This window comes from Watersipora subatra, chromosome 1 (genome assembly GCF_963576615.1).
Source record: "Watersipora subatra chromosome 1, tzWatSuba1.1, whole genome shotgun sequence".
Classification (NCBI taxonomy): domain Eukaryota; kingdom Metazoa; phylum Bryozoa; class Gymnolaemata; order Cheilostomatida; family Watersiporidae; genus Watersipora; species Watersipora subatra.
In genome coordinates this window covers 23,221,773-23,363,009 of record NC_088708.1, presented here as the reverse complement: position 1 = coordinate 23,363,009, position 141,237 = coordinate 23,221,773, and the positions used below count along the sequence as shown (strand labels likewise).

Sequence of the window (141,237 nt, the reverse complement as noted above, 5' to 3'; positions counted from 1 at the left end):
CTTGAGTTGATTGCTGTATTTGGGCAAGCCAAATTTGATGTGCAGGCGTTATTGCAACCGATGCTCTGATGACTACTGGAATTACAATGGTTCTTACATTTCAGTACATTTTAATGTCTCCGAGTTAGAGATATTTCCCCACTTCGTATATGTATAAAATTAGATGATTTTCAGTCAGATTCAGTTGAAGATTTTAGTCAACAATCATCTAATTTTGGTATAGTAGCTCGCAGACTTTTTTAACTTAATTTCTTTGAAACGACATATGTGTATACTAGCGAAATGCAAGGTGTTGCACAAGATTTAAAAATCAGCCTATAAACAGTAAGAGATAATGCAGTTGCCCGCCACTTGCCATTAACCTGGCACATTACCAATGGCTAATTTGAGTAAGCTTACTAATATGAGAAGTGAGAGCAAGCATAAGATTATGTTGCACTGTAATGGCGAGTGGTAGCATATTTTCACCCACATGGCCACATATATCGCCCAATGAATCTATCAATCTCGCGAAGATTAATTAGTAAGGTATTTCCCTGGCAAACGGGAGGTTCCGAGATCAAATCTTCTGCGATCCGGATTCTTCATTCCTAAATTTTAATAGCTATTGCTGGACAAACCGAACTACACACAGACACACACAAACTTTTAGATTTATATAAATACAGTCAAACATGGATAACTCGAACTTCACGGGACTGAGCGAAAGTGCTCGAATTATCAGAGCGTTCAAGTTATCAGAGCACTGTCACAAGTCCATGTATTTACTTATTTATTAGTAGATACATGTACATATACAATCTATAAAATAAATCAAAAGCACAAATGGCTTGTTTCAAATTAAATGCTTCTAATGTAAAGTTTAAAACGTTTTTATCAAAAAGTATAGAGATTTTTCTATCACTTGAGATTGGTTTGTTGTTTGAGGTGATGTTATTGCCAGGACGTTTTTTAGATTGACATTGGCAAAACTTGATCGTTGTTGAAATGCTCAAAAGAAAAGACATCGGTACATATACAAACTATAATATAAAGCAAAAGCACAAATGGCTTGTTTCAAATTAAATGCTTCTAATGTAAAGTTTAAAACGTTTTTATCCAAAAGTATAGAGATTTTTCTATCACTTGAGATTGGTTCGTTGTTTGAGGTGATGTTATTGCCAGGATGTTTTTTTGATTGACATTGGCAAAACTTGATTGTTGTTGAAATGCTCAAAAGAAAAGACATCTTTTTCTTTTGAGCGTTTTACCCACGATCAATTTTGCCGATTTTTCTTGAAGTTTATGCAAAGATTACCTCACTTTACCTCGCTTCCGAAGGTCTATCACTACGCGGATGTTTGGTATAAATCAAATTTCACCAAACCTTTAGAAAAGTCGTTGACAAAATATTTTGCCGATGGTGGTAATAACGACGCTTATGGATTACGAAAAGTTGAGGTTTACCTCTATGGCTTAGAATAAAGTGATTTTCTAAAGCGATAACAACCGTTTCGGTTGTTATCGCTTTAGAATCGTTGTTATCTAAAGCGACAATAACCTTTCGCGATAACAACCGAATTAACAGTGTTGAGTTCGAGTTATCTATAGCAATTTATCATTACGTGGGAACGGACCAAAGAAACCGTTCGAATTAACCATGTGTTCGAGCTATCCGTGGGCGAGTTATCCATGTTTCACTGTATATAGATATACACACACGAAATCAACTTTCACCTAACCTGATCCACTTCGCAAGGTATCTCGGATGATCTCCAACACTTGCAGCGCAGAAGCATGAGTCACATTACATGTATAAGTAGAGTATATAAAAATATTAAGATTTCTACAAAGAAAATCAGAGGTACGCATACATGTTGTAAGTTCATACACAAGCACATACACGATACTAATATAGCTTGAAGGCGATGGATGTCATAAGTACTAGCTTGGCAAATGCTGTAGTGTTCAACATTTATGTTACTTTGATTGTTGAGCAACGTTTTGCTCTAAGAAAAGGTTGCCTGTGGCACAATTTATTCCGAAACTATAGTATTTTAATTTAATACATAGTGTATTTAAAAAATAGTATAAAATATCTTGTAATTAGTACAATGCTTCTAAACTTGTAGTGATATCAGTATATTTTCATACTATTGGAGAGTTTTCAGCATATTGCGAAAGTAAATAATGGTCAGTTCACCCTGGTATTGCTAGTTGAGTTCATTGATTGTAGCTGCAACTAGGTTGCCAGCTATACAAATTTATGACTAATGGGCATATTTGTCACACAGGCTGTATATGTTAAAACACTGTGTAAAAATCTTGGAGATGCCTGGTTAAGGCTTAATGTAAAATTCTATTTATTCTATAATTCCCTAGAAGGGTAATGGGGAAAGAACTGTAAAAGAAAGGCTTGTGCATATTAATGTACTAACTACAGTAGGTGAATGCCAGGCATTTCACGGGTAATAAAAAACAGTTTATATACAGTAGTAGGTAATGTAGTTGCCATTAGCTAAGTTGGCTAATTAACCAATGACAAAATTAGCAAATTGGCTAATTTAAATAACTTAGCTAGCAACTTGAGCTTACTTATATTGCCAAACATACTACAATAAGTAGTGGTGAAGCCAGCTCATGTGTTGTGACATGTCACACAACATTGTTATGTGTATTTTATCTGAAGTAATGAATAAGTGCACAATTATTGCGTTGATTAGCATGTAGCTTGCGGGTTAGCGCACCTGTCTGCATACCTGAAGGTCCCGAGTTCAAATCTAGTGCGAAGCCGAGTTTTTGTTCATAAAACTTTATCGCTATAACTGGACACATGAATGACAGACCAACGAATAGACCAACAGACAAATATTGAGATTTATATACCGGGATACACAGTGTATATTATATTATACTAGATAATGATGTTTGTAACATAGTTCACATGCACAAATATGAGATAATGGCTGTGTGAAACATCCTGTGTATGAAATAATTTCATTTTAGTAGCTTTGGCTTTCTTACCACATGTTGCAATGTCTCCACATATCAAAAGCACTTCAAATAATATTTTTGTTTGTCATCGGGAATGCCGAATGAAAGCGCATAATAACATGTTTTTTCGTGATAATTAAGACTATTTTTCTCAATTAACAAAAATTTCATAAGGTACAAAATTGTTGTGTGTCAAGTGTTATATATAGTTATAGGATAACATCTGATAAAAAATTAAGATGAAGAATACTAGTATTGTTTATTTACTCTACACCGCACAAAAAACCCACCTTAGTGTACAAAATTACGCATCGCCTTTGTGGCTTAACAACATGGAAAAGGTAACCATGCATGGCTTTATGCAATAAAATTTTTGTTGCTTAATGTAAAATTTTTATTTTGTTGAAATATCGTTTAATTTGAGAGTTTACCGAGTAATGCTAAAAACTGGAAAAATATTGTACAACTTGCAATCGTTGATTCTGAAGCTAATGCAGTCGTAGATGACACTGATTCCACATGCATTAGCAGTGCTAATATACTCCTTTGCTGCTTTTTTGTGATTGATTGGCTAAATGTCAGTAGGCTTATTATAAACTTCTAATTAAACTATAATGGATTGGTTTAAAACAGAAATAGGTCACTCTAGAATAATGTAGAGCAACTCAAAATCGAAATTTGAGAATCACAAAAATATTCAATTTATATTATAAGCTTCATAATGCAATCAGATGAACTTAGATGCTTAAACAATATTTTGCTCATATATTCCGCCAGTGAAAAGCTTATGCAGGTCTTGTTTTGTTTGTAGCATGCTACGGTTTTAAAGCCAATCCAATTTAGGTTTCCAACTAGTTCTTAAAAATTACCAGTTTTATATGTAGCTTTGGATGACATTGAGTGCATTTTCGACATATGTATACACTTCCAACACCATTAAGTGTTTATTCACAAATTAAAAAAAAAGCTGTGAAATTAGCTTACCTCTATAGGTATCACGCTTGAGGGTTTCCGCAAAGATGGATGGTTTACAATTTTTCATTGGATAAGCATCCAAAACATCTGTTTTAAGGTTTGCCTGGCGCATATTGGCATCATTTGAATTCAAACCACTAGCGAAGCTGCTAGTAAGATCAAATGATTGACTCCGAGATTCATCAGTAGAACAGTTTGAACCGTTGGTGGTAGTAAGGCTTTTTGTGGCTGTTTGTGATAAGGTGCAACCCAACTTGTCCAGCAAAATAAACTCTGCAATTATCACGACCATTCGTTAGATTTTTGGCTAAAAGGTAATAATGAAATTATATAATAGCAGCATCTGAGCCTAAACAGGGTAGCTACCTTAAGTTTACAGATAAGCAAATTGATGAAAAATACTGGCTTAGTCAGTCCTCATTGACCAGTAAATCTGAATGTGTTTGTGTCAACACAAAATGACCTTACAAAAAAGTGATGAACCACGAACTGTTGCTAGATTAAACATGAACAGCAAAAATATTCGGGTTTTATTGAAAAATGACATAAGGACTACACAGAGACCAGTAAAACATTCCAGCTAAACCAACTACATGTACTTACTGTGCATGAGGTCTGAACATTGGATTAAACAGATAGTTGAAGATATTACCTTGCTCAGCTGGCAGATTTGATGTTGCGTAACGTGCAGCAACTGGTTCCTGTTTTGCTGACTCGTGCTGGTCTTTGCCAAATTCTGACAGCTTTTCACATATAGGTACATCACTTACATCGAGTAATTTGTGACTAACTAATGCAGTTGTACAATGTGGATTGGTCTCCAGTTGTGCTTGATCCGAGTCATCTTTTCTAGATTGGCTTGGAATGGAGTCTGATGCTATCTGTTGGTGTTCTACAGAGTTAATATTCAAAAGCTGTGTTGTATTTTGAAGTTGTCCATGAGCTGTAGCTGAGGGCAATGGAGGTTTGACAAGTTTATCAGTGGTTGTAAAACTTGAAGCCTTGTTTTCGACTTTGAAATGCTGGTGGTTCTCATTTGCTGAAGCGTTATTGGTATGCAATGATTTCCTTTTAATTGCCTCATTGATTTGAAATGATTTTCTCTGTTTAGCAGCTTTTGGTGGTTGGCATGCGTGTTGAGAAAAGGAAAAAAATGGGTTATCACTTTCACAAAGACTTTTTGCTGATGAGATAGTAACTTCTCGGCCTAAATTCTTGACTTCAGATGGATGGACTGATGGATTCGGTGAGAATCGTTGTGGAGATATTTGGTTTGTGAATGCTGTTGATACAGCTGTTGAGGTTTGTTCACAAGACAATATATTGTTGACATCATTCATGAGAGCTTTCCTATAAAGGCATAAAAATTACAAATAGGCTATGTATGAAGGTTTAGCAACAGTCACACAATGGCAATAAACGGGTGTACAATATAGTTTACCATATCATCAATAATTGTGGAATAAATGCACAAACAAAAATGGTTATACCTGGTTAGGATAGCAACAAGATTTGATGGAGATCGCTGGCTAATGGCCATCTGTGTAGATTTTATATTTCTGGATAAGACAGGAAGCGTGCCCTGATCAGTGTCCTTCTTGAACTCCTCAAAACACTGACAATATTGTAGCGAACAAAAATCAACTATCAAGTACCACAAATCAATAATTTCAGAAATGAGCAGAAAGATGGCTAACAACTACAAATGTTAAGCAAAGATTTTTTGGTAGCAAAACAAGTGCCAACCAATTAAGACTCAATTATCAAGATAATTTTTTATCCATTATTCATAGTTGGTTTCAGTGTAATATACATGTAAAACCACTAAACTTGTTGAATTGAAAATCTACCATATGTTGCCATTGTTATTCATGTCTCAAAAATCTTTCATCTCCCCTTTAAACAGTCTTCAAAAAATAGCTTTGCATTTGAACTGAAAATATACTACCGCAACAAAATCAGTGAATACATAAGAGGCATGTTTAGGTTCTGGTGAAGTCTTCAGTTAGCTGCTGCTCAGAACCAAAATTAGGTTGATCATATGAAAGATAGACCTTGCTAAAACATAAAATTGTGACATCGCCCGTTGGTTCTTGGTTCATTAGAAGGTCAGGAGTCCGGTCAATGAGGTCACATTAGGTGTCAATTAAGTAATTATCATAGCAGGTATGCCAAAGCCAGTAATGTGGATTACAAATTCTGCAAATGTGCCGTGCCATTTTGTAATTTATTTTTGCTTTGTCTTTATTCGTGTTTTAAGACTTTGTCACTTAAAATTTCTAATCATTATATTTGTGCTGTGATTAATTTTTGGTGGTTTTTAGGTTGATATGTTGGAGACAAGTTTCTTCTACAAGCAAAATTTTCTTGACAGCATCGATTTCTAAAATCGTATCACAACTCTCAAGTGCCATAGATTTCTGCTGGTGCAACATCGGTCAGTGGCAATATTTTTACAGAACTTCTATTGTATCAAATGTTGTCAAGCAATTTTGTGTCATGAGCAGTGGCTCGATAGTGAGAGATGATTCATGTAGGTTACCCTTAAATTTTTTTTAAAATAAAGATTCTAAGTTTTCAGTGATCAGCTTTGCCAGAAACCTGTAAAAGCATGCCTGCACACGTTTAGGCTTGACCATGAATCCAAGCTCAATATTTTTTACCAATGCAAAGTCAGTGGCAGGTGTATAAAACATGTGGTAATATTAAATGCTGAATTTTATTTCACTTGCTAACAAAAAAGTTGACGATTTCTAAGAAAGGGTGCTTTTAAATACCCTACCGGTAGGGGTACGCCGTACGCGATGGGGTACAAATGAGGCTTCCAGATTTCAATACACCATTAAAAGGAATAGCTTGAGATCATTATAAAAACATAGTTTAATGTTCATAGGGTATAATAACTAAAGGCTTGCCTTATGACAAATGTATTCGGTGTTTGCTAAGTATGTAAACCTGATTCGTTCATGTGTTATTGATAGAGCAATTGATCACGCGTCACTGAAAGCTGACTGTAGAGGATAATTTCAAGTTCATGTATATGATAAGACTAAACGAATGCTTTTTGCGAAACCCATTCAATGGCAGATATTTATTGATATTTTATCATGTGTATCCTTCTAGGGTAGGGCGTAGGTAAAATAAAATCATCAGCAATTACATGTTAAGCGGAGTAACAAAACTACAAAATATGTTACAGAATGATATTGGCTGTAAGTAAGCAAAAACTTGTCTTTTTATATCTGATTGGACATTTATTACAAAATTGGATATTTGGAAAAATTGAGGAGTTGATAAGTCACTGTACCGAAAAAGTGTAATATCAGCTAGCGAGCTAAGAATCGCAGGTAAATTGTGCTTGCATGGAAACAAAAATATTTCATGTTATAATGTTATTCCAAAGTGGACGTTGTCTATGTCACCAGAATCTGGTGCAGCATTTCAGCACACACAGCCACATTAAAAGCTATACTGCGATAAAACTCACAATAGAAGATGGCAGGATTTAAGGCTGTTTTAAGCCATCGTGTTTCCCATTTTTTCTTTAGCCTCACATCATTATCAACAAAATATCTTTGTTAAAAAGGAGAAATGGACCTGTTTTATATGTTCACAAGTGAACAGGAAAATCATGTGCTTGGTGTGCCTGCAGCCAGTTTTGGTGCTTGAAGATTTCAATATTGGATGCCATATGAAACTCAGCATTAGCACAATAGAAAATACAACAGCTTGCAGAAAGAACTGAGAAAGCAGATGATAAATCAGATGGTGTCTTTGAGGAGACAGCAATTGTTTTCACTTGAAGTGGAGAAGTCAGTGCTGCATTGATGCTGCAGTGACAGAGAGCTACCTACCTGTGAGCCAAATAGCATAAACATCAAAGCCATGCAGTGATGAGGAGTTAGGTAAAAGCTGCATGTCGAGGTCTGCTAAAATGTGCGTCCGTGAAGAGACTTGTTTTTGCCAGAAAAGCAAACAAAATCATAGCAGCAAGCAAGAAAAATTTCAAATCAAAAAAGTTTGAAAGAATTTTAGTTGTAAAGTTGGGTAATATGTGAGTACTTATATGGTAAGATATTATGATTATACTGGTTGTCAATTCACTAGACTACTAAGACTGTCTTTTAGAGAAACGCCTTTATGACACTGAGTTTTTCCCAATTGCTGCAACTCCAGCTTTTAAATATCATGTTTTGTGAAATTTTACATAGACACTTTTGAATTTTGTTAACCAAAAGTTTTTATAATTTTTTGGTGGCGAAAAGAACTTTTGTTTACCTTAAAACACTGACATAAAGGCGATAAGTATATCATTGATAAATGGTATACCTATTACCCTTATGCAATAAGTATGCACTACATTTATGCACTACACTAATGGCTTTCTCCTAAGACTAGTTGTACAAATAGACTTTCGTTGGCCAAGGAGAGCTAGCATGTACTAAATTACTAAAAGCTGAAATAGTCACCTAAAATGCATAGTTGAACTGAAAATAGGAGTCACCAACTGGCCAATGCCTCAATCTTGTGTTAAATCATCACGAGTTAACTTTGAGAACTGGAAGTCAGTTATAGTGAGATACCTACACAGGATAGCTATTTTTCAAATGTTTATATCTCATTAAGAGCTCATTTACCATTAGTCATATGAAGGAATTTTCTACTAAATAATATCTGAAAAGTAGTCTAATATTGCTGCAAGTTGTTAGGCTGTATAGCAGTAAAATATGAAACAGATTGATAGGGAGCAAGTGAAGCTTACCTTTGGGCTAAACTGAGTAGTGTGTAGATCAAAACAAACAGTTTTCCTTGGAGCTGAATCTTTTGGATTGCCAATCAAGTTTTCACATTGAGGCTTTCGTTTGCAATTAAAGCAGCTCTCTTTACCATTATGTAGGTGCTCACTATTGCCACAGGTTTCTGCCTCTAGACATTCACTGACATAACAGCACTGTGAGCGATCATTGTTCTTAAAAGCTTCACAGAGATTCTCACGCTTATGGACATCTTTTGACACAGGAAATAGTGAGCAAGCCAGTTCACTTGTGCTAGGTTTTTTGTCGCCATATAGAACATGATTCCCCATAGAATGTGCCTGTTGTGTGGTAAGAGGGGAATACGAGATGCTATTATCGACAGAGTTGAAAGAGTTGCTCAACATTCTTTCCACCATTGCATCACTGTTATTAGTGGCTCCCTTATTATCCTCAACATTCTGTTGAGCTTCAGAGGTACTGTGGACACTCCCAAACTTAATACTTGTGCCAGCAGAATATTGAGAATTTAGGCTGCTCAAATGCTGCCCATCTATCTTGGCAGTACATTGAGGATCTGAAACAACTGGAAGCTGGCTTAAAGATGTTGTGGATGGATATGGTTGCATCAATGATGGACAGTATTGGCGGGCAGATATCCCACGCATGCTGGTATTTGATGCTGAAGATTGGGGAGATTGCCGCAAATGATCCATGTTCGTTGGTCTTGGCAATGGCATAAGTTGAGGATGTGTTGCTTGGCAGTTTTTCCTAAATTATAAATTTTAATTAGTGTGGAGCTAGTCTGTCATGATCCCCTGCTAAAACAAATAGGGTTTATTTAGTTTTAGCGAAAAGCGTACAGTCTTTATCATCTGATATCACATTATTTTATCAAGATCATGGCAGTCAAAAGTGGATGTTACATAAGAATTGGTGTGTAAGACACAAATATTTTAAATGATTATATTTGAAAAATGTGTTAATTTGGTAGCTTCATTTATATCTGAGTTGAGTGTTTAACCTTGACAAGTTTTTGGATAACAATTAAAACAATGATTTCAACAGAAAATCCTTTGAGCAATTGTATGGTTCTAGTCAGTACATTATAAATAAGAGAGGCTAGAAGAAAGCATATACAGACTTCATTCTTAACCATTGCTTGAGCTATTGCTATGTTGCTAATATGTGGCATGCAATTTACAAAATGTTCTCACCTTGGAAAAGTTGAATATCTCTGGTGTAAATCAGACGTTGTTCCCTTTTTAGAAGGCTTCTGTAATGCAGTCACACGAGGCTGCGTCTGTGAACTGTCAGCAACAACCTATGGAAGATGAATCATAATTTGTGCTAATAATGCCATAGCTAAGAAAGATGACATAGGTATATGTAGTCGGTTACGATTAACGCTGTAAAAATAGAGATAGAGGAAGATACCGTTGTTCTGTGATTGCTCTCATCAGAGAGAATCGAAGCATCCTCAAAAATGTTGAAATCGCCAAATATTCGTTCATCAGCTGGAAATGCCTGATCAGTTTCCTTTTGATCAAGAAGGCAGGTTGTCATCTCCGATTTAGCCTTACCATCAGCAGAATAACTGCAAGGTTTTGTCCTTGCAAACTGAAGTGCAGAAGTTAAAAGATTCATGTTTCAAACAAACTTTTTACTTTATCATAGATCATAAAAGCAGACAACATTCATGAACCGTCCACCAAATGTTGAATAACTACTAGCACTTTAGCAGAGGATAGGTTTATTGGATGTGAAGCCAACAAATGATACCGTTATTATAACATAAAACGCAACTATCTATGTTACTGTTTAACTTTATGACTAACACAAATTGTTACCAGCAGCATTATTTCTGAAGCTAGAGAATGTATGCAGGTACTGACGCAGGCAAAAGAGAGGGAGGCGAAATAGAAAAACCAAATTTGCTGGTGAGTTAATGACACGTCTCATTTGTTTATAGTTTTACTGCTGCTCAAAATCTCTATGTAATGATATGACATGTACATGTAGCGTTGCTCCGTATGAGCTCTTGTAAAGTAACAAAGCAATTTCGTATTACAAAGCGCATCTTGTTATATATCTAATTTGTTGTTTAAACATAGAGCAATCAAATATTTTGTAATGAAAACGTACAACTAATCAAGTGATTAAGCAATACAGAGGTTTGAATACTATTATAAAATTCTGCCAGGTTTGCACATGTGATAGTTGAATGAAACAGTTTTATTGTAGTTGGTCTTATTACATAGACAATAACGAGTGATGAAAACCACATGCGTGGTCATGTAACTTAGTCCCAGTTTACATACTATTTACAATTGTCAACCAGTGGTGAACACAGTACATTGACATGCAAAAATTTAGACCACCTATATTTTTGTGAAAAGCTTGAAAAATTGGATTTGCTCCCACTAGACGTGCTTCCAGATTTGGCAGATTACATTTTGGGGAGTTTTGAATGAGTATTTCAGAGCATCTGTAACCAATAATAAATTTGTTTGACACAAAAGAGTAACCATTTTTACCTAAAACATGCTTATTTATAGGCAGAACACAATTGAGAATCAGTTTATAATATCATTTTTCCAATTATATAGTTGTCGAAGGGTACCTTTAACCATAAGCATAAATTCATACAGCAGTACATATGTTTGAATACAGAAAGGCTATATAACAAACTTTCAAGTAAAGCTATGCTCTTGCTAAAAGAAACGTATTATTTTCTACATACTTTGCTGAGTTTAGAACCAATTATCTGTTGACGACTACTGATTGAAGCAGCAGCCTGAACTTCGAGGCTATAAGGTTTAGGAGATGGGCTTGGCAATGAGTCAATGACATATCGATTAGCATTGTTGTCATTTGACAATGTTTTTGGAGCTTTTTGCGAATGACCTCCACATATTGAGTTTTGGAAAGACATAGACTTGCAGCAAAGATGCCGACATATTTGTTTGTTGTGGCACTTGTGACCGCACTCTAAAATTAAAAAGGAAAGTTGTTGTTACAGAGCAGATTTCCACTGAATATGACTAAGTTTTAGATGAGATTCTCCAAGAGCACTGATTGATATAAATATCAATTTATATAGAGGAAGAGAGAGCGCAAAAGTGCATAATTGTGAAAAGTGTATAAATAGTATACGCATAGGTGTGAATATTATGCAGTAGTGTTGATGTAATATTTCATGTGATTCATTGTGAATATCATTGTTAGCTACTTTAAATTACCTTCCATCTAATATTCATTCTTTTAGCAGGGAACGGTATTTTAAACGCTATATGTCAAACCATTTATTTGATTTTAGTGGCTAACTTTTGTCCTTTTTTGTTTTATTATTGTATGGCATAATTTGAAAAAATTTTTCTAATCGAAACAAAATTATTGCCAAGGAATTATATATATATATATAGGCTATATATATATATAGGCTATATATATAGGCTATATATATATAAGATATATATATATATAGGCTATATATATATAGGCTATATATATATAGGCTATATATATAGGCTATATATATATAGGCTATATATATAGGCTATATATATAGGCTATATATATAGGCTATATATATAGGCTATATATATAGGCTATATATATAGGCTATATATAGGCTATATATATATAGGCTATATATATAGGCTATATATATATATATATATATACACTCATGCTACAGACAGTACTGTTTCGGCTATTGAAGCCTCATCAGTGCAGATGAAGCTTCAATAGCTGATATATATACACGTATCTTTATATATATAAATTAGAGTTGTGTCCTCTTTAAGGGAAGAAAAACCAAGTTCATTTTGTGTGGAGGTAGCAACTACATGTAGTATCGAATTTGCTTTATATTAGCAATAATGTGGTAAATCTACTAAAATCAATATTTTAGCAGTATGCGCAAAAACATACATATTTATCACAAAATATAATGTCATGTTGTGAAAAGACCAATAGTCTCTTGTTTCTTAAGGTTCCTTAGGTTCTTAGGTTTCCTTTTCAAGGAAAAGGCAAAAATAATTGGCGGAATAGTGCCAACATTCTAATATGCTAAAGTTCTTGTACAGATAAGAGAGAGGTGTTCCTGAGAGAGCTAAGATCTGCTAGGGGGTTTAAAAACAAAGAGACCAATAGAACTACCTTAAGTTAATGCACTTTACCAGAGCTACTTTACCACCATTCAAGTTATATGGAACTTTACAAATTGTTGATGATCAATGAATAGAACACAGGTATACGCACTGAGAACCAAGAATTCATATTCAGATGAAAGGATCTGAAGATGGATTTAATGTCATTCACCATTTCAAATCCTGACATTTCAGTTTCGTCAGACTTTTCAAACTTTGAAAACTAACACAACATTGCTTGTTAAGTTTTCTGGCTACCAAGTTTTCTGGCTTTGTATACCTTGAATATCTTTATTTACAAGTATAACATACACTATTACATTAATGTTTTTCCGATAAGCTCAGTTGTGAAAATGTGCCTTCAAAAGATCAATACTAGCAACAATATCTAAGAGAGGTTAACGACCATAATCATAATACAGCCTATACTTATTTACCGTATATATCAAGCAGATACCAAGTTAAAGGAAATGTGACAGTAGCAAATTCTGCATACTTCTAAAAATCATTATTAAAAAGAATACTGTAATAAAAAGTAATTTCTTCATAAAATAATTAATTATTGATCAACATACTTGTGCACTAATAACACTACTCAATAGTATATAGTAATAACACATGAGAAATCTTTTTGAAATATTCTTGGCATTCATAGCCTTTTAACTGTGTATGTTATGTTCTCTAAGAATTTTGAAAGTCGTTTTAATATACCATAAAACTTCAAATTGAATGGCAACTCTATTTAAACACCACCTCTATTTGACCGCCACTGCGAGAAAAGGGTTGAAAAATAGAGCACCACCTTCCATTTGAACGCTACCTATATTTGACCACCAAGTTGACTATTTTTGATCTTTATGAACCCATAATATCAAGTGATCAGTAGAAAAGTGTCCACAAAATCGTATTTTTAATGAATTGTTTACATTAATAACAATCATTTTTCTCGTTGTCCAACTCCAAAGCTTTTTGCTTTTTTTCGTTAAAACTTATGAACTTTGAAAACAACGCCATAGAAATAATTACTAATTGTCTCAGGCTAATAGTAGTTACTTGTTTAACGCGATCTTAATACTTTGAAGAACATGCATATAAAAAATGGTTTGCAAGTTTTGGGACAAAGGTTGCGTTTAGCAAGCAAACTTTTACGCGTTGCATTTGTGCTAAATGCAGCGCGTGAAAGTTTTGCTTTCTCAAAAAATTATTTGTACGCTAATATCGACTAGTTCAGCAGAGCAGAAGACAAGTTGAGGCCAGAAAATATTGTGGAAGGTATTGGACAACTAGAAAATGGTCGTTCTATCGCAAGCAACAATCAGAGCACAGCTATCCGAGCAAACGATGAAAACATTTTTGTTTTAAAAACGTTATTTTTTGTTTTTGTCTGCATTTGTGCAGATAACAAATTTTATCAGTATTATCATTAAGGGTGCATTGCCATTCCTCCCGATTCTTTAGCAATGTATTTCTAAAGATTTTTTGCCTGTCATTTTCCTGTCTATCAATACATACAGTAGTATATTGCTATTGCAATAGCTCAAAAGTCAGCGAATTTTAACATTAGTTGATTTTTAGTTTGTTTTTACTGAACTTATGTAAATATTACAAAAGCTGCACATGCAACATCCCCAATTTCTGGATGTACTAAAATTCGTAATCATATTTTTCTCTATTTGATTGAAGCATTGTGCACACATCAATTAAAATGCGTAGTCCTAATCATTTCAACATCTAAACAAGGGCAAACCAAGAGAGGCTAATCTATAATCGGTTTGGGCATTGATGCAAGCACAACAAAATTATTATTATAATAGCATTGTTAAGATTTTTGTGTAACACATTTGAGAAAGCCCGTTATTTAATTTGCTTCGAGCAATGTCAAGGTATGCAGCTAGTTTAAAAGATATAATACACACTCGCGTACTGTATAATAATGTAGTTTTATTTCCTAACATTGCTTGAGGCATATGTACTAGTAAATACAATACATGCATTTTTTACATGGCTAGCATTGATAGAATTAAGTGTTAGTCTAATAATATAAACTTTGTACATTACAATTATTGAAGAAATAGAAAATGACTAAGCAAACAGCTGTACCTAATCACAAGTCTACTGTTGATCCACCACTGGCAGGTTCATCATTGCTAGTGGTAGATCAATAGCAGAATAGAAAATAAGTACGGTTGTTTTCTTATTTATTTTGTGAATATATACAATATATTAGATTTTAGATAAGAGTATGTTACTTTTAATAGAGTATAGCAGCGACAGTACATTACAACAGGCTTATGGTTGAACAAAAGAGGTTGGTTACCAGAAGTTTTATGGCGAGCTTTGCTTGAGAGAGTTGTATGCGTGTCTGGGGCATCTCTTGGTGTGTTGGCAAAGGGTTTGCCATTTGGAATTATAGGCTTTTTGGCTTGAAGCCCTTGTCGGAAATGAGAAAAAGCTGGTGCTGAATACTTTGGCGCAAACGTGCTACAGATATCCAAACCCACTACAATACAAGAATATTTTGTTTTATCAACACAAACATAAATAAATAGTGATAAATAAGATATGCCACCTTCAATTTTGTTTAGTTACCCCAAGACAGGCTCAGAAGGCAAACCGACAACTCATCTCCATTTGTCCCTCTTGTGATGCTGATAGTTCTTGACCATATTGCATCTCTAAGAAGGCTGGTGTCACTATATCACAAGGAGAGAATATTTGAATAAAGATGTTCAGAGTTGCAACAAAGAAACAACAGTAGACACATTAGCCTTTGCATCAGCAACTTGTCCTCATGTTGTATATTTGAAATACCTTAATTCTTACATGATATACTGGATTTCACCACTGATAGTGGATAAATAGATATCATGAAAATGTAGTCAGGATCCAAAAATGGGTCACAGAAGATAGTGCACACTAGAGCTCCAGTATAGGAGTACTACAAAAATTTCTGATTTTTGTAGGCATTTTTATGAACAAGAAACAATAAATAGTTGGCAATAAGTACAGGAATTATATATCTTTTATACCATGAAAATTTGATGATTAAAATATTGAAGATGAAAACAGACTTTTAACATTGGTTTATATTGTATTAGTTACGACCATAATAGTTCACCTATATTCTGTCGTTGGCACAATCGACTTCGTATATGCTGAGGGGTACATCACGAAATGTACAGTGGCCTTTGCGAACGAGATATCATATACACCTGTATACCACCATGTTGCTTACAAACTTTGTGGATCACAACAATCTATATATATATAAATCTTAAAGTTTGTGTGTGTGTACTTCAGTTTGTCCAGCTATAGCTATTAAAATATTTGAATGAAGAATCTGTATCACAAAAGATTTGATCTCGGAACCCCCCATTCACCAGGCAAATATTTTACCAAGTAAGCTATGTGACATTGATGGATTCAATCGGCGATATATGTTGCTATGTGGGTGAAAATACGCCTACCACTCTGCGTACCGCATAACGTTATTTTATGCTTGCTCTCATGGCCCTTATTAGTAAGTTTAGCTTACTCAAATTAGCCATTGGCAATGTGCCAGGCTAACGGCGAGTGATAAGCAACTACATGACCTCTCACCATTTATAAGCTGATTTTTAATACCTGTGCAATGCCGAGCATTCCGCTAGTAGTGCAAAAAGTTCCTGCAGTGCGTTCATAGCCGATGAAGCAAACATTGTATTTGGTAAAGTAGGCTTGAATTGGTAAAAACTGATGGTCTCTGTGAGAGGTTATAGAAAAAAGTAAATTCGCATGTTGTATGGTGTGAAGAAAGGACTGATATAGACATGCAACAACCATACAAAATCGATGTTTGTAATAAGCCTTGCGACTTACAATATCTTTGTTGCAAGTGACACTTTGTTATCCTTGTCATGTATGAGCAATACTGTACAGTGGTGTTTTTCTACCAACTTAGCTTTCATCTCCTCAGCATTGGCCAGTCGCAGCGCTATGTTAATAGTGGCTTGCTGACTTTTGAGATTCTCTGTCTACAATGTTAAGTACAAAGCACAGATCAACTGATATTATCTGAGAACAAATATATAAACAGATTCAGCATAAACCACTAGATAGACTGTACCTCTTGATCAATTGCCATTTCATACTTGGGTAGGCATTTGATAGAATCAACAATTCCATTGCCAAATGGAGGGTGTCTGTTGCAGATCTGACAAATACATGCATATTGGTCTATTACGTCTAATGTAAATCAACACTGTTGGATGGATTATCTGGTACAAAATAGTCATTATGATGGTAAAGGTATGTGCTTTTTTACGAAAACTTGCTGTTGAAGCTGCAAACATTAGACTGCTATAAAATATATTACAGGAAAGTACCTAGATGTGAATTGTTTAAACAAAACAGGTAAACCTGTGGCAAGGATGTAAAAAGCATTACTCACCAACTCAATATCTCTTGGATGTAGATCAAGTAACTTGCTGAAGGTGTGAATTCCAGCATTGGTGAATGCGGTAGCATTTTTTATACCAATACCTGGTAGCTGCTTTGTGAGGAATGCAGAGTTTTCCCATAGATGACTACCAATACACTTGTTTAGTATGATAGCATTATAAAGGCAATTTGCTTTCTCTCCATTCATATACAACTCTACTAGGCCTGTTAAGTAAAGCCACCTCTGGATTACACAAATTTGAAAAACTGCTTTTAGGAACAACATAAAAAACAAATCAAAAAGCACGAAGGTCACATGTCCACAGTTGGATTAATGACTTCTAGAATATTGTTTACTTATGTTACAGTTATAAAATAATTAAGAATAAACAAGAGTATGAGCTAAGCATTTCATTGTTCGGTACAATATAAATTATTAGTGTTCATTTTTTTAAATAATTTACAAACAAAGTGGCATTACAATAGACAAATAACACAGGCTATTAGCAATTATAAGATACATCGATGCGTAAAATATTGGTTATAATATACATACATTTTGTAATTCTCGCAGCTGTTCGAAAAACTTTAGCTGTTTCTTGAACAAGAGAAAAGTCTGACACAGGTAAACATCCCAGCTCTGCCTGTATCAAACTACAAGCATGAGCATAGAAATAAAATAAAAGATATAAGTTGCTCAGCAAGGATGAGTCGGGGTCAACTAGAATTCTCCCTGCTTAACATAATCTTTGCCCAGAATAACAAAGATAACAATCTTATAGAATTTTTAAATTCTAGGTTGATTGTGCTGTTGAAGAAATAAGTGGTTTTAACTATGTCGATAGAATTCTTTATTCAGTGATGAATATTGAAGACGCAGGACACGGTGAAACCTGCAGTAAAGGTTATATAATCGCTAAAATGTGTACATAAAAATAAGCAGAGTAAAATACATGTATGACAAGACAATAGTGCAAAACAACAATATTTATACCAGCATTACAGGTTCAAGTATTTATGCATTTACAGCATTAAAATTAAAAGATAATTGAGACAAATTAAACCAAATAAGAAAATGCAATTAGAAAACTGTAAAATATTACCTTTGCTTCCTTGACAGCACTTGTGAGATTAAATAGGTGGATGAAAGCGCCTGAACTTTATGTCCATAGTTTTACAAGTTTAGATTTACAAGTATGTATGAATGCTAAGTAAAACTATAAATGACCCAAGCTACCAGAAAGGCAGTGGCAAGACTGGCGCCAAAAAGAGAATAATGAAAAAGGATAAAATATTATTGGTCGACAGCAGTCAGTCCATCTTTCATAAGCAATAAAAAATACATTAGCTCAGGACATCGGAGAGGAAGTGTTTGGGATGGCCAAAAACAAAAACACTAACCCTAAGGTGAATGATGAATCATTGCGGCCATTACACTCCCACCTAAATTTAAAACATTCTTTTTTATTTATTTTTAAATTTACTTGAACGCATGTACGCCGCGGTTATGAATACATAGAAACGGCAAACTTGTTAATTCTGCTTTTTATTTGTTTGTAGTATAATTGGATGCAACAAGTTCTGGATAGCATAACACACTATGAAATACAGACAATAATACAATCTACAACTACTCTAAATACGGCATAAAATATAAAGCAACTATATCAATACTCTATCTGCTTGTTCGTAAGATATTTTTCCAAGCTTTCTCCTATCTGTTGTTTAGAAGCAGTTCTCTGGATTCGTCGACATTGAATGCATTTGTTAACAACATCCTTCGCCGTCTTAACACCAGCTATGATCCAGTAGCCATCTTGCCGTAGGGTGTTCAAAGTGTATGCTCTTCCAAGATGAGCCTTGTCGTGAGCGTTTTGCATCAGAAGTTTAGCCAAATAACTGTTCTTGGGTATCAATATTGGATGTTTTTCATGCATGAGAAGGTGAGTTGCTTTACTAGCTTTCCCACCAACACGGAGTAATCTGGCGTCATCCATGAAAGGGTTAAGTGCTAGTATAGAACTGTTTTTTGGAAGGCTTTCCTCTTTCTGTAGAGCCAGATACTCTGCTCTAAAGGGTTCTTTTTGGGTGATTTTAATCACTAACTTTTGAGCTTCCTCTCTTTGAGAAATTGTGGGTGTCTTGAGTTTAAGTTTGAAGGTTTTATTTGCTTCAATTTGCTGAAGATAAGCAATAGACACTACCAACTTATTGAGGTCACTGTACTTGGCAAATTTACTGTAGAGTGTCTGCTCTTGAATGACTTTTGTGGATTTCGAGTTGACCCTTTTTACCTCTGGATCTTGGTCATCTTCTTCTGCAACTGTATCACCCTTGGCAAGTTCTTTGTGTATGTTTGGTTTCCAGAGAAAGTCTGGACCCCTTAACCAGGTACTTGCCTTTAGTGCATTGACTGTAAGATCCCGTGAAGCCATGTCAGCAGGGTTGTCCTCAGTAGAAACATGCCTCCACTGTTCAGGATGAGTTTTATCTCGAACCTCTTGAACACGGTTGGCAACATAGACGTGAAAGCGTCTGGAGCAATTTTGGATATAGCCCAGAGCTATCTTTAAATCACTCCAGAAATACTCCTGGTCTATTTCCTGTTTTAGTTCCAGTTTGACTGTAGAACTCAACCTAGAGGCTATCACTGCAGCTTGTAGCTCAAGTCTTGGTATTGTGGTGGATTTGCTTGGAGCTACCTTTGACTTCGCTAGGACTAGACTACAACAGACATTACCTACATCACTGATTAGGCGAAGGTAGGAGCATGCTCCTAGTCCATGAGTGCTAGCGTCACAAAAGTGGTGCAGCTCAGTCCTGACCACCATGCCAAAATCCTTGGGCTTGTAGCAGCGCTGAATGCTTATCTCTTGTAGATTATCAAGCTGTTGCAACCATCTTTGCCATTTTTTGTTCATATCTTCAGATACGGGCGCATCCCAGTTTAGCCCCGCCTGATTAACTCTTCGTAGAATGTTTTTTCCTGTTAAGATGAAGGGAGCTAAAAAACCTAGAGGATCGTATATTTGTGACACTACAGAAAGGATGCCTCTGCGGGCAGCAGGTTTTGGTTTCAGATTGTTCACGAACCGGAAACTGTCATTTTTGGCAGACCATTCTAGCCCTAGAACTCTCTGCGTGCTTCCTGAAAGAATATTCAGATGTTGAGAAACAGTTTCTGTGTGAGGAATAGCAGACAGAACTTCATCGCTGTTCGATATGAATTTGTGCAGACGAAGGTTAGCCTTTCCACATATCTCTACTGCTTGCCTAATTAAGGCTTTGGCTACTTCAATACTGCTTACACTTGTAAGCCCATCATCGACGTAGAAGTCATTGCACAGAAACTTGGCTGCGTCTTTTGATATATGTTGATTGCCTTTGGCTACTTTCTTCAAGCCAAAGGCTGCAACACCTGGAGAAGATGAAGCCCCGAACAGATGCACAGTCATGCGACAAGTTTTAGTTGATGTCAAATCTTCATCAATCCAGAGGAATCTCAAAGTCTCTATGCTCTTGATCAACATAAAAATTATGAAACATTTTTTCGATGTCACATGCAAAAGCCACATGTTCTCTTCTAAACCTCATCAAGATACCAGTCAAATTATTCATCTGATCTGGACCTTGTAAGAGGTGATCGTTGATGGACATGCCTTGGTAGTGTGCGCTGGCATCAAACACTACCCGTAGCTTGTTTTTCTTTGGGTGACGAACACCAAAGTGTGGAATATACCAGCACTGTCCTGGATTGTCTTCACTTACTACTTCAGCGTGTCCGAACTGGAACAACTCTGCCATGTACTTGGCGTACTCATCATAGTATGCTGGATCACGTTGGAAAATTTTCACTAGCTGTTGTAATCGCTTTTCAGCTTGCCTTCGGTTATCTGGTAAGATAGGCATTTCTCTAAAAGGTAGAGGAAAGCTGTAATGACCCTTGTGTTGGGTGACTCCATTTTCTAGGATATTGAGAAACTGAATGTCCTCCTGAGAGATCTTACCATCATCATCCATCAGTTCTTCAGTTTGTGACATCTGTGTCTTATGGGTATATGTCTTGGCTGCATTTCTCCAACCGCATAAGGTCCAACCAAATAGAGTTTTCACTGCATATGGTTGTCCCCTTTGTCCGGAGATGACTTCTAATGGTTGGATAGCTTCTGCACAGTTCATACCTATTAATAGGCCAACTGGCAGGTCCATCTGTGGTGGAAGCTCGTCATATAATACCCTGAGGTAGCTGCTTCCTTGGGCATCTTTGCAAGATGGTATTTGGGTTCTGTTGCAGGGAATCAACTTTTGCTCGTAAGCTGTAGTTATTGTCTGATTGCTAGCTGCTGCACCATAGCCTCTTAGAAGGATGTCTTCATATCTGGTCATCACTTGCTGTGTCTCTCCATTCATAGTCGAAATGGTTATCATTTCCTTTGTTGAAGGCAGATTAAGCTGTCTGGATACTTCTTCTGAAATAAAAGTAGCATCAGACTGCGTGTCAAGGAGAGCATACACAAGTACCTCCTTGCTTGTGTCATGTCCAGACACATGGACTGGTACTATCATGCTTAAAAGCCCCTTGTCACACTTAGTGGCGTGCACTGTGGAAGTCTTCTTATCTGAGACCGCATTTTTTGGGTCCGTCTTTTCTTGTTTTGGTTGACCAGTAGCCTTAGCATTGCTTTTCTCTCTGTTCGTATCATGTAATGATGATGGATGTTTTTTGCTGCATTTCTTGCAAACTGCTGGCCGTTTGCAGTCTTGTTTCCAGTGGCCTTTGTTCAAACAAGAGAAACAGAACTTGTTAGAAGCAACAAACTCTAACCTTTCGGGCATAGGCTTTTCCTGTAACCTAAAACACTCAGCTACTCTGTGGTTGCTTAAACCACAGAAATCACATTTTTTAGTGTCAGTGTTAGAATGTACCTGGAGGTTCCGTATGGGCGGTCGATCTTTGCGCTGTTTAAAAGGTTTATTTGCCTCTCTTACGGGTTGCTTTAGAAGAGGTTCTGCCATGACTTCTGCTTCTGTTTTCACAAACTCGCAAAATTTTTGAAAGTTTATGTATTTGAATTCTTTCTTTCTGTGTTCGGAGACTTTCCTACCCCAACTGATCTTCAGCCATTCTGGTAATTTTTCAGCCAACTTTTCATTTTCTTGGCAATCGTTTAGTATTGCAAGTTCTGGAGTAGAATATAATGCACTACTACACTGGTGTAAGAAATCGGAGTAACGCCTTAAACTTGGTCCAACTCTTGGCCCAATCTTTGGCCACTCAGCAAGTTTTTTGCGAAAGGCTCGTGCAATGTCATAAGCATTGCCAAACCTTTCCTTTAATTGTGCCATAGCAAGATGGTAGGCTGTCTCTGAACTCCCTGCTATAAAGTAGCCCTGAAGACATTCCTTTGCTTCACCTTTCACATATTTCTTCAAGTACTGCAGCTTTTCCATGTTGCTGAGATTTTGAGAACCAACAAAAGAGTTAAAACTGGTCTCCCAGTCTACAAACTCTATAGGGTTTCCTGAGAACTCACTTAGTTCTAGAGCAGGCAATCTGTTCACTCTCATAGTTCCTGTAAGACAATTTGCGAGCTCTCTCATAGCTTGGTTTCCATCACTCATGAAGCTTTGACTGTAACTGTCATTTCTCTGAGCAGCAAAGATTTGTTCTGTATTTGTAAGATATGATTCTGGCAAGCTGCGCTGTATGGGTATGGCATCATATTTGATATCAGTTGTTGGAGCTTGATTCTGGTTATGTGAAGGGTGAAGAACATCATTTGCCAGACTCGGACGTCTGCGAGGAACTGGTCTAGGCCTGTATGTTTCCTGTGTGTATTCAGGGACCTCTTGGAAAGCAGACTGCAGATTGGTGGTTGTAAGGTTCACCGAGGTACGTCGTGGTAAAGGTGTAGGTCTGACCGGTGCGGAAAGTCTAGGAGAAATCATTTGAAAAGGTTGTGGTAACTCAGCTTCACTATTGTGGTTTGTGGCTCGAGTTCTTTTTACCCTGTCTTGCTTCCTCCTCAAGAGTTCTTGAAATTCAAGCATCTGCTGTTCCATTTCTATTTCAGATTGTTTGAGTTGTTCTTCAATTTCTTCTTGTTCTCTTCTTTCTTCTAATTCTGATGCATTCAAGGCTTCCTTTCGTTGTTTAATTGTGTCTGTGGCAATCTTAACTTCAGAATTTAACTCTGCATACAGTTGCATGACTACAGGATTTACAGCTTGACCTTGACACAAGGCATTTATTTCATTATACAAAGATGTAATATAATCAAAATTTGCATACATGTCAGTTAAACTTGCTTCAGATTGTTCTAGAGACATAGAGTTAAGCTGTTCGAGAAAATATTCATTGCCCTTTAGCTGCTGATTGATTAGCTTGGCAATAGCTACACGGAGTTGTGATGCTTTGCTTTCACGCCCTTTTAAAGAAAGAGATTTCTCTCTATTTGATTTTCTCAGCTCGGTTGTGCTTATTTCCGGCGCACTAGAAGCGACCACGCTCGCGCCATTTTCGGAAAGTAAGTCGGCACCGCTTTCCAAGCTAGTATTAACAATTTGTTCGCTACAACTAGTTTCTACAGAGCTTTCAACAAACATTTCACTAGTGGTTGCTGCATCTGTGTTATTATTTTCAGAAACAATTTCATGGTCAGTCTCAGTGGGTGTGGGTGGTCTGGATGAATCATCATTCACTGATGACTTTCCACTAGACATATTTAAAAATTCTCAAAAGATAAACTGACTGACGAATAAAAATTATTCTGGTAAAAATCTATATAGCCCTTGCCTTGCCACTCCTTCCTAATTGCTTAGATCTTACAGGAATTTGTAAAACAGTGCAGCAAAATATTTGCACAAAAATAGTAAACCAAAATTAAAACAACTTGAGAAACTAACCTCAAATTAGAAAGGTGACATTTATTGTCAATGTTGGCAATAATTCATTTAGTTGCACTTAGCTGAACCAGGACGTGAGGCTGCGGCTGACTCTGTGGCTGTGCAGTGAGCTGGAACTGCGCTATGGGCTGTATTTGAACACGTTGCTGATGTGTTGATGGACTGATGTAGTTGCTTATAGTATGATATAGTCACTGCGGCTTTTAACACTCTAGATAGGCTGGGTAATGTTTACACACTGTAGCCGTGATTCCAAAGAAGTAGAACTCAGTCTAAGTCGAAACTGTTACTGTTGATGCTCTTAATACGTTTGAGCTTGCAGGTAGACTCTGACACAGACGAGTCTTAAACTGTTACTGTTGATGCTCTTGATACGTTGAGCTTGCAGGTAGACTCTGACACAGACGAGTCTTAAACTGTTACTGTTGATGCTCTTGATACGTTGAGCTTGCAGGTAGACTCTGACACAGACGAGTCTTAAACTGTTACTGTTGATGCTCTTGATACGTTGAGCTTGCAGGTAAACTCTGACACAGACGAGTCTTAAACTGTTACTGTTGATGCTCTTGATACGTTGAGCTTGCAGGTAGACTCTGACACAGACGAGTCTTAAACTGTTACTGTTGATGCTCTTGATACGTTGAGCAGAATACATACAAGATGTAAACTTAGACTTGATAAGTTGACTGACACTGTCGAGCATTAGCCAGATACTAATACTTCTTTTCTCTTTTCCTAGCTTAAGGTTTCTTTCATGTAGGTTAGGTGAAGGTTGACCACTGTCATCAGGATAAAGGCTAAGGTTTCACTATAGAATTTTGAAATTCTAGGTTGATTGTGCTGTTGAAGAAATAAGTGGTTTTAACTATGTCGATAGAATTCTTTATTCAGTGATGAATATTGAAGACGCAGGACACGGTGAAACCAGTAGTAAAGGTTATATAATCACTAAAATGTGTACATAAAAATAAGCAGAGTAAAATACATGTATGACAAGACAATAGTGCAAAACAACAATATTTATACCAGCATTACAGGTTCAAGTATTTATGCATTTACAGCATTAAAATTAAAAGATAATTTAGACAAATTAAACCAAATAAGAAAATGCAATTAGAAAACTGTAAAATATTACCTTTGCTTCCTTGACAGCACTTGTGAGATTAAATAGGTGGATGAAAGCGCCTGAACTTTATGTCCATAGTTTTACAAGTTTAGATTTACAAGTGTGTATGAATGCTAAGTAAAACTATAAATGACCCAAGCTACCAGAAAGGCAGTGGCAAACTTGGCGCCAAAAAGAGAATAATGAAAAAGGATAAAATATTATTGGTCGACAGCAGTCAGTCCATCTTTCATAAGCAATAAAAAATACATTAGCTCAGGACATCGGAGAGGAAGTGTTTGGGATGGCCAAAAACAAAAACACTAACCCTAAGGTGAATGATGAATCATCGCGGCCATTACAAATCTAATGGCAATGGTTGAACACAATCCAAAGTTTAATGATTGACTCCTATCTCAAAGAAAGCAATGAATAAACATCTAACTAAAAAGTGGGCTCAAAATGAAATGCCATTGTATGGACAATACTTATAGTTATCTATTACTATTGTTGTACATCTTACAAATAGTAACTAATTAACAGCGTCAAGAGGTAAGTTGATTGCAAATTGAGATAACCATTGCCTCTTTTATCAGCTCACCAACAAATTTTCATAGCAGATGTTTTAATCTTCCCTTTCATTGGGTACCTCAACTGCCCTCCGGTTTTACGCGCATTCAATCCATTCAGCACTTTCTTCTCCATAACTCTAAGTGTTACATCCGAGAACTCTTCACAGCTTGCAAGAAAGTTTATCTAATGGCATGTAAAATATACAAAAAAGTAAGAGTATATATCTATAATACAACACAACAAATTGCATAATATTGTTGGCATTTAAAATTTTTTAGAACAAAAATGCATAGCTGTAGCAACTTACTGTTCAATAATTTAGGCAATCCCATTGAGTAAATTTGTTGTGTATAGTAAAGACTAGCTCTATATAAATAAGGTGTTTTATCAACGGCACTTTAATCGAGTTCACCCTTAAAGAATTTGTTCGTCTTTTCAAATTCTCATAACTATTACATTAGTGTCAACTCAATTAGGAATGAAAAAAAAAAAAAATTTATGCTGTTTCAAATAGGACATGAAACATTTAACTAGTCGAGATTGGATGCCATAAAATTAATTAGAAATCTATGTATCAAGCCTCGCAGATGACATCAATCACTGCTAATTAGCGTTTATGTACATGGCCATCATCAATTTGTTAATAGATTGACGGACTGTAGGAATGTAATTTATCATTGTATGGACAAACAACACACATGTTATAGTTGATCGAGGCTACCTTATGCCATAACCCTATAACTTAGAAAAAACCATCAATCAGAAACACAATAGTGACCTGATTGATGGTTCATGCGGTAATTACTTACCAATTGCTCTTGCGTTTCCTGGCCGGTGAGATTGCTTATTCCCTTCATAGTATCATATGACACACAGTATCGGGCCATCAACTTGCCAGACTCTACAAGAAACACTGCCATGAGTTAAGGAGAACAATAAAAAACCTGTGTTTAGCCTATTGTAGTATCATTGGTACTGACAAGGGTACCCTTGGCAACCTCCTGCTGCCAAGGGTAAGCAACCAATTTGAATCCACTGCCATGGCATATTCCGCTTAATGAAGCATCATCTTGTTCAAGTAAATAATATACAAATTATTCTTGCTAAAAGCTCAGGGTTTACATTGAAGTATCCTAACATTGAAAAACCATAATAGACCAAGTCTACCATCACAAAATTCAAATACTGCAATAGCAATAGAATTAAAAGGTAGTTGACTATCGTGTGAAACATCATAATGACTTGTTTTACTAGTAACAAACACAACAAACGGTCTCATTATATAGTTTATTAAAAAGTTTTCTTATACAACTGAAGCTATATGCTTGAATTACACATGTATCAATAATTCCTGACTTCCGTCTTTTCATGTTTTTCTTTATTTGACATGTAATCAAATACATCATTTTGTTGATGATTACTTTAGTGAAAAAAAGTGATAGGCCTACACACGAGTACTATTGCATTGCGATTGTAAGTGTTATGGCCACAATCTTAATGCTAAAGAAAAACAACAATTTTTATAATTTAAATTTAACTACTTGAACAAAACATAGCCTAATTTGTTTATAATTTGCTATAAAAATGGATTAATAGGCAGAACAAGATGTTGAGCAAATCTTGATACCGAGATGTAGCATATTAATGGCTTTCTGTCTCCACGAATATACAAAATGTTATATACCTCATTTATAACCAAGACTGAATATAGTTGACGTAGGAATCCATGTTCCATTTCTCTTAATAATATAACTCAAGGTGAACATTATATTGTCTGCCCTAAAATCTGACTTCAAGTACAAATTTTTTTAGCTCTCTTCAACTCATCTTAAGCTTAATAATGACTGCATTGAAATCTGTGAAATTATTGCCAGAAATGATTATATACAATTTCCTGACCAAATAGTGCTCTAAGCAATTCATCAACTGTTTTAGAGCAACCATTGAAACTTTATAATAATTTTTCTCAAACAATCTAGTATGCGTTAAATGAGATAATTGAAGACTTTTTATTACCAAATGAAGCCCCAATGTGTGATGGCAGAGCTAACAGCCTTGTGGCAGCTATAAAGTTCTCAGTTCAATAAACAATAATTGCATCATAACTAATTTCCAAAAGAGCAGAAATAAAAGCAGTTTAAAAAAAATTCAGCTGCAGGTAACAGACGATTGTACGAAACAATCACAAAAAATGAACCGTAGTCATCGATTCTCAAAAAAGTACAGACAATAAATACCACACACTGTTGATGGTTGCAATGACGCAGTATCTGGAACGTGGGATATACTGACATGTTTATTTACCTGTTGACACAATATGCCGATCGCCTTCACTGTCAGATGTTATCATTTGTATTTGCTCCAAGAGAGATAACTGCTTAATGCAGAGCTCTTGTAAATAGGCTTCCACAGAACCTCTTGTTTGATGTCCTTTTAAGCCTATAAAAAAGAGTAGTAGATTACCTATTTATGCTTACAAGTCTAGTCTTAACGGGCTTCGCATACATGTATATTGTTTATGACATTGTAAACAGAGTAGCCAAAATACACTTTTCTGCATCATGGTAATCAGCTTTACACCGATGGATCATTTGTAACGCTTTGTGATAATGGATGTGCTACAATTAATGCCTTTAATCTGCAACTAAACTGAAATAGTACACATAATTTTGCTTCACACAGCTAGTAAATTTTTTGTTCCGGCCCGAATGAAGTAAAAAATCACTAGCATGCTTTAGTTGTTGCAGAAAAAGTTCATACAGCTATAATGGCTTAGACCAGTTGTTCCGCTCATTCCACATTTGTGTGATTGTTAGCACCTTTGTAATTTATCTTACTCGAGTTTTTACAACCTTTGTACCCCAAATGATGAACCAAAATATAATGCTATGCAATGCCAATAGCTGCCCGTGATTTCGGCCCACAGTGTCTGTTTATTTTTAGCACAAGCTATTTAAGTAGTTTTATGAAGCTAAGAACTGCTGATTATGAAGAACCATCGGTTTTAGGATTACTAAAGACAACGGGTTGCTGTTCAACAATTGGATCAGTAACAGACCAGACTGAGCACATGTGCATGAATGAAATTTCACGTCCTACAAATTGACTTAGTAAACCAAAATTTGATTCTATTTGGCAAACGCTTCACTCATATATGTATACATATTCATGAATTCTGTAAGACCAAACCCTCTGAAACTTTTAAAGAGATGTTCAGTTTTTGCATTTTTCATCCAATCATTGCTCTTAACATTCTGTCATTCACTGCAGACCTTGCTGTTTAAACTGTGAGTACTGAGTGACCAAGTACTCAACCCCGATGAGTACTAGGTGGCCAGGTGTGTCTTCACTACATGTTCGATAGCATAGGTGACTATGGATGCAGCAGTGCTTCTAGAGAGCATGTATAGTGGTGAAAAGCTGAGAGGAAATGCCACAAGAGAAAGCCATGATAAAAGTTGACGAAGGCTTCCATTGTGCAGCCAGACTTATTACAAACAGATATACATGTATGACATCACTACCAACACATGAGAGCCTAAAACATATCTGAAGGGTTGTTTTTCCCTTAAGAAAATGATTACCATCAGTAACCCAACCGATTAAAAAATAAAGATACTTCGGAGCAAAGCATAGCAAGGAGACTCTGAGATAATAATAAAATCAAGACTCACAAGTTTATTTGCCTCACAGCCTGTTTTGCAGAATAAAGTGACAAAGTCAAAAGCTAATACAATTGCAAAGGGTACAGGCATTATTTACAAATGAGGATTTCCTTTTGTGCTGTATGTTGTATTTTCTAATACTAACAAAAAGATAGGCTAAGTGCAATTTGTTCAATTTGAGCGCTAGATGCAATAAGCACAGGAGTATAAAAACGGCTGACGAGACCGAGAGTCCTTTTAATGTTTGCTTGCTTCTCGGTAATACACGCTGAACTGATCTGATATACGGTCACTTACACTGAATAGATAATTGTGGACTCTATTTCACACTCAGATATTGTGAAGGCAGATAGTCTTATTTTAGTCTTGGGTACAGTTAGTCTTATTTTCAAGTCAGCCAAATCACCTTCTCCAGATCATTACGTATATTATATCGACTTGCTTTGCTCCCATCTGCCAACTTAACATCTCTTAACGCACGGCGATAGAAGTATGTATACATGGAGAGTTATTGTTTTATTATCCTCTTTGGCTCTAGTTAGTATAAAATTGCAATATCCATTCTGCTTTTTTATTTTGGTTCCATGGTAGCAAGATGATAATTCAAAATACATTACAGACACCTACATGCAATCGTGTGACTGCCAATTTTATGTAAATCTCTAGCTTTTCTGATTCTCTATCATTTTCTCGCAGCAATACCACTGTAAAATAAATCATGGGTATGTGCTCATTGGATCATAACTGCATTTACTGCCTCTGTAAGAATAACACGGTGAGGAGCCACAAAACAGATCTACCACACAGACACGCCACATCCGCTTTGAATAATACGTAAGTAGTAGGTAGCACCAGTAGCACCACTAGACTAATCTCTCTTCTCCTCACTTGAATAACTGATCTGCTATTACCAGTAAGTTTTTAATTCACAAAAAATTGCGCGTCTTCTCATTCCTCTTTGGAACCCAAATGCTAATAAACATGAACTAAAATTATTCCTATCAAATTTAAAACTGGGAAGAGTCAGTTTGGCTAGAAAAACCAAAATTTTGGCTCACCCACTATTAGAATGCAATCGGCAGAATGTAACAGATATGTAACATTGGGCTTTGGTGTCACATATGCTTTTATTTACCAAAAACAAACATAAAGTGTAAAATATACCAAATGTAAATTGTTGCCAAATGTAGGCCTACTGAATGTATAACATCACTTGCCAAAGCTTTGGGCCATTTGAAGACCATTAATTAGTGTGATACTACAGAAAACAGTTCATAGCTCCAGATCATGGCTTCCACGGCTTTTTGAGTGCTTTTTCATCTTTCAGTTTGCAATCACAAAGTCGGTTTGATTGCACTGTACCGGTAGTATATTACATTACGTAATACATTGATTGTTCCTTTAACTTTCTGATTAGAGGAAAATTAATGAATAAGCTGTCAGCATAAATTTTATTCCGACAAATTTTGTTGGAGAGTAGACCTGAACTTTAGGACGACGCCCCCTGTCCCAACTCGGTTTTTGGCTATCACCTCTGGTATACACGTCAAAGTCATAGAGAATGCCGTTCATGTCAGCACGAGCCCAGATTTTGAAGCCCCACGTTTGAGGCTTATTACGTATGTATTGACGTATTGGGCTTGTTTTACCTCGGTAAGACACCATCATCTCGTCAGTGGAATTGCGTTCTTCTGGTGTAATTGTTATAAACTTCTCCCGCACTGCATCTAACCATTGGTCTAAACTTCCACAATTTATCAGTTTTCTGTTCTTCTGTCACAGTGCTATTGTCAACAATACGAAGATCTTGTAGTAGGGCCTGAAATCCATTCCTTGCCAAGATAGAACACACTGGTTCATATATGGTGTCCTGCTTCCACTATTGCCTAATTTCACTCATTTGGACCAGACTCATTCAGAAATAAATGTTGATCAGTTGTTCTATTTATTTTTTACAAGTCTTTAGTGATTTTCCGGACTTTTGTATACTGTACTTATTTGTGTGATCGGTGACGCTTTTCAGCCTGTCGTTAGTAACAAACCTGCAAAAGTACTGGAGAGGTGATTTGATTTACATATCTGCTGGCGGTGAAAGCTCTTCTCCTAGAAAGGCAGTATCTACAGAGGTGAAGTCCTTTTTCCTCCATCGAGATTTAGAATGTCGATTAGGTACCTACTAAATTGGCCAACGGCTCATTATCGCTATCAGGGTATGCAGGTTCATCGGGATCATAGCTGTCACATTCCTCGAGCTGCAAGTAAAAAAAGTATAAAATTGAATAAACCATTCAATACTTCCCATACATGTGTACACAGTCTGATCACGCATAAACAACACACATGGTCTTAAATGTGTTCAATTGCATTTTACCTGTTGATTTGTTGGAGTCAACCAGTCTTCCTCAGCATCGCTATTGTCTTCCATGATAGCATCGCTATCGTCTTCCATGATAGCATCGCTATCATCTTCCATGATATCATCAGCATCGCTTTCATCACAGGTGACCATGTCAATTATATTTTGCACACATACTCGCCTGGCTCGCTGGCTTTTACCACTGCCACTTGCAGAGGCCATTGTCTCTAAAATCACTATAATTGAGAATGTATGGTGGCTGACAGAACAGTTTTATGCATGCAAGTAAATATAATGGTAAGCTCAAGGCTCTATCATAGCTTGACTACATAGCAAATAATACTCATAAATATCAAGAAGTAGTCTTTCAAGCCCATTTGTACACTGGTGCCACTGCAGCCTGTCTTGACAAACTGTTGTTTTCGCGGAGTTGTTTCCCCGTTGAGCGGGCGAGCAACACAACTGTTGTGTTGCTCGTCCGCTCGACGGGGAACAACTCCGCAAAAAACAGCAGTTTGTCGAGACAGGCTAGTGCCACTGGTGTAACAGGTAGTTTTCAAGCTAATATTTTTTACCAAGTTTTATTTTTGATAACGTAAACACGTAACATCATGACCAGAAAGGCATGTAGAAAAAGGTAAGCAAAAAATTAATTACTCACCTGATCTCATATCTCTGTAGGAAGCAGAAATTTTAGTCCTTGTTTTCAATTCATCAGAAAATGATGGAGGTGGCCATTTTAAAAACCACATGATGGTCACATGGTGCTTCAGCAGCAAATCAGATCTTATTATTTATTGTTACACATGTGTAACTTTGGGTTATTAGCATTCCAAATCAAAATGAAATCATTTTATTATGAGTTTAGAAAATAATTATTATCATGTATCAGGGATGTAACATGGGGCTACATGTTAAACTTGGAGCACATGTTACCGTTTGCTTACTTGCAAACTTGCACTAGCATAAAGAACGATGTTTACACTTATCTACGAAGCTGTTGCTATGACACAATGCTTAGCTTACCGTAAATCAACTACATGCTAAAAAGCTATATGGTATAGGAATTGTAATGTTGGCAATTTTTTTTATTTTCTCATTCTTATCTACCCATCATCCTGTTTATCTTTTTTTCAAGTTCTGCTAGCATTCTGACAAGTTACTTAATAAGCTGATGCTAGTGTTTCAATTTTATGAAACTGTGCAATTTGTAATATCAGCACTGCTACTTTATAGGTATACATGATTTTTGTGTTGGTCTGCTTAGCAAACAAACTCCCTGACAACTGCTATTTGATTTTAAAAGTAAATGCTTCATAGAGAACCAGTTCCTGAGACTAGTTGGTCGCTATTAACCCCTTTTTATCTTGCGTTTTTAGCAAAACCGTGCCCAAAAATTCATCCAGTTGCTTGTATCCTGAATATGAAGTGCATTCTTATTGGATATCAGCTAGTACAATTGTTAGTCTTTTACACCGAACTGTATTACTGCGTTGGGAACTGACTTAGCGTTGCCGACATCATTGACCCCACATAGACTTTTGAGGCACTAAAAATATGAATATTTGTTAGTTGGAGACATCATAGTTGTTGGCACTGGTCATACATGTATATGCAACCAGAAACCATATATACCGGAACGCTTGAGGGTGTGTCTATTACTAGATCTTTACCTCACGCGACTAAGTAATAAAAACATTAAGTAGTGTATCACACAATTAAATTTAAACTGAACTGTGTCAATGACCAAGCAATTCTTACTATAAAAATTAAGCGTTGGGGCACAACATGCTTTAGTTTGTTCTCTATCGCAATAGCACATGATTTGCATTATTTCTGTCAGCTCCCTGAAAGCTGGTCTTTCAACCATGATAACAAATGAAAGATGGTTTATAATCAAAAGAGCAATGGCGTCCACAATATTTTTCTAACATGGAAAAGCCCCGTAACAGCGCTCCAGCTTCGCAGTGCACACCAGACAGCTGGAATCCACAATATTTGCTTTTCATGCGGGCAGACTTAATGGTTTAAGCCAATCTCGAACATTGCTAGTGTTTTATGTAAAAACTGCAACAGAGCAGCAAGCGTATACTACAAAAAGAAATATGAAGAAATATGTAGTTATATGTATTTTCATTACTAGTAATGATGATATTTGCTTTGCTTATAAACCTACCATAATGCGAAGGATTCTTCAAGATTCTGACATAAAGAAATGTGGCCTTGAGCCAATCCAAAGCTACAGATATTCGAGGTATGGTTCCAAGAACTATCTCAGCATTCAGGTGTTCCACCAAGTTCTTGTGTAAACTGTATTAATGAAATATGGAGCAAGCACTTTTTATCAGTAATATGTACATAGAAAACATTTTGGACTCCAGTAATGGCAATTAATGCAATGTGATTAACGATGTGATTTTTATTATTGACATAAGCTATTTTATATCCTGTTTATATGTTAATGTATTGTCAAGCGAATGCAAAACCTCAAATTTGTAACTTCCTGTTCCAGCTAATTCAGCTGAAACAGAAACTACAGAGTATGCTAAAAGAGCATGAGACAATTTGACAACCAAAATGATATGAAGTCTAAAGTAGCTCAAACAACAGCAATTCATGGATGAGGATTTAATACATAAACAATGTTTAGCAATTCATAAAACGCCTATGCTGCTGAATCGCAATGCAAGGTTTTGGCAGCAATTTGCAAATTCTCCCAAATTCTATCTTCCGCATATATACATGAAAATTTCCCATAGGTGGCAAGCTTTCTTACATGCAGCTTTGACCACAATAGTTGACAATTTATTTTATAAGCACTTTTCTCATTCTAACACAACAAGAAATGGTTTTCGATGTATGTTTTCTAAGACTTCAATAACACTACTCGCTGATATTTGGTTTGCTATCCATGGCAGTATCTTACAGGTAGAGCTATTTACACTTTTCTTCCCAATTTTTTAAATTATTTTGAGTTGTTCAAGGTGTACAATTGACGTGTTTAACCTCAATTAAATCAGCATTCCATTAATAACCAACCATGGTACAATCAGCCAAGAAGTCCTTCACAAAACATAAGCTGTCTTGCCTGTTTCAAGCTATAAGCAGCTGCATTGGTAAAATTGAAACAACAAACTGGGTTGGAACATGCTATTCATTTCACATTGCTATGCAAAAACTTTATATGCACTATTTATTACATTTTGTTCGCAAAGTTTTGTTCAAAGTTGTCTTAAAGGGGTTGTTTGAAGCAAAACTTTTAGGAACACGACAAGTGATGTTAATGCAAATCACTGACTAATAATATACAAAAAAATATGGTAAGCCAAGTCTTAGAGCATACCTGCTTTCAATAATCTGTTTACCTCCTACTAGCCTCTCATACTTCATCTGATGCTGCTGTTTGGTCATTATAACTGCCGTTGCTGTTGTATCAAACTGTGGTCTGCCAGCCCTACCTATCATCTGTAGTAGTTCAGATTCTGTATATTCCTCCAGTCCATTAGCTGTGTAGTGCTGAGTTGATTTAATGATGACTAGGTGAGCGGGCAAGTTGACACCCATGGCAAGAGTGCTGGTGGACACTGGGAAAACAGGCAACAATTTATAGGAATCAAATACATGTAGATCAATGATAATCAAACGTACAAGCTGATTTCTAACAATAACAACACCATAAAAAAGTTAAAAAAACAGTCAGTTTGAGCTGAATTAGACATGCACATCATCTATATTCATCAAACAGCTAATTCATAAACAATAAATAATATTTATAATGTAAAAATAAATTATTTTTCTAATAAATTGCAAACAGAAAAACGGGAAAGATTACAAATTTCGACAAGCTTGTAAGACTTGATGCAATTGATTCAGGAAAATATAGCATCAAAGTATCCAAGATCACTTTGTTAAAAGCTTTTTGGAATATTACATCTTTTCTAATTTCTTTTGCATTTCAAGAAAAACGACTATAGCCAAAGTTTTGTTCATTTTAATCTTGATATAATGAAAAGACTGAACGATATAATATTGTATTACTGTGAGCTTTTATGAAACCTTAACAAGGCCGCAAATTTTATTCTACCTTTTTATTAAATTGTGGCATAGGCAAAATCAAACGAAACATCAATAGCTGTGTTAGCCATCAAATGAGCTACAAAACAGCTTAAAGTCGATTGCAAGCAGATTTTTTTGTTTGTTTCGTGTCAAAATAAAAAATGAATACATTTCATAAGATTGCAAGGAAACAAGTAGATGCCAACAGCACAATAGCACCTAGTCAAAACACCACGTTAATCCTCCAAAGATTCTGCTTCACTTTTAATACTGAACCAAGCAGTGCGACTAAAACTCGATGAAGAACGCTAGAATTGAAACAAATATGCAGCTTATTCTGCGAAGTACACAGGCAGTAATTGAATCAAATATTTAAAACTTTGTTGGTCAACTGTGGTATATGTATTTGATCTTTTTGTATATATTTATTCTAACATATTAATCATTATAGGAAACATTATTAGGAAACATATTTGTTCAAACCTATAAACAAACAAAACAATTGTGTCTCTGTAGGGTTTATAATTAGTGTTACAGATTTGTTGTGGCTATTGTAAGGTACACTTTTTAGTTTTGCTGTCTTTTTAAAACCCTGTATTTTAAAACTACCATTATTACTTTGATGCTCTTCATAATTAATTAACTTCATGAATAAAAAAACGACTTGGCTGCTATGGTGTTGTTCATCGCCTACAAAGCAATCATGTATAAGTATCACCTGGTTGAGCAGCTGTTCAAACCAATGGCATCACAAAATTTTTTTATTCCAGTATCACAGACACAGGTTTGTTGACAATCTTGTGTTACAATCCACTAATGATGCCTTTGATTTCATAGTAACACAAACACTCATTTATAAATTATTGCTAGATTCAGTGTGCCTATGAAATATAAAAACGTTGCAAATGATTACTATGTGACCAACTTTAATGCTAGCCATTTATAGAATCCAAAAACAGCCTAATACAAAAAAGATCAAAGCCTGAAAAATTGGTATAGCAATTTGCATGTATTTTTATCTGATGTAATGCAAGGGCATACGACAATTAAAGATATTTGACAACGAAATATAAACCAACCCAAGACTGACAAATTCTCCTGCAAGAACAACTCTTCAACTACTTTGCGTTCTGAGTATTCTAATCCAGCGTTGTGAAATCCGACTCCACGTCTGATACAGTCTACAAGCACATACCTGTTAAGGAAACATTTAATTGATGTTTTTGGATAATTACTTTGAACAACATAATGGATTTATGCAAACCTTTAAGCGCAGAGTCTCTGACTGTTTGCAAGGCATTTTCCACAGCCTGCTTAAAGTTCCCACGAGCAGACACTATACCTGATTTAGCGATCATTTCAGCACATTGCTGGGTGCCTTTTCTAGTTGATACAAACTAAAATTATGCATGCACACAGAGATAAATTGAGAATATACCATTTACTCAAAATAATTCTATACACACATTATCTACTCAATATTTTCAAGCGCAATATTTTGACAGTAACCTTGACAGTGTGAATGTCAAAAAAATATACAACTGTATAGTTAATGGTTAGTTTATCATATAGACCAATAAACTATGTGATAGCACACCAAACAAGTATGTAATAGCACAAGAATAGTTAATTTATGTCTTAAAATTTGCATATGATAAATGAATAAATTAAAAAAATTTGTGAGACTCTTTAACTTGAAGACATTTTCAAACCTCATAATATGTTATAGGCTAAAAGGCTTTTAAAACATTTTTATATGAAGGTCATAAATTCTTTGTTATCACACTAACAGTAATATTCTTTGATAGATATAGGAGAAACGTTCCTGGTGTGTATGAGATGAATAGAGTTGAGATATTTCTGCTGTTCTTTCCATTATACTACAGCTGTTAAATGGTTAGGTGAATTCATCATTCACAATTATAACTTGAAACAAGAAATAGTGATCAGTTGTAGTTTATGGTTAATGTACAACATCTTATAACCAATGTCCAGAGCATAGACCTATTAACTATGTAAGTATAGTTAATAGGTTTATGGTCCAGAGTGTTATTGTCTACAACCATGACAAGCATGAAGCCTTATCTCCTTTTGTGATGAATCCCCAATCTCGATTTTCTTGCTGTGTCGGAACTACCTTCACAACATCCACGTCAATAGCATAAAAATTGAAACTACATCAAAGCTAATTGGAATGCTATCAGTTTGCTCTGGTCAATCACAAATTATTGAAAAAATCTCTAAAAAAGTTTAAAATATTATTTTAAGACCTTTCAAAAATACCTTCACGTACATATACTGTAAAACCTCTAATTGAATGCCACCTTTATTTGAACACCACCTCTATTTGACCACCACTATAGGAGAAGGGGTGAAAAATAGAGCGCAACCCTTTAATTGAATGCCACCTACATTTGACCGCCACTTTGACATTCTTTGATGTTTACAAACTCATAATAGCAAGGGATCAGTAGAAAAGTGTCCACAAAATCGTACTAATAATGACTCGGTTATATCAACAATTAATTCCTCCTTTGCTTCTGTTCGTATCGAAGTCCGTTTTCCAACTTAAAAGCTTTTAATTTTTTTGGGTAAAACTTTGAAAGCAACACCATAGAAATAATTACTAACTGTATCAGGCTAATAGTAGTTTCTTGTTCAACACGGTTTTGATACTTCGACATATGTGAAAAACGGTTTACATTTACGACGATGTACTAACAACTAAGTTTAGGCTAAAAGTTGTGCTTAGTGCCCACCCGGCTTCAAGTTAATTATTGTTTGTGCGAAACACAACGCATAAAAGTTTTGCTCTTAAAAAATTGTTTCAACGCTAATATCGACTTGTTCAGCAGTGCAGAAAAAGAGTTGAGGTCAGAAGACATTGTGGAAGGTATTGAACAGCCAGAAGATGTTCATTCAAGCAAAAGATGCAAATATTTTTGTTTCAAAAATGTTAATTTTTGTTTCTGCATGTATTATAAATATGGTTCGCTTATGTCACTTGTTCTCGAATATATTTTTGTAGCATTTAATCGATTATTGTTGTATAACTTACAAATTAGCAGATTTATAGCATATTAGTTGATAGTATCCTTGCATTTATCTTAACTCAGCTTACAATGGATCAACGCTCATAACTCCTCTTCTATTACACATAAAAAGCTAGTTTTGCCTGCAAACCGTAGCAAGCATATCAATGAGTGCTATGAGCTTTTATGCAACATTTTAAATACAGTTACAGAATGAAAACATGCCTTTAAATTTAGAATGAAATAAAAAGATTGAAAGCTCCAACAAATTGCCAAGCAAGGCACAGGCTATAATATCATTGCAGGTTAACTACAAGCAATAGATATCAACTGGTAGAGATATTTCTCAGCTTCCCAATGCGTATCTATTTAGAGATCTACAACAAGTTGGAGTAAGTTACCAGAGTTATTGCATCCAAAAGGAATAATGTCGTTCAACCAGAAGGAAAGTGCAAAATATAGGTGACATTCGCTTCACTTATAAATGGGTTAAATTTATCTTCCCAAAATATTGGCAAGCAATTTGAAAACTGCAATGCCAGCCTCTATTTGAATGCCACCTTTATTTGACCATCACTATAGGGGTCATGGCATTCAGATAGAGGTTTTACGGTACGACTTACGACAAGTGTTGGTCTCCGTTTAGAGTGCTTCATTATAATTTCTGGAAGCTTGTAGTTTAGTGAATAATCAAACTTGAAGTCACTTCCTTCTGCACAGCGATAGCCATACACATGTCTTTGCAGAGGCACCGGTCTATACTTGTCATTCATTCTTAACAAAAATGTTGCCATATGAATAAACTGATCAGTAGAATGTTTTCAGGTGGCATACTTTCTCGTTAAAACAATTAAAACAAATACAGTAAAACATGGATAACTCGAACTTCACGGGACCGCGCGAAAGTGTTCGAATTATCAGAGCGTTCAAGTTATCAGAGCACAGTCACAAGTCCATGTATTTACTTATTTATTAGTGGATACATGTACATATACAAACTATAATATAAATCAAAAGCACAAATGGCTTGTTTCAAATTAAATGCTTCTAATGTAAAGTTTAAAACGTTTTTATCAAAAAGTATAGAGATTTTTCTATCACTTGAGATTGGTTTGTTGTTTGAGGTGATGTTATTGCCAGGACGTTTTTAGATTGACATTGGCAAAACTTGATCGTTGTTGAAATGCTCAAAAGAAAAGACATCTTTTTCTTTTGAGCGTTTTACCCACGATCAATTTTGCCGATTTTTCTTGAAGTTCATGCAAAGATTACCTCACTTTACCTGGGATTCGTTAAGAGCAACACTCCGAGGCAGTTCAATTAGAAGTTTTACGAGGTTTTACGGTACATTGTATATCACTCACGCTTTTTGAATAGATACTTATTGAATGTACACACGTATTCTGTGTTTAGGTCAAACGATGAATAGTTTTTTTTAGCTAAGACAACGTATTATACGTTTAATTACAACAATTTTTAAGACGTTTTAAACATTCAACATTCGACGTCGGAAAACTATCGGAATCAACGTCGGAAAACTATTCATCGTTTGACCTAAACACAGAATACATGTACGTTCAATAAGTATCCATTCAAAAAGCGTGAGTGATAGAGTGATATAATATACCGTAAAACCTCGTAAAACTTCTAATTGAACTGCCTCGGAGTGTTATTCTTAACGAATACCACTTTCCTTGCTTCCGAAGGGCGATCGTTAAGCGGATGTTTGGTATAAATCAAATTTCACCAAACCTTTAGAAAAGTCGTTGACAAAAATATTTTGCCGATGGTGGTAATAACAACGCTTATGAATTACGAAAAGTTGAGGTTAACCTCTATGGCTGGGAATAAAGTGATTTTCTAAAGCGATAACAACCGTTTCGGTAGCCGTTGGGCAAAAAAACAGTTTGAATTAACAGTGTTGAGTTCGAGTTATCTATAGCAATTTATCATTACGTGGGAACAGACCAAAGAAACCGTTCGAATTAACCATGTGTTCGAGCTATCCGTGGGCGAGTTATCCATGTTTGACTATAGTTATACCAGCATAACTATTTACACAGAATATAGGTAAAAAAAGGTTCTGAATATCTTTGCTAATCTAACATAAATAACAGAAAATACCATCATAATTTAATGAGTATGAGGACACCTAAATAGTTGCCATCACATAAAAATGTAAACGATATGTAAATATAGCAACCTACATTGCAACGTGTAATGTGTATCATCACTTTTGGTGATGTATGTGCGCTTAAGTGTAACTATATCATAATCCAGATGCATAGTTTTATAAGCGACACAACTTAAAAATATATTGTAGTCTCTAAAACTGCAACATACTATTTTACATTTACCTATTCCATACAGAGCTTAAGTTTAAAGAAATACAATAGGCAATAGGGAAGAGAGAATGAGCGTAAAAGCATAAATATAAGATTATGGGAGAAATTTTATCACATAGAATGCTTACTTGTAAGCTATTGCTGGCTTGTTCTTTGAGCCTAGCCACTCTGCAATCTATAAAAACGTAAAATAAGCATGAAGTGTTAATATCTAAATCTGCAATATTCTGTGTATAAAATAGTCTCAGTTTAACTATTCATTAGTGTATGTGCAAGTTTTTCTATAAAATGTTAGAGACTATGACTGTGTTCACGATGACCAAAGCCAACTAAGTTGAACTTTGGTTCGCGACTTTGGCTTAGTGAAAATGTCTTTTCACTAAGTCAAAGTCTTAGTGAAAAGACATTTTCAAATAACCGCTAGAGCCAAAGTCCTAAATAACACACCGCAAATCAACACAATGTTCGACACCAGAGAAAATTCTCAACATATCTTAAAGTAAATTCTTAAAACATTTAACAGTTAGCAATGTTGACAATTATTTTTAACTAATTGCGGTAAAATTTAATAAAAATTGTGCGTATAAATCTGCAATTTACAGATAATAGAAGTATAATATTTAAGTGAATTATAGTTACACGTTGAACAAAAACAAAATAGTCAAGTCATTTAACATAACTAAATCAACCTACATCTCCAATGTTTGCCATCGTTGCTGAAACAGCAAGTACACGGAGCATATCTGGAGCATTGTTATGTAGATACGTAAGCACCACCTTCATACGACTCACAACAGCTTCAAGAGTCGCACCACGCGTTCCATCGTTGAGCAAATGAATTTCATCAATCATAAATAAGCGTATCTGTTTGATGAAAGTCCTGTTGTCTTTCCATCTTCGTGTCATGCTATCCCATTTCTCCTACAGTGCAAATATGTTGAGCAATAAAAGAGGTTAAACGTGTGTTTAACGAATCATTATTCACATCAACAGAACTTAAAATGATAACTGCAAAATTTAAGATTTCTAGATAAAACAAATCTTTTATGCAGAAGTTTATAAAATTCTATAAAATTAAAATATACACTGTTATATGCTGGTTTTCACTACAAAGCAACCATCTTGCATCTAAGGTTTTAGTACTTCACCCCTATATGCAATAGCCGTTCAAAGATCTGACAATTGCATGATATGTAATAAAACTGCTTAGAAAGAGTTCTAAGAATGTTCAACAACCAGAAACACATGAGTAACCCTTACTTTCTTTCTAGCCATTTTTTTCAAGTGATTAAATGTTTTAACAATTTCATTAAATATCATCAAAATGTATTTCTTGTACAAAATAATTAATTAAGCATTTACCGGAGTGGTAAATATAAGTGAAGCATCTTTCAGTGAATAGAAATCGTCAACGGGTGAGTCTCCTGTCAACTCCTTACAGACAGCACCGAGTGATTCAAACTTGGACTTCCAATCATTGAATCTTTCATTGCATAAAGCTTTAATAGGAGCCACTATGAAATACTCCATGAATTATATGCCAGTATAAGCATGACCAGTCCAAAGGAACAGATTATGATGGTGAAAAATCAACAAGTGAATCGGCAATTATAAACCAAGACAGTAAATGAATTCTTACTGTAAATTGCAGTAATGTCATTAAGCGGTATGTCATTCTTTTTACAATTCATCAACAATCTAATAATTGCCAATTCAAAGAGCACTGTTTTTCCAGAGCCTGTTGGAGCACACAAAACTATAGGGTCGTCGCTGTACACGGCCTACAACGACAGGAGTATATAAGATGATGATTGATAAGTGCAATTTATTAAGTCACTAAACAGGAAAATCCGTAGCATAATTTTTTAAATCATTTATGGTAGCCAAACAATCCTGACAGATTTGAATGGCAAACGCTAAATATAGTTAACCACATTTTTACAAAACTAAAATGCGCCTATCTTACTATTTTGTAAAATTTTAATTTGCCTCAATCGTTAAATACCGTTATTTCATAAATTAAGACCGCTTACTATTAAACTGTGCGCTGATTTTATTTACCACTGATGTAGATTGTCCGCACATGACTAATATAGTAGCCCCAATATTAACTCTTGTTTGAATTGGTGGCTTTAAAAGGCTTAGTGGAGGTATCGGTTGAAGTTAAATGAGAATCTTAGGAGCTATAGAGAGAATTAAAACCAGAGAATAGCAAAAAGAAGTGAGGTTGCTAGAATATGCTAAATACAATTCTTCTTGGCAAAAGAAAAAAGAGCTTTGAAACCCAACAGGTTATGTGAGAGGAGTGAGACAATGAAAGGGTGACAAACCAGAAGAAAATAAAAGACAGAGTAGTGGATGGGTATAAAGTATGGCGGTATTGGATTAATTCAAATATATGTAGCAAACTGAGTGGAAATCCACTGCATGAATGAATGCTGATATATTTTATATATGACAATAATACGGAGCTCTTAACCTTTCCCTCTTTCCCACTTTTTCTTGTCTCCCATCTCCCCCTACCACTCTCCCCTGTCTTACTCCTCAATGGGTTAGTCTTGCTCTCATTGACTCGTATCATTATATTTAAATTGGTCTCATCTACACTTATGTCTATATGTATTGGGTCTATTTTTGCGATTGTTATTCATCTTTTGGCATTCTTTTAGTTAACAAGCTATATTTTTCATAACAGTTTTGCTTCTCCATGCCTTCGTTATGGCCTTCTTTTGTTACATTTTTAACTAGTCTTTCTGCAGAAATTTTCACCTGTATGGCAAAAATTCTACTAAACGAATGCGAGCTTGCTGATTACCTGCTCAAAAATTTTAAGAAAACTGGTGTACCAACCCGACTGATAGATTGGCTAAATGGTAGGCTCATCTAGGATGCTATATGGAATATGCACTGTGCGGTGAGGTTTGAGTAGTCCTCAATTATACTTGCATATTGCAACAGACAGTGATCAACAAGCTAGGACACTAGCGGCTCAACCAGCTCACACTACCATTGTATGGACACTACCTATTATAATTATCTATTACTATTGTTGAACAGCTTATAAATAGTAATTGATTAATAACATCAAGAGGTAACTGTTTCAGCCACAGATTAAGGTATCATATCAACCAGATTCAACAAACATCAACAATTTCACTGTATATCTAACCCTGCATGAAAATTATACTTACCGAATCAAAAACTTTAGACTGCACAATATTGAAATAAGGAAAGCTAAAGATTTCTGCAAAGCACTGAGCTGAAGAGTACAATAGTTAAGGAAATTAAAATACATTACAAAAATTCAGCACAATAACAAATATGCTACATGTCTGACTGAGATAAGGATACGAAGCTCAGCAGCACGTCTCAGGATAACATCATTCCCTTCAGGATCTAAACAAAAATAGGAAAATAAAAAATCCTAAAATATATTTTAGACTAAATAGCATAATCTTAATGCAAAATTTAGGCAATGAGAAGTTATTTAAGCAAAAGCTTCAAAAATATTGATAAATAATTAAAAGGTATAGGGATAGCTATACTATAAATTTTTATTTGACTGCTAAAGATTTTTGTATGAAACTCACCAGTTATTGTAAGGTGCTGGCTACCATTCTTAGAGACCATCCGATAGTTTTGTGAACAAACATCAGGTCTTTGTTGTTGAATTGGAAGCATATATTGTGTGATCTTGCTTTGGCTGTTTGAAACATGTTCCATATCTTTTCTTATTCTATCAACCTCTGCTGAGGACAGTTGTGACTGGCTGTTCAATATGTAGATAAAGTTGTTACTTAAATGTTCAAAAAACAATGAACTACGATACGTATTTCTTCCTGAACTGTGGTCTGCATAAACTATGATCAGATATAGCAACAACAAAAATGAGAATAAATGAATGGTAAAGCATTATTATATAAAAATGATGTAGCATTGAACAGCACCGAGTTAACTAAACAATCTGTATAATATATTCAAATTTTATAGCAACTAAAATATGCCTTTTGTAGCTAACCTGAATAGGGATTGAGAATGAATATCCATGGTTTTGTTTCAATCTTGTAATCACATATGAAATGTCCAAGTGCAATATTGCAGTTCTTAGAGAAGTTCTTTAATGACCCGTCGAGAATGCATAATGCACTGGTGTACTGAAAAGACACAATTTTCTTCCCTAATTAGCATTTGCAGTGTGTACTCACTTTTGCGGGTACTCTCACAACATGATTTGTTAAGAATCATTATGCATTATCAGAGAAAATTTTACTGTGGCTGTACAATATGCACTTTACCTGCAACAGCCATACTTTTTTTACTTATGAAGTGTGCTGAATGAACATTTTACTGTTGAACCATACATTCAAAATATAAAAAGCATAAAGACATGCACAAAAATTTTGAACTTACATGTCCTAGTTCTTTTAGATATTACAGAAAGAACATGAAATTTCTAGCTTTAGTGGTGACTGCTGCTCAAGTGATTGTAATAGATAGCCACTAGCGTGTTATGCTAAATACTATTGAAACAGGGCTGTAATGGTTTTTAGCTGTTGTAAAAGAAGTGTATTATTCCGATATTTCGCAATTATAGCACATTGGTATCGATTTTCTTACAACAATCTTCATAGCGGCAAAAGTGTTAACTGGTTGGAGCAAAAATATCGGGACACCGAATGAAGCACATTGTTTGCATTATGGTAACCATCATCTAAGGTGCAAGATTTACAAAATGATATTCACTATTTGCAATCAACAGTGTAATATCAGTTTTGTTAAATGAGCTTTCGGCAGTTTATTGGTTATTTAAAACATCGATCAACATACTCAGACCTCTTAAATAGGGATTTGGTAACTGCCTGTTTTCAAGAATAGATGAGAGCTGGAATTTTACAAAACTATATTACTCACTCATACATGGTGGCTTAAATCAACAACAGCATTTCAATGAACGTTTTGGCGGTATTTAAAAAATGGCTTTCCTCAGTGACAAGTTTTTAGCTATACCTGAATATTGATTTAGCAGCCAATCACCATTTCCAACAGATCAACTACAGAAATTGGCCAGGTCTAGCTCTTTTGCCAAAGTGAGTTTTATTTATTTCTGGAGCAGTTAATAGCTTAATACTTTTAAAACTGTCATACACGTGACATGAATTTTTATTTTTTACTAAAAATAAACTTTTCATACTTTGAATTACAACCAAACCTTACATACAAAGTTAAACCAATCTGACATTCACTTTATGTGTCAAAAACCATCAGATGTCAGAGCAAATATTCCAATAACACTACATTGTCCTCTGTTTCATTCACTGCAATATTCTGAAACTTCAGGTAATTAAATAGAGATAAAATAAAGGCATTGTATAAAGTCATGTGAAAGTGCAATCTAAAAATGCTATACCCAAAATTATATTTAGCAATACAAATATAAACAATGATAAAGTAGTAATTTACTAATTAGTAAAAAGAGGTATCGATCGTCATTTTGCTTTTATGTTAAGGCAGGCCAGTTTTGACATTATTTATTCAATTATCATGACCAGCCTCTCCGCTTTCACTAGTTGCAGGCTTTCTTTTCTTCACATCTCTTTCAGGATAACTTTGAAAATTTAGCCTTTGAAAACTTTAAAAGCCTAATTTGAAAAACATTTCTATTTGTGAAATGAAATTATTGCCAATAAAGTACTATATATATATATATATAACTACTACTAAACTGACCTAAAGAAGTTTGTTGTGTTGTTATTGCAATTTGAAAAAGTACATAGTTTTTTCCTTTGTTAACAATTACCACAACCAACATAAGCTTACTAAAGATCCATTGATTTAAAACTAAAAAGAAAGGTATGAAAAACTACAGCTTATGCTTATATGAACTATGAAAGTATGCAATACTTCATGGGAACTTATATGTAAAACACAAATTGAAAACAAGGACTGTTCCCATACATGTATTTCTAGTATAACTAAAATATGAGCTTCTACAACAATTGAGAGGCTAGAGGTGACTTTAGACTTGAAAGATAATTCATTAAAAACTGCTTCATGAAATTTTACTCTACAGTCACTAGAATAAAATGGTAATTGTATAGTTAGTCCCTCATATCATATGACAGTTAGATAACGCTTCACAGTGTTAGAAGCATGCATTAAATTGCTCAACACATTATGAAATAATGAACATGCAACATTTCACTTTATATGCAAAAAACATCTTAGGAGCTAAAGAGCTTTCTAGTCTGACTAATATGTACACTGAGTTATAATTGTCATCCTTTTCAAATTGTTAAAAGACCAGTGCAAATAAATAGCTATACGTACAGTGTATCTTCCAACTAATAACTCTAGTGAAGCTAATATGCTTATAAATAAGCTCATATTCTAGCAAGATATCGGTCTACTACATGCAATGGCAGTTAATAATGAACAATAACCCAGCATTGCTAACACAGAACCCATCGATAAATAAAAACTGTTCAATTGAAATCTAGGAAATCACTTCTACACCTATATAAGAAGATACTGACAAAAGTCTTGCCACAGGCACTCTAACACAAAACTATGTAGCATAGTTGGAGACTGTACGTAGAACAGTTAGGTTACTAATTGCACATGATGTTTACAGTGTATGGCAGCGTCACTATACAATGCCTCATTTCAAATTTGGAGACTGACAGCAAAAGCTTAGTTCACTACCATCAAGGAGTGTCAAGCACTAGTATTTCATTTAGTATCGCTGTTAAAATTTCTGATGATGGTATATCGAAACCAAATCAACTAATGCCTTTGATATTAATGATGAAAACAGACGCAGACTTGTTTATTCAAATATAGTTTTAAAACTGAAATTCTCAATCTCTATTGGAGAATGTAACTAAACTTCTAAATTGGAGAATGTAACTTGCAATCTTTATAAAGAGGCTTGACTGTATTGGACTTCCACTCATAATTGTCATATGATTTGGTTTCTATAAGCGTTGCCCTTCTTATCTGCTGCATTCGTGGTGAATAAGCATACAATTTTTTTGATCAGTCTTAGTCACAAAATCCCCCAACTGTTATTCAGACACGACCAAAATCCAATTTATTGTATGTATGAGCGTATGCAGTGTTTGAGTTGTTATACCCTGACCAGTTGTACCTATATACAACTCCATACCTTTGCATATTATAGACATGGCAAAAAGTACAACTTTTTAGGCCAGTCGTAGAAACAGTGACAAAAACTTGCAAAAGGTCTGAATATTAATTTTCTGAAGAGGGGTAAATGATCAGCTTTGATAAAAGTTTATTTCAAAACTCTTATATTTTTTTGCATTTGTTATCGTTAAAACTTCTTTCAAATAGACCACTTTGAAGTTGGCCAGCTTATAGTTGCATCCTGCAACAGTAAATTAGTCTGCACAATCTGATATGATAACAGTTTGTGCAGACAGTTTTAAAAATACATGTATATGATACCAGTATTGGAGTTTTTAAAAAGACTTCTTTTCTTTGATGCAACATGTTTTTTATATGTAGCAAGTGATTCCATTTCTAGAACATTTCTTGTTAGATTCAAAAGCAGACTTGAAATAACCAAGATTTTAAAAAATAGTTTATCACACTTAACAAGGAGTGAACTCGTACCTCATCTTTTAGCGGATACAAATTCACATTAATTTACACCGACTTTAGTTTTACTAAGGTTGAAAATAATTACCTTGGCATTTTGACAATACATCAATAGTAAATTTCATTTCAACTGAATATATACAATATAACAAATGTTACCCAAAGTTCAGGTTCTTACAATACTTGGTTTGTTATATATAGGTAAGTATTGCGCAGATGTAAATGTATTGTAAAGTATGGTAAAGATGAGGTACGAGTTCACTCCTTGTTAAGTGTGATAAACTACTTTTTGAAACATGAAAAGAATAGTTTATCATGAAAAACGAAGTCCACTAGACTATTTTTGTATTAAAAACAGGGCTTTGTGTATGAATTTGAATAAAATGCATACATAAAGCACCGTCTGATTGCATGTTCTATATAAATGGTATGTAAGGAAATGAAATAGGAGATTTTTATTGCCAACAAATATAACATTTAATATTTGAAGAACACATTGCATACATTCTGATAACTAGTATGGACAAAGCCCCTACAGTCTAACAAATAAGCAACTCGCAAATTTGTGTTGGTTTTTAGCAACGCAGTAATGTTGCTCTGCTGCAGGACAATTTTTGCTAGCAGCCATAACCTGAATACTGATTACTCAGAGGACCGGCGTTTGTTTCTAAAAGCAAAAGGTCACACAGTCTCATGGTTATGTTTCGATGCGATCAGGAACAATGCTGCTCTCACCTTACTGTTGGCAGCTTTTTGATAACAGAACAAGCTGAAAGTTTTTGTAAACAACTTCGATTTTCATAGCAAAATATTACCTACTACATATGAACAATAAAACAGCAAGAACAACTATACCTTTTTTGACTAATAAAAATAAGTTTTAGTGACACAAGACTTAACAGTTTGACATGGTAAAACACATTGCATATTACATAACACTTTTATAAAAAAAACAATATCCAACCTGTGTATATGAAAACCTAAGCAAAACAAGACTGATTTATCACATCTCCTGTTGTATTTTTCATTCACTTGTAACGAATATATTTGAGTTATCTTTTTAGTCTCATGAGTTTTTTATAAGACTTCTGACATTTATCTTTAACAATAAAGTATTCATATTTAATTTATAAAACTTTCCAAGTTTCAACTTTTACTGCGGTACATGTTCTTCTATATTTAACAGACTATGTGTACTTTGGTGCTATAATTTAATTTATCAAAAAGTTGCCACAAAAAGGCATATTAAGTTTGTCAGTTGAAATCTAAAAATGCGTCAACTTGCGATAAAATAAATGAATCTTTAAAAAATTAATTTTTACTATTTTCACTTTTGTCATATGTACCAACCTACTTTTAGTTAAAGAAAACTAGATCGTTCATCTTTGTAAACTCACAGAGATCCACTAAAGTGAACTACAGTACTTGCTACTCTGTCATATGTAGCAAGTAGTTCCAAAATCAAAGTCTTTTTTAAACAACATCGTTCATTTTAATTGTTAGCATTGAGACAGTCAGAGGTCGTGCTTTAAAGCAAAAATGATTGAGAACAAAATCTGTGTTTTGTTTTCATAATCTGTTCAGCTCGAAAAAAAACCCAGTTTTATTTATTTGCTTCCGGAGTTACTGTTTGGTGAGCAAAACCCGTAGTGATATTTGACAAAGTGTCAACGCGTAATGGCAAAATTTTATTGATGCACAACACGTAAGTTGTAATTACCGAGAAGGAGACTGTGCCAGAGTTAGTACGACAGAATAAATAAATCTTTAAACAATTAATTTCTCACCATTTTCACTTTTGTCTTGAGTGCAAACCTCTTATTAGTTAAAAAAACTAGATCTTTCATCTTTATAAACTCACAAAAATCCACTAAAGCAACCTACTCCCTCACTACTCAGCCATGCTCTACCTGTTGTATAATAAATGTATGAATGTATAAATGATGAGTTGTAGCATAGAAGGAAAAGAAGAAGCCACCTTTCATTCTAATTCCTTATATTCTACCCAATACTGCCTAATAATACTAGCTTGATCCGCCAGCTTTATCTACTCACCGTAACTGCTGCGATCATCTGCAACTGCTTTGAACTCAACGCCAATATAGGGCCAATATAGCCTGAGCCTCACAAATCTCATAATACAACATGCCGTTTTTTCAAGCCACATTATAACTACTAATGAGCATACATAGTAACTCACCTTACTTGTGACACTTGTTACCTGACTTCGTTAGGGTAGTCTTAGTTAGGGTAAGCATTGCCACTGCCACTACGTGCCACTGCCCAAAATACTCTCCTCTTTACTGCCATCACCATCGCCAGTGCATACTCGCTTTTTCATTACCTTGACTTCCGCCACTACCAATACTTCCACCGTGACCACTGTCACTACCAACATCGCCACCGTGACCACCAACATTTCCAACACTACTTCCAACAACCCAGACTAGCGCGGAGCCTTCTGGTTGGGTCAGTAATGACTCCTCAGCCTCATCTTTGTCTCTTCCGTCTTTACCACACTCTCCTCAATAGAGGCGGGCTCGACAAGCATCCTGTGAAAGGGCTCCACCTGAGCCGTAACAAACTGCACAAGAGGTGGCCCCACAGAGCTGGAAGTTGTCATATACACAGACTTAGCAAACTCGGCCTGACCCTTGACTGGCGCAGGACTACTATCTGCAATCCTCCTCCAAACCTCGGCTAACTGCTGCATAGCTACCCTAAATGCCTCGGCATTCTCCAACTCCATGACCGCTGCCCGATGCTTGGCTTTTAGCCTAGCCATTTTCTCCTTGAACTTCCTCTGTACCTCTTTTTCCTCCCTCTTAATTTTCACTACCTTTCTCTCGTAACCATCTATGTCAAACATTCCATCACTGGACACCTCAGCTAAACAAGAACACACCTTCTCCATTACAGATATTGGTCCAGCTACTTTCTCAGCATCTATCATGCCTATATCTATCATACCTATCACGTGTTTCCCATCATGCCCAATAAAACATACCTAGTGCCTTGGGCTGTCCCCCCTTGACTACCAATCTCTCCACCACTGTGCTCGTGCTGGTTTCCGATATACCTTTCAATTACTGCGCGCGCATCTACTACTCCGTCACTCCCTAGGTTTCACAACTCCACAAATCTTGACCTGTATAGCCTTTCTTAACATCGTTCTCCCTGTCAGACTTATTTGTCAAGTTTTGCAACTTGACATCTGAAACATGACAACTTAACCCCGCAGTAATGGCTCTCAACAAAAAAGGCGTAACTGGCTTGATTAATACCTCTACACTCCTTAATAGGCTCAAACTTGCTTCCACATAACGCATTTACAACTGCCAATAATTTTAGCTGCTTAAACTCAGTTATGACCAAAAAGTTCGTTCTCAATCCCTTCACCACATAAACTTCAGCATCCATAGTCCTGTGTTTACTTTCCAATTGAATTACTGTCATTCCAACTATGTTCAACTCAATGCTATCAGCATTTGCTAAAGCTGTTGATGGTTTTTTAACCGTAGGTTTGACTTATTGACTGAAGCCTTGGTTAATATCGGCACCTCAGCCCTAGTATCCAACGTAAACTCAACAGACCCTCCATTGACTTTCAAAAACTGCACAATTCTCTGGCCTAGTCATTAGTCTTAAGCGCATTAGCATATTTATCCCTTGATCCAGAAAATTTTATACTTCTACCCCTGCTACTGTCACTGTACCTTTCATCATGCCTATCCATCTCTTGCTTCTCATACTAACTGCCTCTTTGACTCTTTCATACTTGTCTATACCGTTATTCCTGTATCTACTCCACTTATCTCTCATCTCACGAGGGCTTTCTCTCCCTCTATACCTTTCCCTACTACTATCTCCACTACCATACCTCTCATAGCTGCTGTCGCAGCTACCTCCTAGCCTATTGATGTTACCTCGTCTGTCACACCTCACTTCTCTACCTTTATCCTTGCAATATCGGGATACATGACCTTGTTTCCCACAAAAAAAAACATTTAATGAAGAGACAACTCTACATCTCAGGGCAACTACGCTTGCAATTGTAGCAAACTCTATTTCCTCAACCTTCTCTGCTACTTGCTCCTTATCTAGAGACATATTTCACCCTCCTACTGTCGCTGTCCTTGCTATACTCTTAGCTCTTTGCCCCATACCAACCAACATCACGCTTGTCACTACTATAATACTTTCTACCATTTTTAGGACTATTTCTGCCACTTATGAAACTACTTCTAGAGGAATATCTACTTCCTGAATCATATGCTCTATCACCACTGCTCGAGTACTACGCACGGCTGTCGTACTCTGACACCGTCACTACCTCCTTCTTAATCTAACTTTTCAAGTCACTGCCTCTACTCTTCAGCCTCAAAAACCTATCCAAATTATTCGCCATCTCATGTGAGCTCAATGCCTTATTCAACATCTCTCAAGTCAAATTGGCATTCTTCATCAAGTATTTACTCACTTCTCTATTCCTCAACCCATTAACTGCCACTATTAGAGCAAATCTTACTCTATCAGCACTATTCGCTACCTCATTAATATGCTCAAACTCTCAAATGGTTGCAAGAACTCTTTAATACTTTCACAAAGTGCCTGTCTAGCTATGGGGAACTTGTGCTTTTTAACAAACGTGCTCTCTTGTCTACCATAATATTCCTGCACAATCCCTACTGCCTTCTCATTAGTGGAATCTACATGTACACCATTGACATCAAGTCCTGCACCTTTTAACATTTCTCTACAAGTGTGCACCATTATAGTTCTCAACAGCGCCACCAACTTGGTTCTACCCCTCATAATATGACGTCTATTACCACCTTTACCTTCATAACCTCTCCTCTCAACTGCACTTTCAATACATAAATTCATCTCTTTTATGAATCTCTCCCATGAATGATCACCATGCTCATCAAACACCAGCTTCGAATAACTGGATTCCATCACCTCATAACACAATTAATTTTTCATCAACAACGCAATTTACTCTACGCCTCTCCTTTTATTTTCAATTCACACCTTTTCCTACAGGAATAATAAATGTAAACGTCTCACACTTATATCTTAAAACACAACACTTTGATACCTCACAGCTACAACAACTCGCTTCCTCAACGCTACATCAACACCTCACCTGCACGCCCACGAAAGCTTACCAACAATCGTTAAACTTACTACACCACCAGTAATCTTTCGCTAACGATAACAAAAAATTTAGAGCTTTGTCAACTTCGCCAAGTTGTACAAATAATTGTACACACATGAGTTGTAGCAAAGGAGAAGTTGTCTTTCAATCCACTTCATTATATACTACCCAATACTGTGTCTCAACATCCTCACTATCTTCAAACAACTCACAAAAATCCTTTGAGGTGTTATTATTAACACACTCATGACTGCCAGTGTAAGCGTTAGTAGTATTGTGGGATTCTCAGGTAAAATTGTTATTCATGGGAAACAGATGTTTTCTATTTTTCCTGATGTCACGCAAACCAATTTTTACCCAGTAACTCTCTGACGCACTGTCCCTTTTTACTCCCGTACCCGCTGCTCCGGTGTCTGTAGGCGCCTTCACGTAGACAACCTGCCCTGGCTCTAATTCTAGCAATTTCGATATCCTATGCTGGATTTTGATACCAAACTACCTTTTAACTTTGACTCCCTTTCCCTTTCTTTAATTTTCAATTTTTCGTAATCTACTTCCCCTTTACTGCTTACACACAAATTCGATTTAATCACTCTGCCAAACATTAGTTCGCAAGGCGAGTAACCAGTTGACAGAGAGGTTGTTCTATACACCAAAAACGCCATATTTTTATGTTTTTATACAAATCTTTTACTGTTTTAACCGCACTCTCTGTCAACCCATTACTCTGTGAATACCGAGGACTACTGGTAACTACTTTGTTTTGTACAAATCTGAGAAATCTTTAAACTCTTTAATATCATAATAATGCCCATTATCTGACCGCAAAATGCTAGGAATACCAAAAGCAAGCAAACACTTTCCTCATAACAGTTATTACTTTCCTGAACGTTTGAGCGTTGATGTGCAGCGCTTCAATCCACCTGGAATAGTAATCAACTATCAACAAATACATGTACAACTTTCCATCTAATACACATATGCCACTACAGAGTACTTCCCAAGACCTCGCTGGTAACTCACATTCAACCATAGGTTGGTGCTTGACTGTCCCATGGATGATACAAGTATCGCAGTGCCTTACAAACTCACAAAAGTCTACGCTCACTCCTGGCCACCAGAAGTGGCACCTAGCTCTCCTATGGCATTTATCAATTTCCTGGTGACCAGCATGACACTTCTCTATATACAGTTTCCTCATTGACCTAGGTATGCATAACCGGGCCCTGAAAAAAAGCAACCAATTTCGTACCATTAGCCATTCTCTCATATTATAAAGCTTTAAAAGCTTACTGTCCATATCTACCCCCCCCCCATGTATTCTCATCACTTTAACTGTAAAACTTGTCACTAGGGCAACTCAAACTAAAACATTTCCTCTCCAGTTGTAGGAAAAATTGTGTAATCATACTTCATCAGCCTCATTTTAAACCTCTGAACCCTGACTGGTAAGGCTGACAAGTCTTCCTCACCCAAAAGTGAAATAAGTGGCTTATCATCAGTTTCAATCTCAAACTTTCTGCCTACTAAATAGCAGTTAAACTTCTCACTGCCCACATAATGGCTAACACCTCTTTTTTATCGTCACATACCTTTCTTCAGTCCCAGTCATTCTTGTCGATGCATACTCAACTGGCTGCCACATATTACTCTCATTCAATCGCAACAATACTGTTCTAACTGCACTCCTACTAACTTCTCCAGACACCCAATGCCTGTTGTTTAAATCGAAGGCACACAACACTGGTGCTTTAGATAAAGCTATCTTCCTCTCCTCAAAAGCCCTTACCTGATCTGGACCCCAATACCACTCTGATCTACTTCCTGGGGCCTTGCAGATTGGTGCGCATAACTCTGCTAGCTCCCTGATAAACTTACTCAAATAATTTACCATTCCTGAGAACCTTCTCGCCTCAGTTTTATTAGCCGGCGGCTTCAAGCCTAAAACTGCATTAAATTTACACGGATCTGGCTTGATGCGATCACGCTAACCGAATGGCCTAGAAACCTGATCTCACCTTTGCCAAATTTACACATATCTTTCTGTAATGTCATGCCTGAACAGCTGATTCTCCTCAATACCTCCCTTAATCTCGACCAATGCTCATCCGCATCTCTCTCATATACTATGATATCATCCATCAAACATACCACTCCCTTCATACTACCTATAACCTTTATCATCGCTCTCTGGAATAATTCAGTAGTAAATAATATACCAAATAGCATCCGATTGAACCTATACTTACCCCGGAAGTTGATAAAGGTCATCAATCATCTGACCTCTTCTCCATCTAAACCTGTCAACACCCTGAATTCGCATCTAACTTCAAAAACATCGTTTCTTTTGGCAACTCATAGAGCAAATCTAAAATCCTAGACAGAGGATAAACCTCGTGCTTGACAGATTTGTTCAACCCCATCAAACCTACACACATCCTTATCTTTCCCCTGCCTTAGGTGCTATAGTTAGCCCTGAGCATCACTCATTGTGTTCTTCAACCCGCTCAATCATTGTACTCGCCAACATACTGTCTAACTCTTGCTTAGCCAGCTGTCTTAACCTAGCTGCTATGGGTCTAGGTAGTTCCTTTAACTAAATTCTAACAAGACCTGGCGTAGTGTAGATCTTCAAAAACTTCTTTGAACTCTCTTACTGGATCAAACTCATTGCTGCTTACGGCGTTGACCAAAGCTAACAAAACGCCTAACCATTTTAGCCTAAGACTTCCTCTGTATCTCCTCTTATTACCTCTCAATTTTTGATCAGCTGCGATTGCTTGCAATTGCTTTGAGCTCAGACGACTATACAGCCTGAGCCTCACAAATCCCATAATACAACACTACCTAGAAATATTTTACCAAAACAATTTCTCCTCAACTAGGATTTTTTTTCAAACAACATAGCGCATTACACTTGTAAGCAATGAGGCAGTTAGATATATGTATAGGGTTTTAAAGCAAAAGTGACTGGCAACAAAAGCTCAGTTTTGTTTTTATAATGTGTTCAGCTCTACCAAACTCAGTTTGGTTTATTTGTTTCCACAGTTACCGTTTGATGAATAATACTCGTCATACCAATAGAATTTTGTTGTTGAACAACACGCGCCGTAAGCTGCATTCACCGAGGAGCAAGATATAGTAGCAGATGTTGTACGTCTGCTGAATGTAAAGCTAGTTTGTGTTTCTACTACCGACTAACGATGAGTTCGATGAGTGCCGTACACGAGACGTCTCATACTGAGCTCGGTATACATAATCATAGTAAAAATACATATTGATCACTGTCTACACTGTAATCGATATTGAAAGAACCTTCAAAACACTAAACATCGTTGTTTAGTGCGATGTTTATGAGGCCGCGTTTTTATTGGTCAATTTAGAGCAATCCCAGTAGTGGTTGGTCATTTTGTAGACCTACCGAAATTATAGATTTTACAAATATTTATGACTCGTCACCGTCGTTTTTTAGAAGTTTTAAAACCCAGTCTTGCAACGGAAGCGATTGATTGGACTCTTAGCTTTTGCCAGCGATTGCTTGGGTGTCGCTGAACAACGGCGGTATCTCGCCATCATTAAACGCCTGCACGCCTCCTGTTTGAAAGTTACAAGGATATTTTAAACCGCTTCCTATAAGATACAACTCTGGTGAATGGAAAAAGTAAGCACTTACTGTTAAAATAGATTTGGTGAATGGAAAAAGTAAAAATTTCATGTTAAAATAGCTTTCATGGATGCTTTGCCTTTTTGCAGGTTGACCGCGCTAGTTGAGGATTATTTTTAGCCACTAAGCATTATGCAGTTTCACATTACCCTAAAGACAATTCTCCCTTTGTTATTTTTTCTGTGTCTTTTTCATTTTCCATACTATTCATTTATTGTATGTTAAATTAAAAAATATATATAGGGTTTTCTATGTAATTCTAAATTTACTATCGTCTACTTTTCTGTATGTTTGTGATAGTTTTGGTCACCCGATGGCAAATTCTCACACGTTTGCGTGTAGTCATTTACTTGTAATCATTGAATCTGGCCTTGCAATCGTGTTAACAACTCAAACAAACATCGAGTATTAGATTTTCGTATATTTACTTTTTAAAATGGAACAATCCATGCCTCAGCTGTTTGCTACAGTAATTTGTTTAACCAATTAATTTATCGTTATTTTATTTGTTGTGATACCGGTTGTTCTACTTCTGTAAAACCTTTTTGCTGAATGTTCCGAGTTGATAAATTGAGCTGTTGCAAATTACATGTAAGTAGTCTTCTCCACAGGCACTTTCTAATGCCACTCTGCACACTCATATCTTCATGTGAACATATATAAGTCACGGATACTATATGGTAAAAATGGAATAAAAATAGACCTTTTCTGTGTTCACCCCTTTCCCCACTGCATGTATTTACTGTGATGTGAGTCTTGGCACTTGCATACGTTTGTGTCTAGCTATTCCTATTTTGTTTAACTGCTAACAAAATTTTATCATGTATTTATCATGTAATTGTAACTTGTACTGTAACTATTATTCGACACTTTTTTCATAATCCATATCAAGTTGAAATAAAAAAGTAAAATATTTCACTTGTTTCTAGTTATTCGTGCGAAATCGAACAACTGCATGATTGTAGAGCTGCCAAAATAGCCTATCAAAGTCTCTGTATAATTTGGTAAAATAGAAAATGCTGTGAAAGGTTTTTTGCTTTCCTATTTAAGGCAGATTAGTTTCAGGCTTACTCTACTACTCGTTTAACGTACGAAATTCTTAGCGTTTCTCAGTTATTTAGTTATCATACTATGTAGTTTGAAAATGCGTGCTAAAGCCTTATCATTTTAAAACTATTATGGTAGACTTGAATTTGTTATTAAATATTCTATAATCTTGTCAATCAATTTACCCAGTTAATAGGCCTACAATATTTTGAGGCTCCCTGTTTTGGTGCTTAGGCACTTGCAAGTAATTAAGACATCGACATTCCTGATTATCCAAAATCATATTAGCAGGCCAATGGATTTGTTTCAGTTTCAATTAATCATTGCCATGGAAGGCGGTGAGGAAGTTTGTGGAGCTTTGTGCCTGCTAACACCTTGAATATGAGTAAAGTATCGTTAAAGCGATATTATTAGTTTGTGAACATTTCGTAACAAATGGCCTATTGCTTGTATAAATTTATAAGATCATCGTTACAACTTTTTATGTTTTCACGATATTTTTACGACTACAAATTGGCACTCATTATAGTTACAAAACCTTTTTTGGTCAAATAAGTTGACAATTACTTTAGTGGGAGAAAAAGCATTTGTATACATGTGCAATAATCTTAATTTTAACCGTGCCAATATGTCCTGCTAACTTTATGTTACCAAAGTGGCAGCTTTAAAGTCACCCCAATTTCGTATCAGCATCAGGGGTAATCCTACATTGTGTTTATAAATTATGGTAATCTTTTCTTCAAGTTTCGGCATTCAAAATGAGTGACATTTTACTTTTTATTCAATTTCAATGAGTTATTGGCAGGTATTAACACCTTTAAAACTTATTGTCATTCACGATCTTCACCATGGAGCTGATGATATCAGCACCATATTTCAAAACTGCTCTAGATAAGCCCCTCAATTAAGTTTATTCTAACATCTTGGTTACACAGCCATATGTAACCATATTCACAACAATACTGCAAAGGTAGTTACACTGTACATTTAGTCCTGGTATTGTTTACACCATTACATGTATAATATGTACTTCATACAAAATCTTTTACTTTATAATGCTAGATGAGTTATGTGTTAACCTGATGATCATTGTTAGCAATATTTACCGTAAAACCTCTATCTAAAAGCCATGGCGCTTTATTTTTCAACTCTTTCCCTATAGGACAGCCAACTGAAGGTGGCGTATAAATAGAGACTGGCGTTGTAGTTTTTAAATAGCTTGTCAGAATTTTGGGAAGAGTACCCTTTTAACATGACGCTCTATTTTTCAACCCTTCACCTATAGTGACATTTTAGTAGAAGTGACGTTCTAATAGAGAGTGGCGTTGTATTTGTCGCGAAACTTCTCAGAACTTTTGGGAAGATAAACATAGCCCTTTTGCTGAGAAAGCGATGTAAAACATTAGTCGCATACAGCTATTACTTATTTTGATGGTGCTGTTTTAAAAGTTTTAAAGAAACAAAACTGTAACGCTTTGGGTTCACTTACATGAATATGTTTAGAGTATTCATATAAGAATAAACTGACTACAATAACTCTAAAAGCATTTACTGAACCAACCTTCTACATGTATCAGGCAGCATACCATCATTATGGCAGCAGTGATTATTTGCTCCAGAGCCAGGAACTCCACCAATAGTCAACTATGATTAACTGCAATTGAAATTTGCTTGAAAAACGCTTAAAATGGGTTTATTTGTTTACTCTATGACTCAAGGTAGAGGTGAGATACTAATAGAGAGATGATTTTTAGCTGTGATGTGAAAAATTTGACAAGATAACACTAGTCATACTGTAATAATATAAAAATTTTCCGTAGAATGTAAATTAATCACGGGCTGTTGTTGAATCAGTGAAATGTTCATATCTTGTTGTGCTATTACATGTCTCTTGTAGTGCGTTGAGGCTACTAAGACTGTCTATTATTGTGTCTCGTGTTTTATAGCAGATCTTCAATCAGCTCGACTACAATCAGCAGTCATCTGTGATGAGTTTGAGTAGATCTGCCTCCATTTGAAATTCCTTTTGGCGATATCATTATAGCGGAGTCAGGGTCTTCCTTGATTTCGTTTACTATCACATAGGACTTTGCGAGCGTAGTAGTTGACGAGTTGTTTTGTATTATTACATATACAGTTCTACAAAGGCCTCACTGATTACTCATAAGATAACGTTTTTTTCTGTGGTGCATTGTTATAAAGGATAGGTTTTATCTAATCCATAGATTAATCAAGTCAAAAGGTAGATTTTTGCTCAATACTGACCTAGGTTTGCTCATTCTTCTTCAATGTTTCAATTGTTGCATCCATGAAAATTGAATTATCTTTACTCCTGTAATTGTACTTCTTCAGACTAGGTTCGCTGTATTCCGTTTATTTTGCTTGTGAACAGATAATAATATTCACATTTTTTGTGATAGTTTTTCCGGTCCTTTATGTAGCATGTTTATATTCTCGCATTACCTTTGTAAAGTTGATTATTAAAACTAAAGCAAGAGGAGAACATATGCGTTCTTATGAGTTGTACCAGAGTATTTGATTGTTAATCTTCTTAAAATATTTGTCTATTCCTGTTGTTTTGTGCAATGCCTTAGAAATATCCCGTCAACTGACTTATGAGACTACGCCTCGCTGAACAAATCCCTTGTATAGAAAGTTGGAGCTAATGAATGGGTTATACTAATGTGTGCTAATTATAACAAATCTAGGATTAGGTTTGGTCATTGACTTGATGTCCTTTCTCACTCTATGCACTAAACTGGTGCCCACAAAATTGACTCCTAATAGCCTGAAAGGATTTGCGAAACAGTGAAATAATTTAAAATAATGATTTCTGTTAATCGTATTGAAATTACAGTAGACTGATGGTCATGCCATGTTGGTTTAGCCAGTTCGATGAGGCATATATGGCGCTCATTGTTTGTGTTGTCTGCCACTCAATGTGGCTGAGTGCTCAACTGTGTCAAGTTGCTCCCACATCACCCATTTTTAATTTACAGTCAAATTGAAAAAGCTTACTGAGAACGTCATTCGGCATGATGCAATAACGGGTCTGCTTGACTTTCTAGAATTTTTCCGATATTTGAAGGTTAGTTTTAGCCTGTGCTAGTCATTAGCAAGCTTAGTTATCAACAGAATATAATGTATGTACTCACTTTTTGATGGCTTTAGCATTTTAACCAGTTTGGTTATGCCACAATTTTGTGACACTGACATTTTTGACACAATTCGGTATGTATCACACTTGGTAGTTGTGTTTTTATTATTAATACAATAGTGTTGTATGGCAATGCTGTATGGCTACTTTGTGTCAGTGTAACAGCTTCTCTATAGAATAGGAAGTTTTGCCCATGTTTTCATTACGTTCCTGACGTATTGTTTGTTCAACGAGGATAGTGGTTGGCTAGGGTTATCACGATGAACTCACTGGTACATGTAGCTGGGTACATTGCAACAGAGGTCATGTAGTCTCCCGATGTTCAATGGATTATGTTTGTTTGTAGAACCTAGGATGGCAGTCGTTTCACAGTTGCAAATTGTGTTCGCCATGACCTTGCTGGTGATCATGCTCAGCTTTGTGAGTATGGCTCAAGGACAGCGGTCTCGTCACCGCAACACTCGCCCTAATATAGTAATAATCATGACAGATGATCAAGACATCGAGTTAGGTAACAGTTAATTTTTAAATTGTTTGTCTTGTTTCATTGAACTACGAAAGTAGAAACATTTATCATTCCACAGCTGTAGGCAGGTCTGTGAAAGTAGATGTCAGGTTGTACTTGTTATGTAGTGTGCAACAGATTTTATGATGTTGCTCATGACTTTGGAATATTTTGTTTACATATACCCAAAATCTTCATATGATTGCTGAATTTTAACACTTATCCTGACTGTATTTAAAGGTCAAGGTCATCACAACGACAACTTTTGAAATCAATAGTGATTATTTTTGTTCTAGCAACCAACTGATCTTTTTTGGTGCAACAAACAGCAGTATTATTCAATATACGGAACTATCAAACAAAAGCTGCGAGAACACTAGGCAATAATCTGCGTTTAGTCGAATATGTACCAACCATTTTGCAATTATTTCAGCCAATTAGTTCCATTTTTTCCCTTTTCCTCAGTTATTTGATTATAAAATCGTGCCTCTCAAAGCAATAAGTTGTGTCTAATTCAGAGGTCAAGGCAGACCGTTTTTTACGTTATCAGGCAAGTCAGTGTTGCTGATATCGAGTGAAAACTATCTTGTAGAATAATAGTCCTAAAAACTCTCATAAATGTTTGCTCAAATCTTTAAGCTGTGCCAGTTATATCTGATTAACAAGTATTCAAAGTTGCCTATATGAGAGCCATGAAAAAGAGGCTAATTTTAGTGAACCATTTTTGTAGTAAAATACTGGAAGACATCATAATAAAAATAAAGTTTTGTATATTTGTATTTATATTTGTGTGTTTACTTCAACTTGAACAAATGCACAACTACTTCGTAAAGAAGATTAGCTGTAGTTCCGTTCAATTTCATTGCCACGCTGATCCAGCAACCACAATGTTGTGTGAATTTTTGTAGAGTCTTGATATTGATATAATTCTGTTTCAGATAACACTGTTTTTGTTTAAGATTATTTGTAAACAACACATTTACTGACTTGCAAAATTAAAAATATGGTTGATTTACAACGGTTGTTACAACAGCAGAGATGTAGCACACTTTGTTTAAAATATCTGCAATTAAAAATACTACTACTAAACTTGCTTTGAGTTGAATCATTGTTGGTGAGTAAATGAAACCACACTCCTCGGGTGTGGAATATGGCAAACTGACAACACAAAGAGTAAACCAGGTTTACGGTACTAGGACGATTCATTATCTGAAGTAGAGATGTGTCTATCTCGCACACTAGCAGCTATCAGCCCAGTTTTTTGGGCGAGCAAGACTAGTCACCTTTGGTCAAATACTTATGATCAGATAGTTGTGTTGAATAAACAATACACAAAACAGTAGTTTTCAGCAAGTTGTTTGCATACATAAAACTTCTTTATACTGAAACCTCTTATATATTACATTACAACTCTAATTTGAACGTTTCCAATTGCGTGTATCGGTTGTTAGCGCTACCTTTATTGTCGCAACCTTTTTTTTCCATGTACATGTAGTTGTTTATGTGAATTTTCAATAAACACTGGCTCTAAGGTATATAAAACTATTGGAAAAACTAGTGTTATTAGTTTTTTAAATAGTTTTAAAAAGTGGAAATTGATTATTCGCTGTCTGTTTACATAATTACACTTGATATAAATATTGTGATTTGCACAAAAGAACATAGTTAATGCACGGAGTTTATGGGCAATATTTCTAACTAGGATATATTTTATTAAAAACTTTAAATGACCAAATCACTTCAAACAGGTATAGGGCCTTTTCCTAATTTAGTCCTTAGAGGTATTTCTAACCTTTTGGTTATTTGTATTGTACCCTGCCTGAACAATAGCTTAGTGTACTTGTCTGTAATTTGTAGTGTACCCTGCCTGAACAATAGCTTGGTGTGCTTGTCTGTAATTTGTAGTGTACCCTTCCTGAACAATAGCTTGGTGTGCTTGTCTGTAATTTGTAGTGTACCCTGCCTGAACAATAGCTTGGTTGTATATTTGTTTAGTTTGCTAATTAATAACCTTTCTTCTAAGGTATGTATGTGTTTAATATAAATTATTTATCCACGTATAGATGCCTTACTGTTTTGATCTTGTTGTCACACAGATAACAATAATTGTGAATTTGAAAGAGCAAATTATGATTTATATGTCCTCCTTGTATTGTAGGCTCAATGAATTACATGCCTAAAACCTTGAGAATTCTCCAAGACGGAGGAGCCAAATTCATGAACGCCTTTACCAACTCACCAATATGTTGTCCATCCAGAAGTTCATTCCTCACTGGCCTCCAGGTTCACAATCACAATGTGTGGACTAACAACGTCAACTGCAGTTCTCAGTATTGGCAAACGGAATTTGAAATCAATTCTTTTGCTACGTACTTGGAGAACTCTGGGTATCGCACAGGTAGAGTTTACTGAGCGTTTCTATCTTTTTCTTAGTGGCCTGATGCATTATCGGTTTCATTTAAAAAAAATTCTTGAAAAGAGTGACCATAGATTAATTATTTAACCTGTGTAACATGCTGCTGCAGTGCAGGTTTTAACTAGAAATCACTCTCATTGAGCCCATATGTTTGTACCTTAGTGTAACATCTACATGAAGTTCAGTGTATACTCCGTAACACCATCACCTACATAAGTAAGTTTTATGTGGCTCCCAGTTTGTTATCTTCATAGATATATAAGCCATGTATCTAAATAGATATATAAACCATATATCTATAGGTTTATATATCTATGGTTATCTTAGAAGAAGTTTTGCAGCTGTATAATCTCAGTAGATGAGACTTCCTTTTTATGAACTGCCAGCAGCTGTGACCCTGAGTATCTTCATGGCATGCCATGGCTACACGCCTCACTCACTACATAGTAAAAGCATTTCGCTCTTATAGACTGAAAGAGGTCTATTGTTTACATGAAACCAAAATGTCAAGTACTTGGTTTCTCCGTGGATAGCAGGAGACTAAGAATAACACTTCAATCTCAATGATAGAACCGTAAACAAAAGTTAAAATTGTTTTGTAGGTTACTTTGGCAAGTATCTAAATGAATACAAGGGAGAGCACATTCCACCCGGATGGAAGGAATGGATGGGGTTAGTGAAGAACTCAGCCTTTTATAACTACACAGTCAACTACAATGGGAATTTGATAAAGCATGGTGATGATTATGGCCAGGACTACTTCACAGACCTTATAGCGAATGACTCGCTTGCCTTTTTCAAAAGATCTAAGCTTAGCTTCCCAAACAAGTGAGTATTTCTATGTTAATCCTGTTGTATCTATCAAAATGTTTATGTGTATCATGTAGTTGTTGGAGAGCCTCGAAGTAGAGAATATTCTGGGTTATATTCGTATACTAGCCTGGGTGCTGATACATCCTGCATTGGTTCCATTTCATTTGGTGTGATAGTTTAAGGGGTGAGGATTCTAGTCTTACATTGTGTAATAAACCACTTGTTTGCATTAGATAGTTCCTAGTACTAAACAATGAAGTGGTAGAATCGCCTCTTGTGTGAAATTATTGTTTAATTTCCCCGCAAGCAAACACCCAAGAAAGAGCAATGAGGTGGTCAGCATTACTTATATAACGCGGGCTGTCAGAGAGCCTCGAAAACCTCGGATTCAAATTTGTTAGCCATTTGCTTTTATACCATTATTAAGTAAAGACAATCTTTTAGCTCAGTTGTTAAGTTCTAACATTCTCTATTTTCCAGTTTTATCATTCCGAAGACATACAGCACTTAATAGCTATTCTCTTAGGCAGCAGCTTATTGTTATATAGAAATTATACAGAATTATTAGTCTTTTTGTTTGTATTTTGCAAAAAAACGGTGTATATTTTTATCACGAGAAATTGTTTTCTGCAGGCCAGTAACTATGGTGCTCAGCATGCCTGCTCCACACGGTCCAGAAGATTCTGCACCTCAGTATGCCAACATGTTTCACAACATTACTGATCATAGGTGAGCAAGGTTGTGTAGACCATTTTAGCTACTATATACTGCAAAACCGCTATTGTAACATCATGTCGCTGTATTTTTTAATCTTTCTCCCATAGCAGTGTTTTATTAGGGGTGATGCTCAAATAAAGGGTGGCATTATATTTTTTCACTAGCTCGTCAGAATTATTATTAGATATATTTAACCCGATTACAGACGAAGCGACGATAATGTTGCCTATATTTTGCAATCTCTTTTGGGCGAGGCGACATTAATGTCATCGGCCACAACATTTTTTTCAAATTGTTTTCATATACGTCGAATTATCACACCTACCTACTGTAATTAGACAAAGAGCTACTATTAGCTGAATACAGTTATTAATTATTTCGATGGTGTCAGTTTTAAAGCTTTAAAGAAAGAACATTTAGCTTTTGGAGTTAGAAAACTGACTGTGTTCTGAAAAAAAACTGTGTTCTTGAAGAGTATTCTCATCGTTTATCAAAATGCTTTAAAGTTTTCATGACAGATAGTAAACCACATTATGGACAAATCTGAAGACAATGGGTTGGATTCACACCTTAGTGACTTCGAATTGGAGAGTAGCTCTGATGATTGTCAGGATCAATCTTTTCAGGCACACCGCCACTAAAACCACGGCAACCACAATAGCAACAACCAAACTATTATTTATTATTGATGTAGCATTATTAATATTATTATATTTATTGTAAGTATTGTTATAATTATTATAGCGTTATGAGTCATTACCAGTACTGTTTTGTGGACCCTTTTCTACTGATCACTTTCTATTATGGGTTTGTAAAAATCAAAGAATGTTAAAGGGGCGGTCAGTTAGAAGTGGCTTTCAATTGAAGGGTGGTGCTGTATTTTTCAACCCTTCTCTTATTAATAGTGGCGTTCTATTAGAGGTGGCATTTAAATAAAGGTAGCGTTCAAATAGAGGTTTTAAGTTATGTCATTTGTGTGTCAACACCTCTTCACAGGAGACCATGAACAATGTTTTTTTTATGAATTTGTGTATTCACCATATTTATTCCTGAACAAGCCTGTCATTTTGGCGAAGGTAGGACCACAGTGTAGCATTCTGTGCAGCATCAAAGCAAACACAGCTCTAGCGTATCTATTAAAAACTATTTGTAAAATGTGTCTCCAAGTTTAGTAACTTGTGAGTCAGCAAAAAATTGTTGGCAAGTGTCTTTGCTTAGGACATCTCGCTAAATTGTTGAAATCCAATTCCAATAGTTGAGCTGAGCACAAGTGGCAGTCTGTTGTATAGGTCTTCTTCTATAAAAGCATAATAGAAGAATTTCATAGGATCAGATAGTCTTATCTCATGTGTGTAAACACTAATTCACAGAATTCAACTTTTCTTTCATACAAAAAACTAGCTTTAATCCAGGTTGCACAGAGGAGATATGCATGACCTTTTTTACAAATTCGGATATTGCAAAGTTTTACAGATCATATACGACATAGTTTTCTGTATGACTTATATAAACAGTTGCAATCCTCAAATTTTTGAGGCTGTCAAGCACTTTGTAATGATATTATGACATGGGTGACATCTTTTTTGTCAAGTTTTATGTAAGGGGATTACAAGAATGCATTGGAGGTTTCAACAAGAAGACCTTAACTAAGCATCATTTTATCAAATATTTATTTTGGATGGGTATGTGGGCACTGTCAATAGGAAAACATTTTGCAAGCCTTGTTTGCTGCACCTTATGGTTTTTTTTTAGTCCTGGTATCGTACTAATAACTGGATTATAAGTACGATTAAATTGCTTGTATATGTACCATAAAACCTCTAATCAAACGCCACCTTTATTTGAACGCCACCTCTCTTTGACCACCACTTTGACATTTATGAACCCATAATAGTAAGTGATCAGTAAAAGAGTGTTCACAAAATTGTGCTAATAATAACTCGGTTACATCTATTATAACAGTTGATTCTTTTGACATTCCTGTTCACATTGAAGTGCGTTTTCCAACTCCAACAATTTGCAGTTTTTTCACTGAAATTTTGAAAGCGCCACCATAGAAAGAATAACCAACTGTATCAGGCTAATAGCAGTTCTTTGTTCAACGCGGTCTTGATACTTTGACGTACCCTAAGACACTTATATTTCGCTAGTATTTGGTTTCGTGAGTAACATACAGAGTAAAATTTCGCTGCAACTTAATTTCGCAGCTCTGATAAATGCAAAAATATAGTGATGTGAAAATAAATGCAGTGGAACAAACATAATTAGATTCCTCAGGTTCTGTTCACTGGTAAGAAAAAAAATTTCAATTTGGGACTAGTTTGTAATTGTGAACCGCAGGTAAAAGTCTGTGGTCGAGATCGATAGTGCAATTTGATCGCTTGCTGCCATTTGTTTCTTAGACTATCGATGAAAAAAGCTATTTAATTTCATGTTTTTGCTCATTCGTTATGTTAGTTTAGTTTCGCTCATGAAATTCTCGCGAGAGGATGACTCCGTGAAAACGCGAAAGTTAGATGAGGCGAATACATAAGTGTCCTAGGGTATGTGAAAAAACCTGGTTCACATTTATGATGGTATGTGAACAACTAGTTTTGGGCTCAAAGTTGTGTTTAGCGCCTAACCGGCTAAAAGTTTATCATTTATTTGTGTGAAATGTAAAACATGAAAATTTTGCTCTGGTAAAAAATTGTTTGAACGCTAATGTCGAATAGTTCAGCAGTGCAGAGGAAGAGTGAGGTCAGAAGACATTGTGGAAGGTCTTGAACAGCCAGAAAAGATGTTCATTCCATCGAAAGCAACAATCAGAACACAAGTGGCGGCGCAAACGATGCAAATATTTTTGTTTCAATATAAGTATGGCTCGTCTATGTCACTTGTACTTAAATATATATTTGTAGCACTTGATAGATTATCATTTTATCTACTATAAATTTGAAGATTTATAGCATATTATTTGATAACATCCTTGCATTTATCTTAACTCGGCTCACAATGGATCAATACTCATAGCTCCTCTATTGCACGTAAAAAGCCAGTTTTGGCTGCAAACTATCAAAAATATCACTGAGTGCAATAAGCTTTTATGGAACATTGTTAAATATATTTACAAAATAAAAATATGCCTTGAAATTTAGAATGAAATGGAAAATTTAAAGCTCCAACAAATTATAAAGCAGGACACAGGCTATAATATCATCGCAGGTTAATTGCAAGCAATAAATATCAACTGGTAGAGATATTTCTTGGGCTTCTCAAGCATATTTCTTTGAAGATCTTTGACAAGTTGGAGGTAAGTTAGCAGATTTATTGCATCCAAAAGGGTTAATATCGCTCCGCCCTAAGGAGAGTGCAAAATATAGGCAACATTTACTTCACCCATGAAGGTTTAAATTTATCTTTCCTAAATTCTGCCGAGCTATTTCAATAATACAACACTAGCCTCTATTTAAATGCCATTTCCATTTCACCGCCACTACAGGGGAAGGGTTAAAAAATACAGCACCATGGCGTTCAAATAGAAGTTTTACAGTAGATTAGAAAGACGGTTTTATAGAAGAATTAGCCGAATGCCCGGTGTTGCACAGGTACTAAAAATCAGACTGATGCTTTACTAAATATAGCCTGATGCTTTGCTAAATATAGCCTGATGCTGCAATTAAATATAGCCTGATGCTTTCTAAATTTAATCTGATGCTTTACTAAATATAGCCGGATGCTGCGATTAAATATACCGGGATGCTGCGATTAAATATAGCCTGATGCCTTACTAAATATAGCCTGATGCCTTACTAAATATAGCCTGATGCTTTCTAAATTTAATCTGATGCTTTACTAAATATAGCCTTATGCTTTACTAAATATAGCCTGATGCCTTACTAAATATAGCCTGATGCTTTCTAAATTTAATCTGATGCTTTACTAAATATAGCCTGATGCCTTACTAAATATAGCCTGATGCCTTACTAAATATAGTCTGACGCTTTCTAAATTTAATCTGATGCTTTACTAAATATAGCCTTATGCTTTACTAAATATAGCCGGATGCTTTACGAAATATAGCCTGATGCTTTACTAAATATAGCCCGATTTCTTTACTAAATATAGCCCGATGGTTTAATAAATATAGCCCAATGTTTTTCTCGATATTGTGTGATGTCACTATTTTGCTGCGTAGTATGTTAAGATTTTCATTACAGTGTGAATCTGAACAAGCTGTTCACTATCAATTTATATTCTGAAACAGTCAACATTGATGAGCATAGTTTGAAAGGTTCAAACAAACACATGTTATGGAGCAATCATATTTAGTTGAAACTTTCTTCTAGGCACGCAGTAAATTCCATACCAGGTTTAAACCAAAGGTCTGTGTCTATAACAGTAAACTATCCAGCAGCAATATTTGTTGCTTGTTATCTCTTCCAAGCAAAAGTTCAGTGTTAGCCTTTGGAAAAGGCTAGTAACCCTTTTGACAAACTATCTGACGTAAGGATTGCACATTTATATATATTCTTATGTAGGCACTTATTAATGTTGTTCATATTCAACTTTGCTAATAATAGCATAGCTGCCGTAGTCACAATTGCTCAGTAGAAGGTTTAGGATGCCTTCGGATTTTCTTCGCATACCCCAGAGGGGTACATAGAGTGAAGTATCTAGAAATTGTCTATTTTTGAATGTGGTACAGGGTCAGCATTTTTTTAGGCATGTATGTTTATGTATACTTGGTATTATCATGTACATAATATTATAGTTTTCACCAATATGATAGACATGATGATTCATCTTTACTATAATAAGATCTGTATCCGTCCGTCTAAAAGCCGCTCCAAGAGTGTTAGGAAAAAGGATTGCCTCGTGCGGGATTCGTAATCAGATATTCTGTTTCGCGGCCAGCCACGTTACCAACTGCATCACTCAACCACTTTGCTGAAATGAAGAATAATTGTACTTATACTTATTACACCTGATGATCCTTCACAGCATACAGGGCTGCCAATGTACTAGTATTTACTATAATAAGAGCTGGTCTCTACAGTAAAAGCTACACGAGGAACAGACCGAATACGCTTGCTTTATAGCAAGTATCAAATTATTGCAGCTTAAAATGATTAACTATTTAGACAACATTAGCGCCATGGTTTTTAATGATGCATAGGCAGGCATATGTTTATCCCTTGAGCATTCCATGTGAAAAATGGTTAAAAGCCACCCCAACAATACATCAGTGTTTAAAGACTGAGCAGCTTGCTAACCACATGGTATACATTACAGTGCTAGTAGAATTACAGAAAAATATCATACCAAGTAAGGAGTATTTTACCTTAGTTTAAAAACTTTATAACTATTGTTCACAATACCAAACAATAAAGGGTTAAGCACGATGTGATTCCGAAATTACGCAATATCTATACCTAAAATAAGAATAAACTAGCTTTTGACAGTCTCTGCAAAAGATTTTCATGATTTTCAAGATTTTGATGACCTTTAAAATAAATAAGAAAGCAACACCGCAAATATTACATATTCCAAATTAAATCTTAAAATATTACCAAGAAACCATCTTGCAACCAGATTCTGATACCGAATGATTGAATGGTTTAAGATATTTTATAACTGTTATTATTCTGATTAAATTCACAGCATCTCTACTCAAAGTTCTCTATTTTTCATTAAGATATTTACTTTTGATCTATACGATAGTTTTTGGCTGAAGTAAATACAGCAAAGAAGCTAAAAAGCTTACTTTTTAGTAAGCTATGCTCTAGTCAAGACCTCCTCCTAAGAGCTGTTTTGACATGACTGTTTGTCATTGGTGACAAACAAGCGGCATATTTACAAAAAAATTTTAATTTGTATTTGGAATGAAGTAAAACTTTTATTTTTTTTACAAAAAAATAGAGGTGTTTTTTCCTAAAACCTAAATACGTTTTATATTTCATATGCTTGGTTTTCTTTCAATTCATTAGCACATGTTTTAAACGCTTGTGAGCAATTGTTGCAGTTGGTTAAAAGTTGTAGCAACTAACATAAATATTTTCTCTGGCTTTCTTTTAATGCCTTAGCCATGTGCTCAACACTTTTGTGTTTATAGTACCTGTTCAGTAGATATTTAGTGTTTGCCAAAGATTCTATTCTTCCTGTTAAATAAAAGCCAGATTTGTTATTTTAAAATGTAAATCTTTTTAAAGTTTACTCGACAGGTGACAATACATGTAGTTCAAACTCATGAAATGCCACTGGCTATACAATCGTTATCAATACACCCCAAATGTAATCTAGTTGCCTCAGTTTGTTGGCATTCAGAACTTGCCAAGTCTTGTCACTTGCCAAGTCTTGTCACTTGCCAAGTCTTGTCACTTGTCAAGTCTTGTCACTTGCTCTATGTTTACATCTTCAAAGATTTCCTTCTCCGAAGTTGTTATTCTTTTGCAAAAATAATAACTGGCTGATTCGCATAAATTCCAATAGTTTGAGAAGATTCTAGATAACCAAATTTCATAAATTGTAGTTGATTGTTTGGCAGAAAACCAAATAGGTTCATGAACTAACAAACTGCTGAGTACATATTACATAGTTGTTAATCTATTCCGGTTGTTCATGTCTATCAGTTTGCTAGGCCGACTCTTTTTTGAGTAAGCTTATGAATAATGAGTGTTCACATTTTAGAATATTAATTCCAGAAGAAGTAAACATGATAAATTACAAAATTCAGACATCTAAGGAAGTGGTGCCCTCACAGAAAATGACCCAAAGTCTCCAAAGTGCACTTTATCTCAACCAAAGTAGCCAAAGTTTGTAAGGGGTGACAGTAGAAATCCGTCCCAAACTGAAAAAATTAATGTCAATCTAGCTTATTTCCTGTCCCGTCATTGTGTAATTCCGTTTATTACATTCCACCTCACAATTGTGTCGATCCTTAATGTTTTAATAAGGTGAATGCTGTTGCTAGTATATGCTCCTCAATCAAAAGCAAGCTTGAATTGCGTCATATCAAACTAAGTTGTACATGACTATTTTGTGCCAAGCTTTTGGGTTTCGATTATTTCGGCTTCTTTCAACTGAATCTTCTGACACCAAAAGTTTCAGTTTGGTTGTTGCGTGGCTACCCCGTTTAGTTGTCTGTTTCTATCATAGGTAAAAGGTTTGAGCGGTGTTCATACATGATGACTTTTAACCTTCATCCTACACCCTACAAAGGTAGGATGAAGCTTAAACCTATTCAAGTGGTCGCCGCAAATAGAGGAGATAACTTACCAACCATTACCGTTTTCAAATTAGCTATGCTATTTTTATGCTGTGCAAATTGTATGAATGTGTGACTGGTTCTTCAGGCTGCCTAATTGGAACTACGCTCCCAACCCTGATAAGGATTTCCTGTTAAGAATTACTGGCAAAATGGAACCAATTCAGTCCCACTTCGCAGATCTGCTGATGAGAAAACGGGTGATGACGCTGCAATCTGTAGATGATGCTGTTGAAAAGGTAATTCTCAAAGGATGTGATTTGAAAAAACATCACTGTGTTGAGTTGAAATGAAGATATGTTAGTCTAGTTATAAAAACACTTGCTTACCAAAATAAAAATTTTGGATATATTATGTTATATATTTTGGTTTTTAACCAGGTTTTATTTGGTGGCACTAAGAAGTTTCATTCAACTTCTGTTAAGAAAATAACTCACAACTTGATTTAGAAAAGTTGGTAAGCGTGATATACTCTAGGACACTTATGTATTCGCCTCATCTAACTTACGCATTTTCGCGGAGTCATCCTCTCGCGAAAGTTTCGTGTGCGAAACTATCATAACGAACGAGCGAAAACGCGGAATTAAATAGCTTTGTTCATTGATAGTCCAATAAACAAATAGCAGCAAGCGATCAAATTGCATTATCAATATCGCCCACACCATTCTGCCTGCGGTTCACAATTACAAACTAGTCCCAAATTGAAATTTCTTTCTTATCGGTTAAGTCAGGCCTGTATTCCCTGGGGCGGCTGGCCGGCTGAGCCGTCCCAACTTTTTAGGAACTTTCCGCGGCTAAGTACAGTCAAACACGGATAACTCGCCCTCGGATAAAATGTAACATTTCATCTCAAACACAAGGTTAACTCGAACGGATTTGTTTGGTCCGTTCCCACGCAATGATAAATTGCTTCAGATAACTCGACCTCAACATCATTTATTCAAAAAGTTATTTGCCCAACGGCTATGGAGATGGTTTTTATCGCTGTAGAATATCACTTTATTCGAAGCCATAGAGACAAACATCAACTTTTAGTAGTTCTTAGGCGTCATTATTATCATCATCAATGGCAAAATATTTTTGTTAACGACCTTTATAAAGGTTTGCAAAACATCAAGTTTTACCAAACATCCGCTTGGCCATGTCCCATCGAAAGCTTTGAAACCTCAGTATGAACTTAAAATAAAATCGGCAAAATTGATCTTTGTTAAAACGCTCAAAAGAAAAGGATGTCTTTTTTTCTGATCGTTTTAACTGCGGTCAAGTTTTGCCTATTTCTATTTAATAACGTCTCGTCAGTCACATCACCTAAAACAAAACAAATCTCAGAAAATAGAAAAATGTTGATAGCCTACTTTCCGATAACAAATTTTTAAACTTCACACGAGAGGCCCGGCTAAGGCTCTTCATAAGAAAAACCTGTTGGGGGCTTACACCGCCCCCTCAACACCCCCCTGGTGTTCATAACTAGTCACCTAACATTAGCCGCCCCAACTTGTAACCAGTGAATACAGGCCTGCGGTGAACTGAACCTGAGGAATTTATTTATGTTTGTTCCACTGCATTTATTTTCACATCACTATATTTTCGCACTCATCAAAGCTGCGAAATTACATGTAAGTTGCAATGAAATTTTACTCTGTATGCTACTCACGAAACTAAATACAGTGAAACTCGGATAACTCAAACTTCACGGGACCGAGCAAAAGTGTTCGAATTATCAGAGCGTTCAAGTTATCAGAGCACTGTCACAAGTCCATGTATTTACTTATTTATTAGTAGATACATGTACATATACAATCTATAATATAAATCAAAAGCACAAATGGCTTGTTTCAAATTAAATGCTTCTAATGTAAAGTTTAAAACGTTTTTATCAAAAGGTATAGAGATTTTTCTATCACTTGAGATTGGTTCGTTGTTTGAAGTGATGTTATTGCCAGGACGTTTTTTAGATTGACATTGGCAAAACTTGATCGTTGTTGAAATGCTCAAAAGAAAAGACATCAGTACATATACAAACTATAATATAAAGCAAAAGCACAAATGGCTTGTTTCAAATTAAATGCTTCTAATGTAAAGTTTAAAACGTTTTTATCAAAAAGTATAGAGATTTTTCTATCACTTGAGATTGGTTCGTTGATTGAGGTGATGTTATTGCCAGGACGTTTTTTAGATTGACATTGGCAAAACTTGATCGGTGTTGAAATGCTCAAAAGAAAAGACATCTTTTTCTTTTGAGCGTTTTACCCAGGATCAATTTTGCCGATTTTTCTTGAAGTTTATGCAAAGATTACCTCGCTTCCGAAGGGCGATCACTACGCGGAGGTTTGGTATAAATCAAATTTCACCAAACCTTTAGAAAAGTCGTTGACAAAAATATTTTGCCGATGGTGGTAATAACGACGCTTATGAATTACGAAAAGTTGAGGTTTACCTCTATGGCTTGGAATAAAGTGATTTTCTAAAGCGATTGCAACCGTTTCGGTAGCCGTTGGGCAAAAAACAGTTCGAATTAACAGTGTTGAGTTCGAGTTATATAGAGCCATTTATCATTGCGTGGGAACGGACCAAGCAAATCCATTCGAGTTAACCATGTGTTCGCTATATCCGAGGGCGAGTTATCCATGTTTCACTGTACTAGCGAAATATAAGTGTCCTAGGGTAGTTGCCTTTGAATAGTGCCTAACCATGTGTATGCTTCGGACAAGTTTGGATGATGCTGTTCTGTTAGAGTTATGTTATGACAAATCATCTGATGTCAGTTAGATGATTTGTTTAGCTAACAGATAGTATAGGCCCTACAAATTGCTAAGCATAAGCCTAGCTGATGTTATGTTGGTGTCTGAAATAAATGTGTAAACAGTTTGTAATATATTGTGCTAGGATATCAACTGTGCAAGTTCTTTCCATCAGTGTTGCTCATGGATTCCGGTGTCCTATGTCATGTTTAGCCCTATCCTTCTAGGTGTATAACGAATTAAGAGAACTGGGTGAACTGGACAATACTTACATGATATACCTGTCAGACCACGGCTACCATCTTGGTCAGTTTGGAATACCCAAGGGCAAGTCCATGCCATACGAATTTGATATCCGCATCCCTATGTACATCAGGGGGCCAGGCATAAAGCCCGCATCTGAGTAAGTCTTCAGTGTTTCATGTTGCTCAAACATAGTAGTTCTCGTTAGTCTCACCTGCTCCCTTCAATTACTGGTTTCTTTTCTATCAGCAAGCAGTTAGTGGCAAGGATCTGAACCAACAAGTGACAGAGTTCATACACATCCTCAGGGTTCTGTTTGAGAAAATACTAAGAAAATTAGCTGTTTGACATGACAAAGGCTGTCCTCACTCTAATCTATTTCATACAATAATCACTTTTGTTGACAACCCAGTCAATGACCTTGCTAATTTAGCTGCTCTGTTAATTTCATCGGCAGTGTTTTTGTGAAATATCGCAGCTATGATGGTTTCATAGCGATAATCAGTTCCTATAACTGATATTGAAACCATGACGTTAGGAGCACTACTGATTGGCTTTCAGTATTTTATTTTAGATTTGTGGTTGCATTTATACTTTATATGTTGTGGTGTGCGTAGCACATTGATTTGACAAAATTCTACTTTCTGAAAAAATTGCTAGGATTAGTTTTTGGGCTACAGTTATAGTTCAACTATTTTATCATTTGTGGCATAATGTCTAAGATTTCTAAAGCAAACTACACACGTAAGCCCATGATTTAGAGCTTTTCAATAATCTAATAATATTTTTCCATAATCTTTTTGGTAGCCACCTTTTCACACAGTAGCAGAGTTTGTAGGAAGGCTGCTTATGGAAGGCAGTGGGAATGGTAATATTTGGACATTAACATGATTAGTGCATTTGAGTGCTTCATTCGCTTTCTGATTATCTAATTAGTAATTCGTTGTTCATAAGTTGGCTGAATCATTGGCTGGGGAATAATTTAAACGAACTGGTAATAAACTTAGCTAGCAATGTTGGCTCGTCCTACCATCAAGCAATGAATCATCTATTTTAGTACTTGACACGCTGTCAATAATACAATCAACAGACTTGGGTTTGGTATGGCTTTCAGTGTAGACTGTAGACAAACTGTAAACCCGTTAGGCGTAGCGCAATACTGCTTATGGTTTGTTGGTAATTAACTTACGAATAGTCTCTGTCTATTAGATATGATGTTTACCGAGGGTGAACTGATGAGAAGCTGATTGAAAAACAAGGAATTGACTCGGCCTTGTGCAGCTACACAAAAATTTAAATCTTGATTTTTGTTCTTCTCCAAGCTAAGTAGGCGGCTACATGAAAAAATTTGAACAAAATTATTTTGTTAAAACGTGCCATAGCTCTTTTCAAGCTTTGGCATGTGCATGGCTTGTCTATTCAAGGAGTTTGTATCATCAACAACAGACAAAAAATTGCAAAATTTACTGTAAAATTTGTTATTGCTAAAAATTACTGGATTAAATCTGTTATTTTCAAAATAACACTCACATAGCAAACGTAAACAATAAATATAAAATGTAGTACAAAAAAACGATTATGCAGCATCTAATTATATTGGAAGCACATTTGTTTATTGCTGCTGTGAGTTGCATCACTTGCTATTGATCTAATAGCTGTTGTTTTAGAAACCAATTTTTTTGAGGTAGTTATTCAGGCTGTATTAAACTGTTTGAGGGTTTGTATCCTTGGAAGCATTTCAATTGGAAGGTGATATAGTATTACTCATCTGGCTCGCTTGTGTTTTCTTTGATTATTGTTATTGTTCAACCTTTAAGGTTTTATATAAGAAAAAGATTATATAGTCTACTCTTGCCCAATGGTTCAAAACAAATTTAGCCTTTCATATTCACAGGCTATAATAAGCATTCTTAAACTTTCATTGTCATCCTTTAGTTTGCTGTTTGCGGTAAGGTTACCATGAGTAAAGTCTGTTGCTAAATGCTTTATGTTGTAAATGGGAATTAGAACATTTGCTATAGCAGAAGACCTAAGGTTCAGTGTAAAGTTTAAAGTGACCGAGGGAGGGTAGACAACTTCTGATTCCTACAGATGGTAATTCAATTATTAATATAAATTTCTTATTAAACTAATGTACGATGTCATTCGCCATGCTTTCCTCCTTTCTACGTATCATCGATTAATAACTTTAGATTAATATTTTCACCCCATTAATGCTACTGTTACAGAATCAGAAACCTTGTTGGCATTATAGACATAGCCCCCACACTGCTTGATATTGCGGAGGTGGAACTGCCTGAACAAATGGATGGGAAGTCATTGAAACCTCTGCTTGATGACAGGTAACTACCGTATCTTCTTATCTTTCATTCAAGTGAATACGTATGGTTCAAGCGGAAACTATCTGTTAAATTTTGCTACCAGCTACATTCACATTGCAAGTGTCAAAGATATGGTAAAATATGAATTTGTCACTTTTATTTTACCAGCTATCAGTCAGAACCTGTGCAGCGGAAGGCATGGCGAGATACATTTCTCATAGAAAGAGGGTGAGATATTATTTATTGCTCGAGTGTCTAAAGCTTATAATTACTTATTAGGATACATTAGTGACTTCGCTCGAAGCATGCTTCAATGAACTCAATGCTTGAATTCCTATTTTAAGTGTCTATTGTCTAACGATGGAGACAGGCGATAGCCGTTTTGAGCTGTAAACAGCCATTTGTTGGTGTGATCTTCAATAGCCTTTTCACTGAGCATTAGTCGTAGCTCTGTTTCCCCATACGAGACAAAGATCATAGCCAGTCAGCTTGCTGGGAATCGGACAGTTTAGACATTGTCTCGTCTAAGTGTAGAGGTTAATGTAGGTCTGGGTATAGAGCATTGCTTCTACAAAAACATTTGCCAAGTTTAATGACTGTGAAACTCCTTGTCAAAAAATTTCATAGCCACTTCATAATTATAGTTTAGCAGCTCTTGCGCCATGCTACACAAGTATCAATTGCTCTATGTTTACTCCCACCAGCTGAACTTACTGTCAACCTCATCTGGCTCAATCTACCTGCGCAGTGCATATCCAGTTGCAACTATCAGTTGCTTTAAAAAGGTCAAAAGGGTTTACTGTGATTATATGAGCAAATTTTTTCTATTTTTAAGGCATATTTTGAAAGTATTTATAAAAGCAGGAGGGTGTCACTGGGCTATGTTTATATAAATTGTTTACATGCCGCAATACATAACAATTCAGAGAAAGCATCACACCCTCATCACATGCGTAAGCTACAGGAACAGGTTGTATACGTTAAGTTCTGAATTGGCCATTCTCCAGGTTAACATAATGACAAGACCACATCAAATCGACAACATTTTAAGCAGAATATTTTTTTCTCTTATTATCCAAGATGAAACCTCTCCTTGATATGTGGAAGGTTATAAGTCGATCCATAAATATAAAGATACAGCAAGAAATTTACCTCATTATGTGGTAATGGCTGATGGTTAGCTTATTGGGGGTACTTACACGGCGTGTGTAATTAACTTACACGTCGTGTGTAATTATTGCAGAGTTTAAATTGACGATATTCGATCGATATAAGCTGTATCCCCATGTACAGTGTATACCATGAAAAAAGGCTGCGATAATCGATCTTATAAGCTGTATCCCCGTGTACAGTGTATACCATAAAAAAGGACTGCGATAATCAATCTTATATAAGCTGTATCCCATGTACAGTGTATACCATGAAAAAGGACTGTGATAATCGATCTTATATAAGCTGTATCCCCGTGTACAGTGTATACCATAAAAAGGATTGCGATAATCAATCTTATATAAGCTGTATCCCATGTACAGTGTATACCATGAAAAAGGACTGCGATAATCAATCTGATATAAGCTGTATCCCATGTACAGTGTATGCCATAAAAAGGACTGCGATAATCGATCTTATATAAGCTGTATCCCCATGTACAGTGTATACCATAAAAAAGGACTGCGATAATCGATCTTATATAAGCTGTATCCCCATGTATAGTGTATACCATAAAAAAGGACTGCGATAATCGATCTTATATAAGCTGTATCCCCGTGTACAGTGTATGCCATAAAAAAGGACTGCGATAATCGATCTTATATAAGCTGTATCCCCATGTACAGTGTATACCATAAAAAAAGACTGCGATAATCGATCTTATATAAGCTGTATCCCCATGTACAGTGTATACCATAAAAAAGGACTGCGATAATCAATCTTATATTAGCTGTATCCCCATGTACAGTGTATACCATAAAAAAGGACTGCGATAATCGATCTTATATTAGCTGTATCCCCATGTACAGTGTATACCATAAAAAGGACTGCGATAATCGATCTTATATAAGCTGTATCCCCATGTACAGTGTATACCATAAAAAGGATTGCGATAATCGATCTTATATAAGCTGTATCCCCATGTATAGTGTATACCATAAAAAAGGACCGGGTAAAATAGATATAATGGGATCTCATGATGTAGGTCTAAGCTACTTCAAATAAAGCACTAGCTTCAGGTTAGCTTTGGCATCATTGTGCATATAACCAGGGTTATCCCTTCACCCAATAATGCTTGTAAACAAGTCTACCACAAAGACTGTAAAAGTGCATAAATGTACTAATAAAAAGGTCAACCGCTGTTCATGACATAATTTTGTTCGACCAAAAGCCAAGCCATAAGATGAGTAAAGATAGCTATATACTGACATTGCTCTTGATCAACAGAATATTTGCAATAAAATTTGAAAAAAAAATGTTTGCAGAGAAAATATTGCTAATAGAAAACATGAGGGCATAGAAGGGCAATAGAGGGCATGAAATTATGAGACTTTGTGCCAAAAAGTAGCCATAATGTTTTTAGAGCAATAAATATTTATGGCAGTATTTCCAGTGATAAGATCCTTCAATAAACATTAAAACATAAAAGCTGAAAGAGCAAAGTCAAATTGTTTTCTAATTCTTGACTTCTGTGCCTCATTATAAAAGAGCATGAATATATTACAATGTTTATAAAACTCATACTCTTGTAGTTTTATTTTAAATGTAGACTGTTTTCAATAGATGCAAGAACCACTCAATTATTTACAATGCTTTGAATTTTTGTTATCTTCAAAATTGATTATATGTGTTTTGGCTACCTCATGTATAAGTTTTATTGTTGTGCTGTAAATGTGGGTGTGCTGCAAGGCATGTTATTGTTGCGCCAATATACTTCCAAATTATTCAAATTTTTGTTTTGATTGCAGAAAACTGCGCAAGCAGCTAATAGAAGATGATGGTGTGTCAGAGAACTTCATGACTATTTATTTTGACAAGACCGGTGGTGTGGAGGCTAAGTGTGACAAGCCTGCATACCAATATCCCTGCAGGCCAGAGCAGGTGAATTCCAAGGCTAAAGCATGCAATTTTGTTCTGCGCTTCAATTTGTGTTCTGATGTCTTGTTGAATAGCAAAGTCTATGTCTTCAGTGGCGCACCCATTAAAGGGTTGTGCGTGAGTCACATAGCAATCAAAATATAAAATAATGGTTTATGGAGAATGAAAAACTTGTTTTTAGAAATATTATTGCTACCAAGACAACCTGGACAGAAAGAGAATTCGCAAGTGTAACAAGCTGACCGAAAAGTGCGCCTGCAAGGAAAGTAGACGCCACAAACGTAAGGCAGGTACGAATCTTAAAAATTCACTATGGAGTCTTCTAAGTTTTTGTGAATATTTATAAGCTTTAGGACTAGATGTAAAGCATTGCATTATGATGCAAACATACTACGTCATCAGTGGGTCTATTAGTTGATCTAATATCATCAGTGGGTCTATTAGCTGATCTAATATCATCAGTGGATCTATTAGCTGATCTAATATTATTAGTGGGTCTATTAGCTGATCTAATATCATCAATGGGTCTATTAGCTGATCTAATATCATCCTTGGGTCTATTAGCTGATCTAATATCATCAATGGGTCTATTAGCTGATCTAATATCATCAGTGGGTCTATTAGCTGATCTAATATCATCCTTGGGTCTATTAGCTGATCTAATATCATCAATGGGTCTATTAGCTGATCTAATATCATCAGGTACCAACTGCTGTGTTCATATTAACTCAGCTGCATTTTCAGCTAGGGCCACGTGTCCAAATCATTTTTGTAGATCTGTGCCTTGCAGGTTGTGTAAGAAGTTTTTTTCTGCATGTATATTTGTATAACTTTTTATTGGTATTAAAAATCAACGAAAGGATGTTTTTCGTTACATGTCAAATTAAAAATGAAAAGACAAAAATCAGAAATTATTGAGTAAGTTGAACGAAAGTGTTTTAAAAGTTGAGTATCTAATAGTATTTTAGTGAATTTTAGGTTGTAGTAAAAGAAAGTTCATGAACTGAAACATACGATGGTGGATGTAGTATGTTGGTGTCACAAAATAGAAAGCGATGTTTGTCATATGTGTGGAAGGATAAAAACCAATATTCTGGGTATAGTCTATGCAGGATTTTGAAATCTGTGACATAAATGCAGAAATGAGCAAGTTTGGGATAAGGCAATATGTTCAGAGATTTTGTGATATGATAGGTGGAAGTGTGGTGAGCTGAAATACGATATTAGTGATGATTATACTAATAATGAAATAATTAACTTTTGTTTGCCTGTTCAAAATAAGGAATTTATAATGTCGGTTTATCATTTGCTGCTTTTATCACGCTGGCCTTCTCAAGATCAGGCACATGTGTAAACAGAAATGGTATTGCTGAGAATAGGTTAACTCGGTAAAACCATATTATACCAGCTTATGTATCACACCACTATCTTTAGTTGTTCAGCTCGCATACTCATATTCAAGTGGTGATAAGAGAGGCATGAGTTGCTTAGAATGAAATGGATAATTTGCCACTAGTCTATCAGAAAACAATGAACAGTGGTCTTTAGTATTACATGACTTTTGTTATCCATAGATCAATTGTTGGTTTATGTCCAGTCCACAACTATATTTTTGCTACAATATAATAATGTAGTAATTCTATTATCGAAATTTTCATTTTTTAACATTAGCAGGTTGATGAGCCAGTCGGTCAATTAGATTGTCACTTGAATTCTCAACATGATAGATGAGTTGCTTACTCACAACAGCTCATCCACGGCCTTTTTGCTCTTTATTAATCTTTCAAAGGTTGACCTTTAATCAGCCTTTGATCAGCCTTTAACGTTTAATCAGTTTTGGTGCAATGCAGGTTATTGTTTAGAATGCTAGTAGACCTCATGCTATACTTGTAATAGCCAAAATCGGAAGTAGGTTCAATCCAATCTCTAAAGCTCTGATAGTGAGCTTGTAGCAGCCGATACTAATTGATAATTCAATTGTACGCTAGGAGCATGTAACGGTGGCATGTTTTTGTCTGTCAAATTTCATGTGTCGCTAGACAGTAGCGGTAATTAACTTGCCTGTAGCCATAAAATGTCTATTTATTAAATTAAGTTTATTACCATTTGCATTAGTGTCAAAGATTTCGCAATTTGGTTTAAAAAATATTCTAGTCACCTTTTGAGGCATTCATTCATTCCCGGATGTTAAAAGGAGGTGTTTTACAGATACAGCGTTTGTGCAGAAATGCTCGGTAGTGGAAGGCGAGGTGCAATGCTCAAGACTGCCAGACCGTATAGATTCTGGCAAAAGACAACGAACCAGTTTTAATGACCGTCGAAAAGCTCTGGATAGGCTGATAAAAGACTACAGGGAGCAGCTGGGAAAGTTGAAGGTAAGCTCGCCGGCTTGAACCGACTGTTGAATTTCTCTTCGGCCACTTTTATCTCTTGTTCCACGTGGCCTTTAATTCATCAGAGGTAATAACTCATAGCAAATGGCCAGGGTTAAAACGCTTTTTAAAGTCTTATTGGAGTTGGAGCCGCAGCTATCGGTCAGTGTGTCTGAAGTTTTTGTGGCGTATGGCAATTAAACAGGCATGGGTTTTTAGATAGCTCAAGCTTTTGAAAAATTTATAACCCTTGTTACACAATGTAGGTTTCTATCGTGTGGATGATGTGGATTAGGAGTTGTACTCACGATGAGTTACCATGTGACAAGTGTTTCAATGGATATTCTCATGTTGAGGATTAATGTGGGCACCTCGGCACAAAACACCAGGAATTCTATGTCATTTTCTTGTGCATTCTTCCCACATGTTATTTTCACTTTTTCGCAAGCATGAAACATTGCAAAAAAAATTGCGAGTAACTAAACTCGCTCGACTTGTGGGTTTTTGTGGTTTTTGTCGTGCAGATGACACAAAAGTGCGTCATTCGCAAGTGGAACGCAGTCGTGTTCCGCTGTGTTAACGCGCATTGTGGAAACACAGCGATCGAAAACTCGTGGGTGTGCCAGCTAGTAGACCTCTGCCCGAGCTGCTAATTTGGAAAGTATAAGTAATTCATGTGAATAAAAGAGTGAGCGCTTGACGTTGAGGGTCAATATGGTGTAGCTTCTTTTCTCTGTCAATTAGGTATCGTCATTCATTGTACTATTTCTATCCACAACTGGAACATTGACCAAAAACATAACTGAAAAATAGCATGAAAGCATTAGCGAATCTGCCTTATTACCTTGAGAGTTTTAATATGATGCGACATGCACAGCTCACCTTTCTATAGTCGCTGGACTGCTTGTGCTCTAAGGGTGAGCCAAAAATTGTTTTTCTCCCATGACCTACATAACAATGGCATATTATTTTTATTGATGACATTTCCGCAGAAAGTGCTACCATTTGTTATTTGAGTTAACATAGTAACATCAAGTTATCTTTCTGGCAATGGTGAGGACATTTATCTCATGCTATGATGTTTAGCATGTCGTATCAACAATATTGTAAGATGCGTATTGAGTCAAATAACAAACTGTAAAACTCTTAGCATAAAATCTATTATTTTACTCATAGCCTTCCAAACATAAACTATATTAAAATATTTGTAAAGATAGCGGCGAATCAGTCTAATTTCATCGGTAGATTTGCTTTTGTATGAATCTGTCAGAGAGTAAGGTCTCTTTAGTGTAGAGCTTATTGCAGTCTGTAATTACTGCATGCCATGAAAGTGATGTGAAAGTGATGTGATATGGAGGCATGTGTCAATCTTAGAATGATTAGTCAGAATTGAAAAGGAAACAAATTAGTTCATCTGTGGGTGATCGCACTAAGAAGTCACTAGGGAAACATTTGAACCCACCAATAATTTGCCTTCCCTGTCTGTTATGAATTAGCTATCATATGTAAACAATTTGTTTTGGTAAAATATGCAGTTGTGCTCGTGTCCTGAGAATAAGGAAAAATTAGTAATTGAATTATTGTTAATTTGATAGAAGAAAACCTAATTCATTGATACGTAGTATTAGATGTTGCTGTAGTCTCTTTCTATCTGACACCTTTATGTTACAATGTATGTGTTTGTAGTTACACCTAGGTAGAGATGTTTAAAAGGCTGACCACAGATTGTGTCAGGCATGTGTTGCCATTTATATGCAGCGCAATCTGCAGCGATTGTAGCCTAATGTTTCATAGACATTGATTTCTGAAGATAAAGAATGCAGATTGTGTGCATAGACTACTGTTAAAGCTATCACTCGGCTCAAATGTTTTCCTTAATCTTTTAAGGAATATTTCAAAATCGGAGGAGATCGTTTCACAGCTGTAGTTACTGATATTTTAGTAATCAGTACAACTGTTTCCGTCAGTTGATGCAAGTAGTTGATGCATACTTTTATATGATTTGTTCACGGGTACCTTCTGTGTACAACTTTTTATCTACAATCAAAAAGTAAATGAGTTTTTAGAAAAATGTGCAGAACTGTTGTCATAAGGATTCAGTACAATCAGACTGGCGTCTCGTGTTACATTGTCCCATTTTGTTCAAACGCAATTCTTGGGCACTGTCATGTTGGTTGCGTTATGTAGCAATTGATATGCAACCAGCATAAACACTAGCTTTTCCTAGCAGTGTTAGTAGAGCTGTTATACAGTTCTTTAGGTATTAATCAAAAATTATCACCTGAAACATGTCTGTTTCTCCTTAACACGCACTTACTTGGAGGTGTAATTGCAAACACTTACATTATAACATAAAGGTGGCAGATAGAAAGCGACTACAGCAACATTGTGTCATGTATTAAAGCCCGGTGACACCATAGCTAGACTGATAAACACGAGCAGCTGCTCAGGAGATACATTGCACTCTCAATCAGCTCCATATCCTTTTCTTAGTTATATTACAACTTTATTGCTACTGTCGGTATGCCATTCACTTATAAGCAAATATTTTAGTATTCTGTTACCAGCTCATAAATATTTCTTTGTGGCAAAGTAATTATTTCTCACACAAACAAGAATATTTGCTTCAAAAAATGACCGAACTGTCAATTCGTCACTGCCCGTGATCAAAATTAATCGATCTGTTAAATTTTGTAAAAAAATTAAATCTGTTAAAAAATTGCTCTTTCTAAAATGTTTAGTCACGATGTTTATCAGATGATCCATAACACTTCACCAACTCAACATTTTTATGATCCAATCCATAGTGTCCTATTTTCTGCGTTTATTAACATTAAGGTAGTACCTAGCTGTAGCGGTCACTCACTTGGTATGTCAAGGTCGGTAACAACAATAAAACACTTGGCTTAACGTGCCTGTGCATTGTCAGCCGTAGTTTTGGTTTTACGATGTTAGGTTAATTTTTGGCCGATCTTCGGGTTCAATGTTCTTTCATGAGCTATATTTTCTCGACAGGATCAGTTTGTAAAATCAGTTTGTAAAATATCATCTAATTGTATTTATCCAAATTCGGTTGATTTCTCTTGCACGATGTCGACCCATGGCTATATATTTTTATCAATTTTCCGATGTATCTACATTTTGTCGATAATTTTTTTTACTGTGGACAGATTCATCAAGGTCGGGCAATAATTATTTGTAATTTTGGCTTGACTGTAGAGGAGTCGTTTGAGTTTGCCTGTGGTTGAATCAAATGGCGGGGAATCCCTGATGCTGATTTGAGCATTTTTGGTTTTATTCTTTTCAACATATTATGCTTAACCTTACGTCAACTTTAGTTATGACAACTTTATTTCTATTTTATTTCTCTTTCTCTCACTATTTTATTTTCATCATTATTCTCTCGAAAGATCTGATGCGTATAATAGTTTAATTGTGGACTAGTAGCATAGTATCATAACTGCTCAGTAAGTATTTTAAATATCGCTCTTCAGGGCTTAAGGAAAGATCTGGAGCTGAATCAGAACAGAGTAAACCTAGACAGGTACATTCTAGATGGCAATGTCTCGGACAGCAGTTCCAGAGGCAGAGTTTTCAGCGACAGTAATGATGTAACCCCCAGAGCTAAGGTCTCATTCTCTAATTCTAAAAGAGAAAGAAACTTGGACTGCTTCTGCGCCAAAGAGTCTCAGATCAATGACCATGACCTTCATCCAAAGGAGTATGCCTATACTAGATGTATATTAGTATCAGTCATGCAAGTTCAATGATGTCTTGTCAAACTAAACTTGTATGTCTATCTTTGTTATCGCCAGTTTTCTATGTGGTTTAGTTGTTGATAGGCACCACTTAAATTTATGTATCCCTTTAGAAGTACGCGCAGGTGGGACTGCTGATCAACTCTCTATACTAGAGCCAATCGTTTTTCTTAAAAGGATTTTAGAATACGCTTTGTCTTCCTTATTTTATGTTTCACTGCTTTTATCTCACACAGCAAATATTGTATTAACACAACAATGAATTCTGTGAAATTAGTATTTTGTTTTGTTTTGGCTGTTAAACGTTGAAATAACAAAAACTAGTGTATTTGTGTTGGTTTTTGCTAAAATCTGGTTATCCAAGATGCAGCCTTCATTTCAGTACCGCAGCTGAAGCGTTTCTGTGATATCATACCTGTGATCCCTTTTGCTTACAGCCTTGTGTTAGATATTGAAGAGGAAGAGAAGATGGCTAGCGCGCTTGCTGACGAAGAATTCCTCACCAAACGAGAACAGAAGAGACTAGAAAGACAAAAGAAGCGAGATGAAAAAAAACAAAATCGTGAGAAGGGCAAGTGCGCCGAAGATGATAAAACTTGCTGTACGTATTAGAACTATTTTATCTTGCTTCACGCATTCTTACGATTTACCAAGGTTCCACCGAAAATTCATGGAATCTTTCAATTTCAGTCCAAAGGATAAATTTTTTGGCATAAACTTTCAACAAATCTTGGTCTACATATAATGATTGATAGCATTCCAGTATCAGGGGAGCATTGTAGAGTTTGGGCTATTTTATCAGAGAAGACATATTAGCAGTTTGTTTCTCTGAACAGGAAGAGTTCATCAATTACCACAGTTTTTCTGACGCACTTTTGTCAAAAAGCTTATGTGTTATGATTGATCGTTCTTCAATGAACTAAAACTTCCATTTCAACGAATCTCATCACGTAGCAAGTTGTCCCTGGCAGCACAAGATGATAATCTTACAATCTGGTAATTTGTGATGATGTTCGGTTCTGCTTGTAGTCACTTGTAGCGTTATTTGACAGATAAGATACTTCTAAACAGACTGACTGATGTGTCACAAGTTATACATGATAACTTACACAAGTAATGTTTATCAGCGCCGTGACTCAGTACAATCCTGCAGTTATACTCTTAATTAAATATTGATACAGGATAAATCATTTTGCTGACGGAGTAGGTGAATAAGGATATAGAGTATAACTTGTGTCGCAACTTGTACTAGGAGTGCTACAGTATTAGCTCATACTTCTTACAAGGCTAAAGAACTAGTATCAGAACTCTGACTAACAGTTTAGTAAGATGCTCTTCTACACTAAATAAATCTAAATTCAAGAATAGTTGTTTAGTAATGCTATGTACGAGGTGTGTTAGAAATATCTAACTGAATGTTAAACACCTGTTGGTCTAGATAAGTTCTCAAGTATCAATACGGTTAGTATTACAATGAGGAAGTATGCGTGTTTTATTGCATATCAATAATCTTCAGGTTATAAGTTTTATAGCGAGTATAAAATGTATAAACCAGATTTTATACTAAACTGAGTTGGTTTTATATATATATATAATATGCTGTCAGGGTTATCGCTCAAGGCTTCATTTTCAAAATGTGTTGAATTTTGGGCTTCTACGGAAAGGTTGGTAAAATAGTCTTCAATTCAATTTATTTCATCTTTTAATTTGTGCTCTGAACTAAATTCTGGTTCACTTTTCTCAGCCTGCTAATTGGATTGTGATACATTTAGCATTACTCTCTGAATATTATTGCAGCTGTTGGCAAAATCTTGTGCAAAAAAGAAATGAGCACTTTTTATATTTTGATGACAACAAGAAATTGAAAAATTCCACTTTTTTGTTAGGTACTATTGAAGAGTGTTTCGGAAACTAGGTAGTTACAAGTTTGTTGACTTTAGAAATGTTGCAATAGCAGCATAAAAATGGGTTGCAGTGATACTGACAGACATAACAGACATGAATTTTTTTCCATCTAGCAATAGAACATCCGCAATTTGATAATAAAAGTTATTCTCCTGACTATTGTTTTTATGAAGAAATCGGTTGGGAAGAGAAACAGTTGACCAATTCTTGAATAGTGGGTGCCCCTGGGAATACTGAAGGGAGTACATATGAAGCTTGTATGAAGCTTGGAGGAATTGACTCACAGATCGACATGCAAAGCAGCTAGTTTGAATTCTGGCAATACGATTGGCCATTAGTTACTTGGCAAACGAGGCTTATAAATACAAAAGCGGGCTCTTTAGCGATGTAGCTGGGAATTCAAAGGTACTCCTTTAATTTTTGAAGTTATGGATAAAAATTGGCCAAAGAGTTTTCGAAATCTCCAAGATGTCTGCTAGTTTTTGGCCAAGTTGTATTTAAGCAAGCGGCTTGGCAAACTGAAACCATGCTTAGAAAAGTCATTTGCTGTGGCTAACTACTGCTCAGTCTAGATTTATTTACTAGTCATGTCTGTTCTCGACTTGTAGAGGTTATGACAATGGCTTTTGGTATCCCCAAACTACCAGTGTCATATGTGATTGGCATCTCCAGCTAATGAACACCTGCCGAATAACATTATTTGAAATTGCAAATGGTAAAATCACAATCATTCAACTTATTTCTGTAAAAATATGCGTGGATACTGGTATATCTTCACAAAACTATTTACAGTATTATCCTTGCCAGTCCCGTGCACTGTGAGAGATCATCATGAAAAATCAGTATATGGAGAATTAGCGAGTGGATCATTGTATAAGTGGTAGAGTGGTATAACGGTAGCATGCTTGCCTTTGGATATGGCACCCAGGGATCGATTCTCGTGCGAGGCAACTTTTTTCTAATGCACTTAGCATAGCTTCGAACTGATGAATGAACCCGGCTCTTATTATAGTAAAGAATCAGCTGAAATGCTTGTAGAAAATTTGGTAGAATGACTCTGTATATTTCGGTGCATTAGGCGTATTCAATAGTCGTGATGGAAATCCACATATATAAGTCGTTTGTCGTGTTGTGTGTGATTTTTATCCTCACCAATAAAATGTGTAGTAAAGTTTTACATATGTCTGGATAATACTGAACACTTTTTTCTCATTCTCTTTTAGTTTATTTATGAGTCAGGTCGTACCTATTGCTCTATAATTCGTCAGACCAAAATACATAATTTAATAGCTTTAGTACTGATATCAAATCCTTTTATCAACACTACCAATTTAGTTTTTGATCCAAAAAATCCCAAATTTCTTGCGCAATCCGCATTTCTATTTATTAAAATTAGTTTGCACCATTACAAAGGTGGTCTATCATATTCGTTGTCACCAATATGCTATATTCACCTCTGTTACATCTCTCTTACGGTATATTTACATTATCAAAGCTGATCTAAAATCCCAAAAAATTCATCTTTATGCCTATCATTGTTTCTCACCACCGAGCTATGGATTTTGTCCAATATATGCGCGAGTCAGCCCGTATATTACTAATGTCTAATAAATGGTTCAAGGGCAAAGAAATTAATCAATCTATTACGCTTTTGGCATTGGCAGTAGCTTTTTAAATACATGTATTTCATCGGAGAATCTTGGTCAAGTGTAGGGATGAATGCTCGAGGAACATATATTGTGTTTGGATGACGTCTTTAGATAACATATTTACGCCAGCAGCCACGCTGAAGGATGTATACTTTGATATCATGCAGAGTAGCTGCTAGGGTGTCTGGTATTTTTATCAGCTCATGTCTGTAGGATGAGAATAAATGCCACTCCTCTATCTTCACTCCAGCATCTATTCCTCTGATAAAAGTACATCTCATATGCTAAGCTTAGCGTCTGTCTATTGCTTTATGATGTCTGATGCAAGCGCTGTTTCCTGATAAATAGCTGTATGCCTTATATTTATTACATTAGCTATATGCACTTGATGCTAATGCTTTTTTGAATTGTGAAATATGGACACCCATTATGGTAGTTGTCTGACCTTTTAGTGCGGCGGCAGAAGAAGAAGTTAGAGAGTGGTAAAAGAAACAACCCACATTGTCAGCTAGAGGATGCTGAGTGTGCTATAATGGATAATCAACATTGGAGAACTGAGCCAAAGTGGACTAGTAAGTACAGGATTTATCCGCTCCTTGTAGTATTTCCTGTACATCCATTCCTTAATATTTTTCTCATTAATGTTTTATTTATTTATTACATATACATGTAATTATAATTTGTATTTTGGTTTTTATTGTACCATCATTTGAATCAAATTATTGTGTACATTCTATTAATATTCCACCATGTTCTTTTTATTACTACGGGGAATGAATGAAAGCCTGTTTATGAATATGGCTTGATTTGTTTTTTACTCTGATTGTAGTGGGTCCTTTCTGTTTCTGTAACAATGCTATCCGAAATGTCTTTTGGTGTCTGAGGGTGATAAATGAGACAGACAACTTCCTCTACTGCGAGTATATCGATGACTTTCTCAGCTATTATGACCTCAACAACGACCCATGGCAGGTGAGCTTTGATTGGGTAGACTCGTTCTACAAATTATACTATTAAAGACTATTTAAAAGTTATGAAACTGCATTGACAAACAAAATTTATCTTTGTCATCGTTTTTAATCTTTTTGCATGTTCATTTTTCAGGCTAAATTCAACAGAAGAGTTGAGTGTGTTTTCACTACATTTTAAGAACTTAAACAGCAAGTTTTTGGAAATTTCATTTTACAAAAATTTCTAAGCAATAAGCATTTGACAGTTTAGACTGTTGTTGAACAGGTCCAAGTCAGTTAGTTTAGACTGTTGTTAAACTAGCCCAAGTCAGTTAGTTTAGACTGTTGTTGAACCAGCCCAAGTCAGTTAGTTTAGGCTGTTGTTGAACTAGCCCAAGTCAGTTCTAACTGTTGTTAAACCTACCCCGGACAGTTGTGTCATAAGTCTTTGAGACAAAGGTGGTTTTTATTATTCACAGCTGAGAAATGCCATACACGATATCTCATATGCTCAGCTTGGACAACTCCATGAGCTGCTCAACAAGATGAGGAAATGTAAAGGTGCTAAGGAGTGTACTCACAGGCATAGAAACCGACTTGCCATTGATTCACAATCTGGTATGTATGATATCCGATTAGTGTATGTTAGTGTGTCGAGTCTTTGCCTAGTTTGTATCTAATTAGTGTATGTTGGTGTGTCCAGTCCTTCACTGGTTTGTATCTAATTAGGGTATGTTGGTGTTTCCAGTCTTTCACTGGTTTGTATCTAATTAGTGTATGTTGGTGTGTCCAGTCCTTGACTAGTTTGTATCTAATTAGTGTATGTTGGTGTGTCCAGTCCTTGACTAGTTTGTATCAAATTAGTGTATGTTGGTGTGTCCAGTCCTTGACTAGTTTGTATCTAATTAGTGTATGTTGGTGTGTCCAGTCTTTCACTGGTTTGTATCAAATTAGTGTATGTTGGTGTGTCCAGTCTTTCACCGGTTTGTATCTAATTAGTGTATGTTGGTGTGTCCAGTCCTTGACTAGTTTGTATCTAATTAGTGTATGTTGGTGTGTCCAGTCTTTCACTGTTTGTATCAAATTAGTGTATGTTGGTGTGTCCAGTCCTTGACTGGTTTGTATCTAATTAGTGTATGTTGGTGTGTCCAGTCTTTCACTGGTTTGTATCAAATTAGTGTATGTTGGTGTGTCCAGTCTTTCACTGGTTTGTATCAAATTAGTGTATGTTGGTGTGTCCGGTCTTTCACTGGTTTGTATCAATTTAGTGTATGTTAGTGTGTCCAGTCCTTGCCTAGTTTGTATCAAATTAGTGTATGTTGGTGTGTCCAGTCTTTCACTGGTTTGTATCAAATTAGTGTATGTTGGTGTGTCCGGTCTTTCACTGGTCTGTATCAATTTAGTGTATGTTAGTGTGTCCAGTCCTTGCCTAGTTTGTATCTAATTAGTGTATGTTGGTGTGTCCAGTCTTTCACTGGTTTGTATCAAATTAGTGTATGTTGGTGTGTCCAGTCTTTCACCGGTTTGTATCTAATTAGTGTATGTTGGTGTGTCCAGTCCTTGACTAGTTTGTATCTAATTAGTGTATGTTGGTGTGTCCAGCCTTTCACTGTTTGTATCAAATTAGTGTATGTTGGTGTGTCCAGTCCTTGACTGGTTTGTATCTAATTAGTGTATGTTGGTGTGTCCAGTCTTTCACTGGTTTGTATCAAATTAGTGTATGTTGGTGTGTCCAGTCTTTCACTGGTTTGTATCAAATTAGTGTATGTTGGTGTGTCCGGTCTTTCACTGGTTTGTATCAATTTAGTGTATGTTAGTGTGTCCAGTCCTTGCCTAGTTTGTATCTAATTAGTGTATGTTGGTGTGTCCAGTCCTTGACTGGTTTGTATCTAATTAGTGTATGTTGGTGTGTCCAGTCTTTCACTGGTTTGTATCTAATTAGGGTATGTTGGTGTGTCCAGTCTTTCACTGGTTTGTATCTAATTAGGGTATGTTGGTGTGTCCAGTCTTTCACTGGTTTGTATCTAATTAGGGTATGTTGGTGTGTCCAGTCCTTCACTGGTTTGTATCAAATTAGTGTATGTTGGTGTGTCCAGTCTTTCACTGGTTTGTATCAAATTAGTGTATGTTGGTGTGTCCAGTCTTTCACCGGTTTGTATCTAATTAGTGTATGTTGGTGTGTCCAGTCCTTGACTAGTTTGTATCTAATTAGTGTATGTTGGTGTGTCCAGCCTTTCACTGTTTGTATCAAATTAGTGTATGTTGGTGTGTCCAGTCCTTGACTGGTTTGTATCTAATTAGTGTATGTTGGTGTGTCCAGTCTTTCACTGGTTTGTATCAAATTAGTGTATGTTGGTGTGTCCAGTCTTTCACTGGTTTGTATCAAATTAGTGTATGTTGGTGTGTCCGGTCTTTCACTGGTTTGTATCAATTTAGTGTATGTTAGTGTGTCCAGTCCTTGCCTAGTTTGTATCTAATTAGTGTATGTTGGTGTGTCCAGTCCTTGACTGGTTTGTATCTAATTAGTGTATGTTGGTGTGTCCAGTCTTTCACTGGTTTGTATCTAATTAGGGTATGTTGGTGTGTCCAGTCTTTCACTGGTTTGTATCTAATTAGGGTATGTTGGTGTGTCCAGTCTTTCACTGGTTTGTATCTAATTAGGGTATGTTGGTGTGTCCAGTCCTTGACTGGTTTGTATCTAATTAGTGTATGTTGGTGTGTCCAGTCTTTCACTGGTTTGTATCTAATTAGGGTATGTTGGTGTGTCCAGTCTTTCACTGGTTTGTATCTAATTAGTGTATGTTGGTGTGTCCAGTCTTTCACTGGTTTGTATCTAATTAGGGTATGTTAGTGTGTCCAGTCTTTCACTGGTTTGTATCAAATTAGTGTATGTTGGTGTGTCCAGTCTTTCACTGGTTTGTATCTAATTAGGGTATGTTGGTGTGTCCAGTCTTTCACTGGTTTGTATCTAATTAGGGTATGTTAGTGTGTCCAGTCCTTGCCTAGTTTGTATCAAATTAGTGTATGTTGGTGTGTCCAGTCTTTCACTGGTTTGTATCAAATTAGTGTATGTTGGTGTGTCCGGTCTTTCACTGGTTTGTATCAATTTAGTGTATGTTAGTGTGTCCAGTCCTTGCCTAGTTTGTATCTAATTAGTGTATGTTGGTGTGTCCAGTCCTTGACTGGTTTGTATCTAATTAGTGTATGTTGGTGTGTCCAGTCTTTCACTGGTTTGTATCAAATTAGTGTATGTTGGTGTGTCCAGTCTTTCACTGGTTTGTATCAAATTAGTGTATGTTGGTGTGTCCAGTCTTTCACCGGTTTGTATCTAATTAGTGTATGTTGGTGTGTCCAGTCCTTGACTAGTTTGTATCTAATTAGTGTATGTTGGTGTGTCCAGCCTTTCACTGTTTGTATCAAATTAGTGTATGTTGGTGTGTCCAGTCCTTGACTGGTTTGTATCTAATTAGTGTATGTTGGTGTGTCCAGTCTTTCACTGGTTTGTATCAAATTAGTGTATGTTGGTGTGTCCAGTCTTTCACTGGTTTGTATCAAATTAGTGTATGTTGGTGTGTCCGGTCTTTCACTGGTTTGTATCAATTTAGTGTATGTTAGTGTGTCCAGTCCTTGCCTAGTTTGTATCTAATTAGTGTATGTTGGTGTGTCCAGTCCTTGACTGGTTTGTATCTAATTAGTGTATGTTGGTGTGTCCAGTCTTTCACTGGTTTGTATCTAATTAGGGTATGTTGGTGTGTCCAGTCTTTCACTGGTTTGTATCTAATTAGGGTATGTTGGTGTGTCCAGTCTTTCACTGGTTTGTATCTAATTAGGGTATGTTGGTGTGTCCAGTCCTTGACTGGTTTGTATCTAATTAGTGTATGTTGGTGTGTCCAGTCTTTCACTGGTTTGTATCTAATTAGGGTATGTTGGTGTGTCCAGTCTTTCACTGGTTTGTATCTAATTAGGGTATGTTGGTGTGTCCAGTCTTTCACTGGTTTGTATCTAATTAGGGTATGTTAGTGTGTCCAGTCTTTCACTGGTTTGTATCAAATTAGTGTATGTTGGTGTGTCCAGTCTTTCACTGGTTTGTATCTAATTAGGGTATGTTGGTGTGTCCAGTCTTTCACTGGTTTGTATCTAATTAGGGTATGTTAGTGTGTCCAGTCCTTGCCTAGTTTGTATCAAATTAGTGTATGTTGGTGTGTCCAGTCTTTCACTGGTTTGTATCAAATTAGTGTATGTTGGTGTGTCCGGTCTTTCACTGGTTTGTATCAATTTAGTGTATGTTAGTGTGTCCAGTCCTTGCCTAGTTTGTATCTAATTAGTGTATGTTGGTGTGTCCAGTCCTTGACTGGTTTGTATCTAATTAGTGTATGTTGGTGTGTCCAGTCTTTCACTGGTTTGTATCTAATTAGGGTATGTTGGTGTGTCCAGTCTTTCACTGGTTTGTATCTAATTAGGGTATGTTGGTGTGTCCAGTCTTTCACTGGTTTGTATCTAATTAGGGTATGTTGGTGTGTCCAGTCCTTGACTAGTTTGTATCTAATTAGTGTATGTTGGTGTGTCCAGTCTTTCACTGGTTTGTATCTAATTAGTGTATGTTAGTGTGTCCAGTCTTTCACTGGTTTCACGGCATGTAGCAATGTGAACTATGTTTGAAAATCAGGAAGGAAAATATAACAAATACACAGGCATGTTGGTGCTTAAAGGCTTCCTAAACTGTAATTAATGTTTCAGAAGTTATGATTATTGATATTCAGTTCTCACTGAAACTTATTTCATGGACAGCTTTGCACTTATTTAGATTTTGTGTTTGTAGTTGAAGCAATCAGTGTCACCCTTTAAAACTACTTGAGTGCTGAATTTAAGCTCATTGTGAAATGTAACCTGGTCTGGATGTACTAAAATCAATTAGACTGCTAGTGTTATTTAAAATTCAGAATTTCATTATTATGTAAATCTGCAATGAGCTGTGAGAAATGGACTTGCAAAGGGTGGTAGCGATATTCTTTATCACAATAATCAGTGACACTAGGTAGCTTGTGGTTGAAAAATCTATATTTAACATTGAGCTATTCATTTTTATTATTATGAGAAAATAATCTACCAATATATGTATGTCTATTGCTCTCATTTGCATACTGCGATCTCATCTTTTTCACTCCAAACCCAGTTATTTGAATGCGCTATTATTATCATCATCTAGCTTGTGCTTATTTTAGATAACACGGATACAGCGCAGTCAAACTGATGCTAGATTATCTCGCTTCTTTCAGCCTTTAGTCTAAGCAATTAAAAGCCACAGATCTGATGAGCGTCTGAACATGTATGTCATATTTTAAGACTATCCGTAATATTAAGATGACTCCTTGTAGCACTATATTAGCATTCGGGTTCATTAGCTTGTTGACATTGCAATGTCGTAAACTTTGCCTTTTGGTAAGACTTTTGTAGCTAGCAGCCATATTAGCATATTTTCATTTTTATTGAAGCTGTTATTTATACTATCAGGTTGTGCACGAATCATGTTTCTACTTATTGACTCTTACAATATTACGCTGAATTTCTTGTGTATGCCAAACATTTCCATTATTATATAAGCCTTTTCGGCAATTTCAAAGAAAAATCTAATAAAATTTTAAACAATCACCATTTGTGTTTTTTTTAGTTTTCAATAAAATAGGTTTTCATCTCTATGTAGTCATTTCATATGAACTGCATAAGCTGCTATAATTGTTTTATGAGTTTTGGAGTTATCTTATCCTGGTTGAATCAAACTTTCAAAGCTTCTAATATAAATTATGTATTTGTAGCAATTGCAGCGCGTTACATCGTAAATGTATATTGAGCAAGAATCTAGAAAAATAAACAAGCAAAAAGTGTGTTAATACTTTGAAGTATGTTTAAAAGAGGCATTAAGCAAGTGCAGTCCAAAATTTTGTTGAGGCTGTCAGCGGTAAGTTGTTGAAATAAGTTAGATGTTTTTCATTTGCTGGTTGGCAGCATAAGTGGGTGGTTCTCATAGTAGTTATGAAGATGATCTAGAGTTTCATATGACGGCTGCATCCTCAGGCTTCCAGAACTTCTCTTCTGATTTGGCAGCAGCTTTCTGACTAGGATTTTCTTTTGCTCTATTTGAGCCTCCGGAACTTAACCTCAGATGTATGTTGTCCATTCTGGCCGCGTCCTTCTTCATATCTGTCATGAGTAAGCGGTTAGACAATTGTATCTCTACCCAAGATGGTGGGTTTACACAGGTGATCAAAACTTGAGAGCAAGATTTAAAATAACACTTTCCTGTTGGGATGTATTGGCAGCTAAGAATTCTATTGGTCGTTTAAGCAGAGTAGCAAAACAATTTCTAATGTTAGATTACTACTACTCAGACAACTAAACTTTTATTACATGGTAGAAGGTCTCACAATGCTTCTAGCATCATAGAAGCTAAAATAAACAACTGCAATCATCGGTATAGGGCTAAGTTGGGAGTAGAGAATATTTTTGATAAAACCAATTTGGTGATTTAATGGAGAAGAAAAGCAGGAAATTTAAATTTTCGCAGAGTAAAACATGTACCTTTACATAAGATTATCCTGGGAAACAAAATATCAGACCTTCACAATCCTTAAAAATTGATGGAACTTAATAATTAATATTTAATTATTAATCTTAATTGTTGTACCTAAACAAAAGATTCAAATTATCAATATTTTACTGGAGCCAAATACACAAATATGTAGATGAACATTTGTAAAGGGCAACAAATTTCCCAGATACGCTGGTACACTTGTTTAGTTAATTTCAGTCTAATATTGATATAATGGTATGTTGTACATGTATATATGCGGTTAATTTGTCATCTGCTGCTTGTTAAGATCTATTTAATCGAGTGGTTGCTAAAACTAAGAGTATCAATGAACTTCTACACACCTTTTAGAGGGTAAACAGTGAACCTCCTCAGATCCTCATCATGTTTCGTCACCTCTAAACTTTCCAATGTTTTTCTACAATGTGATCAACATGTTTATTACACCGCAAAGTCAAAAACGCATAAAACATTAGTTAGTGTGTGTAACTATACACTGGCTGTAATTCAGTTGGGTGTGATACGCAATGCTTCAAATGTCTAAAAAATATACGATTTACAGTCTAGTCTTTAAGTATCGCAGTTTTTGGTAACTAAGGTTTGTAGTTAGATTAGAATGCATAGTTTTACAAAAACAATATACAAGGTAAAATACCGTGTGATGTTGTCCAAAGCTTTGCTGAAACTCTCTTGTTTAGAAGTAATAGCAGGGAGAGATTTAGTGCCAGGTCTAGAAGGGTCGGCAGGTTTAGAAGACAGGAAGCTTTCTAGGACAGGAGCGTTATCTGCCATTAAATCTGTTTCAGCTATTGGCGGTAGGTGGGAGGTTCTTCCACCTATTCTTGGAGAAAACTGATTGATCCTTGAAACTACATCCTCGACAGGTGGCCCAGGGTCAGTTGGAGGGCGCATCTAAAAGTAAATACATTTTCATTGATTAAATTGATACTCTTGGACTTGTCTTCACTTGATATGCAAGAGTGTCTGCAATGTAGGATTTGCATATCTGTTGTTCAGAGCTCGCACTTGTTTTAGTGAAGAACATTATTCAGTAACTACAATATGTTATAATATTACTATTTGCTTCTGCAGCTGCCATCATCGGAGTTTTGAAATCAGTGTAACCTTCGGTTCCACCAATGATATAAACCCCCCATTAAAGACCCCATTTAAAAATTAAACAAATTTTTACGGTAGGTTTTGAGATATCAGTGCTCAAAATGGCAGCATTACAATGATAATGAAATAGACGCTTAAGAACAATAGACATGGTTTTATTGAATGCGTGAAGTATATTTGTGAAAATATTTCGACGAATAAGGTTGCATGAAAATGTAAACAGAAGCCATCTTGTTCAGTTACGTCCCATTTGAGCCATTTTGGAAAAAGATTCCCATCTATGGCGGTTTCGTGATGGCGGCGATTTACTGTTCGTTTTGAGCTTTTAAGAGCTTGTAATCACATTTCCACATATTTTGCACTTACAACACAGCAGAGTAAGACATGGTGAATCTTTTGATACCAAATAACTGTAATGTGAATTTTGTTGCAAGTCAACCTTTAACTTTTGCATTACAGAGAGGTTTATTGGGAACGGTTCTTCTGGTGCATAGTGTTTCCAGAAAATTGTTACTGATTGGCATTCGGATCAAAAAAGTTTTTTGTGATGTTCCATAGTCTTATGTCGGCTATGGAACGCTGATCTTTCTGGTTCATTAAGAGTTTATACCCTGAATGTATCAATCAACTTTTTTTCTGTTGGCGCAATAATAATATATATTATATAATAATAATATAATAATATTGTTGAGCTATTTTTGGCATGATTGGTCTGCCATACATTCCAGAGTCCGCAAGTCCCAATAACGATCGGTTTTAGAAGTCGTGACTGTGACACAGTAAAAAGAAGTTAAGAGAATAACAAAGGTTGTTTAGCATATACCGTAAAACCTCTAGTTGAACGCCACCTCTAATTGAACGCCACCTATATTTGACCGCCATTACGAGAGAAATGTTGAAAAATAGAGCGCCACCCTCTATTTGAACGCCACCTCCATTTGACCGCCAATATGATAATCTTTGATCTTTATGAACCTATAATATCAAATTATCAGTAAAAAAGTGTCCACAAAATCTTATTAATAATGAATCATTTACATTAGTAACAATCAATTATCTCGTCCAACTTCAAAGCTTTACGCTTTTTTTCGTTAAAACTTTGAAAGCAATACCAGAGAAATAATTACTAACTGTCTCAGGCTAATGGTAGTTCCTTGTTCAACTCGATCTTAATACTTCGAACAGCATGGATATAAAAACTTGTTTTCAAGTTTTAAGCCAAAGGTTAAGCTTAGCGAGCAAACTTTTACGCATTGCATTTGTGCTAAATGCAACGTGTAAAAATTTTGCTCTACCAACAAATTGTTTGGACGCTAATATTGACTAGTTCAGCAGTGTAGAAAAAGAAGTGAGGCCAGAGGATATTGTGGAATATTGGACAACTAGAATTTGTTTGTTCCATCAAAAGCAACAATCAGAATGCAGCTATGCGATCAAACGATGAAAATATTTTTATATTAAAAACGTTAATTTTTGTTCGTGCATGTAATGTAAGTATGGCTCGTTTATGTCACTTGGTCACGATTATATATTTGTATCATTTGATTGATGATCATTATATAACTAATAAATATGCAGATTTATAGCATGTTATTTAATAGCATCCTTGCGGCTATCTTATCAAGGCTTACGATGGATCGATGCTCATAACTCCACTTCTATTACACATAAAAAGCTAGTTTGGCTGCAAACTGTAGCAAACATATCAATGAGCGCCATGAGCTTTTATGCAACATTGTTATATATAGATAAATAATAAAAATATTTCTTCAAATTTAGAATGAAATAAAAATTGAAAATGCCGACAAATTTCAAAGAAGGACACAGGCTATAATATCATCGCAGATCAATTGCAAGCAATAAATATCAGGTACAGATATTTCTCGGTCTCTCAATGCATATTTATAAAAAGATCTTTGGCAAGTTGGAGGTAAGTTAGCAAACTTATCCGATCCAAAAGGTTTCATATCGCTCCACCGGAAAAAGAGAACAAAATATAGGCGACATTCGCTTCAGCCGTAATAGGGCTAAATTTATCTTCCCAAAATTCTGACGAGCCATTTGAAAAATACACCGCCAGCCACTACTCGAACGCCTCCTCCAATTGACCGCCACTATAGAGGAAGGTTTGAAAAATAGAGCGCCATGGCGTTCAATTAGAGATTTTATGGTATCTTTACTCTGTAGACGGCTATTGATTATCCATCTTACAAGATGATTTAACTCTAAAACATACATCTAGCAATTGTCGGGGTTTCTATGGACTTAGAGCTCAACAGTTGAACAATTAGTGGCATGTTTACAAAAGAACTTTTTGATCGCAGTCAGATTGAACAAGAATAATAGATACAGTCAAACACCTTTCTCGATTACATGGCAGCGTCAATCACAAGTCAGCAGTGCCGACTATGTTTCTAAACCCCTAACAGCTGCTGACATACAGTAGGTTCAAAATCAGACCTTCTTGTAGCAAAGAAAGAACAGTTCCACAAACTACCAGTACTAAATGTATGAATACCATACCATTATTATGACTGTTTCAATATTAACAATTAAATTGATCGCCACTGTCAGTTTTACCAAATTGACGAAACCGAAGCAGAATTACAAAGTAATTAATATATTCAACCCATTAAAGTGTCACAGTTGACACCAGAATATCATTTAAAGAGCTAATTGCAGAATGTTTCTCTATTATCAGCAATTTATATAATATTCAAGAAACGCAATTGAGTATCTTAGGCAGAGGGCTTCGTAAGAAACTAGGAGCTAACAAAATTATCTCATTTTAAATCTAGTTTGAATGGAAGACTGTGATGATGGAAGTTCAATTGACGTATGGCCTTGATATACACGCCTCCGTGTTGCATCGACCAAAACATGAATGTTGTGGTTGAAGCTATTGAGGCATCAATCCTACGTTCGACTTAGTGTTCATTTGGAGCGCTTTGCTTCACTTAAATCATCGCCGAAATTTTTATTAGTCGCATGAGAATCGTCGTGTTTAGGGAAAATTACTAGAAAGAATAAATTTGCCGTTGTGGTAAATTTCCTTATTGCTACCAACGACAAAAAAGGACCATCAAAGATTATTTTGAATGTCAATACACAAACAGAGCAGGTTTTATTAAAAACAATAGTTTTTAATGTAAGACATCAGGAAGAAAATTGGTCATTCAGGGTAACTATTAAATCGATGTTTTTGCATTGGTGCAAGCGTCATCTTGGTAAAGGGGTTGCCTGTGTCATTCTTTACGAATAAAAACTGTGCAGCTCACTGACCAGGGAGCGTCACGAGGCCAAGTCAGCAGCACATCTTCAGCTCAGGCTGAATGCTTCACTTAATTGTGAGACAAGGTGAAAGAGCAACGAATAAAGACTACAATCAATGTAGGCTATTAAACTGCACAAGGTCTAAATGAATTCTGCTGCATCGTACCTTCTAGTTGATCATTATATTGGCATAAGAGCAAGAGCAGACAATTCTGAATTAAAGTTAATGCTATGTGTTTGTATCAAGCTTTTAGTAATGACAAGAGTTCAAGCTGTAAAATGGTCTTTCTGGCATTTTTTGAAAAATAAGACTCTGTAGCATTTAATTAATACTCTATCTAATTAACAGAAATACTAATGGTTATAAATTTGACACACCATTAATATAACTGCTGGTCTAACGACTACAGCTGATGTATTTGCAATTAATTTTATTAAACGTTTCCATGATTTGTGTATTTTTTTCGAAGAACACAGTGTGTGCATGTGGGTACTTACAGTGGGTTCTGGTAGTGGTGGTTCATCATCACCAGCAGTTGAGAGTCTATTCTGTACGCAGTCACCTATGACTGTACCAATATCTGGAGTCATGGGCAGCCCATCCATGCCAATCACATACTCCTGTACTGGGTATTTAGAGTTATAACTTTCTGACTTGCCGGAGACGGCAGCTCTGATCAGTTCTTGCACCATGTTCTTTTCTACGTGTACAAGTGGAGCACAAGGTAAAGGTCAAAGGTGAACGCAAAGACTCGAACTATTTCACACTTACTACAAAGTAGAATAATTGCAGGCAATCATCCTGCAAATAATACCTGTTTTATAGTTACTTGAAATTTTTTAATAATTGTAGTAGTTTTAATGAAAAGAGTTTAAGTTTTAATAAAATACAGAGTCTCAGTTTTTAGCTCATATAGATTTTTTGCTATTGCAGCAACCTAAAGAAATCAATATAAAAGCTGACAAATGTGGTGAGATTACTGAGCCAGAAATTATATGTAAAGCTTACCATTGTCTCCAGCCTTTCCTAGCCAGTTTTGAACGGCGTCAACATCATCCGTTTGCAAAATCTGACAAAGCATCAGCATCACCTGAAATATTTTCATCATTAAGAATAAATTTGCAGCAAATTGCACAAGCAGCCATCTCAATGAAATAAATGATGAATGAATAGATTATCATTTTTAATAAACAAGAACAACAAGACAATAGTAAGATAGTCAGCAAACAATATGTACACATAAAATATTGGGATAATGTTGGATATACATGTAAAATGGCAAAATGTCAGGGTAGACTAGCACAATTCTGCTAGCTATAACACACTTGTTTTTAATCAATATACATTTTATAAAAGGCAGTACATCATAAAATATTGATAAAACTAGTGCACTTAAGAAAAAGTGTAAATGCTTTAAAAGCGTAACAAGAAATTCTATCTGTCAACTCGCCTTCCTGATAGTATATTCTACGGCATGAGAAGGATAAAAGGTTGTAGGCTTTCATACACCTTTAAATGACCAAGTATAGACAAGGATTGAAAGAAACCTGAAGCCTTAGCTAATAGGCTCTCTTTATGCAGAACAGACATGCTTAAGATCTCCCCCGACAGCCATATTCAACTCTCAGGGGAACAATATGAAACAATAGAATGCATTTAAACTTCACTATTGACTCTCTATAGGAAACATGATGGTGTCTGGCATACAGTAGGTCTATTGAGCTGGATGGTCATAATAAGATGAGATATCTATTCATCTTAGGTATATCATACTTGTAAAAGTTGTATAGCTTGAAAAACACGGGGGGGAGGATGAGAAGTGAGTCAGTTCCATAAATATAACTATTGGTATAATGTTAGACAAAAAATGGCACGATGTCATGGTAAACTGGCACAATTCTGCCAATAATAATAGACTTGTTTTTAATCAAAATTCATTTTAAAAAAGGTAGGTCATCATAAAATATTGATGAGACTAGTGCACTTAAAAAAAGCGTAAATGCTCTAAAGGTGTAACGAGAAATTCTATCTGTCACTTCACCTTTTTGATAACATATTCAACGGTATAAACTGATAAGAAAGCGAAAAGACTTTTATAGGTAACTATGAAAAAAAATACACAATAAATATAAAATTGTGTAATAATCAAAACTACCGTAATAAAATGTTAGCCAAATCTGCTACTTTAACCAATGTCAACTTACAGTGTCTTCCATATTTGATTGGTCAGAAATATCTCCAGCGGTATTGACTTTAGTTAAGAACTGCGCTGTTTTGGAGCGGCTTCCGGAGCGAGACATAGCTTTTGATGGAGGGGGTATTAGACGACCCGTAGCTGTTGAATATTGGCTAGTGCGAACACGCTCTTCCTTAGGAGGCTCTGGCACTCGCGGTGTCATGCCTGCTGCTTTCGCCAGCTCTTGAAGCTCTGCCCTCCATGGCTCAACTGAAGCTTGAGGGGCTAAAATCACAACCTGACCATCATGTAAGCTAGTAATGAAGTTTAGAGTTGTATATGAAACTAGTGGAATGCCCGGCGTTGCACGGGTATTAAAAATCAGCTTATAAACAATGAGAGGTAATTTAGTTGCCTGCCACTTGCTATTAGCCCGGCACATTGCCAATGGCCAATTTGAGTAAGCTTACTAATAAGAGCAAACTACGTACATACTTGCTCTCACGATTGAGCACGCATAAATTATGCTACCGCTCTCAATGACGTTGCGCCAGGACGTTGCGTCGTAACGGAGGTTGGTAGCGTATTTGCACCAATATAACGACATATACGACCTAATGAATCCATCAAGCTCGTATGGCTTAATTTGTAAGGGATTGTACTGGTGAATGGGAGGGTCCGAGATCAAATCTTCTGCAATCCAGATTTTTTATTCCAAGATTCTTTTAGCTCGACAAACACACATACCATCTTTGAGAATTATATATATATAGATAGGATTATAATTTACACTATAGTATGGCAAGGTGAGAATAACATACTTCTATAAAGGTTTTACAATATTTTTCATATAGCATTACTAGAGTTACATAGCTACATAACTACATTGCTTATCGAAATTGAGAGCTTTGATTTTTCAGTTTCACCCTATTACAGCATTTTTAAATCAAAAAATTGAAATAGTAATATACCGTAATTAACAGTAATAATAATAGCTCACTACTTAATCATCTCAGTTGCTCAGTTACTATTAATTTTCTGCTTGCTGCAATTTTCATACTGAAGTGCTGGAATAAGCTGGAATGGATAAGTGCTAAACTATGATCATCATCATTATTATTGTCATTGTTGATTTGCCTCAGGATCAGTTGCACACCAGGATCTTAGTTAGAGCACGTCAACCTGGTGTTCCAATACCATCCTGATATTTTAGCTTATCTAGGCAGGACAAAGAAATTGTCCTGCCTGGATTAGAATTGTCCTTGTCCTCTTCCTAGTTCTCTACTTCCAGCTTCACTGAATATTTTTTCAAATTTACTGCTGCTCCAAACACACCACCATTACTATTTTTATTATTATTCTGTTCCGCTGTTGTGTTGAACACTCTATTTGGAGTATTATATCAGTTAGTCTTTAGTCTATCTATTACCAATATATATAGCTAAACGTTGATACAGTATATAGCTAACCAACAAGGCGAACTTAATGCAAAAATATAAGGCAAGGTGTGAAAGGCAGAAAGACATAGGGTATCCATAAGACAAAAACTGGTCGCATTAAAAATTGTTTTTCATATCAGCATTTATTAATTAGAAAAAAACTGTAGCGCGGTCTCAATTTTAGTTGTATGTCACTGTTTTCTGTCTTTTTTATATACCAGCACATAAATTTAGCTTTACTCAGCTATAGACAGCAATGTTTCCTTTTTTTCACAACTCATTAGAGTATGAATTGTCATGGGGAGACAAACCCTAACCATGTTTTACAGCTCTATGCATTTGTTAGCAGCTAAACTTAAATGAGAGGTTGATATAAAATGTACATGGCTAGCTATAAAATAGATCAAATGTATTTAAGCTAAAATAGATGTAAAATCATGATATATCACAGCGGAGTATATACGAATATACTCCACTGTGATATATCATTAATTTATATCCACTCATAAAATATATAAATATATATTGAATATAATATACATAATACATGTGAATGTATATAAATTGGTGACTGTTTTATGCATCAGCATTTATCAAGCACTAAAAAGAGGAAGACGAACACACGGAACAACTTGTATCACAATTTTACTTTGATTTTAGTGAAAATCTTATATTTTTTATACATATCTTAATGATATCTACAATATGCGTTAATGTTATTATAAGCTTAGTCTTCAGCAATGGCAAAGCTTTTGACTTCAACAGCAGCTCTGTGCTTCATGTTTGTAGTGAGCCCACACAATAGACGTGATAGCTTCAGCCTATGGTGTAATGATAACACGATATCGGCTGCAGTCAAACTCCACCATTAGCCTAAACAAACTACTACTGCTGAATAATTTCTAGACAAACGCAATTTTAATAGGGCACAGTGTGAAAAGGGCGCAATATTAATAAGGCACAGTGTGAAAAGGGCACAATATTAATAAGGAACGGTGTGAAAAGCAAATATCATACGTAAGAACAACCTACGGGCACTTGGTTTGCGTGGCTGGCCAAAAGGCATTTTCTTGAGAGGATGGAAGTAGTGAAGGCCAGTCAAGGTGTCCATAGGGTATTGCGCAGAGTTAACATTGATGCATTCTGTTGGCAGCCCCAACATGTCTCTAGCATATCCATTAGGTGGAAATTCGAGATTGTAGTTTCTTTTGGCGGTATCCGTATCATTGACAGTGCATATGGGAACATCTAGGAGGCCTGCAAGACAATTGTATGATCTAAGGTTAGATTGCAAATGGTCCCCCACCATTATTTCAGATCTCAGTAAGCTAGTCCCACACCAAATATTTGTACCAGTTGAAGGTAATATAAAAATACGTAATGTAATATATAATATAATAATATAACAAGACATACTATAGTAATATATAACATAATAACGTGTAATATAATAATATATAATAATATATGATATAGTTAGATATAATATAACAATATATGATATAATTAGATATAATATAATAATATATAATATAATAACATACATATTAATATATAATATAATATGTAATATAATATAATAATATGTAATATAATAATATACAATGTACAACATAATAATATGTAATATAATAATATACAATATAATAATACATAATATAATAATATATAATATAATAATATATAATATAATAATATATAATATAATAATATACAGTATAATAATATATACTGCTTGCGTTGCTCTGGTTGTTCATTTAATACTCTGTCTAAAATTAGAGTGATTGAACCTTATAAACAATATACATATATAATGCTCGAATGGTGGTGTCATCCATCCTCCTCATTGAGAAATACCTGATTTGAACAAGCAAACAGAATTCAGTAAAAGTTTGCAGCGGTGACTGAAAAAGAGCAGTTAAGGGTGAGCTAGTATATCTTGATATTTGTCATCTTTTTGAAATTAGAAGAATGCATTCAATGGCTTAATGGCTTACTGAGGGTCAGCCTCAAATATAGTCCAGTAAGTGTTCAACCATTAGAGAGCAGCATAGACATATGGATTGCATATAGTTGCGCTTTATGTGTACATGTACCTTAAATTAACTCTCTTACCAATCTCTAACACAGCGAAAGCATTAATTGCAAGAAAAGTACACGGTAACAACGAGTATTCAGCATACACTACTGGCTGTTTTACACTGATGTTTGGTGAAGGTCAGGTGGGCCAGCAACAAATTATTGTAGGAACAGCCCTCTAGCTACTTGCTATCTACAAGCACGGGTAATGTTGGCATGTCAGCCTAGTAGTTTATGCGCTTATCAGCTGTCAGGAATTGTTAGGCCATTCTTCATCATAGCCCCTGGGTTTAGAAGCCAATTCGTCAGCTAACAGTAGCTATAGCTAACGGTAGCTCAGTAGCTATACTTAATAATGGGTGTGTGAATACCTTTAAAATGGTTCACCCTTCGTGGATGCGGGTTGTGACGAGTGAAAAATGAACTCATACTAAGTTTTCCAAATCGGTATCCTCCCATTGTAGCAGGGCGACGAAGATGTCCCGACTTTCTGTGACTCTCTGTTGAAATACCCAGACCTCCGGCTAAGTTATCTCGAATGATAAGGTCACCATTAGTAGGAACAAATGATTCCATCGTGTGCCTCATCTGTAATAGTGTGCACAATCTCAGATACTAACTACTAGAGTTTGAAGCAGACACAGATGAAAGAGCAAAATGAAAAATCACCTTACCGGTGGTGGGGCACTTCTCGCCATTGTAATTTATTTTTTGTTGTTCAAAGCTTGAGAAAAGTGTATTCAAGTCATGTTTCAAACCTATAAAATACACAAGATCAAAATTACTAAAAGTAACTACTGTATATAAACTATAGCTACAACCAAAAGGCAATCAGGTAACCAAAGTTGCCAAAATGCGCCTTCTGTCAACATGATAATCTAACGGCTAGGACTCTTTAAACGACTGCAACATTGACAGCTACTGGTTTAGGATGTCAACAAGACACTCCCTCAGTATGACAGGATAACTCAGGTACTCACCATATTTTGGTCTAACGGTAGCTTATCTCCTAGAGAGAGTGCTTCATCTTACGTTACGATCGTATAGAATAGTATTAAGTTTACTGACTGACTTAGCCGTTGCTAACGTGATACGCAAAGATAAAAGGCTCTTAGAAACGACCTTAATCTATCATAGATTTCAATGACTATAAGCAATATTGATAAGAGTCATTTAAAAAATCTTTTGAAAGCAAACAAAGAATTTTAGCATGAATAAATACTTGGCACAATAATGCTGATTATATTACAGGATTCTCAGGATGTAGGCTATTGGCAGCCAATAGTAATACCTTTGATCAATATTGTATTAACCAAATTGGACGTAGAGTGGTTTGCAAATAGACTCAGCTAGCTTATACAAAGTGAGACATAATCCATACAGCGCAGACAAGGGCAGCCACTAGGAATGGTTAGGCGCATATACTATTACCTCAGTCAATATAGAGGTGTCAGAAATATACAGCTGAATCATTTAAATCAGATATAGACACTTAGTAAGTCAATATCTTTCTAAAACTTACTATGTATATTAATAGCACCTAAATTACTAAAATCATTCAACAAAACAACACGAAAAATTGTTTGCATAAGTGTAAAAGACAACAAATTTCAGTTCAATTTCAGTTGCATAGAAACCTCATGTTAAGTAAATTTATAAAGCAGAAAACTATAGTACATATAATAGCATATCAGGTCCTCATTACAGATACACTACAGATACACTGGCTACTGAGAAATGTCAATGCAAACTGTCTTTTGTTCAGTGAAGAAGTCCAGAGAGTCTTCCTGAGACTCTCGTCCAACTCCGGAAAGCTTATAACCACCGAATGGCATCCTTAAATCCCTCACAAGCCAACAGTTGCACCAGACAGTGCCAGCCTATAGCAGACAGCGTGTAAATCATATAAGGTTAATTCCTATTGACTGTACCTGCCTCCGGCCTACACTATCATATGTACTTCAGCACATCAGCAGTTAGTCTTCAAAGACCACAGTAGGTAGGAGTAAAGAGGCCGAGTCATAGCTAATGTCTACTCATAAAATCGGTTGCACCTCAGTCCACATTCGACCTTCAACTAACCTTCACTGTCAATATATCTAAATCTGACCTTGGAGTCACAAACCTCAAATACACTTGACTCTATAAAGCTCTGGTAGTACTACCCTATTTACTCCAATTTTAGAAAATCTATATACACTCACATATGCAATAAAATTCTAGAAACTTTAGTTGCATGTATGTATATACCACACATTAGATTCTACGGGAAGCCTTTGCATGCATTTAGGTAAAGCAGGTCTAATCTAATGACAATATGGAAGGGAGGGAATGAGAAGTAATGGAGACACAGTAGAGGACTAGTGTACAAAGATATAAAACTAGCTAAGTACAGCGCATAAATGTACATATAGTTGCAATTCCAGTAGACTTCGATTAAACATTATCTATCAAATGTACTGCACTAGAATTATGCATTGCACTTTTTACTTACTGTTTTGCAAAGGTACATATCTGTATGTGAATTGTACTAGATGTGTACACAATTTGCACTTTGTATGCATATTATATTTTTACTATGCGTGTAAAGAAAATTTACACGGGGTAAATGTAGGTGTACAATATTTGCATCATGCAGATATTATACATCTCATCTATAACGCTCTGTCTACAAACAAGGATTGTTGTTATTCTACCAGAATGAGAGGGACAAGGATGCATTGAGTAGCGTAGTGACAAAATAAGGTGCATCTACAATAACTCCATATAAACATTCCAAGAACCTGAGCTAACTTATACCGAGTTTTTACCCTAAAGTCATGATTTATTTTATTAATTAATGGTATCAAGAAATGACAACATAAAAAAGAAATAAATGCATAAAGCAAAGAATAAAGCAATAATAAGAATAACAAATAGCAAGTCAATTCATACAGAAACATAAAACCATACTAACAATACTAACAATACTAACCATACTAACAATACTAACAATACTAACAATATCAAATATAAAAAGAAATCCTAAATATGCTTGGAAACCTTCAGCATGGACAGTTAAACACAAACATATTTGGGTTTTTTGATTTGTACTACTTTCAGACCTTTTTTGGCAAAGATGCTCCACAACTAAAATCGACCCAGACCTGGCATGACCAAATGAATATATGTATACTCTAGTGTTGTTAAACGATTTACATCTGTAATATTTATGTGCACATCTATTGCAAGATCTCCCATTTATTGATGACATAGAAATCATCTGATTGATGAAAAAATTGTCAAAATTAATATCATATAAAGCAGCCAAACTCTAACATACAACAAGCCCGTGATGCAGGATTTGTAACACACCCCTATAGAAGGTGTTCTTAATTTATAATAGAAGTTACTTACCTTTCTCTATCTACTTACTCTTCTCTCATCAGCTATCAATATACTCAGACACTGGATTGAGCACCTTCCGCGTCTGGGTTAATGTTTCAAATCTAAACTATTTTGAGCAGTTCCGAGGTAGTAAGGGCACCTACCTCAAGGCTCTGAGCAACCCTGTGGACAGTTCCAACATTACTAGACCACACATTCGCAGACAATCCATATTTCACCTTGTTGGCCCGCTCTATCACCTACAAAAGAGTGATTGATACCTATATAGAAGGTACACTTTCAACGCAGTGTGTTGTAATATTGAATTGTACTAATGACTACTTGCAATGCTGCGTACCGCTGATGGCCATGGAGGAATTGTAAAAATATCACAAGACATGCATAAAAGATAACGGCGTTATTAAAATAGGCCGCTGAGTGGAAATAAGTTCGAAGAATTAATTAAAGATAGTTATAAGGTGTGTGGAAAATGGTAACATAGATTATTGTTACGCGTTGATAAAGGATGTGAGAAACTAAGGAATGTGTTCAAAGCATACTCATTGCATCCCCACAGAGGTCAACACACTAGTGTTTGTTAAGAGAACTTCACCGATTCTTGTGTCTTATGAGTTACTTTCAAAAGAGCTGAGAACAAAAGCAGTTGGGAAAGTAACTCTCAATGAAGATATTGCACCCATCATAATATATTTATCGCTTTTTGTTGAAAACGAGTTAAAACGGTTGCAAACAACCTTGACATTGATAAAAATGTCATTGACTAACAAACTGCTAGTTAAATGTAAAGCATGACTGGCTCACGTTTCAGTATCACTGCCTGAGCAATCTAAACATGAACTTTATCAAACTTCAATCCGAAAAACTTCATCAAGGAGTGATTTTACACGTGAACCAAGCTGGAAAGGTGGCTTCTAAAACTGAAAGTGTTTTAATCAGAAGTAGAGAACAATTCTTATTGACAGGAGCAACTGGTACGCATCACCACCATCACCTGTCTCCCTCAGCCATGTTCGACTATTGACGGATCAATGCACCAGTCTTGACGAGACACAAACAAGATGTATACTTATTATAGATGAGTGGAGAAGAGAACTTATTAGAAGTCTGTTTAAAGCAAATATTTAACAGCTGCTATAAGGCAGCTACTTAGAGCTTGTTGCCATGGACAGCGCCAACACTAAATAAACTATAGAACACGTGAACACGTATATAGAGCGAGTGCGTAGAGCGAGTGTGTAGAGCGAGTGTGTAGAGGGAGTGTGTAAAGAGAGTGTGTAAAGCGAGTGCGTAGAGCGAGTATGTAGAGCGAGTGTGTAGAGCGAGTGCGTAGAGCGAGTGTGTAGAGCGAGTGTGTAGAGGGAGTGTGTAGAGGGGGTGTGTAGAGCGAGTGCGTAGAGCGAGTGTGTAGAGCGAGTGTGTAAAGAGAGTGTGTAGAGCGAGTGTGTAAAGCGAGTGTGTAGAGCGAGTGTGTAGAGCGAGTGTGTAGACCGAGTGTGTAGACCGAGTGTGTAGAGCGAGTGCGTAGAGCGAGTGCGTAGAGCGAGTGTGTAAAGAGAGTGTGTAGAGCGAGTGTGTAAAGCGAGTGTGTAGAGCGAGTGTGTAGAGCGAGTGTGTAGACCGAGTGTGTAGACCGAGTGTGTAGAGCGAGTGTGTAGAGCGGGTGTGTAGAGCAAGCGTGTAGAACACGCTTGACAAAAATGATTAAAAATCTAACCAGCAGCCTTCTATTCAAAGAATAAGAGCATGACTTGAACGATTGCATGATAAAATTAATTCAAATATTTTAAATAATTACAGACACGGCAGTCTTTGCTTAACAATGATTTGGTTTGGCGACAATTTGGAGTTACAACAGCCACTTAAAAATTTCAATAGAAAAGTCAAATTGTCAAAAATACTGTATATGTTTACTACATTCAAACCTGTGTGCCAGAAAAGCAGATAAGTTGGGTGTGAATGTGTGCTTATCCTCATGCTTACTGAGAGAAGGCATGATTTTAAAAGAGGGACAAGAATGATAGAAATAATACAAAGGTAGTTGGATAGACAGGAAGTAAACAAAACCACTAAACGTATTAATAATGTAACCTAGTGTGTACCACTTTGTCACTAGCCTAGTTTCATATCTTGGCTTTATATAGTCATATATGTTCAACTCCCTAAAGAGTGTCAGCGTTTAGAGTCAAGGTCTTCAAAACCGTGCATTGTCGTTAAGTTAGGACCTACCGTATGAGGTAGACCAGGCCTTCCTGCTGACACTTATGGTCAAGAAAAGTGAGGAAGACTCACCTCCTGCTCTGTATCAAAAGGCGTCACTGTAACGACAGGCCCAAATATCTCTTCTTGATTCACTCGACTATCATCAGCAACACCCGTGATTATGGTCGGTAGAACAAAATAGCCCTGCAACAAAATAGTTTATACCATAAATTAAATTATAAGCATGACTTTCCAAATGTACTAACTTTAAAGTTTAATGGTTTCTAAAATTAGCCGATTAAAATCACCTAAATTATTGATTAGAAACACCAAAGTTCACATTAAATAAAGTAGAACCTAACAAGTTCTCACGTGTTTAAGTTTTTCAGGAAGGTCCAAAGGGTCTCGAGTGTAGCCAGACTCGACGGTGCCATTTTCTGTCTCAACGGCCATTTTTATGTAACGCTGAACCTTCTCGAGATGTTCTTTACTGATCAAAGCACCAGTTGTCGTGGATTTCTCAGTAGGATCTCCAACTTTCAGCTTTCTACGGTACATGACATCTTCCACTCTTACATTATATGACATTTGACAGTCTTACATTATATGACATATGACACTCTTACATTATATGACATATGACAGTCTTACATTATATGACATCTTCCACTCTTACATTATATGACATATGACAGTCTTACATTATATGACATATGACACTCTTACATTATATGACATATGACAGTCTTACATTATATGACATATGACAGTCTTACATTATATGACATATGACAGTCTTACATTATATGACATATGACAGTCTTACATTATATGACATATGACAGTCTTACATTATATGACATATGACAGTCTTACATTATATGACATATGACGATTTTACTTGTAAAAGTAAAAAGTTGAAATTGTTTTAAAAGGTCACAAACCAGAGCTATTACATATGAGATAAAGGTCATGTGCATCCTATAAAGCAGATGATGGGAGTCATATGCATCCCAAACTTTCTTGCAAATAAATTAAAGAACTTAACAGACAAAATCATACTCATGTACTAATCATAAGTTATGATAAATATTAGCGAACCAAAAGTATTATCTAGGTGTGACCTAGGAATAAGAAAATACCTTGTTTGAGCAACAAACTTCTCTAGGAATCCATCATAGATGCTTCGCTGCACAAAGAGTCTTTCAGTGCAGAGGCAAATCTCCCCTTGGTTAGTGAAACAAGATCTGCAGGTACATGAAAAACATGGGACTAATCAAGAGCTGATAACTGCTGAATTGGTGTCTCTGTATGATAGCTAAGTCTGACTTGTGCCAACACAAAATAAGATTATCATTAGTTTTTACTGACCTATAAAAAACTTGTCAGTTCACTGCAAATAGAGGTCATAAAGGTCAAATAGAGGTCATAAAGTTGAAGATGAACTTACATAAAATCTTTGTAGATTTTACAGAAATATTGGTGCTTTTCTTTCAGTTGGAAATGTTTTTGATGTTTGAGGTGATCTGACTGCCGTGATGTTTCAAGATTAAAATTGACAAAACCTCATTGCAGTTAAAATACTCAGAAGAAAAATACGTGCAAAATGACATCATTAGTTGCTACCGTTGCTATAGTTGATATCGGCTATTGCGTTCAAGTTGTAGCATTACTCTTCTCTAAACTGGTCTCTTTGCAACTATAGACGCAAAGAGACCAATTTAATAATCGCAGTTTCGCTTGAGCTGAGAATTTTAACCGCGATCAATGATTGTCAATTTTAATCTTAAAACATCCTGGCAATTGAATCACTTCAAATGTAAAAAACATTCGGAATCGATAAAAAAATACCGAAATTTTATAGTAACATCTACTAAAACTTTGTTCAAGTCATTTTTAATCACTAAGATATTTAAATAAAAATCTACATAGCCAATAATCAATATGTAGTGATCCGGCACGAGATTTGTGCCAATGCTTGTCTTCATTGATAATATTTAACACACAGAGTTTAATTATTTAGTTAAACTATAACATGGCTAGTATATAACTGTAACAGAAACTACCGAGTGACGAACATGTGGTACAATGATCAGGTATAGAGGTCTTTGTAGACAGCATATTTATAATCAAATTATTAAGGCTTCGATTGACAAACAAGCATATCAACAGCAGTGGCTATGACTGTAAATGCATATAAAGAAGATAACCCTCAATTTGACCATTTCATCTGGTTTAAACAATTCGTGATTAAGATAACACAAGAAATATCTCCTACCTGACAACAACAGAGATACATTTCTCCAAGTCGGCGTCTGCGAATATAATTCCAGGATTTTTACCGCCAAGCTAAAAATAGGTGATAATGTTGATAATAACAATTGTATGTGAAAATTCAAAACATGGCCTATGTTCCTCTATTCTACAGAGGTAATTATTGATAGCCACAATAACCAGCCCATAACATATAATAAACAGCCCATAACATATAATAAACAGTCCATAACATATAATAAACAGCCCATAACATATAATAACCAGCCCATAACATACAATAAACAACCCATAACATATAATAAACAGCCCATAACATATAATAACCAGCCCATAACATATAATAAACAGCCCATAACATATAATAAACAGCCCATAACATATAATAACCAGCCCATAACATATAATAAACAGCCCATAACATATAATAACCAGCCCATAACATACAATAAACAGCCCATAACATATAATAAACAGCCCATAACATATAATAACCAGCCCATAACATTTAATAAACAGCCCATAACATATAATAACCAGCCCATAACATATAATAACCAGCCCATAACATATAATAAACAGCCCATAACATATAATAACCAGCCCATAACATATAACATATAAAAGCAACCAACCTCAAGAGAAAGCTTCTTACAATGCTCTGCAGAGTTTCGCTGTATTCTCTGGCCAGTTGTCGTACTTCCAGTAAATGTAATAATCGGTATGTCAGGATGTGTCACAATTGCTTCCCCAACTTTTGGGCCGACACCAAAGACCATGTTGACAACTCCAGCGGGCAGTCCTAACACGATAAGGCATAATCATGCATGTATCTGAAGAAACAACTAAATAGTAAAATCTAATGACAACTCAAAATTATGAAGCTTCTGTTGCTCCTGAATCCACAGTTAGATGGTCAAAAATCAGTCAATGTAAAGAGACCATGACTCCAGAAATAAGAATGTTTTCAAATTATCATAGTGATTAAACAGATAGTGAGTTGAGATTAGATCCAAATACAATTCAAGTTACCTGCTTCCTTAAGGACTTCGCAGAACATGAATGCTGTAACTGATGTCAGCTCACTGGGCTTGCAAACACAAGTATTTCCTAAAGAAAACAAATACCATAAGTGAAGACTTTCTGAGAGCGTCATCGAAGAAGCGTGCGTTATGAGCCTATCCATATGCCTAACTTACGGAAGATTAAGCCCGTGTTAAGAGAAAAAAATGCAGATTTTAGCTTTTTACAAATAAAGAAAGAGAAATAGCAACAACAAGAACTTTACTTACAAGGTAAAGAGGGCACAATTGCTAATAATAAGTTAAACTTTGCAGCAACTCTGTTAATGCTCTTCAAAAGGGCTAAATTCTACAAGATTAAAAGCAACTAAACTCTATCTTATTTTACCGTAGAATGTTTAGCTGTGTCAAGCCTAAGTCTTAGTAGTGAGTAGATGAGGCTGGATTAATAGGTAAATATGGTGACTACTAGCTTACTAATTCCAACTACTGAGAGAGTAAACAGTCAACAAGATAATAAAGGAATAAATTCATTCAACCCAGGCTCGCTTTCTGATATCTTAGCAATAAATATAACAATAACAATAAGCCTGAATAACAATGTTTTCGGAGAATAACGGTAATGTTATTCTGTAATGTTTCAAGAGTAATGTACATCTGACAGGTAGATATATCCTGAGTTACTTACATAGCAGACGGACAAGGGATTTCTACAGATATTTTACACTTAATACTTACAAACTTGAATTAATTCAGTACAACACATATGAGACTGTATCTACTGTACCATAGTAAGATACCTACAAGTATATGTAAATCTAAAAACAGAACCTGCTGCAATACAAGGAGCAATCTTCCATGTCAAAAGATAGAGAGGTAAGTTCCATGGTGAGATGATTCCTGCTACTCCTAGAGGACTTCTAGTGCTGTAGCTCACTATACCAGGCAGTTGGGTAGATCTAAAATAAATAACAATTTAATGAACATGAAAAACAACACTTCAGCAATGACACCTACCAGGATGTAAAACAAGTGGTTAACGATTGTTCACAAACAGCACAGAGTTTTTATAAGCATATATAGAGATGTAGGTACGATAGGATAGATAAAAAGATAGATGGAAAAAGATACCAGATACTGTAGATTGATAGATAGGCAGACAGATAGACGCACAGATAGACAAATAAATAGATAAATAAATAAACTGACGGATAGATAAAAATAATCACACAGGAAAAAAGCAGAACAGATCATCGCTAAAATGTTACCATATTATTCCAGCATACTTGTCTATATGGTGGAGAATAGATGTGGCAAAGAATCTGATGTTATACACCGCACGTGGAATATCAACAGCTCGAGACAACCAGACTGGCTTCCCATTATCCCTCGACTCCGCCACAACAAACTCTTCCAATTTACTTTCTAGGAGATCGGCAGCCTTGAGCATTAGAGCGCTTCGGGCAGCCACTGGAGTGCTGCGCCATCTATAGACCCAAATAGTGGCATAAGATATGCGAGCAAGCTTTGTTTCGAATGTGATGACATTGCAAAACACAACAGTTTTTTTGGGAAATATATGTAATTAAACAAAGCCGAGTTCTGAATTGAGCAGTTTTGTTAATTTTTAGGTTGAGCGAATAGTAGCGAGATATTTACCTGAAAAATGAACAAAACAACTGCCTAATTACTGGACCAATCTTCTAAAAAGCCTAAATAAAACTGCAAAACATTAAAAACTCCATAGCATGGAGGCATCACATATTAAAAGCATAATTATATGAAAATGCTAACAGAGCCAATCACTAACTTACTTAGGAAAAGCATCTTTTGCAGCACGGTAGGCTTGAGTAACCTCCACATCACGAGAGTCTGGAATCTTAGCCCAAACATCTCCGACTGAAGGATCATAACTATCTAGAGTGGAGTTTGCATCTAGAAACTCGTTGTTGACAAAGTTCTTAACATAGAGCATTTCAGAGTGCTGACTCATACCTCCTGTGAGAGTTAAGCTATAAAACACAGCGACAAACATTTTCAGAAGTGCCAGATGATTCTATTATTAGCTTGACTAGCTCAAGTACTCTTCCTGAAAAGATGTAGCAATTGATGATTACGAAGATACATCTATTTAAAATGGTTTAAATTACAATTAAACGTTTTCTTTATCTGACCAATATCTAAATCATACTTTTTCAAATATTTTTTGCAATCACAAAAATAATGCAAGCAAATATTAAAAATGATAACACTTTTAGCCGTGATACAAATTTCTAAAAGTCACTGTAATATATGTGACTATTAGCATATTTCCATTTATTATTATGCAATGGGCACACCTGGACTTTAACATGAGCTCACGATATCAGCCATAGACCTATTAACTATAGTTAATATAGTAAGTATAGAACTATTAATTATTAAGTATAGTTAACAGGTCTATGACATCAGCTCACAATTATTTAAGAGAGTAGCAAAGTCCTACTCAAATTTTGGGCATGCAAACTATGAATCTAACGAAACCAAATAAAATATTATTTTTATTTTATATTATTACAAATACAATATTATTCCTTCATGAATTCCGCTTACAATTTTTTTTATAAATTTGTCTGTATGTTCTTTATAAAATTATCTTTCTTAACTTTTACTCGTTCATTTTATCTGTACTAGTTGCACTATTTTTGCACCAAAAAAGTTCCACATAAAAAATCCGAAAATCTAGTGATTAGAGAATAGCCCACAAGAATGTATAAAAATACTTTCCAAACCATACAAACTCGTATAAAAATTTATAATCTTATCAATCAACCCAAAAAAAGATTATGACAAGAAGTAATTTGCGTAAAAGTATACCAATGACATTTGCTATACTCAAAAAATGACCAGTCTGCAACCAATTCCATTGGAATGAGAGACTAAAAGAGGTCTTAAAAATAGAAAAGAGCTCAAAATATTTACCATGAATGCATGATGTGAAACACCTAAGTACACAAACTATGCTTATCATACAGATCATGCCACCTGTAGCTTCTCTTTGCTAGTCATTCAAAATGTTATAATTGAGTGATTAAGCATGCAACGGCTAGTTTCAGTAACTGCAAAGTAATGTTAAAATATTTGTCTGTTTCACACAAATTGTTAACATAAACACAGAGCATTCTATAAATTTCGCATTCGCAATAGGAAAAGAAAATTACTTGCCAAAGCAAGTGAAAAAGTGTCTCTTACCATAGCAGCAACAGTGATTTATAAAATTTCAAGTAAAACTTACCTAAAAATAACATCAAGCATTCAAAATGATAAGTAAAAACAGTACTATTATTACAGGAAGCCCTTTCATAGAGTATGAATGAAATAATACTCTATGAAAGGGCATAGTGACATGTATAGTGACATAATTCTAACTCTGAAGTGATACGCGAAGAACCAAACGACGTCAAAACAGACCATAAGTATCACTGCAATACAAAGCAAATGACATGCCAGCAAATATCTGACTGAGGGTGCAATCTGTGTCTGACTGGTCGAAATCTGACAGAGGGTGGTTCCAGCAAGCACATACCACAGATAGTCGACAACTGAAAACCCTTTACTATTCATGATTTATTAATTTTTGTTCAGTCTATCTTGTAGGCAATTTGTTACTAATGTTTTACTAAATAAAGAAGACAAAGTTTATACAGAAATAAAGCTTAAAAACTTAGTACAACTATAAGACATTCATCTTTTCATTTTGCATTCATTGACTCAAAGACTGCTAATAAAGCAACAAGCTTTGGCTGTAGGAAAAAATTTGGCTTTTGCCGTAATGTTTGAGCGAAAAAAATATTAAAAAATTCTCAGGTTACTACATTACATCTGCCAACTACGCTTGCAGATATTCTTGCAGAGATAAAGGTAAGTCTTAGAACAAACTGGGGATACAGCGATGTTTCGCAATATAATACCAATTAAGAATGAGTAATACCAAATGCTGAGACTTTACATAAGGGTCATACGCTTTTAAAAAGAATAAATCATAAAATTAATTCAAGCATCGTAAATTGAAAGCAAGATTTCTGAAATCAGACTGTTGTCAAAAATGGTTTGTGCGATATATTATAAGTAAAAAAATGCTTGCATTATTATTACCAAGTATATAATATCGAGCTGCAAAATTTAAAAACCAACACATATCACAATGCCATGCTGGCTGGTGGCTTAGTAGGTCTATGGGACTATTTGAAAAACTAGTCGACCACTCATCCCATCTTTCATTCATGGTTTCACTTTGGTCTTTCAGGTAATGCAATAAGTCAGCAAGACAGCCTATTTCATGTATTGGTAAGCTGTTGTAGATTTGAATGAGAAAACAGATTGCATTGTTGATGATTTGCTGAGAACAAATTCAGTTTATTGAACTTGAACAGAGGACACTTCAAAAAATAAAACTGACTTTTAATGTATTGATTATAAACAATATAGACGTCTTGTTGATAGAAGGCTGCTATCATCTCACTACCCAGGGTAAAATGTACAATATCATTATATTGGTTACAGCAAAGATGAAATTTCAGGTTTTACTTAAAATTGTATATCTGCAAACGTGCAAAACCTCTCTATATTACACATTAACTTGCCTTTTTGGGTGTTTAACGGTGGTGCATACATTAGATTTCAATGCTGAACTGCAGAAAAAAAGCCCATTAGGTACAAGCCTGAGTAATATAATATATTATGTGCGTACTTAAACTCATAATGGTAAATGCACAGGTACTACGTGCGCTGCAAAAGGTGTACGTCGTATACGTGATTGTATGTTGTAATCTAATTTGTGAGTTCTTCGGTGCAAGTAACTGACAACTTGGAACTCATCGTAGTTCCCTATATAGGAACGTATGTAAGTTATATCTTAGTTTTTTAAACCAGTAGCAAAGATTTTCATAACAGTTTCGTCCTAAAACTGTCGGAACTTCAAAAGCAAACAGCAATCACGCGAGGCAATTGAGCAGTTAAGTTCTTGCTGAATCGCTCAACCACTGATTACACACTGCAGCTGTATGATACAGCCTGTATCCACACTAGACCCAAATGGCCCCGCATATGATTGTTTTGTAATTTAATACTCTTATGTATAATATATAGCTAGCCAACAAAGGGTGAGTCGATAGGCGGTCTGTCATCGAGTAATATAGGGGAGAGAAGCGTTTTCTGTACAATACTTGTGGATTGCATGGACTCGCAAGGACGGAGCAATTGCGGCGATTACTGCCTCCGCCGATCTCATTGGATTACTTGCTTACCACTGGCATTTCATTGGTTACATTTCACTTGGTATTATTGAGCTGTGGTCGGTGCAAGTTATTAGCCAGTGGTTCACAACAACTGTTCGGTGTGGCGGCATTGTGCTATGTACATCATCAGGTATCCTAATACTTTCGGTCATAACATCGAACCCAGGGTACAATACGTCTCGCGTTATTCCATTTTTTGAAACTGTCAAATTAACAGTCGTTGCGATCAGATCGGCTCTGTTTTTATAGCTGTAGAATTAGTTATTACAATTGTCATAATTATAATTGGAGTTAATAAAGAGATTACAAACATTAGTTTTCAAGTACTAGGGGTATATATGTTATGGATTTGCTAAACTCAGCTATTTATAATAACCACATGCATCAAGCTATCCTGGGATTAGCGTAGTAATATGCAAGCCAGCATTCATGGAAAGCCAATGGAACACTGTATATAAGGATATGTAAAGTAGTGTAGAACAGGATGGATAAAAATAAGTAACGAAAGAAGATACACTAGTGAGACAGAAGAACAAAGAGCACGAGATGCTGTCTACAAGCGACAAAACTATATATGGACATTTGTGAATTATTTGAACATTAACTCATCTCTGTACAGCTTTAGCTTGCGTAATAAAGAACTATACTCATTTACCGATCATTTTGCTTGCAACAATTATAGTTGTGCATGAGAGCTAATACTCATTCAGTATAAGACAACTTGTAACCAGAACCCACTTAGTAGGCCTAGTGATTGCAAGTGCCGTAAGTCGCTATATTAGCGAGAGGCAAGTGCAAAGATTCACTACATATTTTCAGTATTCATTATCATCATCAGCCCCCACGGGCTAGCTCAGTCCTTCACTCAAGGATTTCCGCCACACACACAAAACACAAACAAGTTGTTTGTGTGTGTGTGGGGGTTGGTGGGTGTGGCGGAAATCCTTGAGAGCGGGACTAGGCTAGCCCGTGTCAGTCCCTTTCTGTTTTCCAATGTTGCACAAATGCCTTAGCAATTTCTTCTCAATTTAACATGTCTTTTGCTTCTTTGTTCTCTGTTTCTTTTTGCTGTTTTTTCAAAAAACTGGATTATTTCATCTTTTATTTGGCCTTCCTCTTGTTCCCTTCTATGTTGGTATCCAATCTGTGATCATGATGGTCCATCTTTTATCCGTTATTCTGGTAGTATGTTTAGCCCATACCAATTGTTTCTTTTACAGTTTGATTACATCTTTTACTTTAGTTTGTGATTGCACCAATCCATTTGTGTTTCTATCTTTGTATGTTTTGCAATTTATACCTATCATGGCTCTTTTCATTCTTCTCTGGCTGGTATGCTTCTTCTTCATGTTGTTCGTTAGATGGAAAGTAATTGCATAGAGATTCTTTAGGTTTTAGTTGGTCACGTCGATGTGCAGCCCATCATCATCTTCTACTTTAGTATTTTCTTTTACATTTTTTGCATCTATCTTATCTACATCCTCACTATCTTTTTCAATATTTAATGACACAGTTTTATAACGTCAAGCAACCACACCTCCTCACTCTAGCTGGTGTAATATACCAGTCGTTTTATGTAAGCACAACAAAATCACAAGTATGCTAACATAATGATCTACTAGCATGTTTATCGCTGAAAATGGCTTGGTTTAATCACACCATCACTTGGAATAGGAGACGCGCTATTGCTCAGTCAAAATTGCACTGTGTTAAGTCTTGTCATCATTTGTTTATATTATACCATATTCGGTTTTCTTTGTTTTTCTTTTGCAGCTAATGAATATTAGTAACTAGTAATAGCAATTAGTAACTAATTGCTATTAGTGCACTTGCTCTACCAGCACAATATTGTAAATGTTAGTTATTCTATCTCACATTTAATAGTGAATTTTACATGCTACTCGTATATGCTTATCAAATGATAAAACTGAATTTGTTTAACAAGATTTTTGCTGCAATTTTCAACATTTAGTACTATCGTATCATAGCTTTCTATATAGTTCTGCAAACCTTTTACATGCAAGTGAAATGTCTTATTGATATTTGAAACACTAAAGCTGATGGCTCGCATGCGCCACACCCTTAATTTGACTTTGTAAATACTGACTTAGCCCTAGGGCTGCTTCAAATATCTACTTTTGTTTGCCAAATATTTTTATCAAGGAATTTTCCTTGGATTCTTGATTTTAACAGCTCATATTAGTTGTATAACTTTTGATACTTAGTCAACTATCAATCAATTGTGATGTCAAGTTATTAAGTTATCCAATAACTTAACAACTACCCATTGTTAAGTTACTCATCTGCAGTTTCTTGCTTAATTATCTTATCTTCTTTAGCATTTTGTTGAATTTGGTTTCTACTTGTTTACTTTATGACCTTTTTCACTTGACAATATTAAGGTCATAGAGTTATTTTCCCCTAGTGTGATAACAGTGCCTTCAACTGAAGATAACTCTATGATTAAGGCTCACCAAATTCGGTTTGTTTTGTGAGTTTGCAAACCCACTATGTTTTGCTGCTGTTTCAGTAAGGCTAGTGATTATAGCACCAGACTTATCCGTTACATTAACATACATAATCAAGACTTTAAGTTGCACTTCACTTTAGCATTTGCTGCAGTGTCCCTTCTACATCTGGTCGCGTGTCTGTTTAATATCATCTTATTCGTTAGTCAAACAAATGCTAAATGCAGCTCTGCAGCAACTTACATCAATATAGCAGGTTGGTGGCAACCAGTGTTTTGACAACTAAGCCACCCATATGAATGAAAACACAGCAAAATATGATGTTGAGTAATGTTTATGGTGATTATTTATTATGGTTTCTCTTGTCAGGGTAAATGGAGAATATGTTTCCATTGATCACTTGAGTCAAAATGTTCTTTTCTGCATCAGGTCTTGACTTTTAGTGATATATTCAATGGTTTTGTCACACTTTGATTTTATCATTTTCATACTGACTCACTTTAGCATTTCTGAGATACGTGTCAGTAATTTTAACGTAATGGCAGTAATCGTTCACTATCTCTTTGGTTTATCAACAGAAGAATTAAGTAGAAAATCACTGGGTGAATATTTACTATCTCATCATCTCTTGGCGCTCTTACATTCAGTTGTTTCTGTTTGCTATTTGCTCTGAGTTCTGCTAGTTATTGATTCCTTTTGGTTCAATCTTGTTTCGGATTTTTGAAGCATGCCGAAGAGAAAAGTCATATATATTTCTATTTTACAAATAAAGAGTTTGGGAACGATGTGCCTTGGCTAATAAAAAATCACAATGGCTACAGAATAGTGCAAGGTTGTTTTACATGATAGCAGTGATTGTGTTCACACAAAGTTTATGATTTCTACCATAGGCAACCTTTGATTAGCTCCAATAGACCCATGTCATCAGTATCTCACAAAAAGCTTATAAAGCAAGATTTTAATAAAACTATTAGATACAATTCCAATTCTACTATAATTTGCCTAATGATTTCCGACTACATGTACATTATATGTAATTCTAGAGTAGGAACCAGAAGAATGGAGGAGCTCAACAGAAAGCTGAAAGTCTTTGTCAGTGGAGATGTCTTGGGAAAATTCAATTCACTTTTCAACCGTATTAACTCAGTTCAAGCAAAGATGGGAAAGTTTGACATCTTATTTTGTGTTGGCGATTTCTTCGGGTCCGACATGTCCCAATGGCAGGCTTATAAAAATGGAGAGAAAAAAGTTCCGATTACAACATATATTCTAGGTAAGTCAATTTTTAAAAGCTCCTTTAGGATCAAAATATAGTATTACCTTTTTGACATCTCTACATACAACTTCTCTTTCTACGTATGTGTGTGGGTAGGATATGTCAGTCAGTGTGTATATACATGCTGTCATCAGTAAATCATACGTATGTGTGTGGGTAGGATATGTCAGTCAGTGTGTATATACATGTGTATGCTGTCTCTTTCTACGTATGTGTGTGGGTAGGATATGTCAGTCAGTGTGTATATACATGTGTATGCTGTCATCAGTAAATCATACGTATGTGTGTGGGTAGGATATGTCAGTCAGTGTGTATATACATGTGTATGCTGTCATCAGTAAATGATGATTTATGTGTGGTCATCTGTGAATTATTGTGGGGACATTTGTACTTGTATTTGAAAAGTTACCTTTGATTAGCTCCAATACACCCATGTCATCAGTATCTCACAAACCTTCAAATATCGCTATATACAGCCATTGAGGAATGATACCAGTTAGTTAGTTACCAAGGTAGTTAAAACTAGCTTAGGCTAGCTTTTTCTTTTGTGTTAGTTACCCCAGTGAATTTATAATAAAACATTTCTTAAGTTTGCCACGATTTCTTTATGATGAAGGTTGTAACAAGGATGAAGATGCTCACCTGTTCTTGGATGATGATGGGGGTGAGCTGTGTGAGAATGTGACATACCTCGGCAAGAGCGGCCTCTTTACAAGCACCTCAGGGCTGACCGTTGCTTACCTCAGTGGCACTGACGGCGGAGACAAAAGTGACTTTTCACATTTTTCTAAGGATGATGTTCAAGCATTAACCAATACAATTGCATCTACTCCGAATGTTAAGGGTATTGACCTTCTGTTGACCTCAGTCTGGCCTGAAGGTGTCAGTCTTTATGGAACAGAACTTAATCGACAGCCTAGCAATGCATCAGCACTTGTCTCTCAGCTAGCTCTTGCGGTAAAACCTCGATATCACTTCTCTGCCATTGAAGGTGTTTCTTACGAAAGGAATCCTTATCGAAACCATAAGCTCCTTTCGGGAAGAACAAGCCATGTATCCCGGTTTGTTGCTTTGGCCAAGGCAGGAAACACAGAGAAACTGAAATACTTATACGCATTTAATATCACACCTCTGAAGCACATAGACTCGGAAGAGCTGAACAAGCAGCCAGTCGATACGACGGAGTGTCCATACACTGATTCTAAGAAAAACGGAGGTGACGACTCTACATCTGCACCAGAGAGAAATGCGTTCTTTTATGGTGACTCACCTGCACAGGGTGCCAGAAAGCGTGGCAAGTAGTAGCTTATAATTTTACTGATATCTTTTATTATATCTATATTTATTACTTATATCTTATATTTTACCTTTATATAATATTTAATTAGTGTTCAAATAGCTAGTCTAGTTAATCATTTTCTATGAGTTACAAGTGTAGAGAATTATAATGACGGTTGTCTGAATTGCTCAGTACTGTCTTCTGTACTATCTCTGCTATTATATGTAGGTTACTAACTGTTCAGTTACATTAAATTCAGTAATTTATTTCATGGTCATTCTGCTTTAATGCGTCGTTATAGGCTGACCCTACGATCGTTTCATGTGACATTTTGTAGGAGCACACGATGCTGGAGGGCCAGACAACAAGAGAAGATCTGCACCTCCCAAGCCTCAGGGACCTTGTTGGTTCTGTCTAGGTAGTCCAGAAGTAGAAAAACATCTCGTAGTGAGTGTTGGGACCTCAGTCTACTTAGCCTTAGCCAAGGGCGGCTTAAATAGACATCACATTCTCATCTTACCTATTGGCCACTTTCAGTCACAGATAACCTGCTCAGAGGAGGTTCTTGAAGTAAGTCAGACAGCATTATTTATACGTTCTCAGTTTTAGTCATCAGTATCATACTGTGGTAATCTAGTCGATTCAATAGTTCTGATATTCATTGCATATGGCGGTTCAGTCGCGATGAACCAACAGTTTCTATTCAAGTAATCCTATAAATACATGTACATATAAATTTTGGGTTGAATGCAACTTATTTTTGGAGTTGTCCTACATCTATGTGGGAAAAATAATTTTCCAGCAAGTAACAAACATGTTTTTATGTTCATTTACTATTATTCTTAAATGAGGCAGTTCATGTCGCTAAACACAAGCTTAGATTATGTCACTCATAAATAAACCCAGTTAAACAGCATAATCTAAAACTATGCTGATATGGTAAGGATTTATATAATAGGGTTAGAGCTTGATTCCTTTTTGAGTTATTATTTCCAAAAAATCTAGAATGTTGTTAGGCTATAGCACTGAGTCATTGTAATCACGTACTATACCACTGTTAATAGAGACAGGGCAGAGACACTCTTTCATTCATACAGCATTGTTTCTCAATCAATAGTTATTGACTTACGAGTTCTCTTGCAATCTTGTGTGCCAAAACTTTGTAGTCACTGGGTCATTTTCTACAAACTCCATGTTTATTAATAGCATTATAAAATTATTTTAACTTTTGTCTTTATTTAAAATGTTCTATTGTTGTCTTTTACAGGAAATTGCTAAGTATAAAGCAGCATTAAAAAAATTCTTCAAACAACAGGGCAAATCTGTGGTTTTCTTTGAACGAAATTTCAAGTCATCTCACACGCAGATACAGACTGTAGCTATACCCAAAGAGCAGGCAGAAAAATGTATGTCTGTGTTTATGAACACAGCTCAGGAACTCGGTCTTGACCTTGTCGAGATACCAGAGCGATCGGAGTTGAAGGAAATAATTTCTCCCGGTAGGTGGCTGATGTAGACATAATAAATATACGTACATTAGTAGTCATACAGGAGAGCATTACTCTTTGTTGGTGCAACTCTTATCAACACAGTTCTGTACATATACCAGGGTTGGCTCGGTTTAAACCAATGGTTTAAACCGAGTGGTTTAAACCCGGTTTAAACCAGCCCAAAAAAACCGGTTTTTATGGTTTTTTCAGTTTTTTCATTATTTTTCGTGAAAAACATAATATTTTAAGCTCCTAGTGGTTCATGTGCGGTAGAAATGCAATTATATGTAATTATCAGCTGTGGAAGTTTATTTAGGACACAGTAGTAAAACGATGGCAGAGCTCAAGTTGAAACTACATGAAATCCTAGCACAACAATGAATTAGTGAATTTCAGTGAAAATATAGTGAAATATACTAATCCAATCATCGTCTCTAATAATGAATGAATATTTTCTCAAGTCTGGCCAGTGAGAAAGGATTCCTTATAATTAAAAATTAAAACAATAAAATCCTTTTGGGCAAATGCTTTAAGTTTGCAAACTTATATTTCATTTATTGGGCACAAGCCAAAGTCGTTAGATTGTTAGAATTCAGTTAATCAAGTTTGTTGTGTTTTGAAAAATTTTGAAAGGCAAAGATTTTAAGGCAAAATGTAATAGGTGTGCTGTCGTAATGCGAGGTCACGCAGATAGGCTTAAAGCTCACGTAGCAAAATGTCAAGCTGAAAACACCAATTTAGACTGATGCTAATATTCAGGTGATAGAAGTTAAGTCATCTGCCACAGCTCCAAACACTAGCAATGCATCTGCATTATGCTCTGCTCTACACTACCACACGACTAATCACTGGGATTAAAGTTCCTACTTATACATAGAGCTGTATGTAAAATATTCACTTTATGTGATAAGATTTCTGCTCTGTATTTCATCGATCATGTTTGATGTAAGATTCATTCTGAAATTTCCATGTTTTCACTCTTTTTTCCCATAACAACTCCCACAGTACCATCTTTAACAGATGATTCCACATATGTATGTTCAACATTCAATCATGCAGCTATAATAAGTGATGTTAATTAGACTTAAAATTGCAAAAACCTTGGTAAAATTATAAAAACCGGTTTAAACCAAAAAAACCTGGTTTTTTCATAAAAACCGTGGTTTTTTCCAACCCTGACACATACCTTACAGTGCTTGTACTTTATTTAGTAACTGTATACTACAGTTTCGTCTAGCGTGTTCTATGGAAGACTAAGTTCCCATTACTGGGCTGAATAGAGAATTATATCTAGCGCAGTTAAAATCACCCATCAATAAAGCACAGGCCTTACTCGTTCGTGATTGACTGTTTTCAGATTTCTTACATTGATCATTTTAGGTAAAACTTATTTCTATGCTGAATTACCTACCGGAGAGAAACTCTTTCATCGTATACAAAAGAACTTTCCCATACAGTTTGGCCGGGAAGTCATGGCTGATGAGGCCCTGCTGAACCAGCCACACTCCGTCGACTGGCGGAGTTGCACTCTCGGCCTCGAGCAGGAAACAAAGCTAGCCAAGCAGTTTCAAAAAGAATTTAAAGAGTTTGATTTCAATGCCTTATGAGGCATTAGCATCCTCATGCTTGAGAAATCCGACAATAAGCTGATTTAGAGTAGGAGGAAAACTGTACCTCATCTTTTGTAAATATTGTATAGATATTTAGTATCAAATTGTTTTTACCGGCAGGAACTCTTTTACACTTCTGATTGCTATTGCTTTGCATGTTTAGGATGGAATATAACCATGTTGCAGGGCATGTCAATATGACTTGGGCGACTTTATAGAGATGTAAGAAACAAGCCAACTTCTTAGATTTTCAGACATGACATCACTTTATCTGACTTGAAAGTTTTAATGTACAGTGTTTATCGCATCACCTATTCTATGCAATACACAGCTCTCTTGATCAACTCATTCTTCTGTTGATGTTAGTTGTACGATCTCGTCACATAGGCACTAAGTTAATGCTATATTATTCTCAGTGCTGTTCAAGATGCACAATAAACCATATTATATGGGAAATATACGGTGTAACATTGAATAGTTACAAAAGGGTGTGCAGAGTCCCCATCCATTATGAATAACAGTAGGTAGAAACAGACATTCAATATTAGGAGTTTGTGGATATATTAACCATTTGTATGGTTACCCTTGCTCGGCTAACTGGCTGATCATAACAACATAAAATCATTTTCCAAGAGGTCAATATATGCAAGTTCAAACACCGAGTGCTGTCCTGTTAATTATAACTTGGTTGGAGCTAGCATAAAAAACAACCAATGTTTGTCATAAAGCTGCTGGTTTAAAACACTCGAAGCCTGTGCTCCATCGTCTTAGTCGGCTGTAACGCCAAATGAATCGCTTTTATTTGCACTGTAGTTAGCATTGCTCTCACCGGAGCATATTTCCATAAAGTTCACAATAGTTATAAACTTTTTGTTGGACATCGGAAGTATAAGTTATTCAGCTTCACATGAGAATATAGCTGAGTCACATGTGGTGGAACATAGTTTTTTCTTTCACATACTGTGTTATTAGAATTAGCCAAGATTAAAAGACAGACATAATTTGTGGCATTCATATTAATTTTAAAAATGGCATGTAATAGTTTTTTTGAAACTTGCATCTCACTTTATTAGAAGAAACAGGAAACGGTGAACAGTCAAACAAGGAATTTCAGTGAGTTCGCTATTATGTAATACGCTCTAATAGTGTCACCATGTCTAGTGTATGTGTATACTGAGTACATTACATGTATACTCCATAGGATATGACAAGTTGCTAACAAGGCTACTTTTTCATCCTGTTTTTCCTGGTTTATCAGTGCTGACCAGATAGAGAGAACTGAGTATGATCCCGTCTAGCTGCAACTTGTAGCATGAGATCTATCATGTGGCTGGCATGCCTCCCCTTCTACTTGTAGAAGTCGTTTTTATCCTTCTGGCTACAATTGAGCTCAATCTTTCTCTCACTGTTGCATTGATATAAATGACTGTCCTAACACCATTACATACTGTAACTTGTATGCTCGTTACTTAATGAGAGTTATCTACTCTCTTGACAGACTAGTAGATTGATTATTGGTTGATTGGAACTGTTAAACTATCTTAGAATTAGAGAACTCATCATATGCAGGACAATCCTGCTTTGCTTATAAAGGGTTCTTGTTATCTGCATAGCTGATAACAGCTATTGGCTGTTAACAGATGCATAGCTGTTAACAGCTGTTATCAACTGCTATCGGCTGTTATCGGCTGTTATCGACTGTTATTGGCTGTTATCGGCTGTTATCGACTGTTATCGACTGTTATCGGCTGCTATCAACTGTTATCGGCTGTTATCGGCTGTTATCAGCTATCAACCTACTGTGGAATAAAGAGGAGAAACTAGCAGTTGTTTTTAATCTTTCACAGGTCTAGCCATCTTCTTGTTTTGTTTAAATATAGTATGTACTATGTATAGTATGTACTATGTATAGTATGTACTATGTATAGTATGTACTATGTATAGTATGTACTATGTATAGTATGTACCATGTATAGTATGTACTATGTATAGTATGTACTATGTATAGTTGAACAACTTTAGGTAAAATTTAGATTTCAACAGTTTTTTTGAGTCGCACAAACTAACCGAACTCGCACTTTTTGTGGAGCCCCAAAATATTTTTACGTACACGTGCTTTTAAATTAATGAGTGCCTTGGATTTATTTAATTAGAGCTGTTACTGATGCAAACAGACTTCCAAAAAAATATTGTCTTGATTAACTATTCTCTTGAGAAAACTTCTCAAATTTTCATTTTGTGTAGAAATGAAAAGAAGCAGCATTTAGTAAAATACAGTTAAATTTTACAAAGTAAAATATGCAGTCAAAGCGGGTTAGTCTAGTTTTTCACCTGCAATATAAGTACTACAAGACATTTCATCCGATGTTAAATAAAAATCTTTGGTAGTACATAAGGAAGTGTGTTCTGACAGGAATTGCTTGAATGACTCAGCGAATGACTGACACGCAATGACCATCAAAAGTTATAAATGCTGGAATTAAGCTTTGACTGATTATGTGCTGGCTATTAGATGGACTCCATAGCTTACGTGTCTATTATGTGGTCAAGTCAAATAAAATGTAGAAAAGCTTCTTTTGCCCAGCTTGTGTGCTCAAGGTTGTTAAAATATTCCAAAAATGTTAATTCAACTGAAAAAGCATTTATTGGTCTGCTACAATGAATTTTGATTGGCAGGTCATTAGGCTTCCATTAGACTTGAACTCTAATCTAGTATTCGGAAAGGTTTCAATCTCCATTTTAATCCGTCTCAGAGAAGATGGTACCGTGCCCTTCCTACACCTTTTGCATGACCATTTTTTCTGCTTCTGAATGCATAACGAACATTTGCTGAAATGTTCTTATTTGAAAAATTTATTATTGTATTAGCTAAAATTATGAAGTACAGTCAGTTGTGTAGTTTCAAATTCACTCCAGTTGAAATACTCATGATAGCAAGTCTGCTATATAGCACACAAACCTACCAACCCAAGAGTGGGGCGATGCGTGAGATTTGGTTTTGGGGCAATTGATGTATCAATGATAGTATGTATGAAATTGTGGAAATTGGGGCAAAATCTCCCGCATTTCTCACGCATTTTCATTTTTTCTTTGGGGTGATTGCGTGAGTCTCACGCCCAATGCGTGAGCGTTGGCAGGTATGATAGCACAATACACCGACATGCACTAATAATTTTTGGCTTTAGGTTTATAGAAATACTTCAAATATTTTGTGCGAAATTGATAGTCTTGTACATAAACATTTTTAGCAGAATGTGCTTTATTTTTTTTGCGTTTACTATAACTGTATTCATATATATATATATATATATATATATATATATATATATATATATATATATATACCATAAAGCCATATGATACCATAAAGCCGTGCGCATTTCACTAGAAAAACGTGCACATTTCACCAGTTTGGCATTGTTCAATTGCCATGGACTGAGCAACATGATACCATTTATATATTATATATATAAATATATATATGTATATATAAATATATATATATATATATATAGTACTTTTTTGGCAATAATTTAATTTCAAAATTAGAAATGTTTGTATTTGATAAGATGAATATGTTTTATGTTTAGGATGATTTTTCCTTTTGCATACATTGGTATTTTTGAGTTATTTTTACAATGTGTAAGTAGAATTGATGTGCTGAATATGCAGTGATGTAGTGCTAACCTTTTTTTTAACCATAACTCTAAAGTTGAGATAATTGGATGTAGGCGACCTAGAGTCGCAACGCAACTCCACAGCCACGTAGTGGCGGTTGGAACAGCTGGGGGCATGGGGGAGGAGCTGTAAGCCCCCAGTGGAGTCCGAGACGAAGCCCTGGCCACCAAAGCCTACAGAGCATTAAAATCATGTATATGATATGAGAAATGAGCACATCTGTAGTAATAAATAAATTGAGAAAATAATATCGAAATAGAGCTATAATATACCTTGAGAATTGGCAAAGTCTAAAATTTTTTAACCCTAACTATAGCTATACTTTAAAAACACACAATTTTTCTAACCATAACTTAGTTGGGGAGAGTTAGGGTAGCACTACATCACTGTGAATGCTTGTTCAAATGTTTAGAATATTCAGTGCTGAGCTGGTATCCATTTTCACCTTTTACCTGTCACTTTTGCAGTTTTTCTTACAAGCTTTATACAGTCACGTAGGCATATTGTATGCCTACTTAGAAGGCAATGCATTTAGTACTACACGCACGCATGAGATAAGATTTGCTTCTGAAAACCAATACATTGGATTAGAATAGACAACTCCATACAAAGCCGTATAACATAATTTTGCGGATCATTGGTTTTATTTGCCGCCAGAGTATGCAAAGCACAGGCGCATGCGCATTCGTCACACGTGATAGTCACCCCGGTCTTCTCGGATGCTGCATCGAGTTGCTAATTGTATGTGTCGATACTTATTTATAATTTTTTATTTATAAAAGCTCAAAGACACGAATACCGATCGTTTCTACATTATGCGTTCTCACAATAGCACCTTCAAACGCAATTATTGGCGCTAATGTTCCGCGAGTAGGCTATCGTATACTAACGTTCTATGATAACCGAGACGAATACTATGTACTCCAGATTGATTCTTTAAATACGAGTTAAACATTACCCATTCTACGGGTAGGTTAAACTGATCTGCACTGCAGACAAATGCAGCTTTCGTTATTCGACTGTTATATTAACTAGGCCAGGTTATGGAACGATTGTGCAAGATTCTAGCTCCATGTTCGCTGTATTTGTGCAGCTGGAGGTTGAAAACCCATTGTATGTCGAAAGGACGTAAAAAATCATGTTAGGGGAAAAAGACGGATCGCCGATAAGTCGAGAATGCAAGCTTAATGAATCAATCCACGACACATTGTATGCGCATCTTAGCGATAATGAATTTGGCTGCTTGGGAGGATGACTGTGTTAGTACGTCAATTTAATTGAAAATAAGGTTTGAAATTTATTTCCAATCCACATACGTTCCTCTGAGCTTTTTTGTGTAATCAACTTAGTCGAGCACAAATGCTGATTTACCGTCATTTTTGTAACTATAATTTCCCCTGTCATACAGCCCACGACCAAAAGGACAATTCATAACAATTCAAACAGATGGACCTAGGTCCATATTGTTGGCTGCACTGAATTTATTAACAGTGTCAGATCTAACTTGTTGGCACGTATGACATAGTTGTATTTGAGCATCCAGTACATGTGAGCTGTGATATGTTGTTGTCAAGTCTGCCTAGAAAATTGTTACGCAGCTCTTAAAAATCAGGAAAATCTAAAGATTGAAAATAAGGAATGTGATGGAGGGGGCAGCATTGGGAGGAGCAATTTTGTTTTGTGCAATATTTGGTGCAATATTTTCATGGTCAATGATGTCCATTAAATCATGATCATCATCTGGAAACAAAGGGGTGCCAAGTCCTTGTCATTTACATTGTCTACAACTTCTACTAAAGAATTCTCTGAATCAGATGAGTTGTTGTTGTTATTATTTTGAGTAGCGTGTTGTTGAACATTAGCATTAGATGTTATGGTTGCTGTGAGGACCTTCTATTTATCCTCCTATTGAGCTGTAATAATTGGGAGGCACGTGGACGGCCACTGCGACGACGGGGTGTTCTGGGAGGTTGTATGTTCATGGTAGTTGTCAAGTTGTTTTGAAATGAAATTCTAAAGGTCAATTATGCAAAACAAAAAGGTTGAATAAAAATCAGACCTAATCTACTACTATCTCAAACCTATGCTTTACAACTATAAAATAAATATTAATTAAAGCTGTAGGCCTAACCTACTGTACTGTATGTAATTTAACTAACAACAGCAATAATGAAATATGTTTATTATATCTCTTCAATGCAATAGGAGAACTGCAACCCAACTGCAATGGTAGCTGTAGGCCTACTGTACTGGATGTTATGTAACAAACAGCAATAATGAAAGGATAATGTGATGTTTATATCGCTCCACTGCAATAGGAGAAATGCAATATTAGCAGTCAAATGGCACTGCAGTGCAATAGGAGAGCTGCAATGGTAACTGTAATGTACAACAAACAACATTAATGAAAGGAAAAGATTATATGTTTATATCTCTCCCCTGCAATAGAAGAAATGCAATATTAGAAGTAAATGGCAAGCTGCTGTGTAATATACACAGTGAAAGTTGGTTGTATTGAATGTAGATGGTTTTGACAGCGATCTGTAACAGCGATCTGTAACAGCGATTTAACAGCGAAAGCAAGCATTAGCATTCACATGTGTCTGGAAGTTTTCTGCAAACTGGAGCAAAATAAAGAAATGTTCTTGTCATAAAGGGGCATTGTAGTTCGGCCCTAGCTTGTATATAAGATGTAAAGAAATTTGGCTAATGTTTTAGATAATTTAATGAAACTTCAGTGATTGAACAAAAAACAGGCTGATAAACTGTGTACCACATTTTCGTACTTGTAAATCGGTCTACGCCTCAAACGGTCTACGTTTATTACAGAAACCTTCGGCAATTGAGCAATCCCATGGACTGGTGAAATGTGCACGTTTTTCTCGTGAAATGCGCACGGCTTTATGGTTCTACTATTTTTTGTTGGCCGATCTTAATTTTGATTAAAAAGCTTGTCAGGTTTTAATGACGATTTTAGGCCAAATTCATCTTTCAAGTTATGTATCATCCGATCAGATGGGTAAGTTTTAGGATATTGTCGAGAATTTTCAAAGACTTGGTAACATATGTATTTAAATAGGTGTATATGTGTTTTGTATCATTATTATACTTAAACGACTCCACAGAAAAATGGTTAAATTTTTTGATGGGATTTCGGTACAAAGGTTTGGGTATGGCCGTTGGTGGATACTCTTCGGGAGTTGTGTGCACATATGCATTTATAATAAAGCAACCAAACACGAGCGAAGCGAGTGTTTGGTCGTGGGATGATGGGTTTATTGCCTGTTGATAGAAGTGAAATGTTTTTTTATCATTTTACAAGAAAAAATTGTGAAACCTTTTTCAGTTGTTTTATTAAATTGTTTAGTCCAATTATATTGAACACGAATTGTGGATGTTACTGATACCCTAGGGGTTTTATCTAGAAAGGCATGCGTAGTTGTTACTGTGCGGCACAAGCATTTGGTAATTTTATGAACATATTAAACCATAACTGTCTCGAACAACTTTTATTGTATTTTATAGGTAAATCAGCCACGCTTATTCCGATTTTGTACTCAAAATAAAGATTGGTCCACTAACCTTCAAAGTCATTTAGGCTTTTTTAAAGCATTTCACTATCCGTTTCGAAAACAACACAATCGGCATTACAAGCTCCGCCCATAAATATGTAACGAAACCTAGCTTTTTCAGGAATGGAAGTTAGGAATGTTTAGTCCGATTTAGAATAATAGAGACGGGTGTCGCAAAACTCATTATTATCTAAATCCAGCCTCTAAAACAATCTGTCTTTTATGAAAGGTATATAAACTATGTAAAATTGCTCGTATCTTGTTACATGATGTTTAAATAGGCTGAACTCCAAGAAAAGTGAGCTCAAAAGGCGCATTTTATCACAAGCTAGCGTTGTTATCGCGCTTTTTTGAATATGCAATGTTAAATAGCTTATCTACCTTTTAGAAAAGACTGACTATTTTTAAGGCTGAATTTAGATATTAATGGATTTTAAAACACCCATCTCTATTATTCTAAGTTGGTCTAAACATCCCTACGTAACTTCTGTTACTAAAAAGCTAGGTTACATCACATATTTATGGGCGGAGCTTGTTGTGCCGATCGTGTTGTTTTCGAGACCGATATTAAAACGCTGTAAAAAAGCCTTCATTACTCTGAAAGTTAGTAGACTAATCTTTATTTTGAGTACAAAATCGGAATCAGCGTGTCTGTTTTACCTAGTATACAGGATAAAAGTTGTACGTGACAGTTATGGTTTAAATTAAATATTGTTTATAGATGTTGCAAGGTTGTTTGTAGACAATCCGGTCCATCGTTCCTTCAACTTCTAATTATCATCTGGCACATGATTTTACACAACAGGTAGATCCAGTATTAGGTGGTACGTTAAGTCACTGACTACCTTGAAAAGTTTGTTGATACTAATTGTTTTATCCATTTGGGAAGTTTGTAGGTACTAGTCATGTTTTTTGAATAACAGTCAAACTATAAGAAAACTTTTCAAGTTATCGAATTTACTTGCTGTCAAGGTCATTATTGCAAAATATTATTTTGCACTTGCCGATACTCAATAAATTTCACTCTGAAACAGCACTGATATGAAATGTTTTTGTAAATAGGTGCAATGTACAAGTTCTGCATTTGGTTAACAAAAACATGCAAACTTGTGTCTAGGTAAGATTTTTTATTACGCAGGTGTTTCAAGGCCAATTATTATTGTAAAACATTGCTCGAAATGCCAAATTTTCTATTTTACTAAAAGTTTGTCTGGATAAAGTTATTATAATAATTATAATAGTTCTTACATGCTATTACTATTGCGGCAAACGTTAATGACCAGCATGACACTGTTTTGCAGGTGCTAATAGCTGTAAAACTGGTGCTTGGAGATTAAAATGCTTGCGAACAATATTTAAATTGTAACAAAAGTTGTCTCACTTTAATTTGAGAACATTTTGGAATTTAGAATTTATCTTTGTCCAGGGAACAACAACGATAAAACTAAATGATACTTCTGTATGCATTACCATTGAGACCTCAACGACCAACAAATAATTTATCTTAATTTTATTTTTAGGTTAATATTCCTTATATTGTAAGTTTGATAAAATAAAATGTGGAGATTATGAAAATATGGCGGATTAGAGTGCCCCGGGTTTGCATAAACCGAGTTATATTTACAAACTCAAGTTTGTAAAATAAGGTGCAATATACTGGTATTATGGTAGCATGACCGTAGATCTGGTTTTAACAATGGTACACCAACAGGCACCCATTAGCTAATAAAAATTAAACTATGTATGTACATACTGTAAAACTAAAACTTATTGCTTTTACCAGGAACTCGAGTTTACAACACACTAGTTATAAACCAATTTTGAAGAACTCGGCTTCTGCAAACCGTGAAAATCTGCTCGAAAGCAAGTTGAAAAAACCTGAGTTACTGTTTCCGAGTTGGCAATGATCCAGCTTGCTCTAAACAACTCAATTGTTCTCATCATTTCTTTTTTAATGATTTTCTCTAGCTATATTTTCTATATGAAATTTTTTGGTGCATCATTAAACGTCCTTGATATAATTTTTATGTTTGTTCATTTCCGGTGTTCATTCAGTTTCTTGTCAGGTTCTAGAAAAAGAACTCTTTTCATTTGAAAAAGTAGTCCGGCCCCTACATAGATTGTTTTTTAGTTTGCTTTTTACATTCTACAATTGTTTTTGTCTCTTTATATTTATATAAATAAATATGCGCAAATATCGCCCATATATATAATTTAAATAAGCATTTATATATTTGAATTATTATTATTAATCAATTAAATTATATGTAATATGCGCAAATGCTGTTCTGTGAATAAGACACCCCAATCACTCACTTTGCTGTTTTTTTACAAACCCGGGTTTTGCG

At 35.7% G+C, this 141,237-nt stretch overlaps 4 protein-coding genes across 6 annotated transcripts; 2 read left to right on the top strand and 2 right to left on the bottom strand.

Moving 5' to 3' along the window:
* Positions 1 to 57,590: 57,590 nt before the first annotated feature.
* LOC137405807 (extracellular sulfatase Sulf-2-like) lies at positions 57,591 to 98,381 on the top strand. 3 transcript variants are annotated; one of them, XM_068092221.1, is made up of 19 exons: positions 57,591 to 57,755; positions 61,805 to 61,893; positions 62,309 to 62,473; positions 64,626 to 64,865; positions 65,486 to 65,711; positions 66,330 to 66,425; positions 73,748 to 73,898; positions 76,628 to 76,803; positions 78,872 to 78,985; positions 79,133 to 79,192; positions 81,922 to 82,054; positions 82,233 to 82,341; positions 84,260 to 84,426; positions 87,918 to 88,144; positions 88,619 to 88,782; positions 92,188 to 92,307; positions 92,565 to 92,707; positions 93,165 to 93,303; positions 97,908 to 98,381. In XM_068092221.1, the coding sequence occupies exons 3-19, from the start codon at positions 62,317 to 62,319 to the stop codon at positions 97,934 to 97,936; spliced, it is 2,451 nt and encodes an 816-aa protein (XP_067948322.1). In that variant the 5' UTR covers positions 57,591 to 57,755; positions 61,805 to 61,893; positions 62,309 to 62,316; the 3' UTR covers positions 97,937 to 98,381. The 3 variants fall into 3 exon arrangements, with proteins under 3 accessions (XP_067948322.1, XP_067948331.1, XP_067948339.1); XM_068092230.1 differs by lacking the exon at positions 61,805 to 61,893; XM_068092238.1 differs by lacking the exons at positions 57,591 to 57,755; positions 61,805 to 61,893 and adding an exon at positions 57,790 to 57,796.
* A 353-nt stretch (positions 98,382 to 98,734) lies between these two features.
* Positions 98,735 to 110,181, bottom strand: LOC137385272 (uncharacterized). Its single transcript, XM_068071714.1, has 9 exons — positions 110,033 to 110,181; positions 109,730 to 109,946; positions 108,312 to 108,536; positions 105,869 to 106,125; positions 104,673 to 104,754; positions 104,162 to 104,364; positions 99,927 to 100,183; positions 99,616 to 99,689; positions 98,735 to 98,883 (listed from the first exon to the last, which is right to left on the bottom strand). Exons 1-9 carry the CDS (start codon positions 110,054 to 110,056, stop codon positions 98,735 to 98,737), a joined length of 1,488 nt encoding a protein of 495 aa, XP_067927815.1. The 5' UTR covers positions 110,057 to 110,181.
* Positions 110,182 to 110,656: 475 nt separating this feature from the next.
* Positions 110,657 to 120,247, bottom strand: LOC137405828 (2-aminomuconic semialdehyde dehydrogenase-like). Its single transcript, XM_068092248.1, has 11 exons — positions 120,055 to 120,247; positions 119,527 to 119,727; positions 119,072 to 119,199; positions 118,251 to 118,328; positions 117,854 to 118,020; positions 117,223 to 117,293; positions 116,087 to 116,191; positions 115,317 to 115,491; positions 115,035 to 115,148; positions 112,889 to 112,984; positions 110,657 to 111,238 (listed from the first exon to the last, which is right to left on the bottom strand). The coding sequence occupies exons 1-11, from the start codon at positions 120,231 to 120,233 to the stop codon at positions 111,086 to 111,088; spliced, it is 1,467 nt and encodes a 488-aa protein (XP_067948349.1). The 5' UTR covers positions 120,234 to 120,247; the 3' UTR covers positions 110,657 to 111,085.
* A 6,785-nt stretch (positions 120,248 to 127,032) lies between these two features.
* On the top strand, positions 127,033 to 131,977 carry LOC137400795 (CWF19-like protein 1). Its single transcript, XM_068087134.1, has 5 exons — positions 127,033 to 127,257; positions 127,877 to 128,554; positions 128,877 to 129,109; positions 129,807 to 130,038; positions 131,410 to 131,977. Exons 1-5 carry the CDS (start codon positions 127,044 to 127,046, stop codon positions 131,634 to 131,636), a joined length of 1,584 nt encoding a protein of 527 aa, XP_067943235.1. The 5' UTR covers positions 127,033 to 127,043; the 3' UTR covers positions 131,637 to 131,977.
* The last annotated feature ends 9,260 nt before the right edge of the window (positions 131,978 to 141,237 follow it).

Excerpts from the sequence above, each read along its gene's own strand:
- LOC137400795 (XM_068087134.1), top strand. The coding sequence starts at position 127,044 with ATGGAGGAGCTCAACAGAAAGCTGAAAGTCTTTGTCAGTGGAGATGTC. Across the intron at positions 127,258-127,876 it reads GATTACAACATATATTCTAG|GTTGTAACAAGGATGAAGAT; the intron begins GTAAGTCAATTT and ends TTTATGATGAAG. Across the intron at positions 130,039-131,409 it reads GAAGGAAATAATTTCTCCCG|GTAAAACTTATTTCTATGCT; the intron begins GTAGGTGGCTGA and ends TGATCATTTTAG.
- LOC137405828 (XM_068092248.1), bottom strand. The coding sequence starts at position 120,233 with ATGAGTCAGCACTCTGAAATGCTCTATGTTAAGAACTTTGTCAACAAC. Across the intron at positions 119,728-120,054 it reads GCAAAAGATGCTTTTCCTAA|ATGGCGCAGCACTCCAGTGG; the intron begins GTAAGTTAGTGA and ends TTGGGTCTATAG. Across the intron at positions 119,200-119,526 it reads ATTCTCCACCATATAGACAA|ATCTACCCAACTGCCTGGTA; the intron begins GTATGCTGGAAT and ends TATTTATTTTAG.
- LOC137385272 (XM_068071714.1), bottom strand. The coding sequence starts at position 110,056 with ATGGCGAGAAGTGCCCCACCACCG. Across the intron at positions 108,537-109,729 it reads AAGGGTGAACCATTTTAAAG|GCCTCCTAGATGTTCCCATA; the intron begins GTATTCACACAC and ends ATTGTCTTGCAG. Across the intron at positions 100,184-104,161 it reads CACCACTACCAGAACCCACT|ATGCGCCCTCCAACTGACCC; the intron begins GTAAGTACCCAC and ends ATTTACTTTTAG.
- LOC137405807 (XM_068092230.1), top strand. The coding sequence starts at position 62,317 with ATGGCAGTCGTTTCACAGTTGCAAATTGTGTTCGCCATGACCTTGCTG. Across the intron at positions 66,426-73,747 it reads CACAACATTACTGATCATAG|GCTGCCTAATTGGAACTACG; the intron begins GTGAGCAAGGTT and ends CTGGTTCTTCAG. Across the intron at positions 92,708-93,164 it reads TCAACAACGACCCATGGCAG|CTGAGAAATGCCATACACGA; the intron begins GTGAGCTTTGAT and ends TATTATTCACAG.